The 121,896-nt window shown below is 51.2% G+C and overlaps 2 protein-coding genes and 2 long non-coding RNA genes across 7 annotated transcripts; all 4 read right to left on the reverse strand.

The window, feature by feature from the left end:
* Window positions 1-33,890: 33,890 nt before the first annotated feature.
* Mdr49 (Multi drug resistance 49) lies at window positions 33,891-72,518 on the reverse strand. 4 transcript variants are annotated; one of them, XM_076904348.1, is made up of 16 exons: window positions 63,267-63,381; window positions 61,306-61,688; window positions 50,065-50,198; window positions 47,552-47,621; window positions 47,031-47,115; window positions 46,302-46,495; window positions 45,727-45,975; window positions 43,581-43,994; window positions 43,091-43,514; window positions 41,715-41,918; window positions 40,376-40,727; window positions 40,031-40,258; window positions 38,947-39,896; window positions 38,056-38,457; window positions 37,821-37,967; window positions 33,891-36,056 (listed from the first exon to the last, which is right to left on the reverse strand). In XM_076904348.1, the coding sequence occupies exons 3-16, from the start codon at window positions 50,174-50,176 to the stop codon at window positions 35,853-35,855; spliced, it is 4,035 nt and encodes a 1,344-aa protein (XP_076760463.1). In that variant the 5' UTR covers window positions 50,177-50,198; window positions 61,306-61,688; window positions 63,267-63,381; the 3' UTR covers window positions 33,891-35,852. The 4 variants fall into 4 exon arrangements, with proteins under 4 accessions (XP_076760463.1, XP_076760462.1, XP_076760465.1 ...); XM_076904347.1 differs by lacking the exons at window positions 61,306-61,688; window positions 63,267-63,381 and adding an exon at window positions 72,405-72,518; XM_076904350.1 differs by lacking the exon at window positions 47,552-47,621 and having other exon boundaries at window positions 63,267-63,374.
* A 74-nt stretch (window positions 72,519-72,592) lies between these two features.
* LOC143428913 (uncharacterized) lies at window positions 72,593-74,249 on the reverse strand. The gene is made up of 3 exons (XR_013102485.1): window positions 74,026-74,249; window positions 73,671-73,949; window positions 72,593-72,684 (listed from the first exon to the last, which is right to left on the reverse strand). It is a non-coding gene; the product is annotated as an uncharacterized LOC143428913 (long non-coding RNA).
* A 19-nt stretch (window positions 74,250-74,268) lies between these two features.
* Window positions 74,269-83,846, reverse strand: LOC143428914 (uncharacterized). The gene is made up of 3 exons (XR_013102486.1): window positions 83,585-83,846; window positions 74,950-75,048; window positions 74,269-74,427 (listed from the first exon to the last, which is right to left on the reverse strand). It is a non-coding gene; the product is annotated as an uncharacterized LOC143428914 (long non-coding RNA).
* Window positions 83,847-93,078: 9,232 nt separating this feature from the next.
* On the reverse strand, window positions 93,079-116,563 carry Ldd (lipid droplet defective). Its single transcript, XM_076904353.1, has 49 exons — window positions 116,480-116,563; window positions 116,162-116,385; window positions 115,904-116,046; window positions 115,687-115,817; window positions 115,204-115,589; window positions 114,799-115,107; window positions 114,473-114,728; window positions 114,185-114,385; window positions 113,900-114,114; window positions 113,597-113,807; window positions 113,149-113,528; window positions 112,568-112,853; window positions 112,307-112,501; window positions 112,022-112,239; window positions 111,764-111,948; window positions 111,137-111,675; window positions 110,679-111,059; window positions 109,937-110,572; window positions 109,666-109,854; window positions 109,509-109,591; window positions 109,271-109,427; window positions 109,019-109,200; window positions 108,316-108,939; window positions 108,009-108,139; window positions 107,609-107,931; window positions 107,348-107,537; window positions 107,133-107,273; window positions 106,723-107,046; window positions 106,132-106,627; window positions 105,938-106,058; window positions 105,685-105,875; window positions 105,478-105,616; window positions 105,170-105,377; window positions 104,326-104,466; window positions 103,158-103,347; window positions 102,835-103,032; window positions 102,221-102,730; window positions 101,955-102,130; window positions 101,607-101,874; window positions 101,419-101,518; window positions 101,202-101,344; window positions 100,918-101,118; window positions 100,363-100,543; window positions 100,180-100,292; window positions 99,279-100,104; window positions 98,749-98,897; window positions 98,470-98,652; window positions 97,041-97,284; window positions 93,079-93,849 (listed from the first exon to the last, which is right to left on the reverse strand). The coding sequence occupies exons 1-49, from the start codon at window positions 116,540-116,542 to the stop codon at window positions 93,724-93,726; spliced, it is 12,207 nt and encodes a 4,068-aa protein (XP_076760468.1). The 5' UTR covers window positions 116,543-116,563; the 3' UTR covers window positions 93,079-93,723.
* Between the last annotated feature and the right edge of the window lie 5,333 nt (window positions 116,564-121,896).

Genomic DNA, 121,896 nt, shown 5'->3' on the forward strand with positions numbered 1-121,896 from the left:
GGGTGGATAGCGTAACGCGGTTGGGCGTCGCGAACGCGCTCCAAATCCTCGCGACGAGAACCCCTTTCTCTTTTCACCCTCGACGGCAACCTCGATTCTTTTAAGGGTTTCCGTCGACCGTGCGTGGACACGCCTTAACCTCTGCCTCGAGAACAACAATTTCAAGCGGATAGCGTTTTAGAGGGTGAACAAGAACAGGAGGTTATCGGTTTGACATAGCTGGAGGAGGGAATGCTTAAATTAAATTGCTTTCTTCGTTCGAAACGGGAGGAACGAAGTGTACGTTTTCGAGAATCGCTCGGCGTGCTGATGGAATTTTAATAAAGAAACCAACAACAATTCCAACGGGTTGTTCTCCGTCGAAGGTGGAGGAACGGATCCGCCATTTGCATAAGGAACAAGACGGTTAACGAGCGAGGCAAAAAACGATCTCGTAAAATGGAGATTTTTCTCTCGTACGACCAGCCTCGTGGAAGCTTTCGAATCGTTAAAGGGTGCATCGAAATGGACAAGGTTACAGCGATCCATGCTGCGTTCTCCAATTGGATTCCAAGTGTTCCTTCGAATCGCCACGGAATATATCTCGTCCCTTGGTTATTAGATTTTTCTTCTGTTTCTATATCGTATCGAGAAGAGTTCTCTTCGAAACGTCCAGCCTGAGAAGCATCAAGCTAGAGTTTCAAAGATCTCCCAACAATTTCATCGAACCTGTACGCCCTGTACTTGTCCCAGGTGAGCGGCAAACTTGACTCTAAACTCGCGCAGAACTGGCGAGCTGGCTGCTAAAAACTTCTTTCGACAAACGCACCCCTCGAATCAGAGTTTACATGTTTTCGCGTCTGATCGAGGGTCAAATTGCGCGCGCCACCCCCTCAGCGACATTCGTACAGCCGAGCGGCGCTGTTCAACCACGGGGAGGAAAATCAATCTTCGCTAACCAAGAAACTAATTCGTTCGGAGAAAATGAACGCGAGGAACGAACGCGACGGCGTTAATTGCATTTGGGACGGGCAGAGTCCCGCTCGAGGAACCCGTCTAAAAGTGTTCCCATTTCTTCCGCCTCGTCCTCGTTTTACCCCCGTTCGGTGGAACAGCGAACGGGGTAAAACGAGAAGCACCCGGACAAACAACAGAATTCTACTCCCGCCACCTAATCAGCTCGAATTTCGCGCGCGATGGTGGCTGGGGCGAGCGACGAAGAATTACAGCGGTCCTCCGGCTGTTCACCGCCGCGGAGGGTTGAAATCAATGAAGCGGCCCGCGCGAAACCCATTTACCCTTTCGTTCAAACTCCGGAATTCAATCTACGACCGCTTCGTCCAAAATCCTCGCCTCTCAAAGATACAAACTTCCCCCTTTTCGTCGATCGAAATCCGATTACCCTCCCCTAACCAGCCGCCCCTCTGTTCGACGCGGGGCTCGCGACTTCGCGCCGCGCTCGCTCAAAGAAAATGGAGCTGGTAGCCTCCTCGGTTTCCTCGACTCGCCTTTAATTCGTGCCTCGCCGCGGCACGAAGAAACACCGATCCCAGGGGCGGCGCGCCGCAAACCAGTGTTGGCTAAGTGGAAAATCAAAGGTAACGAGAAATCGATGCCCACGGTTTCGCAACGCTCCGCGAGATATACGTGGGTCGAGGGGCTAGAAGGGCGATTTCACCCTGCGAGGGTTTCGCGAAACAGAGGAGGGAGCGTTCGAAGCGTTCGTAGCCGTATCGTAGCCATCGAGGGCATCGTCGAACGAGTGAAACGACCGATAGAATCGAAATCGTTTCAAGGTCTGATTCCTGTTTCGAAAATAACCGTGGACAGACGCGGGTTACGTCCTCCTCCGCGCGATTCGTCGTTCGAATCCTCCGTTTTATTTCAATCTCGTGCTGGAGGGGGTGTGGCTGGAAATTGAATTTCGATGGGCGATCGTCTAACGCGATGCCTCGTAGGATACCTTCGTCGACGAATTTGCGTGTCATACTGGGGTATAACGAGTTTATCGCGATATCGATGGCATACAATCGCCGTTATCGAGCGATCGAACGATCGCGAAAATTGGCACGCCGCGTTTTACTACCGTCGAGTCGTCTCGAGGCGTCGTCGCGTGTTACGAAATCAATTCGAAGCGACGCGGCGTGGCGCGCCGCTTCCGTATCAAGCCGCAGCACGATCCTTCCATTAACGTACAGGCGGGTGAAATTCCGCGAACGAACCGAACGCCTGAACCGCCTCGACGTAAACTGACTTCTATTAAAACGGGCCGCGATGGTAATCCCGTTTCGAAACGCGGGAACACGCGCGGCCATCCACTTCGCCGGCCGCGTTCGCCGACTAATGAAACCGGACGGGTGAAACGAAATCCCCTGCTGGAAATCTAACCTTCGACGTGCAGCTCGAGCAACGAGACCGCGTCACGGAAGTAATATCGCGCCGGAAACCACCGCCACGGCCAGTATCCGCTTTACCAAAAGACGTCCCCTTTTTCTGCGCGACGACGGTCAACTCGAGGGGGCGCGAGTTGGCGAAGGGGTTGAAGCGTCGCGGAGGAAGTCTCTCGATGTTCGACGATTCCACTGGTTACGTTAATTGAACGAACGCTGGTTAGTGTTCGATGCTTGCGTTTATTAAGCGTGTAAACGAGCTGATACGAGGGTAGCGTAAAAGAGAGACGACTGAACGGAGAATAAAATCAGGGGGGAGAGTGAAAAGTATCTCATTCGGTGTTTGCAATGTCAAATATTTTTTATAGACCCCGGGGAAACAGGGCTTCCGGTTTGATCTTGAACTTTCTGGGTCAAATATTTATTCAAGCTCCTCGCGAAACTGAAGCTTTCCGTTTGACTTTCACCTTTTGAAGTGGCTCTTGCATTTTCTTCCCCCGCTTTCTCTGTTCTCCTCTATCTTTTTTCTCTGGCTCGACGAGTTTTTCATCCCCCGTTGGAGGAAGCCTGACCACTCGTTCGCGCTTTGGTCCTCATCTGCGTCACGAATCGTCGAATCGAGCGGAAAAGCTGGAGTTCGCCGGTTACGTAACGATGTCGTCGATTTGGGTACCGCGGATGCAACGTCGGACGCACGCGATTTCGTACGTATCGAGCCAGGGGAATATTCAGCTATCGGTGGCGGTAAAAAAGCGACAGAAAAACCTCGCCGGGAGGAAATAAAATTACGTCGTCGCGCGAGCGACAAGCGGTCGCTTTGAAGCTCGTCGAGACAAAAAGAGACGGAGAGGAGTGCAGGGAAGAAACGAGGTCGCGTCGGAGGACGCGCGATCTTTGATAGCGACGTGGAAATCGGAAACGTTTGCTGTCCGTGAAAGAGAGAAAGGGAGCGGGGAGAGTCGAGTTGGAAAAGGGTGAAAAGGGAGAAATAAAAGCGAACGATCTCAATCAACGCATGAGAAAATACCACGAAGAGGAGGGATTAAACCGGCGAAAATTACCGTTTCGCGATCGTCAGAGTGAAAGCGTGACTCAAAGGCGGCCATTGTAAGCCGTTTCACAGAGGTCCCCGATCAAAAAGACCCGGTTCGATCTGTTATTGGCTACGGTTGGATCCGATTCGACGCGAAACATTTTCGAAACCTATCGACGCTTCGCTCGTGGTCCCTCCATCGATATTCGAGCCAGCCATCGCGAATTCCAGCGACGTCCACGCTGGTTCTAAGCCAGTCGAGTTCCAGGCGTGTACGAGCGATTTTATCGGGCAAGTTTCACGCCGCTCGCGCAACAACCGGTACCTGCTCGAGACAGAGTTACGTGGGAACTCGCGTGGGACCGAACTGGTAAACTTATGGCGGATAAGCGCGAGACTTGCATCGATTCCGTGGACGCGTTCCTCGAGAACAGAGTCCAGAGTACCGTCGTCCATTTATTTGCATTAATGTTCGCAACGCGTAGCCAGCTCTCGCGTAGCGACTCTCGAAGCTGCATCGGCCAGCTTCTTCGATGAAACAACCCCCGATCGTGGCCACCGCTCTGGCAGCATCGATTATTTACGCGTTGCTCGGCTTCTCGAGAAAGAACGTTGAATTAAAGATCGAGCCTCCAGATTGCTGGAGGTACTTCCGCCTCCTTCCAGCGGCGAATCGAACTCGAACAGACTTCGAGAATGAATTTAAAGACTTCGAATGGCCGGAACGATGAGAGTTCGCGTCGAGTTTCTTCCACCCTGCTGCGGGACCTCTGCTGGCTCCTGAAAACGAGAGAACCGTTCACATTAAATGAAAGCTACAGCGAATATGCTGTCTTGCAAACAGAAAAATAATATCTGAAATAAATCGTAAAAATCGTACGAACAATTCAAGAGGTAGTCCAGTTGCTATTATAATTGGGTCGCGAACTTCCACTCGGTTAACACGTTGAGTGCCACGCGGTTTTATAGCGACTTCCCCGTCAGGCCGCGTGCACAGATATCTTGGAACAGCAATGTTATTTCTTAGCCCTCAGAATGTCAGTTCAAGATTCAGAAAGTGACAATAGCGAAATTATTTTTGCTAAAATGCGGCATAGAGTGCGCATTGTTTCTTCATCAGAGGAAGAAGAAGAAAGGGAAAAAATTTTTACTTTTACTATCATATTTTATACTGTCAGTCACTGGTGACTGACGCGGCCTGAACGGAAAAGTCGGTGTCAGTCACCGGTGACTGACGTGGCACTCAACGTGTTAAGTATCCGAGTATTAACTCGACTTGGAGAAACTCGAGGAGGTCCGCGAGCCTCGGATAAACGGAAGAGAGTTTGGGAAAGGGCGCGTTTTCTGAGGAACGCGAGCATCACCGGGAGCGTGTCCTCGCGGCTGTCCTCGCCCGTCTGCGAACTTCCCGAAAACGATTAAGGAATTTGCATCCGGCCCATTTAGCCTCGAGCGGTGTCGCTCGCCATAACAGCTGCCTTCGACGCGGCACCCTGCTCGATAGTTTGCTTAATCGCTGGTGTACCGGCTAAATTGCTTCTAATAAATGCATCGACAGCCACCCCCGCAATCTTTGCTCGGTGCTGGGAATCGTTAATAAATTATCGATCGCGCGGAGCATCGCGATTTCTGCGGCTGTTCGCAGTTTCTCTGATTAATCTCGAATGCAAATGCTGCTGGGCGTTCGGTAAACCATCGTTACGGCTCCTTAGGAACCCAGTTTCGCTGCGAGGTGTAACAATATTATTTTGGCCGCCGCCACGCGAACACCGTTTCTCGCTTCTCGAACAACTTTTGCCAGGCGAATAGAAAATTAAATTAGAAAGTTCGCGCGGCGTGGAATTCGCGGCGCCGTTTTAATAATCGACGACGGGGAACAGGCTCGATGGGAACGCCAGGTGAGAGACCTGGGTGCCTCGCATCGACAGCCGCGCGTCCCTGAATTAAACGATAAATAAAGAAGAGCGAAGTTCCGCGAACGGTTTCGACAGAAGCGTTGAAACGACCAAGAATCCGCGAGGCGAACGAGATCGATTATCGTGGCTGGCGTCTGAGCTCGCGGGTGTAGAGAGTACCGTTCCCGCTGATTAATTAGCCCCTCGTTTCCCTCGTCGGATTCCAACGACTCTCCGGTTAATTAAAAATAGAGGAGCCGCTGACAAGAGAAAAAAAAAAAAAAATGGAAACACCCCGAATTCCGCGCGAAATTTCATCGTGATCGATCCGCCGCGCGGTCGTTAATCCTCGTTTCGGAATTAATTACACCGCGGAATCGAAACGTTTCCATCGATAACGCGATTTGCGAACTCGTCCCAACTTCTGGCCGCGTTATCGCCAACTTGACTCTCGTTCGGGCCACTAATTCACCCAGCAATGAATCGCTAGGCGGTGAATTGATATTGGAAATCGAGGCGTTACAGCTGCGAGCGGTCGTAAATTTCGGATCGAGTCCCAGGGGATGGTTCGTCGAGGCACGAGGTGTGCGCGAGAGAGGGTAGGATTTCGAAAAGACCGCGTGCACGATGAAACTGCGAGTCGAACGACGCAATTAACCGTAGGTACTGCGTCCATCGATAGTGCATTGGTCCGCGTCACGTTCGACAATGCAAGCCAAAGTGGCAGTCGGGGGAGCGTTTCTCCACCCTTCCGCGCAACTTGCCTCGGTTAAACGCAACGTTTACGCAAAGTAGCGGCCGTTCCTAGAGCAAACGGAGCCGCGAGATCGTTCGTGCAACGACCGATCCTGAATGCGCGGGACCGTTCCACGATCAAACATCGTGGTCAGCGTTTACCAGTTACACGCTTCGATCGCTCGGATTGCGGTTTTAATAACAGCGAACTGGCGATCGTCGATCGAGCTCTGTGATCGGCGATTACGCGACTGAGATCGACGTAACCTCTCTGTCACTCTTCCCAGATTTTCGAAGCGATCTCGAGTGTCGAAAACACTGCCAAAACGTCTCGCAGCACTTGCGAACACTCACCTCTCTTCTCCACGAGTGCGTCGAGGGTACTTTCGAGCGTATTCTGCGCAATTACCAACAGCGTCCACGTAGTCGACTCTGAACGAATAACGCGTGTCCGTCGAGCCTCGTCACCGGATCGTCGACAGCAGACGGACCAGGGATGTCGCGCAAGATCCTCAGCCGCAACCGTTGACATCGCCGCTGATTTCGAGCGGCCGTTACACGCCCCCGAATTACCCTCGCGACCCCGTTCACGTCGCGACTTGTAATCAAAATTACAGCCTGCCAGCAGAGCCTGTCGACGACGAGATCCACGCACGTCGCCCGCCGGGTTTACACGCGTGTAAACCCGATCGACGTTCGCGTCGAGTCAACCGCGAAACGGCACGGTGCCGCCTACCCCTCGTGTGTTTCAGCCACCCTCGAGAGCCTCGCGCTCCAATTCGCCGCAGCGTTTCTTTCTCGAGTGACTTTTCAACGCTGCGCGACCCTTCCTCTCTCCCCTGCCTCTCGAACTACCCTCCCCTCGTCCGTCTATCCGTGCGTTCCCGTCGTCGTTCCCGCCACTTGTAATTAGTTGCGTAGCCTCTCCGCGAGCGGCCTAATGCCTGACAGAATTTATTCAACCCCGTGCTCGCGCGGATTTTTAATTGGTCGCGGATCAACGGGTCGCGAGAAAAGGAGGTACGCGCGCGTAAGTTCGTCGGAGTTTCATTCAGGGTTCATCGATTATCCGGCGACATCGTCTGGCGACAAAAGAGAAATCGGGCAAGCCGCGCGAGAGGGACTCGTCGAGCGAATTACTGGCCCCGCGCGTTGCTAGAAATTACGCTTTCGCTCGACGTCGCTGTTGCGCGCAGAATAAATGAAGCCCTGAAGGGCTTCGATTGCAGCCGGGCCGCTTCGCTAAATCAAACAATTAACCGGTGCTTATTATCAAACGCTCGAAAACGGCGGAGCCGCGTCGGCAACGAGCCGGTTACCGTTTCGATTAACAATTAAGCCAGCTGTTTAAATTGTCGTTCGTTACTGGACCGTTCGCGACTAATCGTTTGCAGCGGATCAGCGAAAGGGGTGGATAAAATTCGCGACTCTTTTCTTCTACTTGCTCGAAGATGACATCATAAAAGCACCCCTTTTCGTCTCGTTTTTCTACTCGACTAATTGAACTGGCGGCTGCTGGCTTCTCGTGTTTCTCATTCGCAATTCCAGCGGTCAGATTAATCCGCGAACGAAAACTGGCGAACTTTAAAACGATCGCGATTAAGCGAGCGATGGGCGCATCGATCTTTCGCGCCTCGAGACTCGCCATTTCGTTCGAACGCCAGTTTCTCGCCAACCCCCGTCGTTGCAACTAGGAGAAGCTGAACAATGCATAGCAATCGCACGGAGATGCGAGCTCGATTCGATTGGAAACACTCGATTATTAGTCGATCTTTATCTTTCCGCTCGCAAGATCCAGCGAATATCGAACGATCGAGAGCAAAAGGGTGGCTCGTTAAAGGAACGATGCGCCTGTAAACTAAACGGCGCGTTTCGAGTGGCAAACAGTCTCTTCTTAGACACCAACCGCAGCTATTCGCAGGGCCATAAAAAAGGGTTTACGAAGTGAAGAAAGCGCCGCGGCGCGATGGCATATAAATTTCAACGGTATTAATTAAAAACTTCGCGGGTCGTTCCATCGAGCCGACGTGTAATTGAATCTTCGAGACAAAAGCTTAGCTAGTCCGGGTGGTCGCGATAGAAATCGAGGCGGAAAAAAAGAAAGAACAGCTGCAGGAAAAATGGAGGGGCGAAAAGGAGGGGTGAAAAATGGTGGAATAAGGGCGTCGCGGCGCGAGGAGGGTTTAAACATTGTTTACCGATAAAGGCGAGGAGAAGTTCGAGGCGACGGCCTTCTGTCCTCGGCTACGATATCGGGAAACTTCAAGACTCACCCACTTGTCTCTTTTATTATTTCCAAGTAGCTAACGGCATCGGTACCCTCGCCGACAGGCGTTGCTGGCGGCGAGGAAAAGGGCCGCTAAACTTTCCCTCCATCGAGGCACTAAGACGAACGGTCCCGTGTACGGTGCAATTTCAACCCCCTTTCGTCTCGTCCTCGCGCGCGAGCACGGCTTGCGCGCGGCAGTCCATCCTCCGGCGCGCTACTGTCACATGAAATAATGAAACTTTTGGCCTCTCGCCCTCCAGGATATTATTGTTGCGCCGGTATTATTGGACCCGGAACCATTTGTCGAAACGCGGTGTTATTTATCGTCAGAGATGAAGTTTCGAGTACGCCTCGAAGGGGACGTTCCGAGGTGTAATTAAAAACGAAAGAGTTACGACAGCTGGTTCAATGGGGCGTCGACGGGCGTGTGGTTCCTTGGATTCGACGACTTTCGAATAATTCACCGAAGAAGCGACGCCACGTTGGTTCCTGGAGCTTTTTTGCGGGTGACCGTCAAAGGGTGTCGAGGAGACAGTGTCGAAAGAAGCTCGAGCCATCTATATCCGCCAACGAGTGTCTCTGGACACATTTTTTCGTCGACGCGGTCCGTTTTTGCCAGGGCGTCAAAGGGACGCTCTCGAGTGTCCATTCTCGCTGCATTCTCGCCGATCCGGAATTTATGATCCGCTGGCTATCGATAACGGATCGTCTTCACGTGAGAACGTTCCGCGCGAGCAGCACGTGGCCGGTTCCTTTTAAACGGCTGCGCTTCGATCGCTCGAGAAACCTCGACTCTGTCTTGAAACGTATTTCAAGCGCTGCAAATTGCGAGTTACGCTTCTCGTCCATTTACACAGTACAATTCCCGTTTCGAGTTCGCGCGTTAAATATCATAAACGATAGAATAAATTCCGTCGGCCAAATAGCCGAGGGACGAAATTTATACGACACCAGGTGAATTACGACTCGCGTACCCCCTTAAACTCGTTCAATTTTACTGGCGGCTCGCATAAATAATCGTGGCGGACGGAGACCGCAGGTAGACACCGCTAATAGCCATAATCAGCTTAACCGCGATACGTATAATTCACACGTGTAATCCGCGATGTTCGTCGCCGAGCAAACAAATCAACCAGCCCCCTAATGTATCAATTCCCCTCGAACTTCATCCTCGAGCGAGCGTTCTCCGTTCGAGACGTCGCGAGCGAGTCGAGCGAAACGGGACCAAAAGATCTAAAGAGGGCAATCAGCCATCCACCGACCCGGAACGTTTTATCGCGCACGATCGAAAGGTATAGAGATATATATATATATACGTCGACGTCTATCCATCGGAGTCGATCGATCGCCACTCTTCCCGTCGCAGAGAGGACGCGTCTCCATATATATCGACGAGTGACACGACTCGAGTTCCTCCGAGCGTCTCAACGACGTGATTCCCTTTCGATTCCGCGCGACGCGTCGCGTTCGAGCGGCTCGGGACGAGCCGAAGTAAGTAATCGAACGGAATGTATCACGAGCGCTCGAGTCGTTCGAGGGTGAACAGTCGTCCGGCGTTACCGGCTCGAGCGATAATAAAATCGCGCGTTCGATCCAATCTCGTCGAGTCGATCCATTTAAGTACGTCTAACGACCGGCGGATGTTTTACGAGTCGCGCGCTCGTAAAACACGCTGGTGACGGCCGGAAACCGCGGCAGAGAACGGCCAGCGAGCGGATAATGCAGCGGTAAGGGATGAAACGGGTAGCCAGCCACCGTGCCCGTGTGCGCTCCATCGAATATGCATTATTCAACCCTCCGCGTTGACCTTTGCTATCGCTACGGTGGCAGGGTAAATATTTTTCCGTGCACCCTCTGGCTCTGCTTCGCGAATCGCGAGGCTATTCGCGAGCATTCGAAGATGATCGTTCGTCGCTACCCTGTGTTTGGTTGGATTTCGCGATAAATACCACTGTCGAGGACGCGGGTGCGGTGGCGAACTTTCCTGCGGTTGGAAAGGTTAATTCGGCTTAATTTATTGTTAATTAGCGATCGCACGAGGTTCCTGTAATTTATTCTGTTTGCCAGCCGTTGTTAGCGTTCGCGTAGGGGTTGCATCCCCGATTTCGAAGGTACGGGACTATGGACCTGGGTATTCCTGGCTGTGTTAAGCCACTTGAACGACCCCTTCTCAGGCTATTTCCGAGGATATACGCGACAATAAAACAGAACGAATTCCCGATATTCGTTGCTGCATAGAGCTAGCTAGTGTGGAGTGCGCGCGTAAGTACAAATGGCGTCTAGGGAGACATCGCAGCGAGCAAATAATAAAAGGAACGGGCTGTTTTTAAGAAATTTCTATTTTCGAGGCAACATCCCCCTGGGGGCTGACGTATCGTCGGATCGTTGAGGGAATCCATCGCAACACCCTTCAACAACGAGCAAGATGGTTGCCAGAGTTACGCGCGTTTGTGTAGACGCGTCACTCTCGATTGATACAAGGAATGAATCACGCTTAGCTCCTCCAGGAGCGTTATTTCGCGCCCATCTATCCCCTCGATCGCGCGAGAGCGTCTACTCGTCTGCATTTTTTATCGCCCCGAAGAGAAACGGATGGGATATTCTATCCCGCTTTTAATATTCATCAATTACTCTTTCCGCCTCGCTGGTCTTGCTACTTGGACCACCGTTCGACGCTGGAAATACTCTAAATGACTCAATTATTCAACCGATGAATATCGTTCGAGTCACGTCCACTCGTGTCTACTCTTTTTCTGTTTTTTTTTTTTTTTTTTTACATATCTCGCAGCTAGCACGGTCGATTCGTTCGATCGTCGAGAATTGGCCATCGATCCGGCGCTAAAAATCGACGGCGCCCTTAAAAAAATCCATTATCCTGAAAACCCTCTTTCGACAATGACGCGTCGACGTCGACGTGATTGATCGCTCGCAGTCGATTTCCAAAGCAAGACGAAATCGATCGCAACTCTTTGACCTCGGGAACGGTTCGCTGTCCAGGGTCGCGACGTCGACCTCGCGCGCGTCTCGACGCATCGATCCACCCCCTGATCGTCTTAAAAATACACCGCTGCGAACGATCGAATAATTTTCAGCTCCCGTCGTCGGTGGTGGTGATAGGATAAGAGGCTGGCTATAAATTCGGTCGATCGTAAAGCGCGGACGTGAACGCGCGAGCGGGTCCATCGCGATAATTCCGCGATTTCCGGTGTTTCCTGCACAGTCGCGAAATGAACCCTTCGCAATCAGGCGGTTCCAACCGTGGCGACCACCGTTTCATATTACTTTCTCCGGTGGTTTCCTGCGTTTGAAACGTAATTACTTTTAGTTAATAACTCGCAGACCCGTCTGGCAATGTCCCGGGCAATTATTTTGATAATTATTTCCGCGTGGCTACTGCTCGAGCGTGATCGATGGCGAATGAAAGAGGCGATCGTCGAACCGGAAACGCCGTCCGGGACGTTTACTCACGGGAGGCGAACTAATCCCGAAAAGGTGGAAGGCGCATTGCGCGCGAGGCTGTTCGCGCCCCTCGCGACGCGTTCCAAGGCTTTCCGCTTGGAATTTCCAGCGGGAGTGCCAACTAAGGTCTGTTTGCGTCGTTCGCGGAACTGCGTGTCGCGGGGGCGTAATCGAGCGGAAACTTCGAGAGTTCGCAAAGGGGGAAAAGAAAATCGATTCGCGCGAAAGAATTCGTACGTCGTCGTAGTCAAACAACGGGACTTTTGGAAGAATATGCGAACGGTGGATTCACCCGCTCGGTACCAGAGAAATTCCTCCTCCCCCCCGAAAATACGAGCGGAATTCGAGCGTCGTAGGCGATGGCGCGCGATCGGTGAATTTATTATACAGCTCGCTGTTTTTTTTTTCTTTTTTCCTTCTTTTTTCTCCTACGCTCAGTTTTCATCCGGTCGGTGTTGAAATATCCCGCGAAAGTGATACGCTTTTATCCGGAGCCTGGTAGCTTTCGATAATTGACTGATAACGTTATATGAGCAGGCCGGATAAAGTGTGAAAAATTCCCGGCGATCCGTGGAATTTCGACTTTCGATTAACTTTTTAATTAAACCGCCGCGATCGAATGTGCGCGTAATACGCCCGGTATATACGATATCCTGCCGATTACGCGAGCCCCTAACATTTTCCTGGTCATTTTGCCGGGCAGAGAGTGTTATTAATCGGACGATCGGGTGTACGATTTCGACGCGCGCCCTCTCCATCTTCTCCGTCGTCGAGAAAAAAAAAAAAAAATAAAAGCCACGCGCGATCCCCTCGCGTTCGATCACGTTTAAAAAGGCACATCCCACCCCCTGCGCCGCGGCTCGGCGATCCTTTTTCCGATATTCGTTGCGTCGGCAAGCGTTCGCGGGCTGCGGAATTTATCAGGCGAAATCCGCCCGATCGGAACTGACCCGGTCGTTTATATCCCGCGCCGGGCATGCTTCATCTTGCCGCTCTGGTGAAATTGGAGAATTTGCATACCAACGGTGGGCCTCGATTATTGAAAAGTCAAGACTCGCCATCCGTCAGGCGATTCCAGCCAGCGGAATCGAGGCGACGAACGGTGAAGCGAGTTTGATACTTGATAACTTTCGAGGATGGACAAATTTATTCATTGCTCGAGCGATCGTGGAGAGTCTTCTCTTCCCGCGACCGGAAACATCCCTTGCGACGCACCGCGACAGTCGACATCGAACGAGGCTCCTCTGATCTCGATCGTTTCGAGAAAACACCATTTCGTAGCCGAACGTTCGAAGGCGTGAACCTTCCGTTCCACCGCTTTGACCCAGGGAGAGCATTACCCCTTTTATCACGCTCATTATCACCCCATTCAATTCGTTCCCCGCGGTGGGGGTTGTTCGCGCGTCGATGAGCTCGCCGTGGCAAAAACCACCGGGCTGGATGCACTCGGTCGCTTGGAGTTTAAGGTCAATTAATGAATAAGCTTGGGACGAAGCGGGGCAAGCGGTGCGGGGCAAATATCAGGACGATTACTCGCAGGTGCAGACGGGCCGACCGCTTAAACTCCGATTAAATAGCCAACCGTTGCCGCTTGCTGCACCCGCGAATTATGCTCGCACGCGCAGCAAACCGGGATATATGATGGCGAACACCTGCGCTCGAATCGGATATACCTCCGTGGAATTCGCTGGAGACGGTCTTTCAGCGTTTCTGTTGTTTAGTTCGCTGTTCAGATTCGATTAAAACAGAGAAACAGTGTTAGATTGCATTTTAATTGGACTTGGTGGACGCCTGTTTCCTTATTCGTGTCGATTCGATTGGTGAACGCACAATTACAATTACAATACACGCTTGTATCTTTGTCTGTCTATTGCACTCTGAACGACCATTCGCGATGATTATAATTATATTAACAGCGTTTGACGTTCGTTTAGACGTCAAGGACACCGTGAACGCACCGCAAATGCAACCCCGTTGGCAGGGCGCGCTCCACGATTTCAAGGTTTACGTTCCATACCGCAGTCATGAATACCGAAATCGGATCACGTTTTATTGGTGTATAACGCAATTTCGCGTACGAACATATTGCTTCCTCTGGCCGTCGTAAACGGTTCGCGCTCGTAACATTGTACAGCAGTCCCTTCGACGAACCAGGGGACCAAAATTCCACGGTACTTCGCGAAGCGTTCGATAAATAATTAACCCATCATCCGGAGCGGTCGAAAAATGGCCCAGAAGTCGTATCGAATCGTTAACCAGGTTGCTGCGATATTAAATCGCGCTCGTTGCGATTACAAACTCGGCAAAATGATCCGCGACGGGATAATTAATGCTTCGTAACGAGGGAAAAAACAGTCGCGCGGTCGTCCCTGCGGAGCACGTTCATTTGCCAATGTCCAGCACTCGTCCATTGGATTTCCACTCGAATCCACCGGTGTTCGAGTGGGACGCGCGATGACAACCGCAGCCGGGAAACCGCGCGAATTTTCCGCCCCCTCGCCCCATCAGATTCGACCTTCCTCTGGCGAGAATTTTGGTTTCCCTTTTCGCGCGTCGACGGACACGAAGACGATTAGCGGCCTCTTCGCGGCTCGCCAAATCGAGACGCCCTCTGTTCACCGTTTCCTCTCTGGTTTAACAAGTGCAGTCCAGCGATAAGATTGTTTGTCGCGGCTCTTCAATTTGCTTGACAAAATTTTCCATTAACATTCGTCTCTCCTGTGTTTCATTCACGAAGCTTCGCGAAGAGTTGAAAGGGCAGTTTTCAGGGGGTGGAAAATAGGTAACGCGAAGAAAGAGGGTGCCTTTGTCGCGAGACGACTCGCGATCATAAACGATTCTAGGTTGTAACCATCTCGAACCCCCGAGGGATGCAGTAATTACGTTCGGCTCTTTACTCGATGCACTCGTTGATCCTTCTCCAACCGGCAGATCGAGTTTCCACTCGAGCCTCGAACAGGCCACTCGAAATCGATCTGTTTCGAACACTTTCAATTGAATCGACCAGCTCGAACGCCTCGTGTTTCCCCCATTATTTTTTCTCTCTCTCGCTCTACTTTCTTTTTTTCACGGGCACCCTCGCGCCCTGAGCGCTGCCAATCGCCCTCGAATCGACTTTAAAATTCCGCGCTCCATTCGAGAACTCTTAATTCTCGATCCTCCCAAATTTCGTATCGTTTAAATCGCTCTCGGTCAAAAGTTAATCGACGCGAGCACTCGACGATGGAATAGCGCCGACTCGTTATTCGTACCAGCTCGCAGCGTGCCCGTTTCACGGTTGAAACAGATCCATTTCCATCAGTAATTTACATAACTTTATCGACATACTGGCCGTTCGAATGGAGAATCGTCGTTTTCACAGAATTTCCCTGCCGCGCCCGATCGAGAGCTGTCTGTTCGCAATTAATCCGTTCGATCGGGCGAAACGACGATCTCGAAGGGGGCTGGCAGCGAGAGAAAGTCCACGGGGCGAAAAAAAGGGGTGGAAAAACGAGGGAAACTAATACGAATAGTATGAGGGAGAACTTTAATGAATGGCAGTTTCCGTGGCGTAATTGGTCGGCCGTGAACGATCCGTGGAATGTTTTCTCGCGTCCGACTTCCAACCCTTGCCACTCCGCGACTATTTCCGCTTTCGAGCGTTCCACCGATCCGGAGGGTACGGAACGACGCGAACACTAACAAAAGGAACAAAGTGGTGGGTCGCGTAGCGTGATTTTACATTCGACGAAAAACCATCGTTCCCCTTTCGGACGTTTTGCCCCAGCGCGGGAAAAAAGCTCGCGAGCGTGCACGAAGGGGGTGTGGCGTGGAGGGTGGCTCTCTCGATGGAACGAGTATTTACTCGACTTCGTAATTTAACGCGCGTTGACACGCCGGGGTTGGAGCGTCGATATCCGGCTGGAAATCTGATTTCCTCACCCTCGACGTCGTTACGCGCTGGCATTACCCCGCCGTACTCCTCGATGCCAACCTGCGCAAACATCCCCTCGCGATTCTTCGCGAGTTTGCCAAGAAATACCAAGAGACTCGCGCGCGAGCGTTGCGTGGCGCGTAGTCAACGAACGATTATCGTGGACACGAACAGCCACCCGGGCAATCGCCTTTTAATTGGGTTATTAGGCTCCCATTAAATCGGACACGCGTGGCCACTGGCATCGATCAGCCCTGCGCGTACGTCCGCTTGAAAACACCACGAAGCTTGGCGCAATTAAGTCGCCGATCGGGGAATCGACCCCTCGAACCTAAACGGTTAATGATTGCTCGACGCTGTCCAATTTCGCCGTTCGATGCTCGTAGCTACGGGAAAAATTGGCTGGATGATGTGCACGGTTTTTGCACAGCATTAGCAACCCCTTTACAGCTCTGCGTCGTAACTCGATAGCCATTCGGGGAAAGAAATCCTACGAGTATCGACTTCCCAGCTAAGAGTAACTTCTCTAGTCAAGGTTCTCTAACTTCACCCCTAACTCCTGATACGACTTCGAACCCGAATCACGATTTTCTTTAGTCCAACGACCGTAACTTCCGATAGCTCTAACTTGCTTTTAAGAATTCGTTCGTTTTAATGGAGACGTAGAGGCACGCGTGATCCACGAAGTCCAGCGCAAAAATCGGGACAGGAGAATGATTAGATCCTGACTCGACGAAAAATTAAATGGATACGAAGAGCAGTACCGTGTCTTCGCTCAGGAAAAGTGGCGATTTTATTACAGAATCCGCGAGAATCCGAGGATACGTTTACGGTTCAGAGGCAGGGTTTGAAAATCAGAATGGCGTCGACGCGAAATCCGGCGGCGATCCGTTCTGGCAACAGATTCCTCCGCCAGGTGTACACCTACATCGGTGGTTTGTACAGCGAAACGAAAACAACTGGGATATTTTTTTCGGCCAGAGCCGTGGGTATTTTCCGGCAGAACAACGCGGCTGCGAATGTTTTCGAATATTCGATTCGCGCGCCAGAACACACACCGTCGATCGATTTTCCATAAAATTACCATAAGACTGGTGTCTCTCACTGTCAGCCAACTTGTTTGGTCAGTTGTTTGTCGTCGAGTCTGACTTCCTCGAAACAATCGCTGGCTCTTTCGTCCCGCGGCTTTTATCCCCGTAATGGAGGATCCCCCTCGAAATTATCACTGAATCGACAGAATTATCACGATGGACGACGAATGGAACTGGAAGGAGAAGCTCGAGCGAACCGTAGCTCCGACTCGATATATAATTTTCCTATACCGCGTACGTGTGCATCCTCGCGAGTGGTATTGGAGAGGCTACCCACTGGACAAAAGTGAATTACCACCGTGGCTGCGCTCCTCGATTTATGTTCCGCTGATTATTATTTCTTTCGACAGCCGGATAGTATTTTAGAGGATAAGATATCTCTAAAGCAAGACTGAACGTGGGGGAAATACATTCGCTGGTTTCACGAGAGCTAGGTGCCTCGGTGTTCCACTGGGGTCGGATTAAAGGTATCGTAATTCACAAAGACGTACGAGCCAGAATTGTTTCCCGCGAAACGACCCGATATTTAAGGACCACGTTTCGCGAAACACGTTTCGCAACAACGCTGATGAAACTTCGGTTCCTCTTCGAATTCCGTTGCGAATCTCGCGATGATAAAAGTTAGCCTCGTACGAGAAGAGCCGCGAGATTCCAAGGCGGCTTGGTCCACGACGAGAGCCCAATAGTCTCGTCGAAATAAGGCTACCACGGAAAGTTGGGTGGGTGAAATTTTCGCGATCGCGCGGACTAACTTTCCGCGTCACCTCGAGCGCATCGAGAGCTTCCGGAGCTCTCAGCCACCCCTGCGAGTTCTCCCACGACGCGTTCTCCAGCCAAATCCCACTGGCCCTGTCCCGATTCCCGCCTGGCAAACTTGATTGATAAGGATACCCTTTACCACCCACGCTCCTGCGCCCACGTTTTCCACGCCCAAGTACCGAACCCTCGAGAACACGCTCGCGAACGAATTTTATCTTCCCTGCTGCTTCCTTGCAAGACCATCCACCAGCTCTTCCATTAAAATACACGGAGGGAGAGGAGAAGAGATCGCTTAATCCCCGTTGCGAGTTAATGGTAACGCATTAGGGTATAGATGTTTCCCCTGGTAGCGTTACGCGCCATTAAACCGAAGTAAGCTTTTGTTTTCGCATCGAGGGGGCTGCAGATACACCGTCGACTTATTTAAGAAGTAGTAAGCAGTCGAAAGTGGTCCACGGTGGAGTCGATTCGCCACTGGTCAGACGAATCGTCCGTCGGATACGATCGATAAAGGCGCGATTTAATTATTAGCTAACGAGAGAATCGTTCGCGGATCGGTCCATTCGGTTCGTTTACCGTGTTAACACGACCGCTAAACGTTTCCAATCGAGTCCGTCCCGCGGGCAAGTCGCGCGTAACGTTCAGCGAATGCAATATCCTGGAAAACGCGATAACTAATGCGACCGTTGCGCACCAGGTTTACCAAGCACTAGGATCCCCGCTGAAACTTCGACTCCAATAAAGATGGCCCTCTTGGCCGGAAATTGCCCTCCGTAACGTCGACGGCGGCGGCGTTTCGAACGCTTTGACGGTGTTATCTCGCGTCTGTTACCCCTCCAAGGATAAGATTCTCTTTGATTGGGATCAAAGACTCCACGGAATTTGACGAACCTCAACTCCAGATAATGGAAGAGCTCGCCGTTATCTTTAGCTCAGGCTGCCTTTACATCGAAAAGCTTCCAATATTTGATGGCGAGCATCTTACCAGCTTCTTAATTGAAACGTTACACGGGGCGGTTAACAGGAATCCAATCGGTTGACGAGCGTTCGAACAAAGATTTCGATCGATCCAACGCGCGCGTCTCTTTATTACCGTTGTCCTCTTTCGAGTCATCGAGAAATCGATTTCTAAAACTTCTCGCTGGTTCGAAGGAGAAGAGACAGCTCCCGCAGCTACGTCCCCTATTCGAGACGTCGAACCGACAGCGCGGGGCTCGAAGAATCTGGCAATTAATTGGCGCATTCACGGGTAAAAGCGGGCACATTCAGGTTAGCCGGGTCGACAGAGGAGGTTAGATTCAGTGACACAGAAAGTTGGCCGGTTCCGGTGGCAGGGGGTTGCAGGAGACAGCCAGGTGGCGGTGGCCCTCCGTCTATCTAAACGGCGAGGCGTACGACCTCTCGCGCTCGACGACGCCAGCCAACCGCGAAATGAAAATTTTATCGAAGCATCGAACCGGCAGGCGAAATCTCCCGATATTACTTAATAACGAGCTGCGATGGATGGAAGCCTGGCCGGTTGCAGCTGCGCGAAAAAAAAAGAAACGAAAAGACAACCCCCGAATTAAGTCCCGATAACGTTTTCTCCAGCCTCCTTCCCTAGTGTGAGCCTCGACGGTGTTTCCAGAGGTACGCGATTTTTCTTCGGCTCTTTTCTGGCGAAAACGCCTACGTTATTAACGCATCGAGGATTTCCACTTGTTTCCCCAAAACTTCTCTCGTTAACATAATTTTCAATCGGCCGTATAAATCAACGAGCCACCTCCACCCCTGTTTTCAGTTTCGAAGCCCTGCCGCCTCGTTACCAGCAAACATTACACGGAAGCGAACGGGGAATTTTGCATCGGAATTAAACAGCCGTTATTTCCGCTGGGCAACTGATAATTTAATTCCGCGGTTTCAGCTACTTTCCCAAATTTTCCATTTTCCACGCAATTCCCACGCTCGTTTCGAACATCGTTCCTCCCCCCATCGAGACGATTAAAACGCGCGCGCGATATCTGATAATTAATAACAAGGGCAAGGTAGGAAACGGGGGGGGACAGGCGAGAACGCGGCCTCGATGGAAGGCGATCGAGCGGCTCGTAATTCCGCTCGAACGGAGAGGGACTCGTTACAGGGCGGGCTCGTAAATCCGTTTCCAGCCGGTTACGAGGCGAATCGCGAGAAATAAAACGGTCGCGGGGCGGACGGAGACGTTCCTCGTTGGCCTCGATCATAGAGATGCGTCCGCGTTTTTCGTCCGCGGCCATAAATCGCGCGGGCGATCGGTAATTGGGCCCGAATCGAACCGCGGAACCGGCCGCCACGGATTTATCGCCGCGACGCAGCCGTTTCCTTTCCAAGGCCAACCGTGATTCCGCATCCCCGTTTTACACATTTTTTCGTATTCATAGAAAAGGTGGACCGCGGTTGGCGCATCTCGCGCCAGCGAAAGGTAAAAGATAGAGTGGAGACATGAATAATGTATTAGCTGCCGGAAGATGAAAGAAAATTGACTTTTTCGCGAGGAAAGGATAGGCAAAAAATGCGGGATAATTCCATCCTCGTGCGAGTTATTATTTTTTCCCAACAGAGGAGTAGCTGCATAGTCATCCGGCCGCGCGATCGATCCGCGCTTTTCAGCTCGCTGTAACTGAAACGAATTCTGACTCGAAACGAAGCTTCGATGGCGCGAGAACTCGTCGAGACGAATACGAACGCGTTCGCTTACGGTTCCCAAAACGTGGAGCACGCGTGCCGCGTATAAGGCGATGGAGAGCGACGCGGACATGATTTATGCAGACGCGTGGAAACGCTGGAAACGCATAAATATGTCTGCGACTGGACGAACAGGGGATACGTGTTCGCTAAAAACGGAAAATAGCATGCTCGATTCTCTCCTTGGTCATTACGCCCCTCGTATATCCTCGCGATTCGTGAGACTTAAAAAAAAGACGCATCGACCAAACTTTCATCGAGCAGCGAACGTTCCCATCGATTCCCAGCCACGAAACGGCACCCCAACAAACGAATATATTCGATGAACTGACATGCGAGGTAATCGACGGAACGTTAATCCTCGATAGTCGAGCGAATCGTTGATCAAAGCAGCTTAAAGTCGCTCCCCATTACGGGTAGGAAAAACCAGCGGTCGTAAAGCGCTTTAGTGCCCCGTACGTGCTTACCGGAAGACCAAAAATGGCCATCCGCAGTCAAAGAGCGCTGCGCGAACTTCGCCTTATCTACGTGGGCAAGATCCCACGGTCGATTTACAGCGGTCCATGGGTAAGTTACTTTCCCCGCCGCGACACTCCGACCACTGCGCCCCGTAAAACGCTCGGGTGGGATATTAAAAGAATTTACATGGAGAACTGAACGGGACCGTAATTCCTGGTCATCGCAGCCAATAAAGATTCCTGGAATCGGAGATTGTCCCTCCATAAAATTTATACACCCATTGCCCTCTACGAATATTTATTCTCCGATATCGAGAGATCGAATCGATTACGCGCAACCCCTCTCTCTCTCACCCTTGCTAGCCATCCTTCGAAGCAGCAGCGCGATAACAAGAGTTTCGAACCCTCGCGCAGAGGGTTCTTCGTTTTTCTGAAACCCTACCATCGAGACGTTGAATGCAGCTGTCGAGGAGGATGTTCCTCGCGCGTTCGACGCGGCTCGCAAGAAAGTAGCGCCGTTTCGTAGTTTTGCACCGTCGAGTATCCATCGACGCGGACCCCACCCTCCTGGTAACCAGACAATGGACAGCGAGGAACGCTCGTCGCGTCGGAAACAATGGCACGCGCGTTTCGCCCGCGAATCCGCCCAGCGTTTCCACGGGAGACAAAGGTCGCGGCTGGTTTTTCTGTTCCCTCGGTTTCCGGGGCACGCTCGACGGGCTCGTCCCACTGGGTGCGTCCTTCCGCGATGGAGGAACATCGGGAAAGTGGGACGAACATCTTCCGTCGGCCGCGTATTGTGCGCGAGCGATTCGAAAGTGTCGTCGGACAAATCCACAGGTGTGCCGCCGCGGTGGCCAATTAAAACCGTACACGCGAAACCTAAATTACTTTCGTGTCGTGTTAATCGCGGGTGTTGATATCGCGTGGCGAGTGCAGGGCTCGTAGATTTCGCGTTCCTTCGAATAAGAACTAATTGGCAGAAAATATCCAGATTGTAATTGTCGCTAATGATTAAACGGAATAGCGGTATTATTTTGGAGGATGCGAGTGTAATACTCGCGTATCGTCCACAGACTCTCGTCTCGCGAAATTATTCGCCATTCGAAGGATTAAACGGCAGATTTTTGGGGCGTTTATCGATAAACCACCGACGTTAATGTGCCTCGATTATTACCGCAATGAGACGAGATACTTAGGTACGCTGTGCCGACTCGACACGCGGAACAAACGGTTATTCGTTTCATTATTGCGAGCACGCTTCGTGTATTTCGAGATACAATGCTGTCGAGCAAATGTGCCGTGAGTACTCGCGAGCCTCGAGACGCTGTAACGAGCAGCCGATGCTGCTCGTGAAATTCTGCGAAAAATTCGAGAGACCCTCTTCCTCTTTTTACAGAGAGAGAGAGAGAGAATTAAAGGTAGGGCGAGGTGGAACGCTTCTTCGAAGCGTACGCGCGAGCTCGTCCTATCGTCGAGCAAGTAAACAGGGGAAATGGAACGACGCGGAATCCGTATTCGGCAAAGAGACGGCGGAGGTGCGTCGTCGGGAAATTTTTACGAGGCTTCCTCCCTCGAGCGACCTTTCACGTTGGCAGTATGTCAAATTGCGCGCGAAAACTACCGCGAAAATGGGCCGGAACGGCCTCGTAAATCTCGCTCGTCTACGAATTCCGCGCGCACTCGCCACGGGACGCACTCTGGATCGAGCCTGCAACCCCTCTCGCTGACCTTAATTTTGCCAATTAACGCGACAACGAGCCAGCGACATAATAACGATAATAACCAAGCGCCAATCGTAACGAGTCGATGCTCCACGGTGTCGTTTCGAGTAGAAAATTTCAGAATTCGTTCACCATGGACGCGCGGTCTTTTTCCCAGCCGCGATTGATCGTTCCAATTAATTAGGCGAACGAGAACCCCGCGGTATTCCATCCCCTTCGTACTTGCGGTGCACGGACATTATATGCCGCGCAACGATAAAGTGGGATAGCGGTAATTAATTGAGAGGTCGCGGAGGCCGCGTGGGTGTTGCAAAATTTATTGGACCAGACGGCGGCGGTGGAAAAATGTTTCCTCTCCTCGAAGGAAATTTTTTTTCCCCGATTAGCGAGCCGCGATTTTATTCCCTGGACTGGCTCCGTGCCAGGATTTCGAGAAGTCTCGGACGGTGGCTAGAAAAATGTCCAAGAGTCGAATCCTGGCTGGATCCGTGCGCGAACTTCATCGAGACGCCCCGCTGACCCATATCATCCCTCTGCTTCGCGCAAAGATGCGACTTCCGTCTCTGACGGAGAGCACAGAACACGAGAGGTGCGATTGATCGCCGTGTAGCCTACCGTGGCTCTCGTCGCCTCTCTGCCGCGAGGTGTCCAGGTCGGCGAGCACGCCAGAAACGAGGCTGTGTTTCCTTAATGTCCCTTCTATGGTTTCGTTTTACGTCCTATTTCCGGGCGCGGCTGTAAAGCGGCTGGCGCGAGTAAAATACGAGCGTGCTTCCGCGAAACTGAAAACCGATTCCACGTGCTGGCAGAGGATGGCCCCCTTCCTTCTGCTAGGTGGCCGTCCGTGTAAAGTTGCAAAAATGTGACTCCCTCGAGTCCACTGTGCGGTCTCCCTTTAAGACTGCCACCCCCGTCTCCCAAGCTCCCTCTCTCCCTCTCTCTCTCTCTTCGTCTCCCTCCTTGGCTGGCTTAGCGAAAAACTAGTTCTGGAATAAATCCACAGGATTATCCGGGACGAGTGTGTCCTGCTTTTGGCCTGGTTTCCGTTCTCCTACTCCCTTTCTTTCTCGCCTCCGCGCGGCAGTAAAGGGACCACGGTTACCACTGCCAGTGGAAACGACCGGGACTGGTCAGACGCTGGTAGTAAAAGCACGCGGCGGAACAACAGCCGTCGTTCCTGGGAACCGCAACGACTTCAAATCCTGTTAACGTCAGTTCGTCGCGATTTCTTTTTCCGCCAGCCTCTTCTTTTGTCGCTGCGCGTTACTTTTCTTCTCTGTTTTTTTTTTTTTTTTTTTTTTTTTTTAAACACGTGGCGTTTATCTCGACCACCGAGCATTACTTTCGTTCCATTGTTTTCGCGGATTAACTCTGGCCGTCCCGCTCCTCCGCCACCCTCGTCCACGGCTTTTATCGGTGTACAGATGTTGCTTTTAATTACCGGTAATTAATCGACGGCAAAGTACCACTTTCGTACGCGTCCCGGGATTACTATTTCATTCGTTTTGTTTTTTTTTTCTTTCCTTTTTTTTTTTTGTTTGTCGCTGTAATCCTACAGCGCGTTTCGTTTTTACGTGCGAGGGACTAACTTGAATTACAGCTCGAATGCTTAGGTTCCCCTTTTTTTTCTCTCTCTCGAGTTTAATACGTCTGAAAAAGCTCTCGACCTTTTATACGTTTTGGTGAATCCTTCTTTTTAGTGAACGCGCATCAGGGTTAACGGTCTCACGCATTCCTTCCCCGGTTGAATCGTAAACGTGTTTGCGAGTTAAGCAGCGAAGAAGCCAGCATCGTCTCTCGCGCGCGTGCAACTGTACAAACCGGCGGAAGTTGGGATGATTGCGCGTCACTTTACGTTCCGCTCGGCTCCAAACTTTTTAATCCCGCTTTTGATCTCCCTTACAGCATCCTCCGTGAACCTCTGCCCCGTTCCCTCGAAAATTCAGATTCCCATCAACCACCCCGTTTTCTCGCCACGTTCACTGACCCACCCTCGAAACTTTTTCAACCCCCTCCGCTCCTCTAACCCCCTTCGACCCGCCACGCTCGCTCGAGGAACGGTTGGTATTCTCGACGAGGCTCCTCGATCAAAATCAACTCCTCGAGAATTAATTATTCCACGCGAGAAAGAAACCACCGTGTTCCAACGTCCATCATCGTACCGCGAAGGGTGCGGGCGGTCTCGAACAAGTTTCGTAGCAAAATCAACCGTCAGCAGTGAATCGAGACGCTGCGAAGTCCCTGATTTATCTGTTTACCTCGATCGTAGCCCTTCCTCGAGGAGTATTTCGCGAGTGAGCTACGATCGCTCCTTGACCGAAATTTCCTCGCGACTTTTTAAAGCCACGGCAAGTTTCGCGCGCGAATCTCGCGAATTCCTCGTCGCTCCGCTCCGCTCGCACCACCGCGAAACGAGCAACGCGATTTATCGTCCTCGTTCGACTCGCGATCGTAACCCAGTTCCGACCGCTTGTCTTTCGTTCGCTGTGCCACCCGCTCGCCACCCTCGTCCCGTCTCCTCGAGCCTCGACGCCGCGCTCGCTGAATATCTGTAATGGATCGTATCCGGAACTTCCATTAAGCGCTCCCCGCGCTTCCGTTCGACGAAACAAAACTCTCCCACGAAGGGCCACGGAGCCCCCGAGACTCCACGGTTTTTACTCTCGAACGCCTCCAACTCGGGATCCCAACCCTCGCTCTGCGGCGATAAGACTCGCCCCGCCGGGGAGACGGAAACTTCCCTCGATCAGACCTCGAGCGAGTTCGAGCTGCATCGAAAACTCTAACCCTCTTTCGCTTTTATTAGTCTTCCTCTTCTTTCTCCGTGTCTCTTTCAGCTTTCCTCTAAATACCCTCGACAATGCTCGAGGCGATCTTCTCCTGGGAATCTCGTCCTCGATGCTGTTATAATACAACACTCGTTCGATTAATCGCGAGTACGATACTTTCTTTGTCCTAATATTTCATTAAGTTGGCGAGAAGAGAGATGACGAGTAGAATGCGATGAAAGTTTCACGCAAAGAACGAAAAGCGAGCGAGAATGGGAAGGCAGTAGCAATGGGAATCGAGGTTAGCAGCTCGCAGGGTTCCCAGCGCAGGACAGAGACGGTGGTCGCCTTCGGCCAGCGGCGTTTTCTATTAAAATTAGCGTACATCCTGGAATATTAAAAAGCGTCGGATAATCCGCAAGATTCCCAGCTGGAAGCCGGAACGTTTCCATTAGCAGCACGGACGGCGAGCAAGCCGCAGAACCAAGCTCCCACCACGGCGTCGCTCCCTTTTGCTCGTCTCGTTTGGCGCGTCTCCAGAATTTTTAGGAAACATCGGGGACGAAGGCTTGGACCACTCGACCGGGTACGCGAAACCCTCGTTGCTACGTTCCACGGTTAATTATACCCGGGTACATTATCTGCCGCGAACGAGACGACGATCGCGTTTCGTTGCTCTTCGTTCAGCGTCGCAAGGGTGTCCTGCATAATGCATTTTTCATTTTAAATACGTAACGCGCGACTAGTTACAAAGTCTTGCGAAGTTACGAAATACTTCATTTGAAATCGATCGCGCGAGGCGGACGAATTTTATGAAACTGACGGAACGTTGAAAATCCTTCGCTCGCGGATAGCGCCTGCGAAGAATTCCGATATCCCATTCGAACGTCGAAGAGAACTCGTCGAGATCTCCGAGCGAGAACTTCCTCGAATCGCGCGCTCGAGGAGATTTCAATCTGTACGAGTCGATAACCGGAAGCCAGCACAGCGTCGCGGCAAGTTTAGCCGCGCTCGAAACAATGGCCGCGAAGCCGGCCGAGTTCCCACCGCCTTTGACAACTTCGACAGTTAATACGTCGCTCGCGATGGGTTCCTTCGTGGAACCCTCGTCGTGCTGGCGACAGTTATCGCTCGATTCACGGTCGACTCGCGGAATCCCTTTCGCGACGATCCGTACCAGGGGTAATTTGCGTGAAATTGATTATTCTTGGGGGAGAGAGAGGTCCACATAACATGCGACGCGGTCGATGCTCGCGGGTCGTTCGACGATTCGAGCCTGAAGAGAGGCCTGTAGAGGCGACAAATAATTATCGACGATCGTTTCTGCGTGCAGCCAGAGAGTATCGCGTAATTGGAATAATAGGAGTAACGTTGGGAACAGTGAGTAAGCACTTCGCGTTATTGTGCCCATTACCGTCCCCGTTATTATAAATCTATTGACGGAATAAAACGCGCAGCCGTGGTATTCGCAATTACGCGTACGTCACGAATATTTACCAGCTAATTGTATCCGCGTATTAACGTTATGTCGGATCGAGCGACAATTTCGACGGGATGAAAAAACGCAATCTCCATGCGTACACGAACGACACGCGTCACAAATAATTATACACGGAAAAATAAATCCTTCGATCGTGTTGTATTCGAACGGGGTCGAGCCAATGTAAAAAGATCGGCGATAAAGGATAAACCGAAACGTAGCGATTTTAATAAAACGCTGCAACACCGTGACGCGCGTCAGTGGATCCGCCATTACGACATAAATCATCGGATCCTTTCCATCCCCTCGATAACTGTACGCGGTAAAACGGTAATGCTCGGAGAACAAACGTGGAAATTTCATACGAATTCAAGGAGAATCGATCGGCTGTATCGCATTTAGGATCGTTGATCGTTTCACCTCCTCTGTCGAGCCATTCGCAACTTAATTGAAACGCTTTCGTTCCCGTTGCCGCGCGGCCTTAATTAAACCGAGCCGACTGCGTGCGGAATATTTTCACCATCGATACACCACCGACTGTGCGAACGCACGCTTTGCTCCGCCAGCTTTGGCATCATCGTCGCTGTGTTCCTCGCTGCGCGAGCTTCAGCTACGCGATTACGAGGATACTCGCGAGCCCGTTGCTTCGAGAAAAGATGCTGTTTCTTAAGAGCCAGCTCGACCCAGTTTCCACGGAAATTGTACATTTTCAAACAGCGCGGACGGAGAAGATACCCGGCCGGAGGGAGCACGATTCTCGAATCGAGCTCGCAGTCGACGGTCGAGAACGACGATTAACGCATAAATCACCGGGTTTCATTCGCTGTTCGACCGTTTAATTGGACGGATCGTTAGATACGATCGACGTTTCTGAATGGTGCTCAAAGTGGGGGGAGACAGAGAACGCGATCCGTCAAATTTTAACGGTGCAAAGGCTGAGTTATTTATTTCCAAGCACGGAAGAGCCGAGCAATCGGATTTCCGTCGAAAATGCGAACACGCTCCGCTTCAAAGCTGCCTTTCTCCTCCTCCTACTCCTCCACCATCTCCATTATACCGTTTCTCTTTGGCCCGCTGAAATCGCGCAACACCGAAACACCTCGAGTTCCTCGAACGGATTGCTAGGGTGCGTTCGCGTAATGGCGATTTAATTTTAATGGACGGCCGTCCAAATTTTGCATCTTCCCTCGTTACGCGCCATTATCTCGCTAAACTCCTCTCGCAGCTTCTCGTTTATATACTCGTTTCACATCTTCGAAGACGCCTCTGTCTCTCGTTTCCGATCCTCTCGATTTATCATAACTTTTACGCGTCTATTGATCGATACAAATCGGCAGGAGTACGTTATCGAAGAAATTTCGATCGAGATGGTACGCGTTAAAGAATATCCAGTCGCATTTTGTTACCAGTGTAAATAAAAAGGGACAACGTTCTCTGGTTGCGCGTGGAATTCGTAATTTCTGCTGCGTTCCTCGCTAATGACATTCTTCACCGTGTTATTTCACTCCCTCGCAACGTTCCGCGATTATTTCCAGTCTCCGCGGCTGTTTACCCAGGCGGAGAAGCTGGTCTGATCGAGGCGTCGCCTGTCTGACCGCTATCATTCCTCATCTGCTGCGCTGATTGAAAGGACACCTCGTCCTCGACGCGGCCAATACGCCTTCGCGAGCGACAGAAATCGATCTTACTTAATGTCGATTGTAAATTACAATTAAAAACGAGGCAGCATGGCGCGAGAGCACGCGCGAGACGCGACATTTCGAATCTCGCCGCCGATAGATTCCAGCCGGTGGCTCGCATAAATTACACGAGCCACCTTTGTTCCTGTCGACACGGTACGTGGTCCTGGGTCACACGCTCCGCGATCCTCTGATTGGAAGTCGATATTCCAACGATATTATCGACCATCACCCTTGTCTTCGACAAGATTAATGGAAATTAGCGCGCGTCTCACGTACGGCTCGTTCCACTGTCAGTCCTCCTTAACTTCGACTCGAGCGAACGATATACGTGTCGCTGAGACAGTTTCGTCCCGTCTTCCCCGCGTGTATTCCGAATTAATCGTTTCCACGGGGAACCGCGAGGGTGGCGTCACGTTAAAGCGTGACGGAATTTCGGTATCGCGTCGAAAAGGGATTCTTTCGAACCCTAGCCCTCTCCGCCAGCCTCGGTTCCATGAATATTAAACGAACATGAATATTTATAACAGGCTTGCGATTATATTGACGAAATCACCCGCGAATACTGCGAATAATTAACCCTCGAATGGCTGCTTTTAATGCATACGCTGCGCAACCGCATTTAACACACCATCGTGCACCCTTTCGAACAATGCGGACAGTGGCGAAAGCGTTGTCGAAAGCTTCAAGTATCCACCTGTCGATCGCGTTAGTTCGTCCATCGCTAATAGAGATTGAGGAATTAAACTAAAGAGAGGAGAAAGGGATGGGAGTAAAAATAATTCGACTATCATCGATGGTTCTTGAGAATTCTGAGCTGGACGTGCTGGCAGCCTCGAAGCAGTTGCTGGTAAATTCTTCACCCTCTGCAGTTTCCATCGAATTCGTCTTCTTCGCTTGCACCAGACGCGGGTTCGATGAATCTCTTTGCGTGCTGGCTGTAATCAACGTTCAGATATTTTTCGATTTCTACCATGACAAACAATCGACGAAGCGTCCGATACATCGTTGGACGCTGCGGGCTGTCCGTTTCGAATCGAACAATTTCGCGCGTCTCCTCCGGCAGCGTTTCGACGCACCTGTCGCGCATTTGCATTCCACGCTTAAACCGTCGCGGTCTAATGTCCCCTCGTATCTTTTACGATTCAGCTGTTATAAAAAAGAACGACCTCCCCTCGTCTTTCTTCGGCTGCGAGTGATAAACTTTTATAACACCTTGTACACGCTGCTTACGGCCCTTTATGAAATTACGGCTGCTGTAACATCGAGGTTCAGTTCTCGCTGCGTTCAATTAATTTACGAGATTTCGCCGACGAAATTTCGCATGAACAACGCTGGGTGTTACGTGAGTACACTCGTAAAGAACCAAGTTACTTTAACGAGGAGCACCGTTCGGCAACGCGTCGTCCTTTTCGAAGCGAGAGCCTGAGGATTTTTCGACAACGCCGCGCGCGCGATACGAGCGATGCGAGGTGCACGCGCGCGCGCAGAATGGTCGGCGTTTGTTGATTAAATTTTAACAAGTCACTGTCCCGCATAATTTCCCCTTTACCGTTCGATTATTTGTGCTAATTGGAAACAAATATTTGCGTTATACCTCGAGTTCCCCACCCTCCGCCGTCCCGTCAAATGTTTGACGAAGCGAAATATTTATTGTTCCGCGCAAATAATATTCCGCGGGTATCCCCGCCTCGCGAACGACGCGCTGGATAAAACGATTACAGTCTGATTACGTAAAGCGACGAATTATTTCATCCAAGTCCGGCGAGAGCTGCGCGAATTCGAGGCACGGCCAAGAGTTCCATTGTCGCGTTCCGCGAGCACCCCTTTCGTCGTTTCGAACCTGCAAGTTCCACGGAAACTACGCGAGACGGGGAGCGTCAAAGGCTCGCGAAGGGGTGTCTCTCGGATCTGGCGATGTCGGTGTTGGTAGAAGCTCGATTCGACTGTGCGAAACACGAGAAATTTCCATGCTGGTACTATCTGTTATCAGCTCTATATAGACCTGAGAAAAATGGCGCGAGATGTGGAAGAATCGCAGCCAATCCGAAGTCACTTCGTAAGGGAAGAAAGTTAGCAGCGGCACGAAAATCAGTGGCCTGACTGGATCGCGGAGAATCTCGTTCCCGCGAGATCCACGGGATTTAAATGAATTCTAACCGCGCGACAGTGGCCCCTGTAAAATGCAAACGCGGCTCAAAGTAAATTCCCCTTTTTCGAAAGAGCAGAGAAGCGGCGATGGAAAAAGGGAACGGGAAGAAAGGGTGGGAAGGGGAGAATTGTATTCCGCGTACGTCGAGCATTGCGACGCATGCCATCCCGCTGTTTCACGAGCCACAATTTCGTTTTCGACGCCGCGGGAAAACCTTTGCCCCGAAAAAAACCGGCTGGCCAAAGCGAATTCCGCGGGAGCCCACCGTCGCGCTCGAGCCACCCTCTCGCAGCACGCGCGAAGACGCGTCACGAGCGGCCTGTACACGCCTGGTAAACGCCAGAGAGCCTACAACGCACGGGGTACGCGAGCCGACTGCGCAATTCCGCGGTACAATTTCTGCTGATTTATATGCACCTGACGGTCTACGCGGTGCCTCGTTCGTTCGCGCGACCCTCCGCAATCCTCTCTGCTGTTTCCACCCTTCGCCTTTTTCGACGCGTCCCCCTGTCGACCCCCTATTCGTGCACCCCATTTTATTTTCACGAATTCTACGCAAATCTCGTACTTCGTGTTAATAATACATAAACGCAATAATATTTTGGACGATACTAATGCTGTCAATCTTAACAAGTGAGATATGTCTGCTCGATTCTCGAAATTGTTCATTGAAATTCCGAGAACTTCAACCTATAACATCGCACAAACGGTGACCACTGTTTCACCTGACAACACGTTGGTATATACAATATACGTGGAGACAGTTCTCAGAAACGTCGATGCTATCGCTTTGTTTTGGACTTTCGAGGACACACGTCTTCTTTCTAAAAGCACGGCGTATCTATATATCTGCGCCTTTTTCCTGACCCAGTACCCAACAAAGCTGTCTCTTACCTTTCGACGAAGTTCAGCAGTTGTCTGGCTGGCACGACTACAGGGGTGGCTGGGTCGCTGCAACAAAGGACGAGCTTCCTCCGTGAATGCTAATCGCCTCGGCTCAAGCCGGATTAAACAGACTCCTGTGGATCTCCGATGTCTTTTTACCGCCGCTTCGACGTGCCTGTTTCCCTGAAAATCGAGCGCGTCCAGCGTCCTCTTCCGCTTTCCAGGATCGCGTGAAAAGGGGCTAAACGAACTCGCTAATCGAGAACGCGAACGCATCGACGTGTTGTTCGTTGCAGAAGGAAGGAAAATCGAGGGGCCACCATATCACAGTCACATCGTTCACTGACACACGCACTAACGAATCGAAACCACGTCGCAATTAATCGCACTGTCGCAAAATTAAGACGTGATTGCGATTAAGCGCAAGCGCGGAGAACGCACCGCGACATACGCTCGAGCGCGACTGTCCGATTAACGAAACCTTGCGATGCGAAGTCGTACGAGCGTACGACTTTCAATGTTGTCGGTTGATTGTCGACGTTTTTTGTCTGTTGTCATTGGTGGCCTCTCGAAGGATACGAAATTTCAGTTCCATTACATCGTGCTACGCGTCGAGGAAATTTATTGTAAAATGTACGAAGTCAGTTTGTTAATATATACGCGACGGGTACATCGATTTAAATATATAATAGAATATTGAATCGAATGTATTATGGAATATTAAATCAAACATATATACAGATGTAAATCGAATACTAAATCATATGTGTATATACATTTGATTTAATTTGATATTCTGTAATACATTTAAATCTATGCGAATGACGCGATCCGCAATGTGGTATGGATTTTGTGGAATCATCGAATCGAGTGCGTCCTCCTCTTCGTAAGGTGTACCATAAATTGAGTCACAATTGGAAGAAGAAATAGCGTTGCAGGGTTCGATGGTTAAAAAAAAAAAAAAAAGAAAGGTAAGCGCATCGAGTTTTACGTTATCCGGCAAAATGCTGGAAAAAAAGGCGCGCAGTAAATTCCGCCGCGTTACCAGTGGCTCGATAAAGACGGAGTTCGAAAATTCCCAAGCCCACCTTATCGTCCTCGATCCCGTAATAATCCAGCCTGGAAGAATAAGAAAGAAACGGCGGTATCGCGGAGAATCAGAGCTCGGCAGGCATGTCGGGCTCGGTTTACAAGAACGGGGCGGAATGAGATTAAGAGGGGCCGCGAGCGTGCACTTCCGGCGTCGCGGGGCATGAATTATTCCCTGCCGGCGTGCCCATAGATTTCAGCCACCGGATAAACGATAAAAGCGCCGTTTTATCGGGCGACCTTACTAATCCGTTTTACAAGGCGCTAACGACGATTCCGCGTCTCCGCTAATTATCCACCCTCCCCAATCGCGAAGGGTGAGCAACGTCGTGGCTGCGTGTCTCGAACAATTAAGACGCGTCTCCTCTCGCGTTGCACCCGACACGAGACGGAATAATTTCGCGAGCAACCTCAACTCTTCCGTCGACCCACCCCTTCCCTCCACTTGGTAATAAATCAGCTTTCGCGGCGGTGAAAACTTCTTTATCCAACGCGCTGCTCATCCCTCCGTACGATCTCGTATGTACGCGCGATGGAAATATCCACGCGGCTGGTCTTTGTCGACCCACCCCTTCGCTCGCAACCCCCTGCCGCTGGACGATGTATTCGCGTTGGTTCCGCGAAAGTTTCTTCTCAAAAACTGTCGTACTTCGCGAAGACGAGCATGGCTCACCCCGTCGACGCGTCGACCCGCCATCCTTCGATCCATCGATCGAATTACAGGTGACGCGACGCGGTGCACTTCGACAAGTTTCGCGGCGCGTCTTGGGGATGCTGAATAATTTATGACGGTGTATAGGATGATGGTAATTTTTTTGGAAAATTTGCGATAGCTCTCGACGACCCATAGCGTGGTTTGAACGAGGAGTTGTTTCGAGACCGCGGGTGTATCTTTTAATTTCCGCGCGAGCGAAACGGACACGTCGAACGCGCGTGGATGGATAGAAATTCCACGCGCCTCGAGAAGATATGGAGTACGAATTGGGACAGGTGGACAGAACGGAATGGCTGGGCAAGTTGTTTTTTTTTCTGTTCGACGAGCTGGCCAAAAAAAAAAACAACTCGATCCCCCCTTCCTTCCCGTTCATCGAACGTGCTCGTCGACACTTTTGTTTCTACTATGTTTCCATTTATTTCTGTATACGACAGCAGACTGTACGTTCTGCTCCGTCTCATCAAGTAACAAGAAAAAAAAAAGAACGAAAAAAATTAATACTTCCTCTTTATCGTCGTACCGCCTAATAAATCGCTGTACAATTACAACTCGACACGCTTTCGATATATGAAAAAAGAAAACAAAAAAGAGAAACGAAGAACCAAAAAGGAAAAAAAAAAATAAAGAGAGAGAAAATAAAGTGAAACACACGCCGCTGTTCCCTTTCGCCTACAACTCACACAGACACGCGCGCGTGCTGAACCTTTTCTCTTCTTCCCCTTAGAATCTCTGCCCTTAAGTTACGCTGACCGCAGCCTTAGTCTTAAGTAACGATTTCGAAACACCGTTTTACAATCAGAATCTCTCCCACCCACTCATTTCTACGTATCCCATTCACTCTTCCATCCAGTGCTCCGACCGACTGCTCTATAAAGTACACAATAACAGCATTCTAAGCTCAATTTTGATCGGCGTTACAGAAGCCCGATAGTTGACGCGCCTGACGAATCTCTCTCACCCCGATCGATCGCAATTCGACTGTGAAACCGTGAGTTGTCCTCAACGCGTTCGACGCGCCATCGATTTTACATTTGATCGTGTCCCTTCTCGGTTAAGTACACGAGTGAAACGGGTACGAGATCCAACGATGGACTTCTCTGATGGAGAAAAAAAGTACGCTGGCCTGGCGAACGTTGGAACACCTCGTTGATCGTTGGCTCGAACAGGTTGTATCGTCGCTGCGATGGCGAACGCGTCGCTTTCGATCGCGTCTCGGGGTAAATTAAGTACTCTTGGGTCGACCGCGTCGTTGAACGCTCGATTGAGATCGCGACGGTTTCTCGAGGCGCGTCGAACAGGGATTCCGAGACGGCTGAATTCGAGAAGACGATAGAGAGACGAATTAGAGAATGTATCGGGGAAATACTCTTCGATGTTCGCGTGTCGCACGCGGTCGCTTCTGCCGGCAAGCCTCGAGGGTGGCCGACGGAATCTTAGCGCTAAGTATACGAAGTATGAAGGCACAAGTTCGGAGAAAGTATCTGCCGCGAAGTTCGACCACAGAAATCCGACCGCCGGATGGATGTGCCCTTTGCTCGCGAACGGAACGCGCCTCGTGGAACGTACGATTAATTTTCAACCCTTTAACAGTGCACTCATCACCGTCTCTTCTCCACGATCGATAACAGCGAACGCTGATTGTTTCTTAAATTGCGATCCACACCCTCCGACGATCCTCTGTCCCCTTTCCTCTCTTCTCAATCGAATTCTGTTAATCGAACACGGAGCACGCGGTTGCTAAGGCACGGATTGCGAACGATTTTGATTATGGTTCGCCCTGTAGACGCGACTGACTCGTCCTCTCGTCGAAAGAGTCCAGTTGAGAGACAGGGTGGCGAGAAGGGTGAATCTTGCAAGCGTAAGGGCGGCAGAGGATGGTAGAGAGGGACGTTCGTACATTTTTCGTCTAGTCGGGGTTAGAACCGCGCGTGGTGCATCGTTTTCTGGAACACCTGTCGGTCGTAACTCGTCTCGATCGGCGATGATCGATCCGCGAGTCGGCTCGCCTCTCCTTGATTCGACTCGCGTGGCCGTCGACGACAGGCCGTAAGCATTGTCGAGATACGCGTGAAAAAAAGACGGAAAAGGGGACGTCGATCCGAAGAAAAACGAGCTACGAGAGATATGGAGAGATGTTCTCGCTCGTCCAGCCGATAGAGCGGCTTCCGGTCCCGTGGCGCGCGTTCCTCCCCGTTGGCGACCTCCCCTTCCGACCGCGAGACGCGCGAACCGGCGGAGAGAAGAGCGAGCACCGTGAAAACGCGAGCGTTTCGACGTCTACTATAATATGAACGAGGAAAATATCGACGAGATAGCTAATTAATATTCAAGTTCGCTACGAACAAGATCCTCCTCCTCGCGCGACGGCCACCCCCTCTGGCTCGACGAAAACGGGTCCTCTCGCCTGGAGGGGCGCCGCGCGGGGAGGTTGAGAAAATACGCATAAATAAAACCGCGAGGAAACTATCGTTTAAACGAAGTCTATGAAAAAAGTTGGAGCAGGGTTTAGGGCGGGGTTGACGGTGGCCAGCTGAGAAGACGACTCGCTGGTGTTCATCCATTTGTGTTCGCCCCGCGTGCTCGACACGCCGCGACGGAAGGCCATCATGCTACGTTCCGTCGTGTCCGGGCCCAGTTTCAGGCCCGAGGGAATGGCGTCGATGGGACGCGACTCCTTTTTTATTCCATCGCGGCCTCCTGGAGAGCGTGCAGGTGAGCGTACAGCCCGTCCGCTGCGATCAGATCGTCGTGAGTGCCCATCTCCGCGACAGTGCCCTTCTCCAGCACGCAGATTACATCGGCGTTTCGAATGGTGGCCAAACGATGGGCGATGGTGATGCAGGTTCTGCCCTCCATCGCTTTGTCCAGAGCCGCTTGCACTACCTGCGGCAGAGAAACATTTCACGGATAATCGAGCGATTTCACGGTATTTTCTATCTCGACGAGGCGTACGAGTTAAATCGGTGGATCCACCGCGAGGGAACGAGATGCCATCCGAGCTGCCCTCGTTAAACAGGTAACGCGGTCGATCTAATTTCCGCGCGAACAATCGTTGCGACGAAACGAAGAACGGGTCCGCCAGTAAGCAGCCACAGAACAATAATTGCCGTGAAATTCGTTGCCCGCGGACGAGCCGCTTCCCGTACGCGTGTGCAACAATCGAGAGCGCCCTCGAACCGCCCCCGACTATTTTCGATTGTTACCACAGATAATGGTATTGCGTTGCGTCCTCTCGATTGTCACCGATTTCGAGAGGACCGCCAGTGCCAACGAGCAGACTAGAATAATCGATCTTCGTGCCGCGGAGAATTAAGCGTCGGACAGGGGGTGGTCGCACGAGAGCCACCCCCTGACGCACCGTCCGTCGCACGCGATCCACGCGCGCTGTGGACTAAGTAAAATGACAGAAAAATGGAACCGTGGACGAGTCGGAGAGATGTTTGTCAGGTAAAGTTTATCTGTTTCTCGTGGATGCGTCTGTCCGCTGGGGATGGTGGTTTTAAAATATTCAAATCGCTCAGGGAGAAAGCGCGGAAGGAGATATAATTCCGCGTAACGCGATACGTTAGTCGAGGCAACGTTACGATCGGTGGCCGTGCTCGTAAACATATGAATTTTAATCGCCAAGAATTACCATATAAAGTGTATCTGTTACATTATATAATGTGGGAGGTGGGGACGAGGGGATGGGACGGTGTACATTTTTTCGTCGGCTTCAGTCCTCGCGCTTTTTGTTCGTGCTGTTCATTAAAATCCATCAGGAGCCATTAATATTCATCAAACGGTGCGCTGGCAACGCCACCGCTGGTTTACATTGCCGATCGCCCTGTGTGCTATTCGCAGACTTTCCTAATATTCGCCTAGCAAACATTTCGTTACGCCACTTTGCCAGACGAGCGTATCGAAAAATCTGTGCGTCGAACTTCTATCAATTTAACGATATCGAATGATCGTACTGGAATCTAATTAATCGGTGCAACGGGAATTGCGAAGCAGACCCTCGAGTAAATTCCAGGATAAATTAGAACGTCTGCGAGGCTCGTGTCGCGTACAAATCTTCCAAGAAGAAAAAAGTATCACCGACGCGTCTCGAGAGGCGAGTTTACGAGCCGTTTCGCTATCCAGGGAATTGCGGCGACGGACGATTCACATTTTCAAAGGCCATTAAATCGATTGGCCGGTCGAAGCTCTCGCGAGAACGCTGGCGAACATTCCCGCTGCGACGATTTTCAATTGAACCGAAAACCGCGTCTAATCGCTCGTCCTCGATGTCCTAGAAAACCTGGGAATCCTCGCGCGAAATAATCGCGGGACGCGACAAGAAAAAGCGTTCGTTACGAGGCTGTTAATTGGTCGCGAGGATGGAACAATGGGGTGGCGAGGCTGGGACGCGAGGCTTTTGTCCTTGAGAGAATTCTTCGCACTTCTTCAGCGCCTCGAGAGAGAGAGGATGGTTGGTCATTTTTTCCACTGGCTTTCTGCCTCTGTCCACGACGAAAAAGACGGCTCCACCGCGTATTATGTTACTGAATGCACGCCGCGTCTGTCTCACCCCGATTTCACGACCCATTTTCGCCACTGCCCGCGGTGTTTCTCGACGATATTTCTCGACCGCGCGTAAGAAAAAGTAGGGAAGCGCGTGCTCACCTGTTCGCTCTGAGTATCAAGGGCGGATGTGGCCTCGTCCAGCAGCAAGATTCGAGGATTCCTTACCAAAGCACGCGCTATGGCGATTCGCTGCTTCTGTCCTCCGGACAGCTGCGTGCCCTTACTTCCTAACCTAGTATCGTACCCCTGAAAACAAAATTAAAACACATTTGTTTCCTCGAGACGACTTCAAAGGAACCCTGATCGAGCCTCGTACGTGGAGGATTCCACTCACTAGTGGTAGAGAGCTGACGAAACTGTGTATGTTCGACTTCTTCGCGGCCTCGATGATCTCCTCCATCCCCACGACCCTGAAGTTGTCGCCGTAGGCGATGTTCTCCGCGATCGTTCTGTCGAACAGCACTGGTTCCTGGCCGACGACGCCCAGCTGTGATCTCAGATTGCGTAACGACACCGAGGAGATGTCGCGACGGTCCATGGTCACCGTGCCGGAAATCGGGTCGTAGAGACGTTGCAGCAATTGGATGCAGGTGGACTTGCCGCAACCACTCTGGCCGACCAACGCGACCATCTGGCCGGGTTTCACGATCAAATTCAGACCTTGCAGGATGGACATTTCGGGCCTGGTGGGGTAATGGAACTCGACTTTCGAGAATTGAATCAAGCCGTCCGCCTTCTGCAAAATTATTCGTAGAAATCGCGTCACTTATTTGGCTGCTTCTCGTCAGGCTTGTACATTTGAACGCGATCGACGAACGATCGACGTTTAAGCGGCATAAGTCGCGGTAACAACGTTCGTTCGAATCGCTTTATCAACCGGCTGGTAATTGGAGATGCATAGTCGGAAAACCCGATCAAACGCAGCTCCACTGCTACGAGCGTAATTAACGCGATCCACCGGAGGCAATCCCATCAGCGCGTCATAAATTTGACGCTTCGCTAAACAGTCGTAATGGAAACGTCAGAGTGGCGCCAGGCTCACGCGGAGCCGTGGAATCTTCGATTATATAACGCGAAATACGAAACGAGCAGTTAAATTAAGCGTCAATCGTGTCTCGTCGTCTCGCGATAAGATCGGTTTCTGATAACCAACAGCGATCTATTTAAAACTCCCCGTCGATCTTACGTAATCAAATAAATCAACGCTGGTGAATGGTTCGCTCACCCAATCGAGATCTTTGTTCTCCGAACCCGGTGGCGAGGTGATCTCTGGGACTCTATCCAGCAGCTGGAATATCCTTCCGGCGGAGATCTTGGCGGTGTTGAAGTTGGGAGCGAATGCGAGAGCCTGTCCCAACATCCACGATCCAAATATCAACGCCTCCGACACTTTGATCACGTCCTGATAACTGAGACCTTCCGTCGCGACCAACGCGCCGCCATAGTAAAGACTCAAAGCGTAGCCGAAGAATGGCGTGGTCTGACCGCACGAGAACACCAGACCTCTCAGCCTGTTCCTGATCCTCGTCGCCTTGGCCACGTGATCCAGCTCGACGCAGTAACGCTGCAAGAAGGCCTCCTCTTTCCCAAGACTAGCCACCGTGCGAATGTTCGAGATCGCCTCTATGGCGATCCTCGTGGCCGCCTCCATTTTCTTCTTCTCCTGCAACCCTTGCCCGCTCATCACCCTCGCCTCGAAGAACACCGCGCCCAACACCAACGGTATCGAGACTACCGAGACCAGCGTCATCTTCCAAGTGTAGTACATGGACAACCCTATGCCGAGGACCAAAGTGGAGAGAGCCTGAAGAATGGCGCCAACGCGAGTTCCGGTTGCACCCTGGACAGCGCCAGCGTCGGATGACAGCCTGGCGCAAAGAGCGCCCACGCTGTGGTTGTCCTCGTCGTACCAGCCCATCTCTTGCCTCAGCATCGCGGCGAACGCCATCTTCCTGATCCTCGTGGTCATGCGAACGCCAGCCAAACCGAACATGTACATCTGCAGGAACGTGCCCACTCCTGTCACCACGCCGACGATCAGGAACAGAATGGAGAAGTTTACGGTTTCGCGGCGAACCTCGTCGGCATCCTGAAGACCCAGCACGTAGTAGACCTCGCCAAATAGAACGGCGAACGCTGGGAACGAGGCGCCCACCATGGCTGCTGCCAGACACCCTGAAATATAGAAATTTGCATTGACGAATTGATCTTGCGAGCTTTTAGAAATCGAATGATACTGAGAGGGGCGTCGAGGAGGTTTGAGGTGAACGGAGGAACCAAGGTGGACGAGAAACGAGTCAATTGTATACCGATCAGGTTGAATGGCCATTCCGGTTTGTTGAGCCCGAATATCCTCATCATTGGCGCGTCGTACGCTTTCTCGTGCTCTTCCAGCTGATTCTCGGAGGTGTCCGATGCGCCAGCCAGCGACAATCGATGGGAGTGCATCGAGAGAGTGGAGAATTGCCTCTTCATCGGCGGCTTCTGCTTTGGTATGGCCGCGGTCACCGTTTTCGCCGCTGACGCCGTCGCTTTCGCTGCAAATTCGATAAACACCAACGCGTAACATTGCGTGCCTTGCACCAACCAAGGAATAGAAATCTCTGCTTTCTTTCCATACTGAATAAATTTCTCTCGTCTCGAGCATAAATTACCTCTCGCGGTAGCACTTGCGTCCGCTGAGACCAGTCCGTAGTAATGTTTCCCAAGCGCGAGCAATTCCTCGTGCGTGCCCTGCTCCACCACCTGGCCCTCTTTTATAAACACTATCCTGTCGGCGTTCGTGATGGTCGACAGCCTGTGAGTGACGACGATCGTCGTTCTGCCCTTCGAGGCCGCGTCCAGAGCCCTCTGCACCGTCGCCTCGCTGTGAAGGTCCAAAGCTGAGGTGGCTTCGTCCAACAGAAGAATGGCAGGCCGTTTCACCAGAGCTCGAGCGATCGCGATCCTCTGCTTCTGTCCACCGGACATCTGCGATCCCCTCTCTCCCACGGGGCTGTCGTAGGCCTGGAGAACCAATATCATTCTTTTTTTTTTTTTTATTCCAATTCGTTGACAGTTACAAAACGGGGCCAGCTTCTGTACGCGTGGTTTCGAATAACGATTATTTAATTAACGATACCACGATCCTCGTGTACGCGCGACCCTGTCGCGATTTAATAAATTTACGAGGAACAGCACTTTGCGTTGCGTAGACTGTGGCGCGATTTTAACGATCGCCACACAGGTATTTTCGATGGGGACAATAAAATCTTGGGGGATTGTAAATCAACGATATTCCACGCACGATCTGTCAAAGGTCGCAGCTTGTATCCGCGACGTCGTATTCAATTCCGCGTACACGCGTTCGCGGTCGTAATCAATGGGCGACGCTCGCATAATCCAGGCCGTTCCTCCATCAGCGCTCGCGTATTAAACCCGCGGCCAGTTTGCCCGGTGTAAAATTTCACGAGCGCGATCGCGGTCCACCGTTCCGTAAAATAAACCGCGCGATGCCCACCATAAACTGGGGAACGTCTGGTCCACTTGTTTCCGCCGATCGTTACGGCGCCAAAACGCTCGATGCACCCGGGCGAAGGGTCGAGCAGACGCGCGCGCGCGCGGGGACGCAGGACGGATCGTCATCGTTGAATTCATCCGTCGATAATTCGATGGCGAACGCCTCGTAATCGTTCACCAGCCCCTAATCTGGGATATACCGATATTTGCCTCGTCGCGATTCCGAAACCGCCACGTTTTATCGTCCGTTTGCGCGCGTATTTCGCGGCTCGTCGCTCGTACCTGAGGATCGTCGTTGCCCACTCGTTAAAATACATCGAGGATTTAACGAGTCGAACGCGTCGGACGTCGAAAGAATCCTCGATGGACCGTCGAATCAATCGAGCGGCGTCCGTCGCGTTTCAGCGTCGTTGCGACGAGGATGGAGAGTCCGCTGGTGGTGAACGAGGACGAGAACGGGCGCGGAATAAGAGAAAAGGTTCGCGGCTCACTCACCTCGGTCAGTTTGTTGATGAAGTCGTGGGCGTTCGCTTCCTTCGCCGCTTTGATCATCTCCTCCTCGGTAATACTGTCATTTCCGTACCGGATATTCTCCCGTATCGTTGTGTCAAAGAGCACCGGTTCCTGCCCGACCACGCCTATATGCGAACGGAGCCATTGTACGTTCAGCTTCGATATGTCCACGCCGTCCAATAAAACCTGCGCCCAAACGGGGAAAGAATTCCCTTTGAGACGGGGGATGATCAGAGACGGGGTAGCCCCGCGCTGTCTAACCTGATCGATTCCATTAGCGAACGATGCGATAGACGATCTTTTTTTTCTTTTTTTTTTCTTATAGAGAGACATAAAGAACGGAGGCTGGACAATTAAAGTCTCGAGGCTGAAGGATAAATTTCTAACGTCGAATCGTAAAAATGGAGAACCGTTGGCAAGGGTTGTCTTATCGACGGCAGTCGCGCGATTACGCGGAAGATGTAAGCGCGAAGGGGTCGAAGGAGCTTCGAGGCCCGAATGTACTGCGTAATATTTTCGACGGGTAGAAACTGCGACGGATGCAAAACAGGAGGCTCGTAAAAGTTTTACTACTGACGAGAGAAAACGACTCGCCCTACTTCGTCGCGAGAGCAAACGCTTCAAACTTGTTCCGTAAAATGATCGTCGTCAGCTCGCTGGTACAGATGTAATAATGGAATATTCACGGCCTTGGATATTGTTAACCCCACCGGTGATAAGTAAATTCGTCAGCAGCAGTCTGAATCCAGCAGGATTCCCGGGGTTATTCTACAGCGGGAGAAAAATCGCGAGCTTCTCGCTGAATCCAAAATTGCGCCCTGCGAACTGTTGTTGCCCTGTAGTATTTAACTCGAAACGAATCGTGAAACTTGAAAAGGGCACAGGAACGTTGGTCAAATATTCACGCTGGGTTATTAACCGTGCTCGTTGCGCAACGAGGGTACAAAAATATGGCAAACTCTCCCTCTCTCTCTCTCTCTCTCTCTCTCTGTCGCGATTAAATAAATAACTCGCAAATAGACAAACGCTTGGTAACCAAGGAAATTTGACAATACCGTCGCGAAACGTGAAACCGCGTTAAAAAACATGTTTCAACGCCAGGTATAAATCCGCGAATTATTATTATTATTATCGCATCGTTAATGCAGGGAACCAAGGTAGCAGCGCGTTGGAGTTCTTTATATTAACAAGAGGGAACCGGATACAGGCGAGCCTGTTGTTAACGAGACCCGGCAGCGTTTCGAATTTCAACACTTTTACGATATAATTCCACGCGGGGATACGAATTATTTAAAAAACCGTGCAAACAGCACGCGAAATTAGACGAGAGACAGCAGCAGGTCTCACGGCCCACTTGCCTGGCCCTTCACAGGATCGTAGAGACGTTGGATGAGCTGCAGACAGGTGCTCTTCCCGCAACCGGACCCGCCAACGAGCGCCACGGTCTCGCCTCGATTGATCTTCAGGTTCAAGCCCTGCAACACCTTCACGTCCTTCCTGGCCGGGTACTGGAAGTGCACGTTCTTGAACTCGATCTCGCCAGTGACCGATGGAAGCCTCTGGCCCTCTTTGCTCAGGCTGTCGATCGCTGGCTGGCGATCGAGCACCTGGAAAATGGCCGCCGCTGAGCCACGGGCCACGGCGAACGCCTCGAGGTGAGGCGACGTCAGACCCATGTTCTGAGCGCCGGCTAACACGCCGAAGAACACGATCACGAGTACCGCTGGAGTGTACTCCTTCACCTCCTTTGGTCTGTCCTCCAGGATCAACTGGACACCGTACCTAAGAGGGGGGAACGCGATCGCCATTGTTAAAGGAACAAGGTTCAAACGTTTCAACCGAACTTACCAAAACGCGACGGCGTAGCTGATGTATATGATGAACCACATAACACCACCGCCAACGCCTGACCACATTCCACGTCTGATCCCAGTCTTCTCAGCGGGTACCAACTTCTCCGCGTATCTGTCCACCTCCTTCTGTTCTCCATTGAACGCGATCACCGTCCTGATGGCGCCCAACACTTCCTCCGCGACGTTTCCTGCTTGCCCGTAAGCGTTCAACTCCAGAGCCGTCAACGAGCTCTGAACCTTCGCCACGACGGCGGTGGCTATCACGATGATCGGCGCGCAACTTAGCACCACCAAGGTCAACTTCCAACCGTATATGAAGGATATCACGATGGAGGAGATGAACGAGACCATCAGATAGGTGAACACGCCCAGCTTCTCGCCTATGCCGTCCTTCATCTTGTCCAAGTCCCTGGAAACGAACGCGAGCATTTCAGGTAGGCGTATGCTACGATACTTCGCGCTTTTGCCAGAATCTCGAGCGTTCGACAATAACAGGACGAAAATAACACGCGTCGCGGGCAACCATTCAGCGAGTTAATCCGCTGGTGCGTGTTATCCTTCGAAAGTGAGATGCGAGAGCCACCTTTGATTGAACCAGGGACGATTATTGGGTTTTAGTTGTCGGTTCTAATAGGACGAACGGAAGTGAACAGTCAAAGGTGATCTCGCGTACACTCCGAAATTAGAATCTAACGATACGAATATAGACGATTCTAGCGTATTATTTTAAAGCACGGTACTTGTTATCGTATACGCCGAGGAAATGTCAAGGTGAGCAGTCGTAGTCGCTCACGTTTCATCTAAAATTATTCCATGGATTCATATATCGCGTCGGGTACAGCGATTCCGGTCGCTATAGCCGAATTAAAGTGGGTCGCGGCTGGTATGGCGGCATAGCCGCGATGCCGTCGAATATTCCTGAAAAACGTTCTGGCGCGACGTCAGGATTTACCGACGTTACCCGGCCAGCCGACACTTCCGGGTGATTACACAGCATTTAGAGTACAATAACACGTACCCACGATCATCGCGTAATCGCTCTAAGCTCAGAACCAATATTGCCTCTAGCCGTGGCGAACAGCTTCGCCACGAGTCCCCCTACCTCTGATCACGAAACGATTACGAAACGGTTTCTTTTCTCTCGTAACGCGAGATAATGGAACGGAAACGGCAACGACGCGAGTCAGCGTTCTGACGAACGACCGCGAAACGATTTACGAGCGCAGATAAAATTGCCCACCGGATCGTTTCTGATTAGCGCTCGTTGCTGCGATCCTCTGTGGTTCAGGAAACTTACCCGCGAGCAGGGAATGGCGCAAGTAGGATTTACGTAATTGCCATTATAAATGCAGACCAACGGGACGAGCCAAAGTGTTTCTAATGCCAGTCGATCTTTTAAGTGGGCCGCGAATATACCTGTATCAGAACGCTATATTTACGACAGCGTTCATTGTCTACCGGATGATTCGAGACGACGCGAGCCACCCTCGCAGCCGCCTCTCGCTGTCCACTCGCGAACCGGAAACGCGGCTGCCCGGCTGAATGCGTGTCCGTCTGAACTTTATGGTGTCGTAATTAACGGGACCAGCGTCACACCGTCGACCGAGTGTTCTCGTCTTGAAATAAACAAATTGCGCAACGACACCGCTCTACTAACGACGGTTGCTTAATTGCCTCGTTATGACCCGCCACCCATGACTTTTCGATAATTATCCTGGCCCTCTGAACGCTGCGTCGCGGGTCGACTGCGAGGGGCAGAACGACGGTGACAGTCCGTGTATCGCGCGAGAATTTCGAGTTTCGCGTGCGGCCACCTGTTGATGAGCGGATCTCGTCCCCTGAACTTTGCTCCTCTCGCTTCCCTCGTCCTATATACCCGCGCCGCGACGCGTTTACATCCGCAGACGCGCGGCTAGATCGAAGCTACGATATTCCTCTTAAAGCCGCATCACCGTGAGAAAATACGGCTACTTAAGCGTCTCTGAGATACCGTCTGAAGCGGTGGAAACGTATTCGCTGCTCGGACAGCTTCCTCGAGAGGCGTCGAATAAATCGACGCGTCGAGCAGTTGGTGCTCGTCGAACGAGCTCGTGAATCTCGACTTCATTTCACTCTAGGACACTTAAATTCTCGATACTTACTCGGTCATCCTGCTGGCGAAGTTCGTCGACGTGTTGATGTCGTACCACGTCATGTCCTGCCTGAGAACGGCGCGCAGGAACATCTTGCGGACACGGACGATCTGTCTGGAGGCGGCGATGTTCAGCAAGTCGACCGTGAACACGGCAAAGAAGAACTGGAGGGTGGACAGCGCCGCTGAGGACACTCCAAACGCCACTGAGTCGTCGTAAAGCGCGTCCATCCTTTCTTGATAAGTAACGTTGGGTCCCCTGCGATCGAGACGTTCGTCAACTCTCGTATATCGATCGTTTCAAGCTTCATCGATGCTCGATAAACGATATTTAAAATCGCGACACGTATTCTACGAGCGCGCGAAGCATTCGCGAGAATTCTTCGCTGGTACAGAGTCTCTTCCGGCGAGATACGCCCACGCAGTCGAACTAGAGGAAACCAGACGCGGTTATATCGAACGCGACGATCTATTCTCTCGTCAGCTGGATCGCGTCGGAGTGGACCGTGCACCAGCCTGTCTCGAAGTCGCGCTAAAAATACGACAGGGCCCGGAAAAGTATCAGCGGACGCGTCTAACACTTACAAGACCTTCCCACCGCCGAACCATTTCATGATGAGCGTCGGCGTGCTCGTCTGGTTCACCATGTTGCGATCGACCAGCAACGTGGTGAATTCACCGTACTGGATCGTCGAGACGGGGATGCAGAGGCCTGTCAGTGTCCCCATGATCAGGCCGCCGAATACCAGCATCAGCTCCCCGCATGTTGCAAATCGAAACTGCGAACAAAGGTCCAGGAAACGTTCGAATCGAATCGCCAGTTACCATCGAAGTCGACGTCGACGTTAATCGTCGTCGTGCGCGGACCACGAGAGCCACGCGGAATTCCGCGTCGTCGACGGAGCAATTTGTCGCTGAACTAGTCGAAAATTTCAGAAACATATTTCCCGGGGGTGATTTAGTGCCGGGCAACTTGTGCCTTTCCGGGAGATTTAACCCAGGGAAAATTAATGCCGGCCTAACGGTGATTAATGGTCGGATATCTGACTAGTTCTAAACAAAAACAGGCAGCATCGATCGGCGGGACCGCGCTCGTTAAGTTTGTCAAAGACAAAGGGCGTCGATGGCCGCGGCTGTTCTACCCCGTTGGCGGAAGATGGATCCCGCAGTTACGAATCGGGACCAGTCCGTCGATATTTCAACGGTACCGGATGTTTAACGGGTTGTTCGAGTTATATTCGTCAAAACGATTTTCTTCTTTTTTTTTGGAGTCACTTTTCAACACTTTTGAACGACGTCGAAGGGATTACTTACGAGCTTGAAGTAAGGCACTGGCGGCAAAGTTTCAGTCGGCGCAGCCGGCTTGTCCTCCTCCTTCGTTTGTGGTGGCACGAATTCACTGCGGACACAAAGTGATAGGGAATTTAATCGAGGGATAGAGGAATCTTCTGCGATGGTTTTCGATGCCTCGTCTCATTGCATTCTCGCGTTCTGCTACTGCGCGCGTAGCAGCATGGATCGAGTGTTGTCGAAGAGTACTTCCGGGTACGAGAGGATACGAATCGATCGCTACGAATTAGCAGAGAAACTTGAGAGCTACGAGGCTCCAAATAGGAAACGTACTGTCCGGAAGTATTCTTGACGGGTATACTTGGTACGATTAAGAAATTTGATAAACTTTATACGATTCTTCCAGTCTCTAGGACGAACAGAGTCGACAATCATTCAATTATTCCCATAATTCTCTGCAAGCATCCTGAATCCCATATATATTTATACATTTTTTGCTATCTAACGATTATTTCACGTTCGATCTGTAAGAATTATATTCGTACATTGGCTTTCCATTCTCTTGTAGCATATACTCGGTTTCCTCTTTATCCTTCTCCGCATCTTTGACCGTGTCTGAAATAAAATATACATGGTACCGTACACACAACATCCTGCGACAATATTTTCGTACGCGGCAGCAGGGGTAGCCTTAAACGTGCGATCGTCCCCCGTATTCCACCTGCCGCGGGACCGCGATTTATCCGTCGTCTTTCAGACAACGGCGCGGGGTCGCTTAAAATATTCTTTACGCGGCTCTTTAAAGTTATACATCCAAAGCGTCGCTTATAGAACGTGGCTGGATTATTAAACGGTTGATTTAAAGATGACTGGCGTGCAATAAATTTGCGGAACGAGTGACGTTCACGATCGTAACGCGCGTAGATAAACAAGCGATAACGATCGTCGAGCGTTTCCTGGTTCGCGGATGGAAGAAATCGAGCGGCGAAACCGACCACGAAAGTCGATTTCCACCAGAGGATCATTTGATGGTAGTATTTAAAAACCAACAGCACTCTAAGTGGTCCGACCAGCAAATGGAACTTCCGTATCGAAGAAATAAAGAGCTTCCTCGATCGAGCCGCTATGACAAATGGCCCCTGATCGATAAATCGAAACGACCCTCTCTTAACCCATCGACCACGCGACGTGAAACGATGTTCCACCTGCGATAACGATCGCTGCTATCTCTCAAAGGCCACGCGTGTCATCCCCAAAGGTGCTCTCTCAGAGGCGCCGCGAAGCCACCCCTTTCGCCGCTACCGGAAGATTCATCCGCGTCGTTCTCGAGAATCGAAATGAACGAGTCAGTTGGCGCGTTACGTCGCACGCGTCCATAAATCAAGCTGGTGCGCCGCGTAAATCGTCTGTTCGCGGATCACAACGAGGACGCACGCTGTCGAGGGAAAAACGAAGTTCCCGTCGCGACGGCTCGTAGAACTGCCGGACTTCCGGCAAGTCCGGGGCCTTCCCGCGGGGGCCTCCATTAGGCGGCGTAATTGCTGTTCGAAACTTCCTGCGACGAATCTACGATCGACATTTTATACGACGAAGCGCGGAGGGGGAGGATTGCGAGCCGCCTCACGGACGAATTTACCCCCTGGTGCACGGGACGCGTTCCACGAATTCGAGCGGCCAACTTCTCCCCTCGATCCTCGGATTATTCGTGGAAGACGCCGCGCGATTGTGAGAACCGTGTCGATTAGTTTACACGCTGGCGAAGGGCGCTACGATATTATGAATCGTGACGCGAGATTAGAAAGCGGAGGGCAAGTAGCGACGCGGATGATTAAGGGTGGAGAACGCTAGCGTGGTAAAATTGTTAAGACCCGCCGTGGTGAGAGACGAGGTGAAACAGGGAGACGTAACGAGGAGATAGTAAGAGTGATATACATAGTTGTACGAAGAGGAAGTGACAGCTTCCAACACCCTTATAGACACCCCCTAAACGGTCCTCTGAAAGGCTGGCGTCAGCTGGGTTACGACACAATCGCTTATGGCGTCAAACTGTCAGTGACGAGCCGTTTTGAAGGGTACGAAGAAAGTTTGCGAGCCACAAGGGATGGAACACTCGACTATCGCGAACGCTGCGCCCTTACGTTCAACAATTAAAGGGTCCACAGCTGATTGTTTAACACGAGCCAACTTCGTACCGATTTTCGAACGATTTTTTTATGCACCCGCGGTTTTCTTTCTCCCGCGGGAGGTGCTCGCGGAGCGCAAGTTTCCAAGGAGTATTAATCTCGCTCGGTTTCGATCCATCCGTCAAGATGAACGATTATTTCCCGGCGCGCACCGAGTTCCGCTGAATTATCGCGCGCGAAAACTCCGCGAACTATCCATCCGAGAAAAATTTGCACGCGCCTCCGCCGTGTCCGTAGTTCTCCGTCATCTGTCGCCGTTCGAGCCGATCAATCTCCCAACTTCGCCGCGTACGATGCGCAAATTCCCCGGCAACTCCCCGAAGAAACGCGACGACCCGTCCGTGAACGCCATTTTAATTCCTCCCGGCGATCATCCGTGCAATTTAAACCGTTTAACAATTAATCACGAGCGATTAAGCGCGGGCATTAAACGGGATATTGCCGATAATTGAAAAGAACGAACGGTTTAATAATCCAGCAACCGCGGATTTCGCGAAATCTCGACGATTATTGGCCCGCGATCGATCATCGACGATCGAGCGTCCGCAGCGCGAGCGGTCGAGTTCGAATAGAAAGAGAGGGGAAAATTGCAAATCGCAATTTCTCATCTCATCGATCACAAACATTATAACCATCGATCAGCGAGGGATAAGCTCGCCACTTGCACCCCGCCGCCCGCTCGCCCCCAGCTATTGTGCAGACGCGAAGTTCCTCGGAAAGTTCAGCCGCTGGTAGTGTAAATTAATTTCCCCGCGCGGCGGAGTGCTTTGGTATCGAACACTCGTGAGTGTAGGGGAGAGAAAGAATCGCGTAACTCGCGATAAAGGCTACGGAAGCAACAGGGATTCGTCGCTATTGAGTTTCGAGTTACTTACACTTCAAGAATATTTTTTCCTGGCGGTGAGAATTTGTTTTGGGGGGTTCCATTTCCATACCCTGCGCCTTCTCGCGCGGATTTGCTGTCCACTGATAAATTCGCCGTGTCATCGCGCATTCTTAATTAACAACTCTGCAATCAAACCAGAAAGTAATCAGTATTAACGCAATCTGCAAAGGCACTCGATAACGATTCTATAAATCCACGCGATCGATCCACTCGCGGATCAGTCACAGTCTCTCTCTCTCTTTCGTCCCGCTGCCAAGTCTAATTAACAAAATCACGCTCGCCAAAGCTGCGCGGAGGCACGGAAATCGATTCGAACGGAGCTACGCCGTTCGATTCAATCGGACCCCATCAGCCGACGCGTTCCAAGCGTGATGTTTGCAAAACTCGCTGGCAACACCCCCTCGCGTCGTTTCGCCCCTCGCGTACGCGTATCGCCTCGTTTCGATACGTCACGCTCGTACACGGAGGCCCTTCGAGATCGCAACGAACCGGGAACAATGGAACGATGGCGTCAGGCGTCGTTGAGAATGGAGAGAAAAAAAGAAAAATCGAGAGGAAAAAAAAAAGGTAGCCGCGCAGCCTTGCGGGTTCGCGATAAATTAAGCCCCGTCTGACGTTTTGATTGTCGCCTCGCGGCCCCTGTATTTGTTGCGGTCGGTATTTGTGCCAGCCGATCCATTGTCGCAGCCCGATCTGTAACAACCGCGCGCGTTCCGCCGTCCGACGCGCCGGCTTTGCGCAAACTGCAATTAGCAACGATAATCCAGAGACAACAAACTCTATTTACCCCGGTCATTATCCACTGTATCATACGTTTACCGTGCAGGATATCCAATCTAAGCGATGATTACAAACTGCGCTAATCCGTGTTAATTAATCGATTGACCGACGGGACTCGACGATTACGTCTGCTTCGGGGACAGGGTTTCGCCGCGTCACGATTACATCGACGATTAAAACCTTCGTCGGACAATATTAGAACTGGTTGTTGTGTAGTTGACGATGCTTCTTCTTTTTTCAACTTTCGAAGGGGGAGAGAACTTTTCTTTCTCTCAGAGCTACGCGATATGTGAGGGTTGAACTTAAGGGATGCGAGATAAGGAGGATCGCGATGAACATCTTTAGCGCTGGGACGTGGTTCTACCTAAATTCTTCACTGTTCAACAGGCTGCGACGAGGTGTAAAACGATAATTTCGAACTAGCCACTGTCTTCTATCGCTAGCTCGTAAAATCGAGTAGAACTCCGGAGCTTTCTTTGGATACCTAATTCAGCGAGCAAAAGTTTCTCCGAATATTTTTCTTGTCATTAATACGAGAAGATCCTCGCGCAAGTGGAGCGAAAGGAATGGCGAAGTTCGCGATTTCTTGCAGAGACAGGAACGTGTGTCTGCAGGACGTTTGAAAGCGTGAAAAGCTTTCGGAAGAAAAATTGAAAGCGGCGATTCGACCCAGCCAAGATTGGAATCACGGATCGAGCGTGGGCCGCGAAACTTGGCCGGAACTACGCAATTGGAACCGCGACAAACCGTTAACGTTCAACAACTGCAATTTGCAACTCGCGTCGCGCATCGCGCGAACTTTCTTGCGTGTAATCGCTGGCCTAATTGCCGCGCGAACGACGCGGTAAAAACGGCCAGGTCGTTAGATCGCGTTGCGAGACAGGGGGTCCTTAATCGTAGAACCAGAGCAGAGTCGTTTCGCTGACTTTTTCGAGAGAGAGAGGATCGCTTTTAAGGGATGAAACGCGGACGCCCTTAATCGCGCGAAGAAATAGATCTCCCGGTACTGCGAGACGAATTAAATCGAGATGATTTGATCAGACCCGGTGCTTTAATTTATACGACGCGCACCCTTGAATTAGTGGGTGTAATTCGATTAATGGGAGGCATGTGCGATCTCTCAAGACACCTTGCGTCCGTCGCGCTCCGCCTTCTTCTCGATGCACCGACGATAGATAGTCGAGGCGAGCCGTAATGAACATCGAAGGCACTTTAAACGAGGCTCCGTCGGGCAAACGAGAGGAAGCCACTGGCGAGAAAGGGGGGTGGAAAAAAGGAGCTGGCACCTTTTATTTTTTATTCCCACCGGTCGTATCTCTCATTAATTTTGCTCTTTGATCAAGCGTTCCTTTGTTATATTGTCCCGCCTTTCATCAACGAATCGCAGGGGGTGTTGCCGCGCCATCGGTAACTAGAAGTAACGACGCGTCGCTGTATCGATGTCTGAGACCCTCGCTCATTGCCTCGTCCCTCGATTCTTCATCTTCTCCACTTTATCAATTTCGAGATATTCACGAAACTTGTTTCACAACGATACTCGAGTCTATCGACTGCCAACAGTCTCCAATATTTTCCAATTCGATCATACGCGGTCCTGGTATCCGACGGAAGAGCAAAACCGGAAATGGAGCTTTTATTAGCGAGGTCTGTTGCCGCTCTCGAAGCCAGATTCGAGACGCTATCAGTAATGAAAGGCCAAGAGAAATCAATAAGAAGGGCAATCTCGAATTACCCTGTTTCGTTTGATCGAGAGCTCGACGATTTCGTTCGTCCTTCGATCCAATAACTCCATGGATCAGGTACAGGCGATTCGATTCTCCCTGCGTTAGCCTCTCGAACGACAGTTTATAAAAATTTCCCGTTCGTTACAGGATCGATGCAACGATAAATTGTCCCTGAAGATGCACGGCCTCTCCCGTGTCTGGGACTCTTTTTCGCGGCTCGTAAATCATCGACGAGATCGCGGGACCGGAAGTCGAGCGGAAGGACCCGCCAACGAGATACGGAGACGCATTTGCACCGTTTTGTCATCCAGCTCGGAAGCCTGCGCCTCGACTATCTACTAACCAGGCTGGAAAAACACGTCTTTCTCTTCCAACCCCTCGAACATGCTTTAAATAATAGCACCCCTTGGATCTCGAATAATTTTCTTCGAATGGTAGCAAGCAAATGTCTTTTAATCTCTCTGAAATTACGGCAGCACGTCGTTGGGAACGAATTTCGGCGCGGAAAACAATCGCGGAGAAGTTGGTCGCGCTAATGTATTCCAGGTATCGTTCCCAGCCCTTTATCTTCCCCCTTACCCAGCGCTCCGCGCGGCGGTAAACTTCGTCAGGGCCGTGTTCCGGCGGTGAAAAATCGCGGCTAATGGGAAAAATTGCTAAAGTTACAGGGAAAGTTCGGTGGGCGACTTTCGTCGTACATCGCGGCACCTTTCGCAATCGCGAAACTCCATTAAGCTCGAAAACTAATTTTCAACGGTGGCCTCCCAACGGCGGAAGCGTCGCGTAATCCTCCAGCGAACCGCGGCGTACATTTTTTTCCCCCTCCACCCCCCCATCCGCGTTATAGAATCTTTCGAAATCCTCGGCAGAACGATAAATAGCTACCCCAGGCGATTTATCGCCGCTGTGATGTAATTTCGCCGGCCGTTTCTTCGCCACCGTCGACGTTCAGATGAAACGATTCCGACGCGAAAATTTCCGCGTGTAATCTCTCCATAATTCCTACGAATATAGCTTCTGTTTTGTTTGACTCATCTCTGTTGGCACGGCTCTCCCTCGAATCGTCAGCACACAAAGTTGCACAAACACACGCTCCATGTTTCATCAGGGTCTTTATCGTTTGATATCTCCTCGTTTCGGCTCTGTCACCGTTATCGATACTCCTCCGACCTTGTACACGTTACGCAATGTAATGAATGTTCTGGAGAACAATAAATGGATAACTAGGCGAGCCAGAGAGGAACGAGTAGCGCTTGGTCCGGGGAAATGGATGGAGAAACACGCTGGCTCTTATTTAGGTGAATAACCTTTACTCGAAAGGAATTCCAGGGTGGAATATATCCGTCGAGAGACAGGCAGATATAGCGCGAGGCACGCCAGCTTCCACTGTGCGTCTGACCACAGACCGTCCGCTTCTCCTTACGCTCTTTACTACCTTCTACCCAATTCGCGCCATTTCCTTCACACCAATGGTAACCTCTTCATTTCCGTTCGACGTTCTCCGCTATAAACGTCGATTCAGTCGCGATAAACGTGATTATCGCTGGCTCAATTAACAACTCGCCAGGAATCGTTTCTGACTAGTGGCGAACAGCAGACGCGCGACTTTTCAACGGGCAGGTCTTTTTCCGCGAGCGTGGAGAACGCGAATTAAAAGCTGCGAGATCCCTCGGCTGTCCCGAGTTCTAATTAAAGCAATTTCGCGCGATCCACCTCGGCCGCACCCGCGCCCTTCGAGATTCGTTAAGTCCGACAAATTAATTCCCACCGCGTTTTCAAACGGTCTATTTTCGCGGGCCCGCGACCGGACGCTCCGCCAGAACGTTCGAACGGTACCGCCTCGCTCGTTCGCCGCGATTTTCAACCGCGTTTCCGGACCACGCTCGGCCATTACCACCGCGAGAATAGCTCCTACGGGATTTCAGACTGAATTTTTTCCTCGACCCCGTTCCAGCAGCCAGCGACAAATGTTTGAACTAACTTCCTATTCGAAATGGAACAGTTTCCGTTCGAATCGCTCCGTTCCTCCCCTGAAGGGCCTGGATCCTTCGCTTTTAAAACCAAGGGAATTATCGTTTACGAGGTTCGCGTTTTTTCAAAATTCCATTCGAACCAAGTCTCTACGATTCGAATATTGAAATCGTCTCTCGAACAGAGGGATGAATTCAGAATGGAATGTAGAGGGTGTAAATCGTCGCTTAGAAGGTCGGTACTGGGAACAGGAACGATTTGATCGCTCGCGCGGTCGAGCGGCTTGTTTTCTCTGCCCGTCTGGCTTCAATATTTAATTCGAGGGATCGAATCGAGCAGCGCGGTGGACTTCGATTGTCATTTATGAGATTCGCGTTCAGAGCATCGGCGATTTTATCGTCCGGCTTATTTTCCTGGACCGTGCGATCCGAATATTTCGCTTGGCTCGACCGTGTTGTTAGAAGGGATTTATTTCGAGTATACCTCGTTGTTAACGATCCGAATTACGCGTTCGCGCGGCCTCCTTCTCGCTCTCAGTCGATGCCCACCAGCCGTGCACCGACCAATTCGATAATCGACCGACGGCTAACTTTAGACGTTCCGAAACAGCGCGCTCTCCCTCGCGCGTCTTACACCCTGCTGCGAAACAAAAACTGGATCGCGATTCAGAGCGAGCTCTGAATAAATCGCGATTAAATCGATCGAGAAGCGTCGCCTCCAAACGAAGCGACTGCAAGAAGTCGATCGTTTGCCCAATTACAGAATCACTCGAAGCCAGAGGCAACTTTTGCGTCGGCTGATTTTACGTAACGCGCGTCCCTTCGACTCCTCTAAACTTGAAATTGTCAATTCGACTCCACGAAAGACACTCCCCGCGACACTATCGCTGTTAAAAATATCCCTGACTCGGTTATTTCCGCCTATCTCCAGATTCTCCCTGAACGATAACGCTCTCGCGCGAGCTTTGAACTTGGCTGCGACGTTTTATCTCGCGCAGAATTCGAATCTCAGCGAACTGCGATGCAATCGGGACAACTCATCTCTCTCTCTTTCTCTCTCTTCTATGCACGAAGCGGACAGAAGATATAAACACGCGTTTATATTAGGCTAGATTCGACGGCCTATTCTCGGAATAGCCTAGCCGAATGGTCGCGTCGAGCCGCGAGCGTACGAGCGAAGAAGCGAAGGGAACGTTCGCGTTTTGGACAGGCGAGAGAGGACGCGTATTATTCGCGGATCGTCTGGCGGTATTTTTACGTACACGCGACCCGAGGTCCACGTGCGACGATCGAAACGCTAAATACACGAAGGACCCTGACAGACGAGTCCGTCTGCAACCTTGGACGAGTCTGGCCAGCGCCGCCCACCTCTTTGCCAACTCGACTTGTCTGCTTCTTCGACGTTGGCAGAAACCAGCGCGCCTCGTCTTCTCGCTTCATCGACCGCGGTTAGACCCGAAATATCGCGCGATAATGGCGGAGATGCCTCTTGGTGGAGCATTTTTTCTCTGTTTTTTTCGTCGCGAGATCGACCAATCCGAGGCTCCACCGTTTCAAGCGAGAGACGCGGCGCTGGTCGTTGCCAAGAAGCGCCAAGAAGCGCGATCACGAGGGAAGCTAGTCCAGAGGAAGCGTAGGAATAGGACAGCCAGTCACGAGGCGACTGGATTAATTGATAACCACTCGAAACGATGAATGATATCTGGGTGACATCGTTATCGTGACGCGATTCAGTTTATCCCCAGGAGATGCTATCTTCGCGGCTCGACGGAGAGACACCCTGATCGATCGAGGTTTCACGGTTCTCAAAGGAGAAATTTGTCTGATTACCATTATTCACGCGTACAGCGTACACGTTACGAGAGTATAACAACCAGGGGAGAGGACTTTCCAGCGTTGTTTTCTATCCGTACGGAAAATACAAAGGACAAACGTTCCTTCTCGACGTCCCGCGGAGCGAGAACGCAAACACGCGGTTTGTTTGCAGCCGTCTCGTTGCGCCGCGATCCCGGCGATTCAGCACGGAGACGTCCCTTTTCAGAAACGGAAACAAATCCGGACAGAGGGTGGGCGCGCGAGGCCGTTCGTTCGCGTATCGCCGCGTTCGTTTCACGGTTAGATGGACGAGATCGATGAGCCGTCGATACATCGTGTCGTGGATGAATCTGCCGTTTGATAGCCGCGCCAGCTAGCCGCGATGCAACTCCACCGATTACTACACCGGAAAATACGAGCACCTCGTCGCAATTTTTTCCATCGCTCAGACTTTGGTTGGAAATTAAAACAGGGGAGAGGGTTCGTTTCCCGCGCGGTCCAACCGATCCGATCGAGACGCGAGTTAAAAGGATTTCGTGTGCTGACTGCGATTCGCTCGATCCACATCTGGAGGAACCAACGCCATTGCGAAGAGCCTCGAAATCGAGGAGGACATCGTTGCAACATTCTTGTTAACTCGCGTATAATGCGAGGATTCCAGCCAATGACTTTCACGGATCTAATCGAGCATGTTATACGCTTTTCACCGAACTGGCGTTTCTTTAATGCGCCACTTCAGAGTCAGATAAGAATCTGGGAATTTTGGAAAATCGTCGCGCTGATTAATTAAACGATACCGTAGAGAAATAAATCTGTTATATAACAGTGTACACAAAGACGATCTGCCGTCTTTACTTTTCCTCGAAAACGATCAATCTCTTCAAAAAAAAAATTCTAACGCAATTTCTAATCGATTTTAGCTTTCGGAAGATTTTCGTGTCGCGTCGAATAGTCCCGTGTTACTCTCAACCACGTAAGTTTTGTCGATCGCATCCAATTTCGCCTAGTTTCATCCGATCCGCGGTACCACAATAAAAAACGAGCAAAAGGGAGAGAGAGAGAGAGAGAGAAAGAAGAAAACGAAGAGAAATAGAGGGAAACGAAGCCAAAAACGCGAAAACCCCACGGATCACGTGGGACGATAATTGGATAGAGGGGGGTGGAAGGGTGAGAGCACGTTTCAGGAGAAATTCCGAATCATTAGAATTCACGCGGGGAGACGGGAATCCCGCGTAACAAAGAAGATTAAAGCGGGCCAGGGATCTTGTCAGCGGGCAGAGGGGTGTTGGAAAGAGAGGGTGGCGGCTGACAATCCTTTGCGCAACAGCTGCCGCTAACTATCCGCGGCTCGTCGACCGTCCAATCCTGTTACGGGAGTTTCCAGTTTAACGCTGTTACGCGAATCAACACAAAACGTCGCCACGAAAATCACCGCTCGTGCCTCGCCCCGTCCCTGTGGACCGCCGCCCGTGAATTTCACCGCCGGAAGTAACGAGCTTCCGAGCCGTCCGGATACGCCTTATCCTTTGATCGTTACGAATCGAATCTCGCCCCTCGCCCTTCCTCTGACAGTTTCTTACGTTCGTATTTCCATCCTCGCGTGCAAGTGAAACACGATTATACGTAAAACTGTTCGATTGATCGTTTTCGATTTTTCTAATGATTTAGCAAGAGAATGTAACGAATACCCTTCGCAACCATCGCGTCCCAATGTCGGACTAAACGCAGATACGAAGAGCAAACATTTGCATTTCGTTGTTACTCGTATAATAGGCAGATACGATCCGACGCGACGTTCGATGATCAGTAACAGTCGCCTGGTCCGATTGAAATCGTTCAGGTGGGGTCCGCGATAACGCGGCGCTCGTTTCGACCAGCAGATCGGTATCGCGTTGATAAGAAGCTGGTTACATATTCGATGTTAACGACGTTACCGGTCCACGATAAATCATTCGCGGAACGGATGCGTTTATTGACACGGCGTCTCGAGCGTTGGTACACGCAGCGCTGGGAAACGATCGAGCAACGGCGTGATCGGTGGTGCAATCGCGTGGCGCATCATCCGCGTGATAACAGAGAATCGCCTCTGTTTACTCGCGAACGATACCAGAGAGAGAGAGAGAGAGAGGCAGAGAGAGGACGAATGTGTATCTAATCGATTCACCGATCCCAGCTTACAGTCATAAAGTTAGCGATACGTTTCTCGTCTATGCAATCGACGACTCGTTATTAATTGCCAACTCGCGCACTCGATCGTATCGCGGCTGGGGAACACCGAAAAATTATCTAACAACCTTACGATCGACGAAAGGCCAGCCGATTTCGATCGACGTCGCGAAAAGGTGGAAGGGACCTGTTATCATTGCTGTTACAAATTTGCCGTCTCTATTGACAAACACCAAAGAGTGTTTGTACATACGCGAGGACGTCAACAGATCTTTACGATCGCGTCGAAGATAATGGCGGAGATTCGCGAGGCGTTGATAACGCGACGCCGTTATCTGAGCCGCGTCGAACCGTCAATGGGCATTTTGAATACGATCAGAAAAGGAGTAAATCCGCGCGGTAATTAATTTCTCGTGAGTCACAAATCCGAAAAGCCTCGGCAACAATAGCCAGTGGTAGGTAAAAAATCGGAATCCCCAGATGGATTTAGCAGGCACGTATTAGGTGCGTGAAAATCGGTCGACGCGAGATCGACGATAACGAGGGTAGGAATAATGAAACGGCGCAACATGTACGACCTCCTATCTTCGCAACCAATTGTCTATTTCAGCTGAGATAAGGCGCGAAAGGAGGCCTAGTTGCTAAATTAGATAACCAATCGTTTCCACGCGCGAGAAGAACGCACACGCGTGCTCTGTATCGAGCTTGTGGGGATCGCAAAAATACCCAAAACGTATCGCGTCGCGTGATTAAAAAAAAAAAAAAACATAAAAAAAGGAACCAATACGAGTTTATCCGGTTGACAGATAAACGCGCGCGTCACCGCGCAAGCTTGTTTTTCAGCGACGATACGCGGCGGTGAGATAGTATTATTCGTAACCCCTTTCGTCAATTCGAATGCGTGCACCTAATCTGCGGATCCAACTTAACCTGGCGCGAACAAATCGGCGAGAAATAAGAGCGCGCGCCTCGATAGCCGTTCGAGCGTCGTTTCCCGCCGCGACGCCATTGCTCGCGATAAAACGGTCAATGAGAGACAAGAGAAAAAGAAGCGGAGGATTCGAGGACGGTCCTTCGCTGGGTGAAACGGCGGTAAATATTTCCGATTACGTCACGGCATTCGCTTGCTCCACGCAACGGGCCATAAATCTGCGCGATCGTCCTCGAAGGAATATATTTTTCCCTCGGACGAAGACGCAGGAACCTTATCCCCGTCTTAACATTGTAAATGGGCTCCTAACACGAGGACCAGCGTCGCGTTCCTCCGCTGGAGACTCGTTTCACCTCTAAGCGAGCTTCGTCTACCTTGCTGCCTACGTACGTGCTATATCGGAACAGAAAACGACGAACTATTCGACTTGTAAGCTTCCAAATGAAATATCTCGCGTCCATTGCAAATCTGAGCAACCACCACCCCTCCAGTCGAACGATCACGCGAAGACGAGACGACGGATGCAACAACGATTTCCATCGGATTTAGAGAGAGAGACGGGGTGAGATTGGTCGAACAGAAATTTGGCGTCCCACCAATTTACCATCCGCACGACCAATACGTATCAACGGGGTTTACTTCGAGTGTGATAATAACGGCAGAGCGTAGCAGAGCGCATCCGGTCGGGCTTCATTTTAGTCTCGGCGGTGTTAACGCTGAGAATACACCAGCGGACGATTAACACGAACGACGAGCCGGGGACCACGAAATTCCCGCGAAAATTGGTAAATCGTCCGATCTCCCGTTCGTGTAGGTCAACGAACACGAGAATCGCGGCGGAACCTTGCGCCAATTCCCAGCCGCGGTTTAATAAACATCGCTCGCGCGTATAAACGCCATTTTGGAGACCCGCCGCGCTAACCAGGGACTCTCTGCGGCCGTGATGCGTTCGAAATTTTTCCAAACTCGCAGCTCGAAACGCTCAGAGGGGAAATGGAGATCAGAGAGTAAATGGAATTCTCCGAACGAGAATGAACGCTGATTGTCGAACTATCGCGGGGGATTTAATGAACAACCGAGGAACAGAGAGGAACGGAAATAACGCGGGCGAATTTTACCCGATTCGAAGTGGAAATTTCCTGGCGGCCAGAGTTCGCGTGCGACGAGTTCGTTTCACCGGAGGATGGCCGTTTCCGCGGAATCGAAATAGAGAGCGGGCAGCCGCGCGGAAGAACAGGCGGATCGAAACGCGCGGCTCGATTATGATAAGCGGGAGTCGCTGAAAACGCTGTCGTTCCCGAGGCAACAAGTCAGCGAGAGGCAAACGCGGAGACCCCGCTCGTAGCCGATCGAATTTTAAACAGGATTAAGTCGCGAACGCGAGGTTTCACCGGCTCCCTCGCGTTCCCTTTCCATGGTCGTTTACCTTTTCGCCTGTTCTCGCAGAATCGCTGCTCCATCGCTTGAAATAAAAGCTACGTTGAATCAAAGACGGCAATTCGTAATTGACGCCTCGCGCGGATCAAGGTGGAGCGCGTCGAAGGCAACTGATTTGACCCGAGCGCGAATCATAGGTCGAACCGACGCTTTCCTGTTGCATCCATTGCACGCGCGATGCGTGCGTTCGACACGTTCCACCGATCACGCGAATCGACCTCGTCGATGGCTTCGTCAGCTGTCGCGATTAATCATCCCCGCGTGAACGCGCGATGACAGAAAAAGTCGTTCTTCGATTAACAACCCCTATGGACCATTCTACCCTCGCGATACCATCAGTCCCCAAGTTAACAGAGTAAAGAAAGAAGAAACGCACGATGGGATTTGGTCACATGCCCAGCACGTACCTTGTCCACTACTGCTTCCAATCGTTATCCCAAATATATCTGTTCTGATCAACGATGGGCCTCGGTGCGTTGACGGACCCCTTCATAAGTGTCCCTCGCTACTTCACTAGGCTTCACTATGCGGGCTGAGAGTGCACGCGTGTTTCCGTGCACGAGTCGCGCGGTCCGGAGCGTAGACGAATCCAAGATTTATCCAAATGGCGAGCGAACGGGGTGAACCGTTCGAGCGGGCGAGCAGGGTCACGCCAGAGGGGTGGACGCGCACTCAGCACCAAACAACGGTGTCTTCGTCGAGGGGCGGGCAACACACGCGACGCAGAACGGCGAACAAACGCTCGGAGGACCGGTAGTCCTCGCCAGAGAGCACGAATTACTGAAGTCACCTGTCGAAAGAGCCTGTCTTTTATACACTCGAGGTAACAGCGGCGAGATAACGCCGGCTCCCGGTGTTTAGATGCCGCTGGGTTTCCTCGTTCTCGCTCGCGGCGCCTGATCGAGCGTCGTCGCGCGGACGATTACGATTAACGCCGCTGAATAATTAACGGTTCCAGTGTAGTCGTCCAGTTCTCAACGCGTTCCAAGACAGAAACGAGGAACATCTGGTTTCGCAACTCGGTTTCTAGGAAGATTCCGCTCCGTTTTAGATAAGTCCAGGAGACGTCGATTGGGAAACAGCGTGGAAGCAACGCATTGATAAGTATCAGCGGCCATAAATCTAACGTTGATCAAACACGCGACAGCTGAATCGTAACAAAGAAGTGCCGTATATGGAAAACGCTGACGAAGGAAAGACACGATGGGGACGAGTCGAATAACCAAGGCTGTTCCACGAATCTATCTCGATATTCGTTGACATGGAACACGAGGAGGAAAATGCGAGTTGCAGTTAATGAAAACAAAAAATGACGGTTTCCATAGCAGGGAAGCTATTGCTTCTAAGATTCTACGAACACTGCCGCTTTGAGGCTTCATTAAGAGCGGTTCGAATGCGTGTCACGGTTCCCGATGGACGAAGCGAGGAAAATCCGTGGTCGAGCCACGCAACGACGCAATTAAACAGATGACAAGGGAATTCCAGTTTCCCTGCGAAGCTATAATCCGATACGTATGAGGAAAGAGGGACGATGATTCGTCGAAAGGGTTGCGTCTCCGTCTGGTCGTCGCTAAACGCGGATACGAATAAAAGGGGGAGGGAAAGAGCGAATAAACAACACTCGTCGCGAACGCTCACATTTGCAGAACGTGCAAAATGCAACGGCTGGTATCAAAGTTTAACGTGGGAACCGGGTCGCGGAAAAACTCTACCGTGGAAAGTGACGCGGCACCTTAAAGGAGAGCACCCACAGCATCCGATGCTGCAGTGGAGCCTGGCTGCACGTGCTCCGCCGAATACTGCACCATTCGCTTCCATCGACGCCCTACATTTTTAGTCTGCCTTCGCCCTCTCGAACGAACAAACGCGTGCGTCCACGACGATCGAAGCAAACAGAGGAACGACAGCCCCTTGAACGGTTCCCATCTGGGTTTCATGGAGGAGCGACAAGAAGAAAAACACGCGACTGAAAGTAATCCCATGATCGACGCGTTCGTTCTTACGCAATCAGTCGACGTCTGATCGTAGACAAACGGGAGGATCGATGAATCGAAGACGACGTCACTGGACCAATCGATTCTCGAGGCCTCTAACACGAACCAACCCCCGTAATCGCGCGTACCTCGCGTCTATCAGGCGCCACCATAAAATTCGAACCCGCGACGCGGCTGCGCGTTCTCCGTCGTGTTGATACCGCGAAGCTCGCCGCTGCCATTGACCTTGAAAATTCTACAACCTCAGCAAGGTCAGGTGGCGAAAATGCGCGCGGACGCGACGGGGGTGCGCGAGCCCTGGACGAGGAGGAAACCCAGCGCGAGGACGCTCGCGGTCGATATTCGATCTCTCGATCTACTTGAGAGAAACTCACACTGTCCGGTCTGTCTATCTCTCTCTCGAGGCTTTTCGTGGACCGCGATGCTTAGTAGCTTTCGAACGACTGACGCAACGGTGCCTCGGCGTCCAGACGCTTACGCAACGATGCCGTGTCCCCTCTTTTTCATCCCCCTCGGATTGAAGCGGCGGCGAGCACGTCGAAAAGGGACGGGCCACCGGCACGCGGGCGTGTGTGCGCGTCTACGCGGCGATCGGAAGCGTGCCAGCGGGAACCGGTGCGAACCGGATAACGTCGAAATTTCTGGGAAAGAGTCCGCCTGGCACGGATAGGCGTCGCGACGCCCCTGGTCTCGAACGGTGACGTCTAACGCCGGCAGGCTTTTCGACCGCCCGATGACGTGCTTCGAAACCCTCTGACGCTCGTCTCCGTGCCGAACGGATGTCGAGACACCGCGTTATTTTCCATCCCGGCCGTTTTCACGTGCAACCAACGACGCTCCTCTGCCAGGGGTGAGCTTTATTTAGACCACGGTCGTCGACTACTTTTCGCTGTCGCCGTAGCCGTCGCCGTCGCGATTCCTAGCCGATCTCAGCCGATCCTCGAGCAGATCGATGAAGGGGAGGAACGAAATGCGAGGCAGGAAAAATTCCAACCGAAGACTGACATTCGCGGATAGCCGGATAGCCGTGCAGTGCTGAGCGCGAATACGAAAGCGCAGGCTTGGCACCAGATAAATGTGGGTTGCTGGAGCACAACGGCTACAAACTACAAACTGGCTCCCGTACCCTGATGAATGGATATAATCCGGCCGATTTATCAGCCGCCGGTTTTCGTCCGCCGCGCAGCAGGGCTCGAAATTCGGATCGACCGTTTTAACCGACTCCCACGCGCCTCTGTGCAACTTCCAAATATCGAAACACGGTGGGTTGCGTAATCTACAGTGTAGCGCAATCTAGAACGATAAAGACGGGGGATCGTATCGCGAGATTAAAAGCGAACCAGCGGACATAATTAGTCTATCAGCAGCGATCGTCTTTGATCGCGTAGCGACTCGCCACCTCTAATCGTCGCTCGAAGCACGCGAACCTACGAACGCGGTCCAACGTGCCATTTAAACAGCGCGAGGATCCTATTGCTACGTCGACGGTCGTCGAGCAAACCAACTTGAACTCCCGCACGTCCGATTAGAGACCGCGTCCTTTGATAAAAACGCTCCGTATCGCGGGTGAGACGCGACGCGGCAGATACCACCAGTCGGGGCATCGATTATTCGCCGTCCACCGGCTATACGCGGCGCGATTTCAGCCACTGCATAATGCAGATGCACCGGCTGCAACGGGATCGACCTCGACGTCGCGGTGGACACAGTGACCCATTTCTGATGCCAGAAATTTTCCAAGAACGCTCCAAAGACGCTGTTGCGCGGATCCGGATTGACGCGGGACACGCTTCGATACGCGCAGCTGCGGTCGCGCAGACGGTTTCATATCGAAATAAGAAGAGACGTGGACAGGTTGGATACGGTTTGCCCAGTTTTCCTTGACGTTCCACGATTTTTGACAGCCATCCTTGGCAACTACTCGCGGACGTTCCACTTTGTGGACGTGAAACGAAACAAAATTCGTCTGAGTAATAAAGAAAGAAGTATTCGAGGCTCTCAGCAGTTCGCCACGGTTGGTCACTCGATAACGAGCGATCGTGAGTCACGATTAATCGCGCACCACAGGACGGAGCACAGTCTCCAGGTGGTTCAATGATCGACAACAATGCTACCAGCGGCGACGATATTACTCGACGCGGATAACCATCGACTAATAAACGCACGCGGGGGCTAGAACGATCCACTTGCCAGAGAGCCTTCGAAACGGCAATTAGCCATCGCGGAGTAAACAACGCCGATGAAAGTAGACCAAGCGATCTATCAATGATCTCGTCGCCGCCATCATCACGCGGCCTCTCTTTATCGCGACCATCGAACGCTCGAGTATTTCCGTTCGAGTAGCCTCCAGGACTGCGATCGTAACGTCGAAATTCCGGCGATATCGAAGCCAGCGAAAGGAGAAAAACATTTAGACACTTGACTCCAATTATCAACGGAAACGTCTTCGAGCGCCTGCCCCTCGCGTCGTCAACGAAACATCTGACGACCATACGGCTTCTTTTCTGGTTACTCGAGAATTTAAATGCGATTTCCAGCAGATGACACTTACATCATCCCCTGTTAATCGAGCGTCTCTCAATTCTAATTACACTGCTGCTCGTCGAATCTCCACGAACGCTCCAGCAGAACGCGTGCGTAGGCTCGCTCGATTCGAAGGACTCGTTTAAAAAATCCAACATCGATCCCAGGCTATTTAGAGGAGGGAATTCGTGGGCCATTCAACGGGCCGCGATCCACATTCGTGCCGTGCTCCCATTGTGCACCCTCCTCGACGCGCAGTTGCTCGATATTCCGTGGCATTCAGCAGCGCGAGCCCTTGGAAAATCGCGGATACTCGGCTGGTACCCGCCGCGACGACAAATCATGGACCTGACTACGAAATCGCCTCGAAAGGCCGGTTGATTATTACGGTAATGCGGAGCTAGGAAACGGCCACCGGCGGAGGAATCCCCTCGGACGGTCTCGACACGGAGAAAGGCCAGTCACCTCGAAACTGGAGGGCCCGGAGCGCCTGGGCTTCCTCCCAGTCGCGGGACAACGACGACGCCCGTAATAGTTCAGTGGAATTTAATCGAGACGGCAATTGTTTCCTATTAACAGTTATGAAAGCGCTTCGACGACCTCTCAACTCCCTTTGAACGGTCGCCGACACCGACTGCCCAACCCCTATCTCGACCAGTCGTTTTAATTAGAATCCGCCGCGAGTGCGAGAAGATGAACTTCGAAACAGCCGAAAAATTTCTGACAACCTCGCGCGTTCTTTCCTCGGTTGACGCCACGAGAGACAGCGATCCTCTGTCTGAGAGGAGTAACGACACTTGGTGAACGATGAAAAAGGCGCTTCATCGTTTCACAGGCGACACGCTTCATTGGAAATTGGAACGACAACGCTAACACTGATTGTTGTCGTAAAACACGTTCCCAGAATCGGTGACTGGGACTTCGTGTACCTTGGAATGGCAAGAAATTTCCGTGACACTGATTGCGAGCTCGAAAGGGCCGCGGTGGCCCGAGTTGGCGCAATAAAAACCGCGGGTGGAGGGAAAGAGCCCTTAAAAAGTTGCAGGGTAAAGGGTGTAAAGGGGATCCATGTATAATTTATGATTCTGAGGGAAACAAAGTACAACGTAGCGCGAAAATAGCATCGCGCGCTAGAAAAAGGAGGGAGAGAGAAAGAAATCAAAGCTGAAGCGCTCTCTGAGGGGAAGAAAAAGAGTAGTGCCGCGAGGAGCGAAGAAGAGAACGGAAAAATGAAGAAGCTCTCGCTGCGGAAGAAAAAAGCTTGGGAAGAGAAATATCGCTGGACCGTAGAGGGAACGGTTGCAGCGAAGGCCGCTTAATAACATCAAGATGCAATGTCTCGAGCAGATCCTTCCCTTTTTCATTCCCTTTCTTAATCCGCGCTCCGCCTCCGACTACCGTGTCCCTCTTTCGGTCTCATCTCCGGCCAAGAATACTCTTCCCGCTCGCGGTGTCTGTCCGTGCGTGAAAAACAGCCCAGCGCACGGTGCAGCAGTCCATTTCAACCAGAATCGGTCGAAAGTCCCAAGCGTTGGAGGTAAGGGTGGTTCGCGAGGGGGTTGCGAGAGGATCGCGAGAGAAAGAAAAACCCGGTACGCCGCGGCAACGCGCTGGGATTTACGGAAATTACGATTTTAATATCTCCCCGTGGAGAAAGGAAAAGGCAGGGGCGATAAGATTGCACGGTTCTCAAGGATTCTTTTGGACGATCGCGTTTCACGCTCAACTGGCGACGCTCCCATTGTTCCCTCGGTTTCGAGAGGGTATCGAGACGACTGCGACACGCGTGCTCGTTGGATAGCTCGTAATTTATTCGCCGTCAGCGAATCGCGAACGTGATCGATTTCTCGCGAGGCATCGAGTCTTTTTCAACAGCGATTCGAATTTGCGAGGTGAATGGCGAAGGGACGTTTCGCGACAGATGGGGAGGAGCAATCTCGTCCCCTTGGACGAGGATGAACGCGATTAATCGATAACGTTAGCTCGGAGCGTTCGTCGATGAAATCCTTTAAAAGCCACTTGAAAAGTTGGCGCTCGTATCACGGTCTAACCTATAGGTAGATCTGTAACCGCGGTTAAACGATTAAAAGAGGAGAGCTCCAACTTTCCCGTTCCAGCTGCTATCCTAAAGGCAAACCGCGTTAAAGTTCCGCTTGTTAAACTTCCACGGTTTATTGCGCCCCTCTTTTTCCCCATCGAAAGCTCCTTACGGGCTGTCCCACTGTTTCGGGATTTGAATTTACGGGTCAGACTTTCTACTTGCGCGGCCTGACGGCGGGCAGGGCCGTGGTATTAAAAGTTCGCGTGCGTCCGCAAAGCGGATTACGCACGGCGATCGTGCAGCTGAAATCGAAACTCGAGTACGGAGGAATTGCTCGCCTGGCATCGCGTTACTTCCGTACTCCTCCTCTTTCCAACGCGCTTGTCGCCGAATACGATTCTAATTTATTAAGAAATTCCGCTGTTCAATTTATAATTTTCGTTGGCACGTCAACGGGGTACTGGTTTGCGTATGAACGAAGAGCGACAGCTGAAGCTCGAAAGAGGAACACGAACGTACCACCGAGAAAAACCGGCAAGAAACGCATATGACCTAGCTAAAACCCGCATACTGCCTCGCATCAATCACCTCTCGCGCTCCAAAAACCACCCCCGTTGCATGCGATCCCCTTTAATCGCCAGCCAACTTTCCGCATCCGTCTCTGTCAGATCGGTCTGTTCTCGAAAAGGAAAAAAAAAAAAAAAAAAAATAGAACAGTACCACTCTTCTAGACTCGCCTCGCCAGATCCGCGTCCGCGAATCGCTCGCTGACAGCCTCGATTCCGCCGCGAGAAGCGATCGACGCGGATGATTATCGAAACGAAGCGAACGCTCGCCGCTGATCGGCCGTGGCGGACAGAAATAGGAGCCAACGCAGACAGGCATCGGTCGCGAAGCCATTCTTGAACGATCGACCGACGAAACTCGACCCGGGGACCTCGAACTCGACGACGCCCGATCGACGACACCGGGAATCACGCGCGGACCCTGACCACGATCCCTCTGAACCGAAATGAAATCATAACACTCGCAGACGAGAGGCGGATCCGTTCGCGGATCGATCGATCGTAAACGATCCGCGCGGGTCGAGTTCCATTAACATCGTTTAACAGCGAGCTGATGACTGCGACATTGGACCGTTGCACAACGAGCGACGCGAGCGTTAAGGGTTAACAGGGTCGATGGAAAATCCACGATCGTACCGAGTAATTCAGTAAACTGGTTCTTCTAAACTATTCGAATTCCTCGATATTCGCGAGTCGTTTAGTCGTGGAACTGTTGAGTACATTGAATAGAGAAGTTTCAGTTTGTTGGCTTTAACGTATCGTTGACGATCTTTCGTACCACTCATGGATCGCGGGTTCATACGCAACACGATGAAACAGCGACACCGTGCGATTCACGTTACGTGACTTGCCACTCTGAAATTAAACCGATGAGGCATTTTAAACGTTTCTAGGAAACGCGATAGTACGATGGAAGATGTACAAAGGGGTGAAAATATTGGTCATCGTCTGCGTCATGGCGCTCGCGATGGCCTCCCGCCAGTGGTCCGTCCATCGAGAGGCTCCCCTCGCGCTCAAGTAAACCTGACGACGCCCGAAATATTGGCGCGCGGCGTGTTCAGCGAGGATTTCGTAAACCGTGTCGAGTAAATCAGAAATAGACCGAACCGAGATTCGCTCGGTTGTATCGTCGAGTCACGGTTCCGCGGTTTATCGTTCCAACAAAAGTTTATAAATCGAATTATCGCCGGTTCTGTAACTTTCCCATTCCGCAACCGCGTCAGCGACGCATACCTGATATCGCGACGGAACGGACGAATACAAAGGCGACTGCAGCCGCGTATGACTCAAGCTGTAACCGGAATAAGAACAGCCGCGATGCAAAACCGAGCCGATAACAACGTCAGCGCGTATGAATGCAGAACGACAGGGACGAGGTGTCGAAGGTTTCCAGCTAATCGTCGGATAAAAGGAACGCGATCGTCTGACGAATAATTTCCCTCGGTTATTTTTCTTTTTTTTTTTCCTTCTCCCACCGTTCTCGTTTCTGCCGCTGACACTTTGTAACGATACTCCCCCGGTTTTGTAACGGACCGTGGCCGCAGTTTATCTTCCCGCAGGATTTATTGACGGATTACTACGAAACGGTGAAAAATAGAGGCAATGAAAACGGACGAATTGACGAGCGGCGATATTTTACCGCTCGCTTAAACTATATACCACGCCTGACGAAAATCATTGTCGGTGTCGAGGAACGAACGCTCGATCTCGAGGGTTCACCGGGACGTTCTCCACGACCGCGTTTCACCCTCCATCGCGGCGGTCTCGTAACGATCGTAACTTTCGTCCGCGACGAAACAAAAATCCTCTCTCTCTCTCTCTCGTCTCGAAGGGACGCTGCGAGCCACCCCACCCTCCGCCTTTCAACCCTTGCGCTGCAGCTCGACTCGATCGTGATCCACGACGGACCGCGCGCACGGTTCTGGGTTCGATATCTCGAAATTGGGACAGGGACGAGGAGCGCGGCGCGCGCCGTGGAGAGCAGAGATTGAATCGAAATACACGTATCCGAACGTAACGACTTCGTTCCCATAAATTGGCGAGCAAAATTCGATATTTGTAACGCCGCGTTCCAAATATAGATTCTACCCACGCGCCACGCTGCTATCTAATAGTAACGCGGAGTTGATAAAGTGGAACGCGCCGACTGCTCGCGATCAAACGGTTCTCTTTCGAGACAATGCAGATGCGCTACCAAGTATCCCATCGTTGCCACCGGAAACCGTCGATTATTAGCATCCCCGTTTCTATCCGTCGAAACGGTCGTTAAACAGAAGGAAGCCTCGAAGGGAGGACGCGAGCAGCGCAGGGGAGAGAAGAAGAAGAAAAAAAAAAGCGAGGGACTCGTTTCCAATCGTTCCAGCCATTTTCGAATCCCAAACGCACGGGAAAAAGGGAGATCCATCAACCTGGGAATGAATCGCGACAAACGATGAATCGTACTTCGAATCCAATCAGTCACCATAGAAGCTCGCGCATATCGAGCCCTACGCGGTCCATGACGGCGTACAATGCGCGACGGAGGCGGCTGAAACGGGCACGCATATCTCTAGAATGAAACAAAATTCCAGGACAAATTGGACGGTTTTCACTCGACTACCCGTTACATTCCCCAGCTGCCACTGGCGTAACGTCACAACGGCGGTCGTGCTAATTAAACGACGTTATCGTCGCGACCTAGCCAACGCGTACTCGCGTTCGCCTTTTATTTTTCCTTTCTTCCCCCTCGCGCTCAAATAGCAAACGGTCGCGTCTATTATTTCCGAACCGATTAATACCGGTTCCACGAGCCGCGTCACACCGCTAATTATTCTCAGCCGCGGCGGGGGGGTTCGTAGGCCGGGTTAAATCGTGCTCTCGCGGCGGAAAACGCAGCGGGCGGAGAGAGATACGGGAAGACAAACAGGTGGACGCACACGGAAAACCGCTGACGCACCGGTGTTTTCCGCATGGCCGCCCCTCCCCCGGTTCGCCCGCTCGAACGCGGCTTCATTTGCCTTTCGGATCGGGGTCATCCTCATTTCCTCCGCGTTATTGTGCCGGCGCGCCTCCTCTTTTCACCGCGAAACGACCGCCTCGATAGAGCCGCTGAGAGTGGAGAAAAAGGAGCAACCGCGACACGCGCGAACGTCTCAGTTTCAGGAGGAACGAAAGTGTCTCTGTTTTAGAGAGTATTCTCTATTCTAGACCGCTGAGAGTCGTTCTTTCGAACGTCGAGTCCTTCGTAATTAACGCGCAGCATCGATCACGCGTTATTGATTCGTATGAATTAATGCAGTTTCGTAACAAACAGGGTCAGCGTGAATAAAATGATACAGCAGAGCCTGCTGTACACGCGCGTGACCATTACTCTGAGCGCTATGTCCTCGTTGGTACCATTGTACGAACAGAGTGTCTTTACGGGGGTAGATTTCGTTGTTCTACTTAATTATAGGAGGGATCTAGCAATAATTTCAGCTTCGAAGAGGAATCGTAAAGGGCGAACGGTGCACCCTTACGATCGAGATGGAGCGTCGTAAACTCCTTCCAATCAACCCCCTGTCGACCAATCGCTAAAAGCAATCTAAACTCGATTATTCGCGGCCCCCACCTATTCTAATAATTATAACGTTCTTGGCAGAGAGTTGATAAGACATGTTCCGGCGGAATTCACGAGAGAATTCCGTGGTCGCTTGAATTAACCGATGAATCAACCGGAAGCGGCGTTGGATCGCGAGCCGGCTATAAACGCGTGCATAACTTTTGCGAACGAGCAACTCATGTCGTCTGGTGGATCCATTCAGAGATCGCCACATCGACTCGTCCGTTTCAGTTCCCCCTCTGACCGTCTCTTCCGGTATGCAAAGGTCAGATTAAAATTGTAACCGTCGGAACGATATTGAGAAACCGTTGGAAATCGATCGAGAGTCGGAGGTGTGCCGTTTATAAATTTTCAAACGTTCGAATCGATCATCGTCGACGAACGGAAACAAATCCACGCGGCTCGCGCGGGTTCATTAATTATAATTAAGCGCGATGAGCCGCGTCGATGCAACGAAACAATTGCGTTGGCTGCCAGCGCGCACCGTCTACCATGCCCGATATAAATTGAACGCTTCAATTAAACCCTCGTGACACCGCGACACGATTATTATTCCCCCGTTTTCTTCCGCGCCTGTATTCAGCTATAATCAAATTTACGCGCTGCGTCCTGAAAATGTCAAAGAACACTTGGCGCGTCTGTCTCGCTTCCGTTCTCCACCTCTCTCTCTTTCTCTCTCTCTCTCTCTCTGACTCGCTTGAGAATGAACGAGCGAGTGGGTTTCAAAGACGAAACGGGACGAACGAGACGATAGAAAATTTATAAATAAAATTTACGAGCGTCGCCGCTCTACGGTACTCACCATTTTGAAGGAAATCTGCCGATGTCGGCGCACGAGTCGTGAAAACAAATTAAATTCCTCTGGCTTTTGTTTGCGATTTACAAATTCTCTATCCCCTTTGTTACTTCGCCTCTCCCCCTCTCTTTCTCTCTATTTCATTCGCAATAATGGAAGAAAAACACCGCATAGAACAATCTATATCGCTGGTTCGCTTTGGCTCGCGCCCTCTGTTCTCTTTGCAGCGTATTCGAGTCGCAGCTAGCTGGGGGAGGAATACAAGAAACCTGGAAAAAAGAAGAACCTGAAACAAAGAGGAAAAAGGCGCGTGTTAGCGATCTCGCGTGCCGTGCGGAATGGAAACGCGCGCGGCAATTGAAACGAATTGCCGGTGGATAATTGAAATAACGTTTCATTGCCGCGGAATCCTCGAATGCGCGAACGTAGCGTCCCGAGGAGGAACGGTTCAACGACGGTGACACGGAACGAGGGAACGAATGACGTTTCGCGGCGCGTCGCGGAACGGCGTTAAATGATGACAAAGTGCTCTTGAATAAGCTTGACGTTGGCCAATATTTAGAGGAAGGTCTCCCAGCCATTTGCTTCGAAAGCATATTGCGACGGAACACCCGTTCGCAACGACTATCTCTCGCATGAAATATGAACGACTATATTCTCCCGCCACCCTCCCTGCCCGCCCCCTCTCCGCGTATATTTCTTCTCGCGCCTTTTACTACCCCCGCCGTTCCAAATATTCATCTTCCGGCCCGTATTCTCGGTCTCGTCGAAAATTCCGCGAGTTCCGCGTCGTCGCGATTCCAATTCGCAAGGAAAAAGGTAGAAACCGACCGCCGTTCGAACAGATAGCGAGAAACTAATGGCCGTTCGGTAGATTTATCTGGCCTGACCTTTCTGGTCGCGCGCCGCTCTCTGGATTACTCGTACGCTTTTGACGCGTCGTTCTCGCCGACGAAAAAACGAGGATCGAAAGAATTAACGGCGGACGCGGTTGCATCGTGGAAAGGATCGCGCCTACGAGATAGGATCGCGTAGAGGAGCCTCTCGCGCGCCTCTCTCGCCCGTTCCCCTCGTCTGGTCGCCATAAATTTTCCACTGGGTTCTCTCTCTCCCTGGTAACGTAATCGTACGTCGCGCAAACCCACTTTCACCGCGGATCGCAATCGCTACCAACGATAGACGAGAGTAGGCGAGAAACCTCGCGATAAATCTGTGACCCTCTTCTCCCTCGGTTAGCCATTAGAAAGTATCGCGGATCGCTCTCGGATGTACCTGTCCTAACGAAGCACCAGCTCGCTGGCAATGGCTACGCGAATCGAGCGCGCCTAACACAACTGCATCAATCTCTTTCTGCGTGTTACGTACACCTCATCGTGTACTCCCTTGCGTATTTCCTCTCGTCTTATTCCTTCGCTTTTCTATTTCCTCTCTTTCTCTCTCTCTCTCGCTTTCCTCAGCCGTTTTACTCGAAATATTATTTATCTTCGACACGCCCCCGAAACGAAAGCCTTTCTAAATTCGGTCCTCGTACGAGCGCACGTTAAATCGGATCTGAAACGAAAGAACGACATGAATTATTCACCGAGTCTCGACGGCTCGATCGAGCAATCATGAGCGTTCCACTTACCTGCGCGCGGATATCAAACATCTCACGGGGGTTACGTAAAAACAGGAAATCAGGCCGTCGACAAGGTGGCTGACCATAGCTAGAGACGGCCGTCCTGAAAAATCTGCAGCCGATCGTTTATTTTACATTCACTCGGGGATACCTGGTCTGCGAGCTGCGTTCTCCTATTCGTCCGTCGCTCCTCCGGTTCTATCGCGTTTCCTGCGGCATGCGTACCTCGATCCTTCGCGCTCTCTCAGATCCTCTGCACGACGTTGCTATAGACACTTGTCTAAATTCCTAATCCCAACGAATTCACCCTATACGAAAAGCCTATAAATGTTCTCGTATGTTGATCATCTTGTTGTTCGTGTTCCCAATGAACCTCCTCTGCTTCACCATATGTCCTCCTGCCGATCTAACCTAAACAACAACGCTCACGTTAACAATTGGAACGCAGATCCCGCGATTATCCGAGCGACGATCAGCTTTTTTCCTTTTCTTTTTTCACGGTTACACGGTGTGTCGCGCGACGTCCAAGTGACGCAACAGTTCCGAGACGGTTCGAATTAATTTACGCGCCTCTTCCACGGGACCGAGAGGCCTAAACGAGCGCGCCTCGAACGCTTTATTGGACCTAATTCGCAGCGGCCGCTTTAATTCGACGCGGACGCGAAACTCGCGCGCGTTTCGTACCATTGGGAAACCCTTTAACCGCGTTCTCGCTTGCGCGAGAATCGAGTAACCATCGGAGAAGGATCGATGGTAGACGACGCTGGAATCGCGTGACACGCGCGCGGAAATATCGCCAACGCGTAGTCGAACGACTGGTCGAGCGGGTCGACGAACCGATCGCGGATAGAAACCGCGGTACTTCACACGGTTAACGGGATTTCGCGGATCGGAAATGAGTCCAGATGCGAGGAACGATCCATTGATACTTACACTCATCGGATACGGGCTGTGTTATCGCACTGGCAGCTCGAAACTTCGCTGAACGGCTTCTAGCCGACGACCCTGGCAGCCATTAACGAGCACGATACTCTATATAAACAGAAAAATGTCAGTGTCAATAATTCGTTTCCAAGAACGCGACTCGACTCGACATCTTTGTGTAACACCAGGGGAGAGGGAGGGGAGAAGGAAAAATTAAAGGTCGAGGATGCGTCTCGATAACGCGAGCGCATTCGTCTTAATCATCGTAATCGTTGCCACGCCGCGAGCGATTCTTCAAACGCGCAACAATTTCCCGATCGTAACGCCGCGTTATTTGTCAAAGGGAACAACGCGCGACGCGATAAAGTTGAAAGTCACCGCGTCGATCTCGGGGACGAGGGAGGAACCGTTCAGAAGTTTGCGCCGACGGGTGTGTCGTTCGCATTTGCATCTGAATCGCGGCTCGAGCGCGAGTCTCGCTCCAGCCAGCCCGGCTCGTATTTTCACCCCCCGCGCGAGACGCGAGTTGCGCCGCAGCACGTTCCTATCAATCATCCGGGAACCCCGCGTTGCTTTTGCCATCTCGATGTCCGACGACAACGGCGAAAAAAGAGCGAATGTAGTTCCAGAGTGGCGAATTCCAGATCCCCCCTGCGCGAGCGGAGAATTTCGACCACCCAGAGTGAACGAAACACGGAAGTTCGTTCGTAAGGGTCTTTTCATCCCCTACAGATCGTTCTCCTAAATACATATCCGTGCAACCATTTACCTTACAAAAGGATCATTTTAACGAGTACCAATACAGAGCTGCTCCTTCGAGGGGTGGTCGACGAGGCAGCTGTGACTTTCAGAGAGAAGCTTACAACCCAGGAAACTTGAAACGTGACCAAGCTGCACGATTGTAGGAAACGTTCCCGTTTTTAATAAAAAATGGTCCGCTCTCGGATCGCGGTTAATTATGGAAGGGTCTATAAAACGAGCGTTTCCTAGCGCGCGACGGGAGACGCGATGCACCTACGAAGTTACGTAGTTCGGAGAAAGTGGGTTTCTTGGCAGCCGCGGGTCGCGCCAGGAAAAAAGAGGAGGAGCGCGCGCCCCGTCAGCGATTTCCCTTTTCTGAGAGCCGCTAGTTTCCATACACGCTCGTCTAGCCGGCTCGCTTGGCGCCACCGGGGTTGTCTGGCAGCAGCTACGTGGAAGAGAACGAAACACTGGCATCGAGCTACGAAAACACTTGAATTTCAAACACGCGTGTCGGCTCCGTACGTGGGCTAACGGTGAGAACGCGAGGCGGAACGCGATCAGTTTCGTCGTAGGACACGAGGAAATCACGACGGTCCGCGGCGAGGTTTCCGTTTCCCCCGTGGCGGCTGAAGAGTTCGCTCGACCGACGGGTGAACCTTAATCTTATCAGGATATTAATGCCTGTTGGCTAAAAGATAAACGAGCCGTGTAACGCTGCCGATAAAAAATGGAGCCTGGTAGGCCCGTAGATACGCTCGACTCCGCGGGGAATTGAAAAGAGAAACTCCGCAGCCGCGAACTTTATGAAGTCGCTGCTCTCCCTCCCCGTCGCTGACCCTTTTCGTTTCGTTTCACCAGAAATTTTTACCGCTAATTGACCTTCCACGGACGAGAGAAACCGCGGACGTCGCGCAACTTCGTCGAAAGTAGCGCGCCGCTGATTCCACGGGACGGGATGGTTCCTCCCTCTAAGAACGGGACAATAAATTTCATGAAAGTTCAAGCTAACGCGAGTACGTCGACCTCTGTGCCGTCGATCGATCGTGTATCTCCCGGTTGTACGTTTAAAGCCGCGCTCACACCGATCGTAGCTGCTGGTTCTGGCGGCGATCGATCGAGGGCGGACAATAGCTGCCCTTGTATCTTGGCCTGCGACGTACCAATTGATATAGACTCGTGTTACCAATATTAAACCTCGCGAACTTTGCGAGCTCGCTACTCTGTAATCGCGCGTTGAGATTAGGAATCGTTGCTAGAAACGAATAGCTTTCGTTCTCCGCTTTCAGCGTGGAACGCGCGGTTGAAATGCGGTTTAAATATCTGTTACCGTTTCCGGGGGGAAAAAAAACGCGCGACGGTAAACCGGGCGGACGTTAGGATTGGCGAGACAGACCGTTTCAACTTGCCTTAATGGCCGCCAAGAAACTTCCTTCATTCCGCTTTACGACCTTCAGGACAACGCAACGCGTGGAATTGGACAAAGAGGATTGTCTTAATTGGGGAACCGCGAGGATTGTTTCGCGAGGAGAGAAGTTTTCGATGTTACGCTGGCTCGCCCTGTGGATTATACCCGCCAGGCTCGCCGAGTTTATTCGAAACGGTGGGGGATTTTAAGATTCATCGAAAGCGACGCTGCGAATTCCAGCCGTCGACGACTCGACGTCCGTCCTGCTGACGTTTCGTAAACACCGCGGACGCGGCTGTTGAGAACTGCCGGCCGAACGGAAGAACCGCGAGGTACTTGAATTTCGTAAGCAAACATTAATCCACGCGTGGCTCGCGGGGTACGATAACTTCGTCGAGGAGACAGGGTGGATAGACCGCGCGGAAGCGCCTCGCAGCGAATTGGAAACGGAAGTGGAGGGGTCCGCTGCGAAACCGTTGAACCTCGCGAGGGATCGATAGGCTGTGGAGAGATTTCAGGGAATTTCACCGCAAGAAACACGAATCGCTCGAAGGCACAGGCGCGACTAGATCCGGGGATATCATTCCCACTGGTTGTTTTCTGGCCGCACACATGCAAGGGGGCGCGAATTATAGAGGGTGCCCTTACCGCGCGTACCAACACGGCAACCGTTAGGACGCGCGCGGAACTCCTCGATCGATCCACCTAAAATTGCACAAGGACATTCGAGAAGGAAGGGAGAGGGCCGCAGGGGCGACGCGTTGCTCGGTGCACAGTCGTAATTGCGTACGAAGGGTTAATTCCACGGTGCGTGGACGTAAAATCGATCGACCAGGCGCCGCTTACGACAGTCGAAACGGTGAAACCGACACGGTGAACGATACCTGGCCAATGCCAGATCGTTTATACCAGCGGATATTATCGTGCATGCCACTCGTATGAAATTAAATAGCGAGCTCTCGCATGACTCTGACAAACGGAAACCGCGCGAGACATTGGAACCTCGGCTACCAGATTGCGAGTTATCAGCTCGCCCGCAAGAACTGTAAAATCGTCGATGCTCGTGTTACCAATAGGGAACGCGATCTTAATCGTTCGGTATTTAATGAGTCACCCGAACGAACGTCATCCAAGAGGCAACGATTGTCGTAAATGGGGTGTACTCGATGTCTGCGGAGCGGTTTGGCAGGGACGTTTATCGAATTGTGCAGGACTAACAGCTGGCAGGGTAGAAAATCGATACGACTGCTTCAGGGAACGCGACGGATGCGTCATCGAATCGATACGCGATTCCTGCGAGCAAAAAGATCGTAACTGCTTCGTAATCGAGCGTACCCTCTTTTTGCAGCCAACAATCAGCTGCGACAATTAACCGACGCGTTCGAGGTACACGTTGTTACCTTCCATGGGTTAACGCGTCGTTCACAGCTGGGGAAAAATGATAAAGATATCGCGTTCGACGCTCGTGGAACCAATATGGAGTCGCCCAACTAATTATCCGTCCAGATCGAGCGAAGCCAGATCGAGCTCCAGCAGTTCAGCAATTTTTTATTCAATTTCGCTATCGGTTTCCCCGGTACGACCGACGCAGCAGGTTTGTTTTATTCATTTCTACGCCCACGCCATTTACGTGCGTGTAATTGTTATATTATATTCTGGTCACGAACGAGAAGCAATTTTTTAGCAGAAAATTTGGCAGCCTGGATGCATTATTCAGGTTTCGCGCGAAACCGTGCAGAACGAATGTTTTATTTATTAATCGGAACGGGGCGAGCGCGTTAGCGCGAACGAAAGCCGCCGACAAAGTGCCCGGATCGCTCGTCATTTCCACGACGCGCAATAAAAGCGGTGGCCCATTACCGGCCCTGGAGGGACGGGGCTGTTCACATTTTTTTTTTTATCTACCACCGTGACTCACCCGCTGTACACGCGTTATCAGCGTTCATAATAAGACGGGCAAGTCGAGCGAGGAATTGCGCGGATAGCGGCGAAAGGATAGGGTACGATCGAGGTTGGAAACGGCGTTCGTTGCACGCGAAAGTCGGACACGGCGGCGGATGCATCGATCATGCGACAGGGTGCTCGACAATGGAGTAGGCGAACGACCAGGAACACGTTCACCTCGAGGCGAAGCCTATTTTCGTTACGCGAGCGGAGACTTTTACGGAAGATTGCGCACCATTTTGGAGAACCGCCTCTGACGCTTCTTTTCTCGTTAATTTCTATTTGAACGGAGACGGGTTACGCAAGGCGCACGATTTATGCTTCGCACGTGAATGGCGGTGAACGGGTGGCACTTTATTTCGAATCGTTGACGTCAGTGTTATTATACGCAAATGTGGACGAAACCAATCGCTTATTCAACCAGCCTCCGCTGCGCGTAATAAAGAGGCCACGTGTTTGGTGTGCGAAACAAAGACGAGACGATTCAAGGACTCGCGATTTCCATTCCGTTCGACGAACGAGCGAGTAGTCCGGGCTGCCCAGCACAGATTTTGGCCCCTGGCAAACGTACGCTGATAAACCTCTGCCCGGTTAATCGCCGCGCTTTCGTTAATTTATTCCGCTCGGCGCGCGCGGGGCGCGTTTTAAAAATTGAATTAAACGCGCGAACGCGCCACGGTCAAAGGGAGGGCCGGCACGCGATCGCCACGGAAATGTCGTTTAATTACTCTGTCGCAGGGCGAAATGATGCATCGCCGGCGAAACACGGGATATAAATAAATTTCACGGCTAACGAAACGCCGCCCCCATCCTCAACGCGGCTCGTGGAAACAAATTTCATTATCGCGGGAAATATTGCCCCGATATTGGAGTTCGATTCTCTAAATAATTTCGCAACCGATAATGCGCCATTGCCTTCGACGGAAAATCGCTACAACGGTTCGTTCGATTTGCAAACAATGGTCCCTGGCGTATTCGAGCCACCCTTACTCTCGACGCCCACGTCCGTTCGCCATGCGCGTTCGCGTCGTCCCTGATGAAAGTAACTCCGTCCTGTCGAATCGTTCGTGGATTAGCGGTTCTCTAACGTTCGACGCGATCGCTCCAGCCTAAAGTAGCGTTCAGCCAGCCAACCGATCACCCCGTTACGAAAGAGCAAACACCCCAGTTAGCAGCCTCGGTTAGATAACATGAAAGAGCAAGCGTCGTAGCTCCCGTTCGACTCTAAGTAAACGGTACACACCCATGTATTACATAACAACGTTTCAAGATCGCTTAGAACTGATTGCACGGATGCTCGCGTCGGGGTTCGAACCTCTTCGATCGCTTCGCGTAGAATTTCATCCGCCTCCGCTCGAGGCGGCGTGAACCATCCCTCGAGGATGGCATTCCACGGAGGCGTTCGCGAGCTGCGTTCGCATTCGAACGAAAAGGGGACATCGCGAAACTTTCCGCGATCGTCCGTGACCGGTGCACGTGGCCTCGCAGCGTGCTCGCGAGGTACGCTCTCTTTTCTCTCCTCGCATCTCTTCTCACCTCTGTCGCGCGTTTATTTTCGAACGATCAAAGAGGAGCGGCTGTGTAACCCGGAGAAATAACCCGTTCGCGGTGACACGCGCGTGGACACGCGCGAACGCACGAAGAGCGGGTCTGCTGCGCCCATGCGAGGCACGTTCCGCGGGCAAAACCGTCACTTCCCGGAATACGTAGTTCCGCGGGGAAAATATGCGGCCATTCATCCACAGGGAACGACAAAGAACGAACGGAGCACGCGTTCACGTGCGTTCCCAGGGACAAGCTTAATCGGATTCGATTACCTGCGAGAGCGAGGACGCGCGCGGTTATCAAAGGCGATAAACGAGAGGAAAACGGTCAGCCCTGTGGAACCAGCCGCTCCAAGCTTCTTCTAATATCGCTTCTCATTCTGTTTACTCGTACGTGTGTCAACGGGATCCGACAGACAAAGTTCGCATGCAAATACGCTCGAGCTGCTGTCGGTTCTATATCCAACCGCTTACATAAAGCGTTCGAGAGCGCGTTCTCCGGAGGCGCAGATCTTTTTTTGCGAGCTCGGCAGTTAGTCGAGGAGCAAGAAGAACTCGAAGTCCGCGTATGCGCGCGTCTGTGAAACGCGCGGCGGATGTTTCGCCGTGAGAGAACCAGCGCGAAGAATGCGCGGATGGGCGATGGCAGATGACCCGACGCCATGCTGCCTAGGCCTTGAAGGGAACGTTTACGCGGAGCCTGGACAGGGAGTGGGGAAGAGCGATAACGCTTCCTGGCGAAGTGAAACATTCGAGCGCCACGGCGTCTAAGTCTCTCGTCTCTGCGTAGAAATACGACCCGCAGAGACTCGTATTTCCCTCGAGCAGAGCATCTTCTTCGCGAATACGGCGAACAGGCGCGGAAGGGCGAAAAAAAGGAGCGTCGCACGGGGGTGGAACGCGACACCTCCGCCACGGTTAAGCGGCGAATAAACGTGTAAACTGGAATCTCGAGTGTTCTACGCTGCTGTAAAGTATAGTGGGTTTAAGATAATAGCGTGGCCGGCTCAGCTGGGAGATTTCGTGGCTGGCACGGCAGCTACCTTTGTACCCCGCTATCGAACCGACGCAAGCATTCGCGGGTTCCCAGATAAACGGGACGTGCTCGGTTCTCGAAAGGTGAGCCGTGGCGACTCCGCTTCCTTGCCTCGCTCGATTGTTCCTCGAGGTATTCTATCAATTTCCTGGCTGTTCGTTGCTATCGTCATGAATATTCGCGCTCGTTCGTGCTCCAAAATATGCTAGCCAGTAACCAAGAACCACCACCTTGTCGTCGTACGACTCCAGTTTTCTCGCTCGACGTTGAAAAATGTATTCGAAGAGCCTCGCGAACGCAGAAGCGGCGCAGTTTTCTCATCTCGCGGTGATTCTGTAACATCGACGTGCTATTTTCTGCGCGAAGGACGCGCGAAACGTGTGTTCGCTTCGCGTTTTGGAGCGGCTCGCGACGTCGAACTGCATGCCCATAATGCGAAGCTGGGTGGCTGGAGAATCGGTTATGCGACGTCTGTTTATTTTACTCCAGTCGAATTCCGTTGGCGGAATTTCATTTCCCGCGATGGCGTCGAGTCGAGCACGAATCCTAGCCAGGTAAAGGATCGCGAATGTTTACACGTCCGCGGCGCTAAACGCGATCAGCGTGCATGTGCGCAAGCTAGCCGTTCCCCAGGAGCCCCGTGCAGGGTGCTTCGTTTCGAACGCCCGCTATTCGGGATACATCTATTGCATTTTGTATCGCGCAGCCCTGGTACGTGTCCGCGAGCGAGCGCGATGAAACCTTTGTCCAGGTACGCGTTTCTCGAGCACGATCCACTCTCCCCCTCGCGCGTCTAGATCCAGGGATATCGGAAGGTTTCGTGGCCCGGAATAACGAGATCCTCCGATTCCTACCTCCTGCGAGTATCTGCGTCGTATTTCTCTAATCGATCGATAACGATTCGCGAGCATCGCGTTCGACGTAGTTAGCGAACTGCGGCTGGCGTGTTTCTCCACCTCTGGTCCAATCGCGATGACCTTTGCTGTGTTTGGTTTTTCACGAAACCGGTTATCGTACGATCCCGCGATCAGTGACGGCAGCGACCGCGTCGAGCAGTGAAAAATAACACAGTGACCCCGAAATCGTAGGAACGACCGCGGTGCAGAGCGCGGGAGATTCGAATCGAAGGCGCCCTCGCGCGGGCTGCGCGAAAATCGATACCTCTGAGTGGAACGAACGACGACGCGCACAGGATTCGAGCTGAAAATCCGCTCACGGTGACACCAGGTGCTACCTGACTCGACCAGGTCAAACACGACCCAACTGCGCAGGGAGCTCGTACACGAATACGATACAGAGACGAGGCTACGTTTTACCTGCTCGCGCGCTGCGCTCGCCAACTGATTTCGTGCGACCTGTGCAACATTTAAATTCCACGAAAACAGCCGACACGCGAGCGAGAACGTAAACAAGGGGCCTCGTACATCGTCGAGGGAACGTAACAAGCGCGCGTGACTCTTCATTCTTGGGGAAAAAAATAGTCGACGACGAGGACTTTTTTGCGGAGCTCGCTCGACAGAAATTTACCAACGCCGTGTTCCATCTTGGACCTGCATCTGCGAGTCGCGCGGCGCGTCCAACGAGCATCGAGGAGAGTCGAGCATTCGCGGAACAGAGCGGAACTTCTGGAAGGCTATCAAAGAGACCCGTTAATTCTGGCGACGAAAGTAAACGAGCCTCGAGCTTTACGTTCGTGTGCGTACGATAAAGAGTCTCGTTAACGAGGAGACCAAGCCACGCGTAGATGTCTCGTGTACTCAACGAGAATCGTTGGTATCGCTGAACGAGAGTCGAGAACGTAGCGAAAAGGGTGTATCCATGCGACGCGAACGATTTCCACGTTAAACAGAGGTTTACTACGACGGACAACTTCAGAGAGGGACACGATGCTACCGGAAGTAGCGTGAATCCGCGACACGGAGGACGCAGTAGTCGAGCTCTAGCGGTTCCTCCGCGTCTCCGTCCATTTACCTCTTTGTCTCCACCGTACCGCGGCAGTCAGCGGATTTAAACAGCGAATTGGCTGCGACGACGCTTCGTGGAACGACACTGGCCGTGGAACCGTGGCGTCGGAACAACGTCCACTCTCTCAGGCCGCGGAACGATGTTTATAAACGAACTGTAGCGACACTGCGGAACAATAGACTGGCTTAGAGCGACAACGATCGACACGTTGCAGACAGAAGGCCGTTTTACACTGATCCCCTGCCAGTGGAACTACTACATATAATCATCGTCTACGACCTGCCATGGTTGCCATGTTGCGTGCCTGCCTCTCTCTCTTTCCGTGTCTCTGTGTGTGTGTAACGTGCCTCTGTGTACGCGTGGCCTATAGTCTGCTCGTTGTCGGTGGTATGCCTGGCTTCGTACATAACCGCTGGTCTCCGCCACGGAACCGTGCACGAAGGAACGCGTTCGCGCGCCTGTGTGCGTGTGCCACGAAAAAGAACTCCGAATTCTCCACCCCGTGCCGTCCGACTCGTCGGACAAGGTTCGATAGTCGATCCTCCGGAGGATCGCGTGGAGGGGCGGGAGGGGCAGCGATTCGTGTGTATCCGTCGATCGAAAAACGAGAAACGAGATCGAGTGGAAAATCTTTGAAACGAACTGCTGACTCATCGAGAGAATGTTTGAAAAACGTTCGACGGAGCGAGTCGAGCCGCGAGGCGACTCGGAATTTCGCGATCGCCGGTTCGTAGACGCGACAATGGGTTTTCGACTGGTTACGCAATCGAGCGATAAGTCGATGGGTTGGTGGACGAAAAAGATTTGCTGTTTGAGAGTTTTCGAGTCCACGCGATCGAGGAGCGATCGGTTGAGGAGCGCATGGAAAAACGGAGCACGGCTGTGGTGCTCGCAATAAAATTTCCGCGCGATTGTGCGCTCGTTACGTAATTCGGATTTCAGATATTCGCTATAATAAATAATCGCGATAATTCAGCGAGTACTCGCGCCTCCCAGCTGACTAAACAATCATCGCGAGGGGGAATGCGATGAATGGGAGAGAGCCGATTCAACCGCTCGATTCGATCTGATTACACGTGAAATACCGTCCTACTAAATTCTAGATACGATTAAATAGTCGGAAACTAAACTCGTCCGATGATTCACGGTTATCTGGTTTGAAGGGATCCCGATCGTAGCTGAAAATCGAAAGAAATACACGATCGACGTATGAGACGTAACGAATGCAGATGCCTGCACGAAACGGTGTTATCGCGTTTCCCGGTACAACGTGCATAATCGTTTCCATGTAGTCTATCGTAGCTACTCGCGACGTTCAAGGTCGACGGTTCTCCAGGAGAACCGTTCGCTCGCGGCTCGCGCAACGAATCGCAAAGCAAATAAATCTGCCCGCGCGAACGATTCCCGGTAATTTCTTCGGCAAATCGATTCGTGTCGCCGCGACAGAACGCCAGGAAACACAGAGCCCCAAGTGTCTCTCGTTATCTTTAATAGCTACGATCCATACTTACGTAAAATCCGCGCAGAACGCGGGACAGGCTTTTACGTAACGCTCACCAATTCCGTGTTAACGTCGCGCGGCGCGATCTTCAACCGGGAAATCGAATCAGCGTTGTTGCTTCCTGATGCCGCAGCATGGAAAAATTCCGCTGGGATGGCCAGATAGTCGCGGTGGCACTGTACGTTGACACTGTTCGTCGTTCGTAATCGACCGGTCGTGAATCATCGAGTCACGTGGACACGACCGTTCACGCACGAAAAACCGGCGATTTTTCGTCGCTAATGCCGGCGACACGCGTCACGTCGCCGCTGGCTCGTGATTAAATTTCGATCGCAGTGTGCACAACGGACGAAAATTTTCACCGACGCGTCCCAGAGAGTCTAGATAACAGAGGGAGACGAACGGGTACGGCGATAGAGAAGCGACGGAGTAGCGAGAGAGAGAGAGAGAGAGAGTAGCAGTAGGGAAAAAATGTATATGTATCGTTAATTCGACTAGCGTTATCGCGATGGAATATTCAACGGCGCTGAACGACCCGTGAAATATGACGGGACAAAATTTAGCCGACGTAATTTATCTGTTGTCATGGTTTGTTCGCTCGCGTGTCCGGAATCGCGAAGCGATCGCGAGCCTCCGCGAGCGTGTCACGTCTTCGTTACCGGTGCTCTATTCGACGACTCGAACTGCCCGCCAGCTTAACCGAATAACGAGCCGTCCGTTTCGCGCGGGTTTATCGTCCCGATAAACCAACTACTTTGTCGAACAGCTAATTGCCCCGCGAAATCGCTAATTTGATTATCGGCTCTTTTCGTCGCGTTACACCGGATCATTGTTCGACGCGTGGTTTACGTAATTACGTAAGCTCCAACCCGTTCGATGATAATGGCACATTCCAGGCTCGAGATACCGTTCCGCGTCTTTCGAGGACGCTCGCGATTAAACGCTCTCGTCGATTTCGCGCGCTGTCGGGTTCATCGACGGCGAAGATCGGCCCCGTCGCGAAAGGGTAACGATCCAGTGATTCAGTGACTTTAATCCTGCCGGGGCAATCTAAGGGAAATTAAGTTAAACGCGCCAGCCTCGCGGTGGCTGTCCCCCGTGATAAATGACGCTCGTATTCTCGCGATCAGCCTCTGAACTTTTCATCCGAGGGACGTGGAACCCGACCTGCTCCCCATTTCCCGCTACTGAATTAAGACCCTTCAAGGTCTCCGTTCGTTTATGGCAAGCGAAGCCAGCGGCAGTTGCACGTAGCAACGATGCCCGTTGGAACTTATAAATATGGCGCCCGAGGCGACCAGACTCTTCTCTCAGCCGTGTCACGGAAGAAGAAGAAGAAGAAGAAGAAGACGTGGAGATCGTGGCGGTCTGTAAATTCACGCGAAACAAGGATCAGCATTCCCTTTATCGATCGTCGATGAATCAAAGCCGTGCCTCGCATTCGGAACGAACTCACGATCGTAGACGATCCGCTGGGCGTTGGCGCGCGACTCTAAGCCGCTCGCGGATCCTCAGTTTCAATTACCAAAATGTCCGCCACCGTCTTCGAGGAGCGGACGTTCGATCTTCGACTTGGCGTGCGCGCGCGCGTCCCCGAATCTCGCGGGATCCTCGCGAGAGCGTAGCCTAGTAAGCCGGGTAATTTGCATACAATTAATCTTGATCAGTGGCGTCAGCCACGTCTTCGTCGGCGAAACGGCGGGAAGAGCGGGTTAACCGGGCGAACGTCTGCCGGAGGCGCCATGATGGATCGTCGCGTCTGCAAAATTCAGGCTGCCGCGGGACCGATTCCCCGCTGCTGCGACGGGAATCGATCCGCGGGATCGGATACTCGCGAATCTGCCGAGTTCGCGGACGAAGGTCGGCCCCACGAACGTTTCGACGAGACGATCCGCGGATCGACGACGCTGCCACGCGTTAATTAAACTGGCATACTCGCGACACTCCCTCGGGGCAGCGTCGCAGAACCGCTTAAACGGATCGCTTCGGTTCCCGTGCGAATCGCGGCTCACGCGATTCTGGCAAAGCACGGCCGACGAAATTAGACGCAGTTCTCCATCAACGCGGTGTAAAGACAGCAACGCGCGGGCCGAAAGCGGATTAAACCGGTTTCTCGCGAACACAATGTTCACAGAGGAGAGAGAGAAAGAGAGAGAGTGAGACGGCAGGGTCGCGAGATGAGATCCGCGAAATACCGTCTGGCAAGCGACGCCTTTTCGCCGGCGAAACGGGCGATTAAAATTAATCGTCGGTTGTATCGGGGCGAGGCCGATTATGCGGCAATCACCAGCGTCCCCCGGTGGGGGTTGAAATTGAATTAGATGCCAGCCATTCATCCCACCACGCCTTTCAGCCCTACGGTTCGTGATGGATCGTTATGCCTACGTGTCGAGCTCACCTCGAGACATATTCCCAGGATTGATCCAATTAAACAGTCCTCTCCATCAGTGGGTAGAAGCGGCCGTGGCGAGGCAGCTGATTGAATTGCGCTCCGTGATCTTCCGCGGGAATCGAGGATGCCGCGCGATATTCGATCAGTCGCGATCACGTCCCGGGAAGACGTGTTCTAATCAAGCAAAGCGGTTTACGCGGATTGGCTTCCATCGATAGTTTCTTGGCGCGAGCCGCGCGTCGATTAGAATAATACAACTCCGTGGATTGTGTCGCTGGGCTAAGCACCACTCGGTTTCTATCGCCTCTGTTGCGATGTCGTAACGCGATACCATTTGTTTCCTCGTTACCCCGTGCAATTTTATCGTCGTCGTGCGTCGAGAACGAACGTCCTCGTCGAAGGTAGATCGAACGTTCAAGATCGGATCGACGTCGAGCGAGCCGGCGTTTCGAAAGATACTCCGCGGCATTATCGTCGAACACGTTTCTCACGGACAGATCTGAGCTCGAAATTTTTATTTAAAAGCCACGATCGATCGCGCGTTTATCTGATCGCTGGATGCCCGTGGTCTGGGCTGGAACGTGCGACGCCAACGTCGAAATTTTCCGCACGACAAAGCTGTTTCGAGGCGACTCATACGCGGGACGCGATATTTTCGTTGCTCGCCGAGCGGGGGGGTCGAGAAATTAAACGAGAATCTACGAGAGAGGGAAAGGCGAACGCTGGCGAATAAATTCGACCCGTTTCAATTTCCGATAGCAATGGCGACGTCGTTACCAACCTTCGGGCCCCTCCCGTCTTCCACGGGCGCACGAAACGCCACGTTTATTCTCGTTTCGTTCGCGTATAAATTATTCGCCACGGGCCAACGATTTCGCCGCCATAATTTTCATTCAGATACGTCCGACGATCGTCGACCGCCACCCGTCCCATCCCACCCCCTATTTGCGGTGGCTAAACGATGTTCATTCCCGGCACTAAATTCGATGAAACCGCCCTTGATTAGCGGCCATCCATTTCGCTTGACCGTCCGTTTAACGAGCTCCTGAAAGAAACGATAGAGAGCACGGCGAAGGTTAATTGTTTCTCTGGCTCGCGGACAAATGTACTTTTCATAATGCTCGCGGGAGTCGAGGGTGCGCGCGAAAGAATGTCCATTTAGCCGGGGGTAAACGAGGGTGCACGCGGCCGATCGCGGTCGTTTATAATCCGCGTGTCAGCGGGCACCGTGTTCCAAGTGTCGCCGCTCGCGAACGGCCGCGAGATAAATCGATTCGCAGCTCCATCGAGTCTACCGAATTATCAGATAACAATGAGTAACAGGGTCGCGCGCGCGCGCGAGGCCCCCTGTCTTTTCGAATTCCATTCTCGACGATAACTACGCGTTTCGAGCGATAACGGGAACCGTGTCGAGTGCAGGGATCTTCGTCGCGGGACGGGATGGATCGGTGGCGTGACACCGTTAAAACTAAGCCGTGTCGAAGGTGAATAAAAGGCTGTGGAAATGAAATCGTCCCTCGCTGGGCCAGACAGCTGGCGATTTTCGATACTGATTTGCGAGCCTGGACCACCGGTTAACCGTTAAACGACGACAGAGGGCGATTGATAAACCGCTGGGGCAACAAACAACGAGTCCTACAAGCGAGCAACCGGCGTTGTTCCATTCTTCCGCGAGTACAACGCGTCAGCGTTTCTCCACGGAAGAATCACGGACTCTCGTTCGCCATTAGCCCCTGGGACTCGATGAAAAAACCGTAGATAAGCCTCTGACACGGGTCTCTGTGGAAATTTTCACCGTAGACGCGAGTGAAACGTGTCAAACCGAGACTGAGGGATCGAGCGTTAAACGAATCTCAAGGACATCCTGCGATATCACGAATTTCCACGCGGCGTCTGTAATCGTGAACCAGAGCGGAGCAACCCTTCCGAGATTAACCCCCTCGACTTAGTCCCTCGACCCGACTTACTGTCGCCGGATAAAGAGGGATATCTTCGGGAAGGTGCTCGAAGAACGTTGATAGAGGATCAGCATTCAGCGGGACGTTCCCGTGTCGCGTCACGAAGCCTCCTGTAATCCTTCTCTATAAATGCATCCGATGCATTGTGTGCGCTGCCTAATGGCTGGATAACTGGGACGCCGACACGGATGAACTTGTGGCCAGAGAGGTATTCCTCAGGAGCCGGAACAGGCCATTCGCATTCGCCCATTGTTTGCCATTTATCGATCCCCCGAAATATTCAACGGTCGAGTCGCCGTTATTAGAAAATAGAGTACGTCCATTTATCTGCCCCTCCTTTGACGATCGACGCGCGCGATCTGCGCTTGTTTTCAGACGACTCTGATTCCGCGGACCGTCCCGTTATTGATCGATCGACGGAACGGCGACGGGGTCAAACGACGAGCAGATCCTCGGTCCTCGAGGTGCACGGCTCGCATCCGATCCAAGGTTACGATGCCAGCCACGCTAAAAGCGTACGCGACTACGCAGCCGTTCCGTTTCCCTGCGCTCGCGAGAGTAAAGGCTGTGTATTCTGGGAGCGTCGCCACGCCGGTGCGCGCATCTGCGAATGACAGCAGTTGTTCCCGAGTTTAACCAAAGCCCCGCAGCGTGCGTAGCCGGTTTTCCGATTCCCTCGTTTACCTGGCAGTTTCCCGGAAAGGCAGTAAAACGCGCGGAATAATTTCGTGGCCGTTACTTCGACCGGTCCAGGATATCCTCAGCGTCCTCCTCGAATCGATGCCAGTGGTGTTTAAACGGCAGTTCGCCGGAAAATCTCTAGAAAATCTCGAGAAGGAGACATCGATCGAGGCTGTGCTAGCTCCAGTTCGTTTCGCTGGTTCCTTCCGCGTTTCCAATTCCCCGCTCGCCCCGACGCGGTCTTAAACGATATCCTCCGCGTCGATTACACAAATTGATGGCAAATTGATACCGTTACGACACGTAGTCAAGCGGCACCGATCATCGATCCATCATTCTGTCTGTCGTCGTTAAGAACGCGGATAATTTGTCTACTCCGCGGGCCAGGGAGGGACTAAGGAGCCATTACGGGCTCGACGAGGTCGAAAGATTAAGGAGCCAATTTGATCAGCCCGATTGGTTCCTTTATTACGGGAAATATGGAAATACGGAGCCTCCATGGTAATACGATCGTACGATGTCGTTACGGAAACACCCTTGGAATCCTTGCTCGAGTATTCTTCGTTATTCTTCGCCCGCGTCTGTACAGAAACGGGTGCATTCTTTCGATAACCACGGGACACGCGCTGGTCGAACCATATCCGCGGATAATTACACCCGAAACCGAATTATTGCGTAGCCATTGGCGCACGAGTACGCGGGTACGCGCACGCGGAGCGGTGGCTTTCAAGCGAACCGGTTAAGCGTCGAATAATTCCGCGAGCGATCAATTCGTTAAATTATTAATAATCCCTGTCACAAGGTGGATATAATAAACGCACATTGTGCAACGCGCCGGATTGTTCCTTACAATGCACGCGGTTCGAGCCCGATAATTATTAGGCACGCGAACATTATTATCGAGAGCTGCTCGAAACGAAAATTACTCTCGATCCGCGTGTCGAAGTAACAACGAGCCACCAAGCGAAATATCCTCGAATACACGGCTCGATGCAACCGCATCGAGGGTACCCGAAGGCGGGCAGAAAGCTGGGCCGTTCGACGCGAAAGCCGATCGAAACGCGGGAACCGGTTTCGCTCCGGCGGCGATAGACTTTTACCGCGCGCGGTCGATAAAAAACGACATTATAAATCGCGTCTGTTACGCGATACATCGAGTCCGTTTCGAGCGTTCGCCGTTCGTTCGCCACTCCCCAGTTGCCTCTCGACTCCCGTCGTCATTGATCGATCCTTCGAACGTCCCCCTGGCTAGGTAGAAATGAAAATCCGTTCACCGTGCAAATGGCACCGCGATAAATCGTCCCCGTTCGCATTTAAATCCCGGCGCCGGCTGAAATTCCGCCTAGCGCTTTTCCTCCAGAGATTAATTCAAGATCAACGCCGGCTCCTAATTCCGCCGTTCTCCTTCCGTGCAGCAGAGGATCCAGGCGGAGCTAATAACGTGTCCCGCTTCCTGTATCGGGCGAAATCGACGGGACTTAATCCCTGTCTTCGTTTCTTATCCCCCTTAAAGTCCCCTGGACCAAACCGAGTCCCGTCACGTACCCAATTCGGCCGGAGTGCTGCTTAATATGCGCTCTAATTCGAGACGAGCCTCCCTCCTACCGATCGGCTTACTTATCCCTGTCGGATAACGTCGATAATGTCCACGCGAGTTTCATTCGGAGTCGTTTGGCAAAATTTCGCTACGCCTTCGCATACGTGCGAACGATAAGAATGACTAATCTGCGAACGAACGAGTTTCAAGGACGGATCGAGAGGCGAGGATCGATTTTTAATGCGAGTGAAGCGTCCACCGCGTAGTCGACGAGGCTCTCGTCGATGTTAATCCCGTTCGTAATGATATCTGGCAGACAAATCCGCGAATAATCGCGGTTATAAATATAAAAAGCGAGCGAGTGGAGAGAGACGAGGACGCAGAACGATTCCTCTAGCGATGGTGTCGTTTCCGTTCTCCAAATACCTCTCCCTGTCTGAGCGCGACAACTGTCCGGTCCCACTGCGCACCGCAGCGTTCGTTTAATCGAGAAGACGGCGAGAGGTTCGTTTCGAACAGTCTTCAACTCGGACAATCCGCTTCCAGTCGAACCAGAGTTATTCTAAATTGTTTCGCTGGCGAACAGTCGTCTGTTCGATTCGTCCAACTTTATCCGCGACGATCCGCGGGACGAGAGACAGAAAAAAAGAAGAGAGCAAGGAGACGAAGCGAGAATTAATGCACGCTTCGAAAACGAGCCGCGGTGAGACCGAATGGAACAATTTCACGCTCTTTCCGCGTCTGTTTGAGAAACAATTACGATTTGGGCGCGCCTGCAAACACTCCTACCATATCGTTTCGTATCGATCACGCGTTCAGACCCGAAGAAACTCGTACGAACGTCCGATAATCGATTCGTTTCTCCCCTCCCCTCGTAATTGGCCCTTCGACTGTGGCTCCGTTAATCTTGCTGGTGGAGAACGCGCGTTCTCCAATGTCAAGGTGAATTTCCCTCGCTGCGACACTCGCGCGTCTCATCCGCAGCCTGCGCGAAGGATGACGATAGCGAAATTAATTATGCTGGATTAATTACGCGATAACGTGTAATCGCTCCGACTATCTGCGGCGGAGAATTTCGTTTCGCGTGGCATGCGAACCGTTCCCGCGCGTACCGGATTTCACTGGCGTAATCGATAAACACTGGGTCGGGCGGCGACTATTACGACACCGTTTCACCTGTGTCGTTATCGATTTTCTCGAATTTTTTCACCAAGCACCGCGTTCCTCGAGTGGCACGCGTACTTGAAAGCAACGGGTAATCAATTGTACAGCAGAGATATCGCTCTGTTGCTCGACGTCGAACCGTGTTCCTTTTCTCGTCCGCGTACCTGTACATGAAATATGGATGGATCGTAAAACTGGATGGTTGAAATCGCAACTCGATCTTTTCTTAAAAGGAACCTTTTCTTTTTTTTCATAACTTGAGTAATAATAGGCAGGTCGTACAGTGAAACTGGTTCGTAAAATCTTCGAGACGTTATATAATATTTATCTACGATCAATCGACGCGTTCGTGTAACGTTGTTGACGCACGAGGAAAACCGGCGATAAGCGTTCCGTATTTATCCGTGAGCATGGAAATTTTTACATAGCTGACCTGATTTCTTCGCTTTATGCAACGCGAGCCCGCTTTATCGCGGATGAAATAAGGTCTTATGGACGAATGCCTCTGGATCCGAGCTGGTGTCTCGAAATTGAGGCTGCGGTTCGCGCCCACGACTCGCGACGATCGAAAATCGACGACCCGCTGAATATACCGAACCCCGCGAGGAGTCAGAAGTGTATAAAAATTCGTATCGATCGTTATTTGCGTGGAGATCGATAGCTAACGTGTAACTGGAAATAAAATAATTACTGAGCACTCGTTCGTTTAAGTGGCAGGCAGTTGCTTGGCCTTGATCGTACGCGCGCCTAACGTGGCGCCAGAGAACGGAAGTAAAGCTATCACAGAAATGAACCACGGCCCATGTGTCGATATGAAGGATAGATTCGTGAACGGGTGAAGCTCGCGTTAAATAGAAATTGGCAATAGGTAACAGGTGAAATCGAAGTTCGCGCAACCACCGGGGCTCAGGATCAGAACGTTTCCATGTGTATGGTGTCCATGCTGGAAAATATATTCGAGACGTTGTTGCTGCTGCTCTGCGTGTAAACCGACCCGTCGCTCTCGTTGTCCATCTCCTCCGAAAAATTAACGAGCACCTGCAACATTGAAACGTTCAATTAACCATTCCGTCTCACCCCATCTCGCCCCTGCTCCACCGCGCAAATTAAAAACGAAAAACCGAAAAAGAATCACAAAAACCGAAATATGAATTCCCTCGGTTACTTTCGTTGAAAATACAACGTCCGCTGCAACGATAGAAAAAACATAGCGCGATATAAACGAGAACCATCGCCAGCGGACTCGTAACCCGTCTGTTTCCCTGTCGATGGCCATTTCCCATCTACTTGTCACGCGAGTCATCGCGACGTTCGACGTTTATAGGTGGCTGAAATTTTTGCGACGAATTTATCCACGATCGAGCGTATCGCGACAGATCGATCGATAATTACCGGGAATACAAACCGTGAAGGTTGTGCACGAGTCTCTGACAAGAACGAAGGCGCGCGAGCTTCCAATCGTGGCGTTGCCGCGTTCCATCGACTCCTGTGTGTCGTATCAGTTCATAAAGAAGTGGGATAAATCAGGAAGAATAAGGGATACCAAATGAGAGGCTTCGAGGATGGTCAAGGAATTCGCGCGGTTTGCATACGAGCTGACCCTGGAGAAGGCGAAAACGGGACCGCGCGGCGACACGTTCGCGGTCGTTTCGAGGATAACCGGACAGAAATTGGTCTCGCGTTACTGGTTCTATCCTGCGAAAAAGTTTCACCGCGACACCCGACGCCAATCGATTTCTCGTCGACGATTTTTAAATGTTCCGCTCGCGCGCCGTATTTTCCCATCGACGCGGATAAAAAGTAATCGTACGACGCGCGCGGGCCAAATTGCTTCAACGATCGAAACTGTCGTGTAGAGTACGATATCGTATAGAATTAGAATCGCGAGAACCGGTCGGCTTCAGTTTTCCACGAAAATCGATTCCTCAACCGGATTTCACCGCGTCGACGTCCAGCGCTGTTATTCGCGCCGGAGAAATCTGTTTCCACTTCTTTCGTTCGACCTCTACGCTGTTTTTCGCGCGCGTAAAAAGCATTAACGGAAATCGGACTCGATTAAGAAACGAGTCCCGAGTAATCGCCAGCGCGACTCTTCGTCTGCGAATTAGAACGAATTTACCATCCCTCGTGGATCTTCGTCCTTTCGATCCGACATCGACAAGGATTCCCTTTCAAGTCGATCCCTTCGTCGAGATGAACTCGAGTCGGGACTTCGAGAAATCTTACGCGATTACGTATGAAATCTACGTATCTACCTCGAATATTTCGCGAGAAATTTCCATTTTAATCGAACTATAATCAGCTCATAGAATCGTATCCTTTGTCGGGGTTTTGGAATTTTTCACTCTCAATTTTGTTCTCGTTAACTTTGTCTTCTATGTAATCTCGAGCGATCAATCGAGTAACCTTCTGCACTCGCGGTTTTCTTCGCGTGTAAGGAGCGAATTACAGTTGATTCAAAGTGCTCAGACTAATATAGAAACTGGAAATTTTAATAATTGCCATAATTAACTTCCGCTCTTGATGGTAGGATAATAGCTGGGGAGCAGGATACGATAATACAATGATAAGGGTTTAAAATAGGACTCGAGGACTGTAGGCGCATAATCGTGGAACTTCCAAGTCACGTAGCCCCGACGAGGATAAGCGAGCTAAGTGTTTCGAGCAGAAAAGTCCTCGAGGAAGGACGGGTCGAAGTAACCAGTTAAATCAATGACGATTAACTAAGCCTGGAGCTGTTCGAAATTAACTAGAGAGGGGTGAATTTTGGGGTTGGCAACGGCGAGGACCGGTTCAGAGTAAAGAGGAGCTGCTTCCAAGCCGAGTTAATCTCTAAAGATGAGCTTTGTGTACGGATAAACATAACCGGATCAAGAAATCCCGTGGCAGCCGCGTATACAAACGGTCACTGGGATCTTATCTCCATTTAAGAAGACGGGACGCTACCGCGTAGGTAGACGCGAACGAACCATGCGAACATCATCCCCATTGAATCGAACCAGGGACGCGGAATCTTGCGCTTATTCGAACGTCAGCCTCGTTGTCGCTCGCGTACGAATAATTCGAACGTCGAAGAGAATCTTCAAGTAGCCAAAACTCGAATAGAAAAATGTTTAAACAGCAAACCACGAAGGAACCACGAAACTCTCGACGCAAAAATCGCGGTTGAATGGGGAGGGGAAAAAATGTCTAAATGGCTTTAGATCGCAGTTGAACGCCTCCCAGCTCGGTCGCAAACTTTCGAGGTGTAACTTTTTTAATTAGCGTTGAAACTGCGCTTCCTTTACTAACAGGCCCATTCAAATTCGCGGCTCCCGAAGGGGGCGGTGAATCTGCGAGGGAATTCCTCGCGTGGATTCGACAGGGGTGGAAAGCGTACCGGCAGGGAATGCAAATTTCTTCTCTCCTCCTTTTTCCCTCCGCCTTGCGGCACGCGTTCCATCGACCTCTAATTGCATTTCACGCGGCACGCCATCCGCGGTGCTTGCGTAATCTCTTGGAAAATGGCGGAGACAATCGCGGAGGACGCGCGACTCGCCTCGAAGGACGATACGTCGTCGTCCTCGAGGACGACGAAAAGGAAACAACCATCGATCAGACGTGTCGATTAACAGGCGGCTCCTCGTCTTTACTATTGACGCGACTCTTCGTTTAAACGAAAAACTTGGAGGTGAAAATATGCGCGGAAGTTAATGGAATCTAGCGAGAAAGGCCTCGATGGCGCGTCGTTAACATTCCTCGAGACGATTGAAGTTAAACACTTGATTAAAGGCGAGTTGAATCGAAATTAAACGAATAGAATTAATTGAGAACAGTCTGGCGGGATAATAGTGGTGGCGTAGGCTCCTAGACGCGTGCGTTTAGACGAATCGGGAAGCGTTTAGGGAGGCTTAAGGAGAACCAGACGGTTCTTAGTCTCCCGGAAACCATACTGCACACAAGCGCGAGGTCTAAGACGGCAGATCCATTAATATTCCTCGGGTGGAACGCGATCGTCCTTGGTCGAACAGCCTGGTGGCAGCGTGCACAGGATGTGCATCATCTGTTCGAGACAAGACCAATGCATATTGCACGGAACAGTCTCTCGTGTATCGATTCGCGTTCGATTCGACCATTTGCGTTCATTTCCAACTGCTGTTCTATACCGTTGTCTCCTTTCTTTTCTATCGATCGCAGATCGTTTTCGATTCCATTTAAAATGATTCGCTTGAACCTGTTCCGATACGTACCTGATCGAGCGAACTATGCGTCAACGTGTAGTCCGTGGCTTTCAGTTCCTCGGCTAGTAGCTTCAGTTTATTGAAGCTGGTGCTCACTGGCATGTCCTGGCTACGCGGCACCAGCAAACGAGCGGCGCTGGCCTGCCTCGAGGAGACCACAGCCTGCGGGAAGTACTTCACTATGGCTCTCCTCAGATCCGCGGACGAGACGGGCTCTCTGAACCGGAGGAACGCTATGTAGCCCTCGCCAAACCTGTCAAAAGAGATGCGAGCCAGCGTTAATATTCCAAGATCGTTCTCTGAACGAATCGAGGACTGAAGGAGCGTCGAAAGGGAGCGTCTTCTCGAGATCGCGGAGAGGAACGCGAACCGCGAGGAAAGGAAAACGCGAAACAAAGGCATTCTCCCGGAATGGGGAACAGGTGAAACGAAAATGGCTCGGCGAAAGCAACGCGCAACAAATATTTATCGCGTCCCGGCCGCGTTCACCGACAGATCCATCTATTCGTATTCATTTACACCGATACACGTGTATCGGCGTCGATAAATTATGCTGTGGGAAAGGCCAGGCTGCTGGTAGCTACACCTCCGTAAATTTACATGACCATTTGGAAGAGAGAGAGCCAGCGACGGAGCGAGAGAACCGGTCAAAGCACTCCCCGATATCCCTCTTCGCGGCTCTATTAAACAAGCCTTTCAGTACCGATAACAGAAGTTCCAGGTTAATTTAATTACCCGCGAGAGTCGTGTTCGCATTTTTCTGCGATCTGCCACGATCAATCGCCGATACGAGCTGAAACTACACGAGCGTGTACCAACGTTTACGCGCGACGTTCACCGGAAAATACGAACGAGTCGAGAGCACGATGGCGCGGAGGATCGCGAGGAGAAAACAAGTACGAGATATAAGACGGACATTTTCCCCGCGTTACGGGGTGCTGGCTGCAAGCTACAGCTAAATATTTATGGCGCCCAGCGCGTTGTATCCCGCGCGGAGGGTGCCGCGTGGGACGATCGAGGCGAGGTATCGCTGTAACCGAAATGTAATCTCCGACCGGTTCGAGGAATGGCAGTGAAATCTGATGGAATTCCCAGCGAAGGGAATCGAGCCGTTGCGCGGAAAACGATGGGCGAAATTAAAAATCAATCGCGCAACGCGTGGCGCGGACGAGGGGCGCACGGAGCGGCGAACAAATGGTTGCGTTGCGAATTTCGTCGGGAAGCCTTCACGAGGGATCGTAAACGACACGAACGACCCATCAGTTGGAACAACATCATTAAAATGCACCGGTTGTAAATTAATCCTGGGCCCTGCGTGTTCGTTTCGAAATAATTGAACGCATTGCGTCGCTCGTTCATAGGTTATTAATATCGGATACTTTGGAATCTTGCGAAACGCGAGAGTGAAAAACATGGCGCGATCGATCGAGACGCTTACTTGTGCTTCAGATGATGCGGCGAGCCTATACACCTGAGGCCAGCCTTGGCAAGAATACCGACCCTGTTGCACAGATTCTCGCACTCGACCACGCTGTGCGACGTAAGGATCACGCAACACTGATTTTTGGTCATGCGTTTGATCGTTTTGGCCATCAGGTCCTTCGTGGCGGGGTCCATGCCACTGCGAGTAACAAAAAAAAAAAAAACAAATACGACACGTGAGTTTCGTGTTCATTAAGTAACCAAGCTCTTAACGAATGGTCCAATGGAGTGTTACCTCGTTGGCTCGTCCATGAGGACCACGGGAACCGGCGCCAGCACGCTCAAGGCCGCGCATAGTTTCCTTTTATTACCACCACTGAGATTGCTCACCCTCTTATGCGCGTATTTCAACAGATCGAGTCTCTGCAACGTGGACTCGACCATCTGAAAGAAACAATTTTTCACGGGGACAATATTAAATTCCTGCTAGGCGGATGGCACGTATCGTAGCAAGCAAGTGAGGAAGGAAGGACGGAAGGAAGGAAGGAAAGGAGGAGCGTCTTAAAAGTGCAACTTTCACGATTTATCTGCGCGGAGTTTTTCGTCCGGTGGAAACGAGAGAGAAGGGCGGAGAAAAAAAAGAATCGCGACAGATTTCCAACGGCTCGCCTTTTACGCTAACAACCGGAAGTTCGAACGATGAAATAATTAAAAACAGAATCCAAGACTGCACCGGGGGGCAGGATGGAAGTTATTTAAAGGTCCGCGGGTAAACTCGAGGACCGTGGACGGGGACAGAAAGTTTCGACGTAAATCAACCCTCACCTTGGGAACGTTACTCAGCCCGCAAACTTCCCCGTGAATCGTCAGACACTGATGCGGAGTCAGAAAACCGTCGAGAGCGTCGCTCTGAGGGCAATAACCGACTTCGCCGCTGCACAGCGGCCCCGAGCCGATCTCTTTCCCTCCCAAAATAATCCTCCCCGCCGTTGGTATGATCTCCGTAGTCAACATCCGAAACGTGGTGCTCTTTCCGGCTCCGTTCGTCCCCAGAAGCCCGAAACACTTTCCGGCTTGCACTCCGATGCTTAAATTTTGAACGGCTACATTCGTGCCGTAAACGCTCCTGTATTCCTTACGGAGTTTCACCGTCTGCAGAATGTCGTCCGACATGCCGCCCTCCACCCTCATCCGCTCCTTTGACACGTCCTCGTCCTCCTGCACCGCCTCGTACGGACTCCTCTGCCTCCTCCAGCTGGGCAGCATTCGACACTCGATCATCAGGTTCAACGAGAACAGCGCCAAACCGACGAAGGTCAAGTAAACGTAATGGGGGCCCAAGAGGTCCCAGCTCAGAGGCGATTTGTAAGTGTCCATGTGGAATTTCTCGAGCAACTGAGCCGTGATGTCGTTCCGCGATATCTGCACCAGCGCATCGCCCAGAGCGTATTGGGGGAAGATCAGCAGAATGTTGTGCAACACGTCCCGCGCGTTCTCCGCGGTCTTCGTTTTCCCTAGAATGTCGATCACCAGGATCGTGGCCAGGGAAGCGACGCCTATGAACGTGTTCACGCAGAAGAGGACCATGTTCGACATGCTCGAATCGTCGAAGACCTTCTCCGTTAAATGCGAGAATGGTAACGCTGCCCACCTGTGGTAGTACAAGTGCGATCGATCAGGGCCACCCCAGCAACGGAATAATAAATTACACGCGAGTGAACCTTACGCGAAGAGGAACAGCAGCAGGCAGATCCCAGGCAGGTTGTCCCTAGCGACGTACGCTGGTAGCCCGAAAATTTCGAAGACCACCACGGCCAACGCAACGGAACAGCCGAACACCTGGAGGAGCAGAATTTGAATTTTATAACTTATAACCTTCCGCGCCGTTTCGATTTTATCGGCCACTCACGATGAAGTCCCAAATTAATGCAGCCGTCCAGTAGGTAACCGGATGGACGCCTGCCAAGTAGAGGATTCTCTTTTCCTCTGTTAACCTTTCCCTGACCAATTCCTTCGAGCCTTGCGCGGCCACCAAGCTGAACGCCAACAGCAGCACCAAAGCCACCCCAACGTCCGCCACGTGTTGCAATCTACGCGAAGGGATGATGGTCGAAACTGTTAATGTTGAATCCGACCGACAAGAATCGCGGGGCGAAATTGCTAAGGCGATTAACCGGATGGAAATACGATTCGAATAATGAAAGCCGCGAAATCCGGATGAAATGTGCCGGCGACACGATCGCGTAGCCATCGCGCGAGTTAATTAAAAGTAAACGCAATGACCGCGATTTTACTACGCACGGCTCCCGCTGCATTTAGCCGACACGGTGAAATAAACGCGGCCATGCTAATCTTCCATCTTAATTGGGTCCCGTTTATCAAAACGCAGCGGCGGTTACGAGTAATGTTACGCGTATTGTTCTTCTTCCCGTTGGTACAGCGATTATAAAAAACGGGAGCGTACAAGGTCGTCCGATTCAGCTGATCGCTGGAGAGCTTCAGGGGATGATTCAAGGTCGTCAGATGACCAGGAACACCAGACGCTCTTAGGATCGCCTCGTTCAGGGCGCTCAAATAGGATGGCAGCGCATGGTGACCCTTGTTGTTGAACCAGACGACGAAAAGCGGCCCCTCTTTACTGTGAGATAACGACCACCCTCCGTATCTGTGAGATATCGTAATTAGGATTAATCGTATTAAATTTCGATTCGCGAAACTGGACGATCGTTCCTTTTCTATTGACAGTACCGTTTCTCTATGTACTCTTGGTGAGTCGACACTATCCAATCTAGGGTAGGCTTGCCAGGCAATACTTGCAGGAGACCCTCGACAGCCTGGGACACGCCATGGCATACCTGTTGACCCTCCAAACACTGGCACGTACCTGTGTCCTAATGAATAAAAAATGTTTACATTGGAAGCGTAAACGTTTACCCGTCCTAATGTGATTCTACAAATGTCGTACATTAGGCAGCGTTTGCCAGGCGCCAGCGTAGTCATCTCCAAATCGATCGTGCAATTGGAAGGACACGTGTTGCAGGAACGAATCGTCGCCGTTATCGATGCTAAAAAAAAAAAAAAAAAGAAAAAAAGAAGACAAACGCTTGTAACTGATATCAATTTAATAATTAATCAAGCAGACCGTTGGCGTACCTGTAAAAGTACGTCGGATGAGTGTCGTATAATTTCGGTGTGAGCACTAATGGCGGCTCGTCCGCGGATGGAGGTCTGATCAAAGAGAATCCCATAGCAACCGCAACGAATATGGTTGGCAAGAGGAGACCGGCTATGAATGTTAACCAGTCCTTTTTGAAGTGCCATATCCGTTTCTTCAGCAAAGCTTTCATCTGTCTGATAGGAGAGCGGTACAAGGAAGGGCCGAAGTCAATCAAATCAACGTCATCCTTGGTTGTTGTTTGACCTATTCAAGAATTGAACCTTCCACATTACCTACCTACGTATAAAAGATAAATTAAAAATCGTTTCATCTATATCACGTACCGATATTGTCCACGGTGATAACGCTATCCTGACTACCCCTTGTAGCAGACGATCCATCTTCTGCCCTAGCGCACAAATCTAGAAACACCCTCTCCAAACTATCGCATTCCAAAGAGAAATGGGAGTAACCTAACGTCTTGCGATTGTCCTCCAAAACCTTTGCGGCTTGAGCAATACTAAAATCGAATAAAAAAAAACGCTTAATCAAACTCGAGCAGTCTACCACCCTCCGCGTCGATTAATTAGGCTTAAAACGATCAACCTACTTATTGTGTATACCATTCTTCCCCTGAAAAGGTAAGGTAACAGCCACCTCTATACCAGATACTTCGTTGATCACCGCGTTTGGCACCGCATCCTCGATCACGCTCTTCAGACTCTCCAGTTTCTTCCGTTCGACGGAGTCCGCGTCACGATCAGCGGGGAACGAGACGAGAAGCCTGTACCCGCTTCCGTGCATCATCTTCAACGACAACGGCGACCCTGTGCAAAGTATTTTTCCCTTGTGCATCACGACCACCGTGTCGCTGAGCATGTCAGCCTCGTCCAGGTGATGAGTCGACAGAACGACGGTCCTGCCGATCCTGTGCTGATCGATTAGCCGCCAGATCCTGCGCCTCGCGGCCGGATCGACCCCGGCGCCTGGCTCATCCAGGATCACCAGCTTTGGAGAACCGAGGAACGCCAAAGCCACGCAGAGCCGTCTCTTTGTGCCGCCAGAGAGCCGGTACACTGGTTCGTGCTCCTGTTTACCCAACTCCAGAGATGTCAACATCCTGCGGGCAGAGGCGACGGGGTATGTAATCGCGGATTCCAACGTCACGGACAGGGTTTTGGGGATGGAATTTTTTTTTTGGACAACGCCACTCGACGAACGTACTCGTTCACGTTCCGTTGCATGCTCGCGTCCTCCACCGGTTGCTTCAGCTTCGCGTAAAAAATTAAATGCTCCCTGGGCGTCAAAGTGCCGATGAGCACGTTATCCTGCGGGCAGACCCCTATGTCGGGCTTGCAGCCCTCCTCGCCGTTCAAACAGATCTCACCGTTGGTTGGCGCCAGCATCCCCGTCAGCATCTTGCTGAAATGGTAGCACAAGCTCAAACGTACGGCTGAATGAATCTGAATATCAACCGTTTATGGTAAACGGCAATCGAGGAGCCGTTTGAACGACGTTGCAAGTATTAGTTCGCATTGCTCACGCACATGATGGTCGTTTTCCCGGCACCGTTCCTCCCTAGGAGGCTGGTCACTTCTCCCTCGCAGAGTTTCAGGGTGAAATCGTCCACGGCTACGACCTCACCTTGATCGGTGTTGTACACTTTTCTGACACCCTCGAATCTCACCCCCGCTTGCTTCTCGCTCACCACCTGGCTGCTAGCGTCACTCTCGTCATCTACATTGCACGCACGGTACAATAGACACAGTGTATATTTCTAATTCGTAACCAGCGGTAGTTTCAAAAGCAAGCTTTCTCATAATGCATACAGCTTCGTTTAATCATTGCAAAAGCAGATTAGAATGTCCACGAGGAAAAATCTTGTTTATCGTTGAAAGATGTAGGAACGAGCGCGATGTTCGTTCCTTTGCGAGGAGGAGACGCATTCTGTATCGTTCATGCGTGGCATGCAGCGTATCAGCGTGCGGTTCCAGGTATCCTAGACGGACACTGAGGGAACGTGGAGGAGCAGGAAGAATTGCGAAAGCCCGCGCGCGACGGCGAACCTTTGATATCGTGGCACGGCCCGACGATTCGCGTGTAACTCGAGCAAACGCGTGCACAGGTGGGCCATCGGGAAGAATCCTCGCGGAACAGCTGTTCCAGGATGCATCCGGACTGTAACGTTGAATAAATTAAGCGGCCGCGCGCGTAGCTCTCCATCCCCGCGGAAGTAGAAGCGGGCATTTGCATATTCGGCGCAATCCAAATATTCGAATAGCTCTTCGCCCCTGTGCCGGGTTCCACGGAACGGACGGCTGGCCGATCCCGTTTATGCAGATTAGATTACGTTTCACTTTCGACGGCCCCGTAATTCCGAACGCGACGACTCTCTCGCGATTCCTCTCGCACAAAAATTCCCATCGCCGACGGGAATACACGGAGCCCCCGATGGGGGTTGGCGAATTCGAAGGAAAATAAACATGGAACGAAACGCGCGACGGGGGATAAACAGAGAGAGAGAAAGAGAGAGAGAGAGAGAGAGACAGAGGGACTGAAAAATATATGTGTATATTATATATTCGCGAACGTTTGAACAGCGCAGATGGGGCTTGAATAAAATGGGAGGGGGCGCGTTGGAAACGCCGGAAGCGAGGGTGGAAAGAGAAGCTGAAATATATCGTGCGAGAGCGTTGGAGCGTGCGAGTGCGATACCTTGGTAAATGGCTGAAGGGTGGAGAACGTCGTTAGTGAAATAGAGGTTGTTGACGAAGGTGAGGTAGCCCGGCCTGCCATAGAGAGAGCGTGTGTCGGCCCACCATAGGCTACGGGACCTCAGATCGTGACATCCCCTGCCTGGAAAATGATGCGCCAATGCTCGTACCGTTTCCAGTAACTCATCGAATCAACGGCGTCTCTCAGGTGGTGCACCGCGGTGTACACGGTCTTTTCACGGTTCCTCTATTCGCGACTGATCCATCGCACCTTGACACCGTCCATCTGGTGTCTTTCTTTCTATCGTCGTGATACCAGTGGCGATTGCGTGTGGTGGGCGGTGGGCATGATTTTTGTGACGTTTGTGCGCAATTTTGCGGCGACACTTCGCGACGAACACGTGGAGGGTGTCGGATACGACGAGATCCTCGTGCGACGCTCGAGGTTGTTAAAGATCGCGCTCGCTCGGCATCGACGACACCGTCCACTTGTTCCTTCCCAATTTTTAGTGACAGTTATGGACAAGAGAGTACACAGACAGCAATAGAAACACTGATTCGTGACATTTTGTGCACCAGAAATCATCACAAGTATTCTGTTGGGACCTCGAGAACAATATCTTATGTTAGAATACTGCGTTATTCATTTCATCGCGTTTCAAGTCGATCTTTTGATGCAACACCAATGACAAAAAAAAAGGAAACAAAAAAAGAGAACAGTTTAAGTTGTACAAGACTCTACGGCTTCTGATACCTCCACCAAACGTTCAAAGGTCGATTCTACAGAGTTCTAACAATTCAGTCGAGTTGCTGCCGGAATGCGAGGAGGTTTACCAAGTTTCTACCTGAATTCGTGTATCTGACGACGAGATAACCAATTATGGCGTAAAGGCAACCGTCGATGGCGATCATTAGCAGCACCAAACCCAGAGACATCGAATCGCCGGGGCTGGATTCCTCCCACATTCCGCTCCAAGTCAGCCCAACGCCTTGAACTTCCTTTCTCGCCGCGTACAGGCAACCGTAACAGAAGCTGGTCGACATGCTGAGACACTGAAAGTTTCATGGGACCACTCGCGTATAAAGAATCAAGAGACAGAAGTTATCGCGCCTATAGTTTTTGCGAAAACAATAGTGAGTGAAGATGACTTACGATGAGAAGCTTAGAGCCGAGACCTATAACCGCCTCCATAGCAATGACGATGACGTACGGCATGAATGTCAGCAAGAACATGACCACGGTTGTGATCGCGGCCAAGCTAGCCGAGCTACACATCGTCGAGATCATGTAGCTGAAAATTAGATCATGTGTTTTAATAGAGACAAGTTATTCGATAATAAACAATTTGATCGAGCTTACCAGAACGTCACGATGGCGAACGCGTAGTCGATCATCATGATCAAAACTAAAGAAGGATCGGATCTTGGTAAGATTTTACCACCCAGAAGAATCGTAGCTATGGAGAACATCACGATTAGGAGTTCTATAAACGTGGTGATGAACCAGGCCATGGTGTTCCTCCAAGGCTTCAATCCCATCACGCTCATCACCTGCAAACGACATTCGTTAACTGATCGTTGCTATTAAACGATAAATATCAATGTTTCCTTACCATCGCATTTTGAGATTCACGTTCCCAGACGATGTGTCTGACGGCCGCTCCAACGCACATCATTAACGCGACGAAGAAGCAAACTTGAATACCTTGAGACTCGTAGAGGGTTGTTTGGAAGCTACGATTCGAAGGTGTCTCGTAGGATCGATTAAAATTGTAATGCAAAGAGATAATAAACGAGTGACACTCACGGTACGTCCTTCCAGCAAGGATACGGCATCTGCTGCGTCATCGTCTTCCAATTCTGATCTCTTCGACTCTTCGTCCTTATGATCGCTCGATCGATCGAATCCTGAAGCTGCACGAACCCTCTGAGATATCTTAAATGCTCGATGAAACTGCTCTCCGGACCGGGTACCCAGAATTGATTTTTCAGCCTCTTCGTGGACTGCACGTAGTCCACGTCCATTCGAATTTTGTAGACCACATTGTCGGGCAACTCCTGCTCCAAGGACCGCTTGGACTTCTTCAAGGGTTTATCCAAAAAGACAACACCGGCTAAAAACTCCCGCGTCTCCATCAGAATCCGTGCCTGCGCCTCCATTTCCTCCTCGGACCGAAATCCTCTTATTCGATCCACGAGCACGCACTCCAATAAATCATTCAACATGCCCACCATCGTGATCAAACGTTTAGACCTCTTAAGTCGCCACGAAATCTCGCTGAGATTCATCCCGGTGAAATCTCCTGGAATAAGAGACATTTCAGAGGACACTCGATCGTTTGCGTTTCGAAGGAGCCAGGGCGAGATAGATCGGAGAATACTTTTGGGGCCCACCTACCGCTTTCGAAGTTACCCCCGCCAAACGATCTGATCGCGATCTTTATAACGTCCGAGGACATCATGTCCTCGAGATCTTTCAAGTTGTCGCTCATGTCGGATAGGTTCGCCAACGAGTTCAGAGTCTCCTCGAAACTGTTCATCAGTACACCGAAGTGTTCCATTTCCACGAACGTCCTGTTCGCTAGAGCCATCACGCTGTTGATTATCGTGGTGTTGGGAGCGTAAAGGATTTGACCGCGCAGCAAAGGTTTCACGTAGGACCATATAATTTTCCCGCCTCCCATGGCTACTATGTCTTTGTAGGTTTTTCTGCAGAACTCGGCTGAACAAACGGAAATTCTTATTTTTAATTTCTCCCACGTTTTTTTTTTTTTTAGCTTTCGATTCTTTTCATCGATGGACACGTACTTGGTAAAGAGTCGAGTTCGGTTCTGTCGAACTCTTTGCTGTTGTCCTGCAACTGCGAGATGATTTTGTACAAGGCGCCGTTGTCGGAGACCATCGGTCGGCCGCACAGCATCTGACTCGAATCCTGCAGGAACTTCAAAGCTGCGAAACGCATTTGAATATTTATTGAACGCCCAAACTGCATTAATCCGGTTCCCAAATTTTACATAACTTACTGGAGACTGTTTGGTCCGCTTCCTGCGCATCTGTTTCCAACGCCTCCGCCGATGGTATCCGAGAGGAAAGTTTCTCCCTGAAGAATGGCAATAACTCCGCGGCGACTCCGAGATTATTCAATACCATTTCACCCTCCGTCGCCGTCAAGTTTGCGTTGGCCAATATATTTTTCACGTTCGCGCTCATAAGCTAAAACGAGCAAGAATAATGGCAAACTTCGTGTAACGCCGGATATTGGCCATTAATATTTTCTCACTCACGGTCTTGAATATGTAATCGAAGTTTAAATTCTTGATCAGCGTTATGGTCACGTTCTGCGTCTGCAAGTCTTTCAATTGACAGAAGGTGGAGCTGACTTCCTCGGTGGTGATAATCCCGCTGTTAAAATTCAACATATCGTTCAGTTTCTCCGGCGAGCAGATAATCTCCTTCAGGCTGAGGACCCTTCTCTCCTTCACGAAAACGGAAATCATGTCTAGCTTCGCCTGGCTCAGCGTCAACGCGACGTCGTTCGAAATTCCGATCTTATCGACCAAATACGATCTCACCACGTCCCAGTTGTCGAACATGTCTTTGATAACGTCTGGAAATAAAAATATCAGCCGGGTCACCGAGTCGAACGTCTCGAGGCATTTCGCTTCGCAGCGAGCGGGTTCGTACATTTCATGTCGAGCAGGCCTAAATTCTTGAAGATATCCATCGACTCCAGCGCCTCGATTATTCGATAAACGTCGTCCAGCGTGCTTTGATCCTGGATGAACGGCTTCACGTCCTCCACCATTTCCTTCATTCTACAAAAATCCTTCGCGTGAGCCATACAACCGATAGAAATCGCGCGCGTACATCGAGTGCGGAACGTAAAAAGGAAAACGTCGACACCCGAGAAGGTGTACGACTTATGCGCAACTTGAATCACTCGGACCTACCACCTCGTCTAATCTCGCGCGCTCGATCGTGGCATTCTTACCCGTCGAAAAGCTTGTCCACCGTCTTATCCTTCAGTATATTAACTACTCCGTCGACGACATCGGGAATCCCTAGGACGTTCGAGATGTTCTGGAAGTCTATTTTACTCGCGATGTCGAGCAGATTGCCGCTCTCCTCGATAACGACGGACAAGTGCCTCAGGATCTCCTTTAGCCACGTTAACTCCCACGTCGCGTTCGTTCGCCACTGCCTCGCGTCGCGATCGATCCGATCCAGGTCGAGGCTCGTCGACAATCGATCCGCGATCTCCGCCAGAGAGTGGTAATTCGACCCTGCCGGCTCGTACTGGAACACTTTTCTCGCCTTCCTCGAGGCCAGGTAATTGTACAGAACCGTGCCATTCCGGCATTCCGGCTTCGTACGACAGAGGGACCCGTTCCCGTCGTTCAGCACCGCGTTCACGTTAATCATCGCGCCAGGCAAGAACGACTCGACCTCCTCAATGTCCGTCGGCTTTACCACGTCGCGCAGAGGCTTCCAGATCGGTACGTACGTCTCCGCGATCTTGGACAACGCGACGATGTTCTTGTGGTTCCGTCCCGTGTCAAGGATGGCCACGTTCTTCTGCAGGGAGTACAGTATACCCAGGAGCATGGTCGTGTACCTACGATGGAACTTGATTTTAGCGATTGCAAGTGACATTTATTAATCAGACTCGAGAGAGAAGGATTTCGCCTGCTTACAGCCCGGGTCTGGAATAGGCTGGCTTCCCTACGAAATTGTAGAAGCATTCGTTGACCGTATCCTTGTAGGTCTCGTTCTGGAAATTCGCTATAATGTCGACGATTTGGTGCAGAGTCACCTCGACGGTGTCCACCAGATCTTCTCTCGTTCGTTTCACGCTCAGGTACCTGAAGCCTTGTATCTGGAGGAACGTGAAATTTACGTAGGCACGAAAGGGACAAATGGAGTCACGAATTAAAATTGCCGCTTACCATGCTGGCAGTTTTATTCCAGTGGAAATCGTAGTTTAGGGTATCTTCGATCTGCGACATGTTCAATCGATACAGGTGGCAGAGGAGGTTCGCGTATTGCTGATGTTTGACCAGCTGGGAATTTAGAATCTCAAGGGGGAACGTGACGCAGCACTCTCTGGAAGAAAATTCCCTAATGAGAGGATGGCGCTTAATAAACAAATTCCACGGATACTAACGCGCGATCGTCGTAACTTACTCGGTATTCCTGGTGGAATTCAGAATCTTCTTAGCAGTCGAGAAGATTTTTCTCACTGCTGAGTGAGCGAGCTCTCGCGGGTCCTGGAAAACAATTTATGACGTGAGACGTTAAGCGGCTAGTCGAGCGGGTGTTTGACGAAAATCTCGCAACTCGCCTCTTTCTTGTACTCGGACAGGAAGTCCTCGAATGTGCCTTCCCTGAAGGACGTCCACCACGTGGGGATCTTGGGCTCCTTGAATCCTTCGAAAACAAGTCGAGTGAACGTACCCTTACAATGATTCATCACCTCGAAAAGATAGGACGCGTTATAGTTTCCTGAGTATTCCATCGCTGCTAGAGCTTCCTATAAGAATGTTCGAAAATTGCAACAACGTCGCGATAACGCGGAGTGGATTTTCCACGAATCCTATAGTCGAACGTCGTACCTCGTACTTAACGTTGAGAGGGAGCACGTCTGTTAAATACGTCCGCCAGTTAAACCCATATAAAAGTTTCTCGCAGAAGTTCGAGATGCTCGACACGATTACCTTCTTCCTGACAAAACTGGGCACGATCAAATATTTATCGATGTAACAAGGGTAGACCTCGCCCAATGCCAGCTTCTCCATGAAATCGTTCAGTCTCTCCGACTTCACGAAAGTGTCAACGGCGCTAATGACGAGATTTGGCAAATCCTCTATCAGAGTCAGGAGCGGTTTCAGCTTGGCATTCTCGTAGGCGTTCCGTAGCTTCTGCCAAATGTCACCACCAGCCAGAATGTCGTACGCAGCGTCCATCAGCTGGAACTGCCTGACTAACGTGGGGTATATGATGCGCAGGTTCCCGCGACTGGACTCTGCCACCTGTACTGCATAGCTGTGTAGCCAATTTCTCTTGTCGTCGCGCTCGTCAACCGATGTTTCGTTCAACAAGTCTCTCAAAGTTGTGATATTGAATATGTTTGACTTTATAACAATGTTGCTTCCGTTCGTTTCAAGATTAAATATGGCGTCCAACAGTTTGGGGACGGAGGAGCTCAAGGGCGTTACCTTTGTCACGGTTCCACGATTCATCACGACGCGCTGCTAATAATGCACAGTATTACGAAGAGTGAAAACGATACGAGATGCTTAAAAAATATGTGGGATGCATTAGCAGACTTTTTCAAAAGCTTGGTTCTTTACTTACGACGAACTCTACGCTGGTAACACTAGCCAATAATTGTTCAGGATCGAAAGAGCAAATTTCGTGTATAAATCGAGTATGATCCGGAGCGGACCAATAGTTCCATTTCAATAGTAACTTGCACACGGTATTCCTTAATTCCTCGTACGACATGGAGTGATTCATTGTATATTGAATCGAGGCAAGATTGATCGCCAGATTGATCGTTTCTCCAGGGTGAGTGTCGAGGATCTTCAACAGCTGATGACCGTCGCCGCTCTCAACCAAGTCCCACATGTTGATATGGCCATTCCGTACCTTGAGTGTTGTTATTGCGTGCGTAACGTGATTCAGAAACAGACTAATACCCTCGATTAAGAATCTGTAATTGGTCGTCTCCACAATCTGAAAAACGAGTTACCATCGTCACAGATACTCATGCATTCAGGGCGCGTAAAGGGGTAATAGAACAATCGATCCACCTTGCTGCTGGTATTTGTTTTAATTAAACTATCTTTCAGCGTGTGAAGGGTCGTCGACAGATAGGACATCGAAAATGGCGGCTCGATTATCACGGTTTTCTCCCTTGTGTTCTTCATCAATTTCGATACTTCCGAAGCGAAATCGTACGCATCGCCGATCACAGCCATCGCGTGCGATGGGTAGCTATTAACTGGCCTTCTCCACATAGTCGATGTAACCAGGTACAAATCGGTGTAGACGTTGAAATTCTCAGGATCACCATCGCAGGTGAAATTTTTCAGTATTCTATATTCCTCAGGCGTAAGACCAATGACGTAGTCGGTCCACAACTCGAACAAGCGAGTACAAATTCTATCGGGAGGCTGTGTCGTCAGTTCTTCCATCTGGAAATCGTTTTCTATGTCCGACAAGCCGTTGATTATCGTAGCCAAAACGTAGGGTAACTTGTTGTAATAAATCGAGATCGGTGTTCTCGTGGAGAATCCTAACAACGGTAGGAGGCTGAGCTTCCCGAATTTTTCGTAAGAATGCGACGATGCTGAAAGAGGGGGTCGAGTTTTTATTAATAATTTTGTTCGCAGCGAAGTAGAAAAGAAGCGCGATCTTGGAGACCGTTCAGAACTCACCGTCCCGTAATATGTCGGTAGCGGTCGTTAAAAGTTTGTGAATCGCGTAAGAAGCGAATTTGGTAAAAACTAGTATACGATTCTCGATAGAAATTGACTCTGTCCAAACTTCGCTGGCCGGAAGATTGCTTTTGAAAGCAGCCACGATCTTGTCCAATTCCAGGTCGACGTACTCAAGGATGGTTCTAAATAAACGGACACGTGAAAAATTGTAACGAGAAGCAAAATTGTGATGAGTGTAACATATAACGCGCTTACTTAGTGTCATTCTTCACACCCGGCCACCTGTCCTCGAATAAGCCCTCAACTTCCGGTACGAGGCTTTCCAAGTGTCCCCACAATTCCGGTTGTTCGTCTTGAGTGAGCTCGGATATACCTTCGATCAGATCGTCGATTTTTTTAACCACTCGACGGAACTTCGTGTAACCCTGTGTCCAATTGAAGGGCGGAAGTTCGACGTGGTCTTTGCGCTGAAACTAGCATCCGCTTCGTTGAGCATCGCGCCGTGGAAACGTCGAGAACGAATTCTCGCAGGCCACTTACTATCTTTCTGGCTTTCGTCAACACAGGCTGCTCCTTCCATTCTCGAATAAACAAAGCCGGATTGCACGATATCCTCTCGATCTCTCGTACTATTTCGCGAGTACCGTTTCGCAACTCCATGGCGGATCCGACGCTCTCGTTTCGTATGCAGGGCCATTGTTCCTCCCGCGATTTGTAATCGTCCAAAACGGATATCTAACGTGGAGAACAGGACCCTCGAGCATTTACGAACGAATATCGAACGGACTCCGAGGTACTTACGAGATGAATCGGTTTCATCGTGATGATGTCGACGACATCGAGAATCAGGGGGGAGATATTCCTCAGGATAGAACTCAAAAGAATTTCCGTCTGCGGCATGTCCTCCAATATTTCGGAGAGCCTTACCGCGTACTTGTCTCTCTCAACCTGATCAGCGACCCTCTCGACGTAGTCGAAAAGCACCGAGGACGCCCAAGCAATCGCGGACATTTCCTTCCATCCGCCTGTTTTCGAGCGGAAAAGGGGGTTCTCCATCAGGCTGAAGAACTTGCAGATCAAACCTACGCTGCAGAAAGATGCAACGCGTCACCAAACTAAATATCTGCCGTCATTTTAAGGGGTGACGCAGATACTTCTATCTAAGTAACATTTCTCTCATCGATTCCGTTGTGCCCCGGAAATGGCGGGTCCGATTTCATCGCGGAACTGCGCGAGCTACGTGTCGCGTAGACAAGAATGCAACAGTCAGCGGGTACGCGTAGCGACGAAATCGGTATTCGAAGTAACCGTGCGCGGCAAAAAATCGCAGACCACGATGAAATCGTTAGACCTCGATCAGCCAGGGCGCAACGCTTGCATACCTCATCTCCAACACCTCCTTCACGCCAATGTCCGTGCTCCAGAATATTTCGAACTCTCTTTTCAACTTGTCCAACTTGGCGTAGTCGTAGCTAGTGTCCTGCTGGTAGATCAGACTGTCGATGTACCGATAGATCTCGATCGTTCTCGCGTTGAAGTCCGTCCAATTGAACGATCCCCTGTTTCTGCCGCGCGCCTCCTCTCTCAGGTAAATTTCCGTAATGTTCAACTCCAACTCGGTTTGCACGGACTTCGAGATGCGGCAAACGAGCGCCTTCAACGCTGTCTCGTTCGAGCCCTTTGGAAAATTGAGTAAAGCCGGGGGATTCGGGTCCGTGCAGTAGGCCCTGGTGAAGTTGTCGTATTCTAGAATCTTCAAAGCCTGTAAAATAAAGAAAACAATGAAGAATGTTGGTACTAATCGAAAATAAAAGTCAAACGATTACCAACCCTGTCGTTATCCATTACAGTCAGATAGAACGACTCGATCAGCTGCATCTTGTTGCGCCTAACATCGCCAATCCAGCTCATCGGATTTTCCCCTAAATTCTGCAGGATCAGCTCGGCCAGTATGTCCATGTTCTCCAGATCAGGCTTAATAGTCACGTATGACAAGCTACGGTAGCCCACTGATTTCGCTATGCTCAAGTGTATACCCAAACTGAATGGAACAGAAAGACGTTACTTTTAGAGACCGTTTCTACATTAAGCTTTAAGGTACAGATCGAAAAAATATCCGATGGTTTCGCTCACAGGTCCAATCTTCCTTCCGGTGCGGTTTCTTCGAACGCCTCGCGCCATTGTTCGTTGAACTTGAAGACGGACCAGTCAGGCGGCGATTTTCGAGGCGATTTCAAGAACAACACCAATTTCGACGTGTCGCTCACGACCGACGTCAGATTCGCTTTCTCGACGCTGACCACTTGCTGGAACGCCATGTTGACGACCGTCAGCAACGTGTCGGTCACCTGCCAGAAACGTGAGAGAGCACGTATCATAAGAACGGCTCGATCGATGCCAGGGGAACGCAATGCTTACAATGGCCTCGAAGTTCTTCAGCTCGAAACTTTCGTACACGTCCGAGATGAACTCCTTCCCGGAATCGCTGCAGAGCAGTTCTCTGACGCGGTTCGCCCCGTCTACGCTGCCACCTTTGAAGCTCCCGAAAATTTCGTTCAGCGTCTCCTCCTCGCAGAAGTAGTCCTCGGGTCTCGTACGCTTAACTTCATCCACGAATTTCTGAAATGGAAGAACCCCGACCGAGCTTTACGCGCATTCCATTAGCGGGCAAAGGTGTGGAAGAGAGCGTGAGGGTATTCGTCAAACCTCTACGAAGTTCAGTCTGGAGAAGGAATTAACCAAAGTTCGATAGGCATTTGGATCGATGTCGTTCAGCAACTTTTGCACAGTGTCGTTGTGCTTCAGGGAAATATCGTAAATCCTATAAGGGACGTCTTCGTGGATGATGGCGGCGTGGTGCACCATTCTGACGATCGTTTGCATAAAGGACGCGATGTAACTGAACGTGGCTAGGACGTTATCCGACAAGAAGTTCCTTAGCCCGTCCAATATTTCCGCTGATCTGTAAAACGACCATGCTGGTAACGATTTGAATAGAATTTCGCGCGCGCGTGCAATTGAAAAATCCTCACAGCTGAAACTCATCCGTGTGATGATCCAGGATCTTTCTCGCCAGTCTGGCGGTGTCGTGCAAAATGGCGACGCCCAGGTCCAACACTTGAGTCAGATTTTTTCCCCCGCTCGCGGATACGTTTCGCACGGTGCTAGCCAAACGATTCATTATCGCGAAGAAATCGTCGGACGACTCGATAACTCGACCCTTCTCTATCTCTTTCGCCAACTCCAGCAACTTTTGCAATCTCAAGAATGCTCGACGCGCGATAGTCCAATCACGTTCATCCGAGAACAGCGGGTCCAAAACTTCCAGCGACTTGTTCACGCTGGAATTTCATTCGAGAGAATCATTCACTCCTCTTTATTTCCCCTCGCTGTTTCATCGAACACGAAGAATCGTATTTCTAATTACTACTACTCACAATGTAAGATCGACCTCTTTGAACGTGACGTTCTTGAAGACCATTATCATCTTTGGCACCCATTCGCGTGCCTTCAAGTACTCCGGGACATTCTTCCTCACGATCTCAAGGTCCAGAATCGTTTCGAACGCTCGCTTCACGTCCTCGAAGAGATCGTAGTCGCGGAACTTCGCCATTACCCGGTCCATCATTTCGAACAGGCCGGAAAAATCAAGGTGCTTCGACAAACTTTCGAGTATGTCAGGTATCATCTTCGATTCGACGTCACAAAGGATCTTCGAGATCTCCGCGTAGTCGTTCTCGTTCGGTAGGATCAGGTACTTCCTCAAACTTCTCGGCGAGCATATCACCCCGTCGATATTAGACGAGCCGAACGCCTCGATGAGCTGAAAATCGTTCGAGTAAAAGTTGAAAACAACCACGTCGGGAGATTCGATCGATCGTCCGCGACGAGCCTCCGCGTCTCGATCGCTCGATACTGACGTATAGCAACTTTATGGACGAGTCGAACAGCTCGTCGATCAATCCCTTGCGCGCGTACGGCATCTGAATCCTGAGGTAGCTCTTGATTCCCTCGTGGTTGTTGAACAGATCGCCCAATCGAATGCCCCGATCTAGTTCGACAAATGCGACGCTCGATGTAAATTCACGGATATCCACGGATAGTAAATGAGGTGTTGAGAGGTTCGTGCATGCGTACCGAACAGCGCCTTGATTTCCGGTCTGGTGAGTATCTGCGCCATTGATTTCAGGAGCTGGATGCTGTTTGGTAACGTGCTGACGGCGGAAAGAATCGTCTCGTTACCGAGCATGGGCTGCAAATCCATCACCAGCGGACCTAGACTATCGTGGAAATGCATTTCTATTACTCGTCGCTAAATCTCGCAATTTTTTACGACGACGATGGCTAAAAAAAAGCAGGTTATTAGCTGATAGTATTAAAAGTTTGTGGACTAACGTGGCGTTTCCATAAGTGGGAACTTCTTCGTATTCCGGCAGAGGGTCGCAGGGGTTCCCGATGCTGCAGACGAAACTCTGAACGAATAGAAGCAACCCATTCTGCGGCATCGACCTCGCAGGAAATTGGCAAGTTGGATAGTACTTTGGATCGACGTTGTCGCGGATCGTGTAGAGGATCATGAACACGAGTACGGGCCATACGAATACCAGCGCCAATATCCCCTAAACATTCAAGTTTACGCGTGTGCTTTCAGCTGTCGTTACGCTGGTCAGAACTTCGGACAAACCTCGTTACTCTGGTATATGTTATAATTACCGGTTGACGTTTTCGCACGATGTAGTTCTTCCATAGCAGAAGCCCGATCTGGTCGGCCCACATTTTCGCGGGGGCGATTTAAACCTGCAAAACGAATCGCACATGGATCGATGCACTCTACCGTGATCGCGTGCTTCCACATCTCTTTCACGTCAGAATTCAACTCTGCCGCGTTCTCCTCTGCTTTTGTCCCTTGACAGAAAAGCGAGAGAGATAGAGAGAGAGAGAGGAAAAGAGAGAGGCGAGACTGGTCGAGTTCGACTCTTTTTACCCAGATCCCTCGCGGTCGCTCTTCGTTGGAATTTTTCGGAAACGCCAACGCAGAATCGATGGCCCCGAGCACTCGAAAAACGTGGCTCGATCCATAAATCAAGATCAGTAGAGGCGAAACCGCTCGCTGATCCACCGCGCAGGCCAGAAACAAATATTTGAAGAGCGTAACAAGCGTGTCTGTCGATACACCGGCAACAGGAAATGCGCTTCAGTCTGTCGCGTGTTCCGCCGGGGTCCATTGCGGGGAAACGGAACAATGAACCGAGCGGATTGCTTTTTCGTGCGAGGAACGAAGTCGATCGCTCGGCCCGTAACACGCGCGCGCCTTCATTCCGCGTGCAACCTTCGTTCCCGACCGAAATAAACACGCACGGGAACAAGGACGACGGCCAGTGCTTCGAGGCTCCGCTGTATTTTAATTTCCAGCGAATAAATTACGGTTGAATATTAAACCGGAATTTAATGCGCATCGAAACGAGGCGCTGCCTTTGACATCGAAGGCTCGCGAAATTAGTCCGATCGCGTTCATTTATTAACAGAACCGATGTTACCGTTCGTACGCGGCCCCTCGAACATTTTACAGCCAATACACGGGGCGGTCGCCGCGGAAGGGCAAGAACAACCACCACCTGGCTGATTTATTTGTTCATTTCCTCGCCGTTTTGCCAGCTCCCGCACTGTTTCGCATTGTTTCAATTACGAAATTAAATGATAGATCAACCCGCACGGGTATCATATTGGCTCCTTCCCACCCCTTCATTATTCCGCGACGCCCGCCAGTTATAAAATTAATAGACCGAATATAAATTCGCCCAGCGCGGGACAACAACTGTCGTTTATCTAAAACGATCGACATCGGGGACGCAAAAATCGAGCTGCCTCTGGGAATAAATATTTAAAACGACCTGTTTGCCTTCTCCGCGGTCGTCCTCGAGATGAGTGGCGTGTTCAGGCACGCATACATACCGGCTTTGCAACTCGTTCGCAGACCCCTCATTATCCCAGTTGAAGATTTTATTACCAAGATGCGAAGTAATTATTGATTTGAAAACATCATCCTCGCTCTGTCATTTGTATAATCGCCAGTGGTCGCGGATACGCGTTTGCGAAAAGCCTCGAAGAAGCCATCCGAGTGGCGAAAACTGCCGAGTGTTTGGGACCGTTAAAAGGAAACGAAAACAGGCTCGCGTCGAAACTGCGAGGGGACTTGACAATTGACAAAAGTCCAGCGGCCGGCGTGGAAGATTTCGACTTGCGAGCGCGGATTTTCCGTTGCTCAACTTTCGAACTCAAAGTTCCTCGCTTCCGCGAACGCTATGACCAGAGATATGAATATTTATTTATCTTCATATCCAGCCGGATAAATCGGATAAGGTTTTTAATGACGCAATCTAACAGTTACGCGGCCATGAATCTATGGTCGTGGCATTAAGGTCGATGCTTGTCGATCGCTAAGTTATCAGGCGTAGAGAAACCCGTTCGACAAAGAGAGGCGGTCCGTTAAGAAGATGGTTTCATTCGTTAGCGCGTTGCAAATTGTCTGCACTTTCACTGCATTTGTAAATAATACCAGCCTGGCTACTGTGCCTCGAGTAAAACGCGCGATAAATCATCCGGGCAAATATTTATTACAACGATTGTGCGAAACAATATGAAGTTTCTGGTCTAATTTATTCCCACAGAAAGGGTGAGTAATGATGTAACGAACAAATAAATTATATCGTGTTTTATAATAATTATGGAAACAACGGAGCATTGATCGAACCAGAAATATTATCTCCTGCCTCGTATGAAACCGGTACGATCTTTTCAGCAAAAATCAAACATTGATTCACCGGGTACCGTTGCAGGAAACGCGCGACGCAGCAAATGCATTCTCGAACAAGGAAAACGTAAAAACCCACTATCGACGAATATTATTCGAACGCGCTATCGTTACACTCCCTCTTCCTGCTCAAAAAGCTTGACAACCGATGGTTTAATATTGCAAACACTGGAGGATCGTCCGAAAGAAAATTGATTTTTAATTACCACCGATGCCCTCGACCATTAAGGATCACAGGATTGTACGGTTGAAAGCCGGCTAGGCGGGCACGAGGCAGGAAAGGAAAACAATGATTAACGGTTTTCCTCATTCCACGAAATCCTTGCACGTTAATTTATCGTTAATGTTCGTTGTACACGAGGGACTGTCACGCGGACAGGTAGGAAGATCCTTGAACGAAAAGTACGTTGAACGAATCGATCCTTGATCCGTTTGAATGGATCGCGACGCGTTTCAGACTCGTTCGATCGACACTAGTTCGATGACAAGTAGCAAATCCATAGCTGTATCGCTTCTCTCAGAAATCTTGAACGGATCGAAACGAAGCGCAGCTGGTCAAGCAAGTTTCCCAGTGCCAGCTCGTCGCGCGTAGACCTTGCTGATGGGCAAAGAGAAGAAAAGAACCTCTGGAGGAGGAAAGACGCCACGATGTTTGCCCCTCGCCCTCCGTTTCTGTTGCATTCTTCGCCACGTTCGCGAAACCGGCGAAAATACATTCGCTTCAGCTTGAGAGACGAAATGCTTGCCGGTCCGCGCGTGCACAGGCACTGAAATATGCCCGTCGAAAAGGCAACAACGATTGAATTGCAGGTAGGAAACCAGGGACAGAGGGACGCGAAACGTTCGCGCAAAGGAACGAGAAGAGCCTGGCCGCTGAAAGCAACGTGGAAACACTGTCTTGCGATCCACGAGTCTCGTCTCGCGAGAGTTTGGAATCTTATTTCGACTCCTTTTTCGTTTCGCGTTCGCGAGTTTCATTCCTCTGGCCGAGGGCGAGGCGATTCGCGGTTCACGGCTGTGAAATGTTAGCGTCCAGCTATCGAGCCAAGCACGGATCGATAAAGAATGTCGACGATTGTTGGCGATCGCGCTGGGAATACTTACGTCCCGCTCGCTCGTTGAATTCCTTCGATTCCCACGGATCGATAGATCAGCTTTCGCTCGTTCGTCCAGCAAAGGGCTAACAATACCACTTCATCGATTCGATCGGTCGCGAACTCGCGAAACCGCACTTACCGCACGCACCAACCTCGCGAGTCACGGGAAAAGTGACAACAAAACCACCGTTTCACGATGGTCCAGCGGTTTTTGCTACAGTTAAAACACGCGACGCACCCACGATATTACGTCAAACACAAATCGTCGCTGCTGGATGACGGTTCGAAGCACCCTCGAGACGTCGCATCACGATTCGCAGCGGACAGAACCAGAATCGGAGCAAAGCGTCCCCGTCCGCAGATTTTTGGCAAACGTTCCGCTCGAACGAACGGCTGCCACTTCCTCGCAGCGCCTTCAGGCGAAAACACCGACCGAAAGGGAACTCGTCCCGGCCTGTTCTTTCGGTTCACGGGCTTTCTTGCTCACGCTGCTCGTCTCGCTGAAGAGAAACACACCGGCTCGCGTTTATGCACACTTGGACGACGGTCGGAGGCCGACTGTTGCCACCACCGTGATCCACGACCACGTGGACCTTAGCAATGCCTCAACATCCGCTCGTGAATATGTATTTATAGACTCGTACACAGCAACGCGGTTCACACGCGCGCGTTCCTCGCCTAAATGATCCCCTCGGGCCTAATACATCTGAACCGCGTGCATCATCCTTAACCTTTCCTATTTCTTCGTCCTTTTTTTGCGAGTCTCCAGTTCTCCGACCTTCGATTGCCGCGGAGGAAATCGACGATCGTCTGGGACACGCGATCCGACGCGATATCTATTCGATCACTTGTCTGACGTAGAACTGAACCGGTTCGACATCGTCGCGTCCAACTTGCAAAAGGTCACCAGGATCCCTGCAGAGAAATCCGCGCAGCGGCGTCGCCATTTTGGTTAACCCGGTTCCCAAAGTGGCAGAGAGGAAAAGGAAAGAAAAGCGGTCCGCGTGGAAAATCTTGGGGAACGATCAGAAATTATAATGGAGCCGGGTATCGTGCACGGCCATCTGAATCTGGGAAGAGACACGAATCTGGGAAGACACTTTGTGCATCAGGAAGAACCGAGACGTTCCAGACGCGGGTTCACGGCGGGAGTTCCGCGCGTCGATTCGGAAAAAAGATTATACCCGATAGAAAGCAACGCGCCTTGACACGAATGGCGAAGGTTCGGCGATTAATTCTGGCTCGCGTGGATAATTAGCATAACGTACGCTCGTCGACTCGCTCGATTTCAAATTTAAACGATTACATCGCGCGTACGAACGCGCGGGCAGCAATTTTTCGCGATACGATCATTTCTGAACGGATTCCTTCGCCGATTTCATTAAGGGAGCAGCTCGCCACGGTTCATACGATCGATTAATTTTACCGAATCCAACACGCTTAGCCGTAATAATTGTTATGATATAACGATAATCTCTGTTATAAATCATTCTATTTACACAACGCGAAGATACATCGCGTACCCACCGTACAACAGTCGGATCTGTTTGGCAAACAGACACGATTCAGACATCAGACAAGCAGGTCGGCCCAGCTGACCTCTCGATGTATTGAAACGTTCGGTTGAAACCAATCATCCGCGACGAACTATCATTGCCATTATCGAAACACATCCTCGCAGCGGGCACGTGATCGTTCCAGCTATTAATTAGTATTAATTAACGTTATTGAAACCGAGCGAAACAAATGAACGCGAAAGCGTGAAATTAGTGCGCCAATTATTTATTGTTCAGAAGGATGCTCTGACCGCGATGCGGATTTATGCGTTATCATTCCAGTTGAACACGCCTGCTTCTGCTGTATTCCTCGATGCATCCGCGTGGCCATTTCCTTCTTTGTTCCTGGAAGCATCGTGACTCATTTAAATCTGGAAGCGTAATCAAATTTCTCTTAACGAATAACAGTAATGGATGAATCGAGTCAGCGGGAACTGCGAGGTTTCGCTTAAAAGATGAAAGGACAAGTGTTTCCAACTCTGATCCATTCTGCGTCTAAGTAGGGGCGGTTGCTCTTCAACGAACCGCCCCTCTGCTTTTTATTAATCACAATCTCGAGTCCTTGAGCGGCTATATTCGTCCAGTTTCCTTATCACGACGGAATGGTCGTTATCAATTTCGAACGACGCGTCGGTTGAACATCCGTTATAACGAGCGTGCGAAACG

Source organism: Xylocopa sonorina, chromosome 11 (assembly GCF_050948175.1).
Source record: "Xylocopa sonorina isolate GNS202 chromosome 11, iyXylSono1_principal, whole genome shotgun sequence".
In the NCBI taxonomy this organism is placed as follows: Eukaryota; Metazoa; Arthropoda; class Insecta; order Hymenoptera; family Apidae; genus Xylocopa; species Xylocopa sonorina.

What these genes read in the sequence shown, in the direction of transcription:
- Mdr49 (XM_076904347.1), bottom strand. Translation starts at nt 50,176, where the DNA reads ATGACACGGCGAATTTATCAGTGGACAGCAAATCCGCGCGAGAAGGCG. An exon ending in CGCAAGTGCTACCGCGAGAG is followed by an intron (nt 40,259 to 40,375) that starts GTAATTTATGCT and finishes TCGAATTTGCAG; the next exon opens with CGAAAGCGACGGCGTCAGCG. An exon ending in TTGATACTCAGAGCGAACAG is followed by an intron (nt 36,057 to 37,820) that starts GTGAGCACGCGC and finishes TCTCTGCCGCAG; the next exon opens with GTAGTGCAAGCGGCTCTGGA.
- Ldd (XM_076904353.1), bottom strand. Translation starts at nt 116,542, where the DNA reads ATGTGGGCCGACCAGATCGGGCTTCTGCTATGGAAGAACTACATCGTG. An exon ending in AAAGAGGTCGATCTTACATT is followed by an intron (nt 115,108 to 115,203) that starts GTGAGTAGTAGT and finishes ATGAAATTCCAG; the next exon opens with CGTGAACAAGTCGCTGGAAG. An exon ending in CATCCGACGTACTTTTACAG is followed by an intron (nt 101,519 to 101,606) that starts GTACGCCAACGG and finishes TTTTTTTTTTAG; the next exon opens with CATCGATAACGGCGACGATT.